This window comes from Sturnira hondurensis, unplaced genomic scaffold (genome assembly GCF_014824575.4).
Source record: "Sturnira hondurensis isolate 20B ecotype Veracruz unplaced genomic scaffold, ASM1482457v3 Scaffold0015056, whole genome shotgun sequence".
NCBI lineage: Eukaryota > Metazoa > Chordata > Mammalia > Chiroptera > Phyllostomidae > Sturnira > Sturnira hondurensis.
Window position 1 is genome coordinate 7698785 of NW_028087687.1, and position 144179 is coordinate 7842963.

A 144179-nucleotide genomic window follows, 5' to 3' on the forward strand; every position below is an offset into this window, starting at 1 on the left:
CTGTGAGGAGTTTCCTAAAATTCCTTGGCTGTCTGCCTCCTCTACCTGACTTAAGCCTGAAACAATGACAGAGGGCAGTGCAGCCCTGTGCCAGAAAGGGCAGGCTCCCCAGGTGATCAGGCCTGAGAAAGGATATACAAAATCCTGTGAAGCCTGCTTTGCTAAGAACACTCTTAGTTAAAGGATAAAGGCCCAAGCAGGAAATGGGTTCATTTCCCAAAGTTTTGTAGCCTTTTAGCTGATAGACCCTGACTCAGAATAAGCCCTAATAATTCTTTGTATGTTATCTATCCTTTGATCCTTACTGCCTGACAGTGACTAATAAATTGTACCTGTACTCCTGTGCAAATAAATAAATAAATAAATAAAATAAAAGCCTGTCTAGGCAGGGGTGCATGTTCTCCCCTTGAGAGAGTGGCCTGCTCCTTTTCCTCCACAGGACTCAATAGTCCACATGAATTTGTCTCAAATCCCATCCATAACGCTGCGTGCACTGCAGGCAGGTACACGTGTCAATGTTCAGTTTCTTAGTGTGAGGCAGATAAGAATATGTTTCAAGTTGTAGTACAAATGCAGCAGAACTGGTACATGAATAAGAAAAACGATAATAAATAGCACAGCTATACATTTTTAAATGAAGAGCAGTTCTAGCAATTTTGAAAAATATGTGCAAAACAGATACTATAAAGAGGAAAAAAGTTTGTGAAAAATAAGTGGAAACCTGCTGAAGAGAAAGAATGAATTTATAATGGACACAGTGTGGTTCAATAACATTCTTCAGGCTTTTGTCTAAAAACTAAAAATTTCTCCTCTCTTTTTACAGATGGATACATTCAAATCAAGTTAGTGAGGTGGGGGAAGCAAATGGGTGTGAGAGATACAGAGAGCAGTAGAGAAAAAAAATGAAAGTTTACAGAGTAAGAAACTTTACCACAGGCTTCCTAATTTACTCCAATGCCCCCTGCCTTTCCTATTCTCAGTTCCTCATATTACATTTGGAAGCTTTTTTGATCTGAAGAATAATGAGGACACCTGCTAAGACTTGGTATGAGAAAGGCCTTTGAGTATTCTAAGAATCTGTTATTCTACTTTATTCAAATGGTAGCTTTTTTTGAAACAGGACAAGGGCCTTGACTGTATAACTCTCCTTGTCTTGAAGTTGGTGACTTCCTATTCAGACCAATTCAGCTCATCTCTCACATTATAATCAACTATGACTGGGAAACTCATGTAAGTGAGAGTGAGGCTTATTCATTAACTAGACAGTGAACTGCTCTTTAAATGTTTGCAGCTGCTCTTTAGATAAACTCTACTGGCTTTTTAAATTTTCTTATTTTACACATAAAGAAATGTGATTCTACAGATCACCATCATCTTTTTTATTGCCTTCAAAATATCTATGTATCATTCTCCAACCTAGATTTCCCTTTTTCTTTGTACTGCATGTCGATAAGATGAATAGGACTCAAAGCTTGAGTACACATGACCTGCCTCTTCTCATCGAATAATTAAAATATGAAGCTTCAAGATTTTAGAAGACCAGATAACTAATGCTCTCTGCTCAAGAATTATGATCATTTATAGACATTATAAAGGCAAAATATATGTACTAGTGTTATGTAATACATAAAATACATATGCTTTAATGAGGAATTAATTTTTACAGGTCTAAAAAAGTAAATAACAATGCTAAGCAGTAACAAAGAAAACCCACTAGTGTCTGTAATAAATCAGTGGAAAAAAATTACGAACTGGCAAAACACTAGAAATACTGTCATGGATGGTCTTACAGAATATACTCAAACCATATGAATTAGGAAACATATGAAAATTTCTTTATTTACATCATATTTTATATTCTTTCTTTCACTCACAAGTTGGTTCTTTAGGTGAAGTCCTTGCTCCCTCATATCTGAATTATTTAAACAACCTTCTTATTCATTCTCCAGTACTTCAATCTCTTTTTATTAACTGAGTCTGGAACATCATCAACAGATTTATATCAGTGACACAATTTTTATATTATGTCTCTACTTTATTTCAACATTCCTTTCATTTGTTCAGTCACCCAACCAGCCGGCCTGCTGTTTCCAAGTCAGAACTAAGTTCTGGTAGTGGATAAGAGTAAAAGTTCACATAATTTCCTTCAAGACATTTACAAGTCAGCCGCAACTTGCTCCTCTAGGATCAAATCCAAATCGTTTCCTTATATTGAAGCAAGTCCTAGTTTGCTTGAATTTTAGCATGAACACACTCATCTACATTGTCTACTGGGTTCCAGAAATTCTGTCCCGCAGTCTGCCTCTTAATTCATCCGACCACGTCTTTTGTTTTAAATTTCCCCTTTTTCCAGTTACTGAAATACTCACCTTTAAGAATAACCTCAAGTGCCACTTTTGCTTTTGAACTTTGATCAGAACCATTTTAAAATAATAGTACCACCAATCAAAAGTCCATGATTATAAGGGATTGCTCTGTTAATGACTTCCTATGAAGTGCTTATTATAAAGAATTTCATGTGAATTCCATGGTTAATAACTGAAAAAAACATATTTACTCATTCAACAAATGTTTATTGTGCACTTATAATATGCTATAAACTGACCTGAAGCTAAGATACAGTGCAGATGGTATAATGAGTTAGACAAATAAAGACACTACACTTACGGAGCTACCCCCAGACTAAGAACAAAAACAAACAAAAAATCCCAGCAGCACAATTATAGGTTGTAAGAAAACTCCGAGGAAAACAAAAAAGAGCAAGGTGTAGAAATAATTAACAAAACTGTTATGCTGATCTTCTCCTAAACAATTAAGGTGTGTGTGTGATTTTTTTTTACATAAACAGATTTTATTTGCATTTTTAATTATTCTTATTGACTTCTTTTCAAGATTTAAATTCCCTGGGATAAGGATTAGCATGGTCTATGTTAATCATCTCTGTGTCCTTCACATGACCTAGATTAGTGTCTTGTCCTAATTAACCTAAACATAAAGTTAATTGAAAAAAATTACTTAAAATTTCTATTTACAGCTGTAATACCAAGACAGAGTACTGGAAGGTATGTGTAAATCACAAATGAGAAGAGCATCAATTACCAACACTTCATTTTTCATTCATGACTGTTATCATAGCTTCCATTATGGTTTATAATATGCTTATTTTGCTGAAAAAATTATCATAAATATTTTCTCATGATTATATACTGATAATGACTGAAATATATTTTGTAATATACCAAAAAACAAGATGCATTTATCTAATTTCATTTTATTGTCTTAGATTCTGGTTATTTTTAGGAAAAAATTAAATAGCTGTAACTCCTCAATTGCACAGTAAATTTAGCCAAATATATGTACAGAAATGTTAAAAAGTAAGTGGAGATTTCAAACAACCACATTATCTACTGATCAAGGGAAAATTGCAAGCGTTCAATGTACACGAACCAAAACCTATTTATCACTTTAAAATGCACTTAATATGTATTAAGTAGCTAAAGTTTTCTTTGGTTTGCAATTTATATTTCCTCTCCATCTTCCACAACACTAATAATAATTTAATGTTTGTACAAAAATTACATATGCTTAGACCTTTGCTTCACAATTATTTAGTTTTTCTTTGAATCAACAGTTAATAAACCAGTGTTTATTTACTAAACCAAAGAAACCTTAAATACTATTCGAAGGAATCCAAGTTTTTTTTCCTTCTCTTACTATTCTTTCCCTTTTAGTTTAGTTAATTAGTATTAACATAATCATTGATTATCTTCAAGTTTGAATGGCTATCACGTGGTCTTTTTATATCTTGTAACTATGTAGCAATAATATATGAACATTGGAAATGCCAGAGTTGTGTTCTTAAATACCAATTATATAAACTAAAAACCCAGGTTTATATACTGTAATGATTAAAGAAATATAACTGTTGGGCAGTAAGTTCAATATTTGAATATTATTTTAATGATAAGCACACAGGCATATACAGGAAATTTCTTGCAACACTGAAAAATGCCATGTTCCTGTTCTTTTAAATTGCTGTGTAAATTCTTACTTGTTCTTTATCATCATTTTGTTTCTGTGACAATTGAAATTTTCAATCTGATTTCCCTAAGTGCATTTCTGAATACAAGTACATAAGGGTTGCATAAAACATACCATATTGCTTCTTCTCCCACAATAGAGAAGATGGATATGTAATTGTTGTATCTCTTGATCTTATAGTTATTTAACATTAAAGTTGCCAGAGTAAATAAATCACCATATCTGTGGGATCTGGGAAGAACTTTGAGTTGTCTGTGGTTATAATATGAAGACACCAAAACACATTATTAGTTTTCTGTAAGGCTTCCTATATTTTTGACCTTGGAAATAGTATAAAAAGAAGATGAAATAAAGTAATTTTATTAAAAAAATGAAAAGTCAGAAACAGAAAAAATGCTTTTATATCTCAGTCTAAAGTTGAAGTAACTCAAAGATTCAATACTTTTAAGACCTTATTAGTATTCCCTTTGTATGGAAGTACACACAGAAATACAAATGTCAACTTAAATTTACAAAAAATGAGTGAATCATTTGAAAATTAAGCAAGAACACAACAATATGAACTACCATTTAGTGACCATTGCCTCTGCACCAGGTGCTATGCTAAGTATTTTAAGGTCATATGTCCATTCATCATTATAATATCTCAAAATGGCCTATGATTTTTCTCTGTATTTTACAGATGAGAAAAAAAAGCTCAAGAAAAGTTAGCTGTCTTACCTAGATTTACCTAGCTACGCCTAGGTTGGTTCACGCCTATTGCCTGGGCCTAAATTTCTAAAACTTGAACATACTCTACACACGTTTCCAGCAACTGAATTCTTTTTTCCCACTTGTACTTACCTTATACACTTCCTATATATTTAGTTATACAATAGAGATGTTTCCAAAAATACACTGTATATCCTAAGCACATAAGTGAACAAACTTATAATTTCGAATCGAATGCCATGTAAGGGAGACTGAAGCAATATCCAAGAAAGGAAGGGTGATTAATATTGTGTATTCTGTCATGTAGTAGATCTTTAACTTGGGAAATTTATTTGATCTTTCTTTGCTCAACTTTCCTCAGCTATAAAATAGAACCAGCAGTAGCTCCCAGCTTATAATATTGTTTTTAAGAAAAACAGATTATACTTGTTCATGTGAGTCCATTCTCTTTTCCCCTATGATTCTCTCCCCTCTCCCCTCTGGGCCCTGACAGTCTGTTCCATANTTTTTTTTTTTTTTTTTTTTTTTTTTTTTACCCAGTGGCAGCACTGAGCTCTGGCCTAACTGTGAAGAAGTAGTTACATTTATACAGTCCTAAAATTACATTTGGCCCTTTGAAGGCAACTGCAAGGCTGATGTGGCATCCAGTGCAACTAAGTTTGACACCTTGATCTAGGTTAAATGAAGTCAGCCAGTTAGAGAAAGATGCATGATTTCCTGTGTGTATGGAATCTAGTAAACAAAATAAACAAACAGAAACATACTCATGTATACATAGAATAGGCTGACAGCTGGCAGAGGGGGCAAGGTTTGGGGGATTGGGTGAAGGGATTAAGAAATAAAAATTGGTAGTTTCAGAATATTCACAGAGATGTAGATTACAGGATAGGGACCATAGTTAATAATATGGAGATGATTATGTGTGGAGCCAGGTGGGTACTTGAAGCAGCTGGGGGACCACTCTGTAAAGTACATGATTGTCTCACCACTTTCCTGTACATCTGAAACTAATACAGAATCATATTAAATGTAAACTCTAATTTAAAAGTAAAGAAATAAAAGAAATTTTGGAAACTATGGCTGATGCATGTAATTAGCTTTCTGATACCAGACTGTTCCAATGAAACCCAAGAGGGGTTGTTCCCAATGTAACACTCATTGCCGATACTTTTAAGTCCTCCTGAGATTTGCTTTAAGAGAAGGTCCTTACCTCCCACAGCAGGGTATAAATGGAACCACCTTTTACAACTTAGAGAGGCATCAAGAAAGTTCCCTAATCAGAAATTGAGAAAACAGTGGTAATCAGAACCAGAGTAAGTTTTGGTATTTTTATTCTCTTTCAGTGAATAAGAAATTGTATTAAAATTTCAAACTGAGGCCTACCAAATTGCCCCTATGTCCTCAAATATGTACCTGCAATCCTTTCTCTTTTCAGTAGCAGAGTTTGAACTTGAACTGATTTCCCAGACCAGGTTCATTGAAAGTTCTATTGATGTCCCTGGACAATATTTTATAGAACTGTCACTGGTTCAACTGAAGCAAGAAAGACCAACATTCTCATCTCACACAACCGTAAGGACATTTCAACGTGAGATGGAGCTTACCCTCATATAAGAGTTTTTGTAGTTTGAGCCAAGTGACCTATAAGACCCTGGCATATTGTGTCTTTTGGTAGGTTTTAATGTGTGAATTTATATGGTTCTGGATCCATAGGATCCATATTTTTAAAAGTTTCATTAGATTTTTCATAGGACTCATATTAACAAAACCAAAAGCTTAAGGGCCATTTTTACAATGAATTTTTTCTAAACATTTTCCCTTATTTCTACTTCCTCTTACTCTGAAAACACAGAACAAAACTCTTTTTTAATTCATTTGAAATTGCATGGCCTATAAAATTTGTCTAGACAGCTAGCCAGCCCATCAGCTGGGTTACCCTTGACATTGTCATCAGGGCTGATTTATGCTTTGAGATTTCTTTTTTCTTCTTCCATCTATGTTCTTGTTGTTTGTCTTCTAGTTCTTCCTATTCTTATTCTACTTGTACTTCTTGTTATTCTTCTTCTTCTTGCAAGAGTTGGGGTACTCTCCTTCCCCTTCCATATCCCCATTGTCAGCTCCATTAGCCTCTGTGATCCAGGAATGGCTGACTTTGTGGCTGACCTTGTACAACTTGTACAAGCTTTTTAATGCTCCACTGTCATTGTGTTAAAATTCTTAATAGTTTTTGATAAAAGATTAGCTGAATTTTGTTTTGTAATGGACCCTGTATACTGTGAAGCTAATCCTAGGTCCTGGATTTATAATTCATAGCTTTATTCTACCCTTGACATGCTCCTTTGCTGGTCCTCCCCCTTCAGGCAGAGACTCTCCCTGGTTGTAAACTAGGAAACCCCCCAATTCTTTGTTCAGAAGATGTTCATCTTTCTCTCTCTGGCCTGAAACAGGCAGTCAGAGCAGCTGTGATTTTATTTCTCTGTAAATACACACTACTCATAGTCTTGTTGGCTTCTCTCCACTTCTCAGTTTTTCTGCTCTACTTCAGCTGGATATTTCTGGATCCCTCATGAGTTACTGAGCTTTTGAGTCAAAACCATTTCCGATTCCATGGGCAGTCAGTAAGTCACATGCAACAAATAGTTCTTCTGCAAATGAACCCCTCAAAGTCAGTTTCCAGCTGTGTCTTTTTAAGTCTGAAATTTCTGAATCCTTCTCTTACTCCTTCCAGTTTTCTCTGTTCTTGTAACAACTGCCTATTTTCTCTCTTGGACTTCCTGGGTAGAAGAGAATATGAAAATGTATATCTTCTAAGCCACCTGCTGCTGTCAACAAATCAACACGCTGTTGCTTGAGTATTTTTTGCTAGACACTTCTTGAAGAGAAGCTGTGCCTACTCTCCAGTGAAAGTCCTTGATACTCTTAGTAGGAAAGTGATAGATAGAGGTGACTCAGACTTCAAGAAAGTGAAACATTTGTGTTTTAGGAAGTAATTCAGCTGGGATTTTTTGCTCTCTACTTCATGAACTCTGCACACACACACACACACACACACACACACACACACACACATTACTAGCAGTTCCAGAGGAAGACTACATATGGTATCTCAGCATTTGCTTTTTATCCCTCCTAGAATACCCTTCTTTTTAAATGAAATTGATTGGGGTGAGTTGGATAGTGAGATTATCTCAGTTTCAAGTGCCCAGTTCTATGATGCATCATCTGTATGTTGCATTGTGTGCCCAAAGTGAAGTCTTTCATCACCATATGTTTGATGCCCTTTTCTCTTTACTACCCCGCACCCTTCTCAAAAAAGCTGCATTGCTAGTCTCCTTATCCTGCAGTTTCTCCCTAAAAAACCTACCTTTTCATGAGTTCTTTGTTGATGTTATTTTAAAGAATTTGAATGCTTCCTGCCTAAGTGCATTTTCTTTTTTCCATAACAGTGCTGTTTAAAAAAACCATGTACTTACCTGCAACGCCATATGACTCTATTAGAATATGATGCCAGAAGGGCAGGAGTTTTGGGTAGTTTTGTTCACATTGCATCTACCATGCCTAATCACTTGCTTATGTTAAGTATCAATTAATACTTGTTCCATGGATATCCAGTTTGATTTGCACAATGACTTGTGAGATAGGCGAGATGGATATTATTATTATTACTACTTACAAATGGGGGAATAAAGTGACTCATGGATAAGAATTGTTATGCTATCAATAACTATTATTAATGTAATCAACCAACATTTATATACATTTATTATTTTGGGTAATGAAGACAGAAGTGTAAGAAGACTTTGTCACTGACTTTCTAAAAGCTACACTAAAATATGTGAGACAAGAACAGAGAAAAAATTAATATGAGAGAAAAAACAAAAAATAAAGCATCTTAAGAACAAAGAACAGGGATTCAGCACTAGTTGTGATGTGAAGGAGAGCTAATTGGTTACCAGAGGGAAGGGGGTTGGGAGAAGTAAAGGGTAAATGGGGTCAGTTATACGGTGATGGAAGATCAGGCTTTGGGTCATGGACACACAATGCAATATACAGAAGAACAGCATAGAATTGTACACTTGAAACCAGTGTAAAAATTTTAAAAATTTAATTAAAAAACCACAGGGACTGTAATGTTTTTAGATAAATACAAGTTGTGGTTAGTTACTCAGGTACTAACTATGCAAAAGTTATTTCTTCTTTATCAACACATGTCATTGATGAAAATTGTATTCAAAATACTATATGAGAATTCACTTGATTTGATGATTATTGCTCATATGTTTGGCATATGTTTATGTTACTAGTGTGATGTGTCTTTTTAAATTGTGATTGTGACAATATCTACATTAGAGTCTTTGAAATAATTGTTAAATATGAAGATAACAGTATATTGTATCAGACCTTTTGAAAAAACTTCCTTTGAATTTGCTTGAAGATCATGTTTTTCAAAAACTTGCTTCACATACTTAAATTTAAAAAGCGCTTAATTCTTCTAAGGATATGGCATCATAAAAAGGTCCATGAAGATAAATGTCTTTGGGTCAAATGTCTTTGCATCTTGATGATGAGTTTGGTGTTCTGTATGCATGTGTTTCAAGTAGCTCAGTAAAAACTCAGGTCTGGGATAAAGATAAATGACCTACACCTGTTAGTCTCTGCCCTTAGCCTTCAAACTGTGGCCCTTGGACTAGCAGCAACAGCACTACTTCGAAGGTTTTTAAAAATGTGACATCACATTCTGTACCTCAGATGTACCACGCCCAAATCTGTGCTTTAACCACATCCTACATGATTTGCAGACACCTCAAATCTGAGGGGCAGTGCTCTGAGTGGAACTTCCCTGTTGTCATGACCTGGAACACTAGTGTGCTCTTGTTGTTTACAATAGTAGACAGAAGAGACATGTTTTTAGCCCAGTTCCTTGAATTTATTTTGTTCTTATGACCATTTCTTTAAGAAACACACCTTCCACCCCAACTTACTAAGTAAAACCATAAACTATAGGTCATAATAATGGTTTCCTATTGATGTGCTTGTGAAATAGTAGTGACTAGTAGGGAGTGGACCAGAACCAGCATTCTTTCCTAAGCATGAGTGTGTGAATCTAATCTGTAGCCTCTGAGCTGTAGGATTCTACTTCCTTCCTCTGAACTGCAAAACTGGATCCATAAACTCAGGTCTCAGAAAAGAATAATTGCTTGCTTATTGGAGTTTCCTAGTTTTTAAAAAAATTAATGTTTGGATTATTAATTTCAATCTTACTTTTTTGTCATGTAGGTGTTTATACATTTTTCACCTTAACATTGCTCTAGCTAAAAGCTACTTATTTTTATACCCAGTTTACAATATTTTGTTATTTTCCCAATGACTTTTTCTTTAATGTACAGGTTATTTAGCACAGAGTACTTAATGATCATAATTGGGACTTTAAAAGATATTTCATTGTTATATATTTGTAATTTAGTTCTCTTATCAAAGAACTAGCCTTATAATTTTAATCTTGAAAATTTATTGGCTAATGTTTTTCCAGCTTTATTGAAATATCATTTATACAGAACCTTGCTTAAACTTACAAAGGTATATATTAGAAAATGATTATTAGAATAAGGTTAGTTAACACATCTATCATCTCACATAACTACAATTTTTTTGTTGTAGTAGATAATTGGATACTTGGTAATGCGAAGAAAAGGTAGATATGCTATTTTCACACTTACTGTGTTTTCATGTATGAACAAATCTTATATTGATAAATTACATGCTCACCAGGCTTTTCATAATATATTAGTTTCAAACTGCCAGACCCAACACCTGCATTACAACTTATTATGATATCTTGTTCAAGTTATTTTACTCATTGGGTTTTGAAATTCAACCACTTTATTCTATATACAAAAATATTTTCAGCAAACAGTAGCAGTTTTGTGGAAGAGACTGTACAAAACAATTCAAACTGGTAAGACATCACAGGAAGATCAAAGTCCACCGTGAATCATGTCATTATTTTAAATCTTTATTTCTTTTTACTGATCTGATTGGAGTACATGTGATCCTTAATATACAAATTTTATAAGAATAAACTTCTGATCAGCCACAGGAATCAGCTCAAAATGATTTTAAATTGAGGCAATTGCAGTTCTCATATCCCAAGACTCAGGAGTCCACATGAATTACTATTTCCCTGGAGTTTTCTCTTGTGGTAACATTGTAATTTTTTTTTCAGGGTGTGTTGAAAATTAATTCAGGGATAAAAGTTCCAATTTGCAAGTCAGGTATAAATCATTCCCAGCAACTCATTGCTTGGGCCACTAGTGTCTCTGAGAAGCCTTTCCTGGGTCAGGTAGGTATGACAATTCTGACTTTCATGCCTGCACTTTCTCCTCTTGTTTCAGCTTTGAATCTCATGAGCCAGACTCAGATGACCACAAAAGGAGCTGTGAATATCAGCATAATTTCTCAGTATTTGTTATTTAGATTGATCACTAGGAAATATAAAATTGTGTTGGATTTGGAACTACATAAGTGATGAGTCAGGATGTAACAAGTTATGGAACCTTTAGACATTATTTAGTCAAAGTCTGAGACTGAATATGTAGACTCTAAAGTTTATAGAAAAAAGAAACTATATTAAGGTAAAGAGACTGCTTTTTAATGAGTTTTTACTGGTAGATGACTGACTAGTATGAAACCGCAAAATGTAAAATGATCCATAGTTTAGGATGCATCCTGCCCTTATATTTGTGAGACACTGGACTGGAAAACCAAGAGAGGGAGAAGGTGCTGGAGTTCATGATGACAAAGTAGACAAAGCAGGTGCTCCATTCTGGGAAATTTCTATCCACATGAGATAAGTTTAAACACAAAATTATTTGCCAATACTGTATTTGATTAGGTTTCTCCTAAAAATAATGAATCTGATAACTCTTTAAAATTGAAAGGTCCTAAGATATTGGGACATGGGACAATATGAACATATAGTAAAAATTCAACTGGCCCGAGTGGCTGCTGACACTGTAGCCTGGAAACCATTCTCTAGTTCTCTTCAGTTCACTCTTGCCCAGATTGTCTGTCTACTCGCTCTTATGATCTAATATAACTCACGCAGGCATTTGAGTTTTGATTCATTACCTTCTTTGGTGTATCACTTATGAAATAACACATGTCGACATTAAGAATCCATAATGAAAATATATTTTCTAGTTGCCTGGCACAATGATTTCTCATTTTATTCTATAATTATAATCAATATTATTTGAATGTGTAATCCTTTCATTATAATTAACATAATCTGAACTCTAGTGCTAAGAATAATTCTCTATTAATTAGTCTTTGTTTTATAACTTTTGGTCATTATAGTTCTGTAATAAAGAAGGTTGAACTATTTACATATGTTGTTAGAAAGTTTAGAGTCATATTTGCATTCCACCATAGACTTTAAAGTCAAATTTGCCAAATTCTGTTATTGGTTATAAATTCTTTAAGTGCTTTTTGTTAAATTAAAAAAAATAAAAGAATGGATAAGCAAAAGAAACTATCACATAAATTTTAGATACTTCTCTTAATGTGTTTCTTGCTTTTACTCGTGTAAACTCTTCAGAATAAAAATTTCTTCATCAGTTATTCATATAGGACTTTCCAAATTTGGAGTTCTTGTCTTTGATCTATTCATACAGGATAACACAATCTTCTACATTTTTTGAACGATGCAGTCTAACACGTCCCAGAACATTTGCTTCAAACCTCTATAATTTTGAGCTCTCTAGTGCAATGGAGAGTGCCGTTCTCAGAGGCTGAATTTTTAAATATGCACACCCCATTAATGACTAAAAAACCATTTTTCAACCACATCATCATTTTGTCCAGAACTTGAGCTCAATGATAAAGCCCATGCTTTTATGGTAAACTGCAAGTAGCAGGTAGTCATTCAATACATTTTAGACAGACTTTGGCTCCAAATTCCTGCTTTCCAAAACAGGTTGGTATCACAAGAGTTCTTTCAGAATCATCTGAACATTATACATGTAGGTAACAAGGGCCATGACCTTCTCAAAATCCCAGCTCCTACAGTGTCAGACTCTGTCTAACAATAGGGATATGTAAGGGGAACTGTGAACAGAAAATAAGAGAAAGAAACATATGACAAACTTCTCAATCACTTCTTTCTTTCTTTCTTTTTTTAAATTTTATTTATTTATTTATCTTTAGAGGGGAAGGAGAGAGGGAGAGAAACATCAATGTATGGTTGCCTTTTGTGCGTCCCCTGCTGGGAGCTGGCCTGCAGGGAACCCGCCTGCAACCCAGGCATGTGCCCTGACTGGGAATCGAACCGTGATCCTCTGGTTCGCAGGCCTGCGCTCAATCCATTGAGCTCCGCCAGCCAGGTCAATCACTTCTTTAATTCATCTAAGTGAGCAATGCTGGCACCTAAGAGAATGCTCAGAGAAAATTCCACCTTGGTGACTGAATTTATTCTCTTAGGATTAACAGACCGTCCAGAGCTTCAGCCCATCCTCTTCGCACTATTCCTGGTGATCTACCTGATCACTGTTGAGGGAACCTTGGCATGTTGGTATTGATCAGGATAGATTCACGCCTCCACACCCCCATGCACTTCTTTCTTGCCAGTTTATCCTGCTTGGATTTGTGCTATTCTGCTAACATGACTCCTAAGATGTTGGTGAACATCATCTTAGGAGTCAGAAAAGAAAATCATTTCCTATGCTGCTTGTCTAGTCCAGTGTTATTTTTCATCGCCATGCTGATTACTGAATATTACATGCTAGCTGTGATGGCTTATGATAGGCCATCTGTAGCCCTTTGCTTTATAGCAGCAAGATGTCCAATGGTGTCTGCATTCGCCTGATTGCTGGTCCCTACATCTATGGGTTCCTTAGTGGCCTTATGGAAACCATGTGGACATACCGCTTGACCTTCTGTGGCTCCAATATCATTAATCACTTCTATTGTGCTGACCCACCCCTCATCCGACTCTCTTGCTCTGACACGTTCATTAAAGAGACATCCATGTTTGTGGTAGCAGGATTTAACCTCTCCAACTCCCTCCTCATAATCCTCATCTCCTATGTCTTCATTCTCGTCTCCATTCTGAGGATGCGTTCTACTGAAGGCAGACAGAAAGCTTTTTCCACCTGTGGATCCCATCTTATGGCAGTGACTGTGTTTTACGGGACCTTGTTCTGCATGTACGTTACACCTCCCATGGACAAGTCAGTGGAAGAATCCAAAATCATTGCTGTTTTCTACACTTTCGTAAGCCCAATGTTGAACCCCATCATTTATGGTCTGAGAAACAAGGATGTGAAACAAGTTTTGTGGAAATTGATCAGAAGAAATACACTTTTGAAGAAAAATCACAGTATCTCTTTTTTAGTAAAATAAAAACATATTTATAACAACTGGATCTGACTTTAACTGCATTTATAGTAAAGTGAATTTTATTTCATTTATTTATGTATTTTAAATTTTATTTATTGATTTCAGAAAGAGACAGAGATAATAAGAGACTGATATGTTGTTCCATTTATTTATGCATTCATTACCTGATTTTCGTATGTGCCCGGACTAGAGATGGAACCTACAAACTTGGTGCAGCAGATCAACAGTCTAACCAACTGAACTACCTGGCCAGGGAAGCAAAATCAACTTTAAATAGATATAAAAAGCTGTAATCTAATGATAGACTATAAAAATATAGGTATAGAAAATTTATAGTTATATATGAGACATGTGAGTACATGGTGTGTGAGTGTAAAAGGGTGGACATTATAAATGTATGTATGAAACATACTTTCTCTTCTTTCATACATTTTTACATTTATGACCTTATTTTTACCCTTGGATTGTAAAAATTACACAGTCTCAGAATAAAATATCTGATCTCTGCAAGTCTATAAAGTAAAAGAGCAAAATATTTCCTTTTCCCTCTGTCTTGATCTTTCATTCTTATTTCTTAAAACTACCACTATTAACAGTTTTCTATGTTTCCAGAAAATTTCTATGTATCCATAAAGTGTTGTGTGGTATAGTTATATCCATATATACATATACACAAATTGTTAATGCACATGTAGAGTATTGTGAGCTAATTTTTACTATTTTTATAATTCTGTAGAATTGATGATGTAGGGGCTTCAATCTTGTTAGGGGTTTAGAGAAATAGGACCACAACAGCTAATGAGACTTGTCACCTCTTGGAAAGAGGAGTTACCATAACATCCCCATGTCCATGCCTGACACCCATTCATTTCTTTCCACTTACAAGAATTACTTTCAATAAGACAGCTTTCTTTGGTCATAACAGGAAACAAGAAGCTCCTGACAATTACTTGTTTTAGATAAAACTCCTGAAGCAGGCGAAGAATGGTTCTTACAAAAATATACGGCTTACAGAGTTTTCCTGAATTCATGAAGCTTTAAAGAGAAAAATCAACATAATTTGTTAAGTGCTATAGTATAGGAAAATGGAAGTGCTGATGCAAAAGAGGAAAGAAGCAATTCATTCTGAGTTAGTTGAAGTTTCATTTTTGTGCAAGACAAGAACTTGTTCATCCTTTGTGCTCCTGCTCCAACTTACTCTTAGCTCCTAGTTCAATGTTATGTCAGACCAGTTGGGTCTGAGCAAAATAAGTGTTACAACTGTTTTGTGACCACATGTGAATGTTACTTTCAGTGACAAAGTAAAAGCCATACATAGAACAGTAATTAGTCACTTTCCCAATTGAGACATTTTTTCTGAGTTGTATTTCAAAGTTTCTTTTTCACCTTACAGCCTATTTTTGCTGAATATTTCCTGCAGGGTAAGATTTTAATATTCATTAATTGTATATTATCATATATAATTATTTCAAGCTTTCCTATGACTAGATATTATTTAAATAGCTATATATTGTAAGTCAGAGTGTTTACAAATTCTGTTAAAACACACATATAAACAATTATTTTTGTAACTTTTAACATTCAATTGATAGTCTGCTGGATTCTACTTAAACGCATACCTAGATCTATTACTATGTAAGCACACACATACTCGGTTATATAAAACAAGCCCCTTTATTAGTTCAAAATATTCTGTTCTCAGTATCCATGTCTTTATCCTTACAGCCTAGCTGGGCACCAAATAGAGGTTCAATCATAATGGCAGCATAAAATAATAAACAAATCTCCATTTTGAAAGTGAACAAATTATCTCCATTTTCAAATGGGTGAGAAAAATGTTTTCGAATGGACCAACCGATGACTCAGAGAAAAACTATGAGTTACAAGGCAACAGAAATGTTTAGAAATACAAGTAACCCATAATGTCACTGACGTGTACAACTGACACTAGCGACGGGAAGACCACAGTGATGCCCACGTGCACACATGTTAAAGATAGAGGGGGAATGATCCCATGTGCTTTCACGAATTGACTGGCTGGCTGGGATGACACCATCAGCCTCTTAAAACAGTTTGTCTTTTATTTCATGCTGCACTGTGCTGCACATAGAGTAAGTATGTGCTGGCTAAACATTTTTTGTGTTAGTGAATTATTCCAGTAGATTCAGAATTTTTACCTAAAATTGAAGGAATTCCCTTATTAATGAAAATCTCTCATGAAGGATCTTAAATTATTGCTCTTCTCTTTTTAAAGTTAATTCCACTGGAGTCTTTATTTATTTAAAAAATTGAGCAATGTAATGGTAAAAAGAATCTATGAGAAAATAGAAGATATTTGCTATACTTCTCTAAGAAATCATTGTTATGATATTTTATATTTTTCTCCTCACTCATCTAAAAGTTTATGACTCTAATTGGTGGTTTTGTGAGGAAAACTAATCCATGTGTATTTAGAAAAAGTAAATGTGCAGGAAGTGGCAGTGCCATGAGTACAACATTTTTATTAACATATATTTCCCTGGGAATGGTGGATATCTGAGGAATGTTTAAACTCTCACTCATACATACATGAAAGAGAGAGAAAGAAATAATGATAATGCTTATTACCAAGGTTCAGGTCCTGCCTGACTATAGTTGTTTCACATAATGTGACAACCAATACTGATTTTAGTGTCATAGTCTCCTTTTGAACGATGAGCAGAGACTCACAGAGTAATGATTACCCTACAACCAAAAGGCAAACCCAAATGTGTCTAGCTTCAAATGTTTTTTGTTTTCATATGGAAACATACTTTTTTCACTATATATTGTTGAAAAAACACGATGAAATGAATAAAACTATTATTTCTGTCTTCTAAAAAATCTTCCTCATACATTTGACAGCTGCATGCCACTGAATTACATAATGCAGTATCAGAAAACATCCTATTTTATGATTTATGGACTAATTCAGCTTGTTCAGCAAAGTAAGCTTTGTAGTTCAGGTCATGACTTCATCATTTGTCAGCTGAATTAATAGTTAGGTGAATGAACTCTGGAATCTGATTTATTGAACCAATTACTCAACATCTTTCTGCCTCAGTTTCTCCTATATGAGATCATCATATAGCACTTTCTCATAGGAAGGCTGTGTAGCAGAAATCTATTAACACATGTAAAGTACTGAACACAATGCCTGGTACTTACTATTCATGCAATAAAAGTTCATTCATTTTTAATATTAACTAGAAAATCATGTCACCTTACTTAGTTCCCTTCCATAGGTTTCTATATTTTTATATTATTACATTTAGCACTCTTTGGATATAATATCCTTACACATGTGTTTAATTAGTGCCTGTGTTCCCTGTCATAATATAAATGCCACAATATCAGATAAAATATTTGGAAGCAAGCATGAGGTCTGTCCAGAAGATATACAGCCATGTAATATGAAAAGTAGAGACGTTTATTGAGGAAGATACAAGATACTAAAAACATTGCACATAGAATAATGATGCCTCAGTTCCCATGAAAGCAGGCACCTTGGGACTTCACACAATTCTCCCAGTTGCCATGAGCTGCCCTGTCATATTTTCCTGAATCTCATCAATGGTCTAAAATCTCTTCCCTCTCAAAGATTATTTTAGTTTTAGAAAACTCAGAAGTCAAAGGGCACCAAATCTGAGCTGTAGGGGTGCTCAGTTGCCTGGGTGATTTGATGTTTTGCCAAAAAGACTGCATGTGACACGCATGAGTAGGCATGTTGTGGTAATGAAACTGCCATTTGCCAGTTGTCCATAGCTGGGGCTTTCTGAATCACCCAAATAGTTTCCATGGAGGAATGTTCAAGCTTATTGCAAAATTTGATGCAGATTCATTGTTCTACTCATTTAGTCACATTGAATGTGACGGCCACACAGTACACATGCTCACTCAACAGTGTCTACTGTTCCCACTGATTGGTACAGTGATGTTGTCATCACTCACGCATGTGCATTCCAGTCCACTCTGCTTGGCTGCCAGGTTAGATCAATGTCCCACAAGCAGTTCTCATTATTTTAACAATAGATGGACTTTTTCCAGACATACCTTGCATTTTTCCATTGCTTAGCCTGGTACATAGTGTATACCATGTACCAGGGGAAAAAAAGAGAAATAGATTGGTAGGTAGGTAAGCAGCTTGGTAAATACATAGAGAGAAAACTTTAACACACTGGAGATTATAAGTCTTATAAACCGATGGAACTAGAAAACATGAAACATGCTGATGGAATTATAAATATGTATGATTCATTCATGTATAGTAAATCTGTTTTGATTTTCTTAAACAGAAGAATTTATTTGAAAATGTTCAGAATAAGTCAAAATTTAGCTTCCTGAGGGTGATCAGTTGTCCATTGTTGTAACTTGTCTACTTTTGCCTTGTTCCTAGTTATCTGTATTTCTTTGTTGTGCAAACCTTGAGCCTAACTCGGCACATCACACCCTCATACTGTCTCCTCACCAATCTGCCAATTACATGCATTCTCCTTAACCTTTTATTTAATAATGTCATTTGCTTGATCAATTCATTTGACCAGTATAACATGATTACATTTCTGTTAACTCAATATTTTGTTCCTGATGTTATCTTTGACAATTACATCCACATAATCATCTGTTTTTCATGTAGTTACAACATTGGGTACACACTGTTCTACAATCCCATGGCCACCCTGGTCTATATATGTGGTTTTACATAAATTTAACATCACAGTTGTTTTCTCCAGAGCGGGCAATATGGAACATCATCATACTTCGTGGTTACTCAGACCAAATAAAATTAAGTTTTTAACTATACATATTATTGAAACTCTAGAATATTTTTAGGGTTACACAAGAATCTCAACTTTGAAATTAACAAAAAATTTTTCAATCTTTGTAAATCCAGAAAAAACCTCTTTGCTTTCAAAATCTCTCATAAGTATGGCTAGGTAATGATACTTCCTTGAAAGAATCAATATAAATATTCAAATAGTAACCCTTCTGTATATTTGTGACCCTTCTTTTGAACTGACAAATAAATAGAAAGAAAAATGTAATATTTGAAAATACGATGAAATCCAGAGTTGAATTACTACTTATTTTTTTATCTATAAGCATAAAGAATCACTATGTAAATAATTTGAAAGGCTTGCATTTTGTTTTTATTATTGAATATAATAAAACATTGTATTTTTGTTTTTCTTGAAAGAAGGTGATTATTTGTTTCAATAATTGAATAAACTCTTATAAAGTAAATTTTCAAAGAATGTCTAATGAATAGTTAAAAACAATAGGTGGGTAACTGAATTGCTTAATATCTTTGGTTCTAAAGCCTTGGTTCCTTAGTTTTTATCTGTCTCACATTGCACAAGGAGATCCTTCATAATTTAATTGTAAAATTAATTTTTCTGAGTTGTAAAGAGCACTTCTAAAGTGATATGATGTTTGAGGAACAAGCTTGGAAAATCAGAATGTATGTAAAAGTAGCCATTGATTCAAGACGTAAAAAGAAAAAAGTATATATAATCATTATTTATTATGATGGTCTTGGGTTGGAAGTTATAGAATAATAAATGGATTTTTCCTAGAAGACTTGCTCTATTTAAGGACCTAAAAGCAGCCTGAATTACTTGGGTAAGACTATTCTGATAACAAGTTTCCTTTCACCTTATACCTCAGCTGATAAAAATATCTTAATATGTTCGTGATCATGTGTTAATTTAAGTCTGCTCAACACAAAGTTATGGAGTTTATCAAAGGCAAGATACTGTAGGTTTTTAAAAAATATTTTATTTATTTATCTTTAGAGGGGAAGGGAGGGAGAGAAGGAGAGAAATATCAATGTACGGTTGCCTTTTGTGCATCCCCTGCTGCACAAAAGGGAACTTCAGGGAACTGGCCTTCAGGGAACTGGCCTGCAACCCAGGCATGTGCCCTGATTGGGAATCGAACCGCGATCGTGTGGTTCGCAGGCCCGCGCTCAATCCACTGAGCCACACCAGCCAGGGCCTGTAGGTTTTTAATATGATTAAACATATACCCACTGCCAATCAAGAATAATGTTTATTAATGGAGAAACATTCTCAATTATTTTACCTTAACACTTCTGAGAAACAGCTGAAGTAGTTTTTAAAAAACTGTTTTGTGAATACAGTTAGTATGTCTACTTTATTAATCAAATATATTAAAAACACCTAACCACTAGAAAATTCAACAATTATACAAAATACATCACAGCCTAGGAAAGTATACTAAATCATGTGCATACTTTAGCTTGCTCCAGTGGCTTTCATTTGCCCTTGGGCTTTTCTAAAAACAAAACAAAACAATATAAAACAAGCAAAAGGAAAGGGGGGCTAGATGTACCCCTTTGTTTCCCAAATGAATCAATGATCACTGCAAGGACACTATGTGGTAGAATATGTTCTCACTGCATTGATGGCCAAGTAACGTGAGTGAGTAACTTTCTTTTTCAAACGAAGCCCTTTTTGCTGGATAATGAAGGTAGCAAAAAAGAATGGTGTCCAGAAATGCATGGCTTCACTCAAGCAGTAGGCAAAGCCACTACCAAGAGAGCTGAGGAGGAAAACACACAAGAGATGCTTAAGCCATTCTTAACTTCCCTGTGAAAATTCCCTGAGCTATCTTCAGGGAGCTTTTAATCGGCAGAATTGATTGCTTAATCATGTTGTTTTTAAGATGCCATAGGGAGAAGGAAACAATCTTATAAATAAATAAGGGCTGATTTTCCTCACTTCCTATTTTTGAAGGCTCACTGATTTTTCCCATCACTTTCCCAGTACTTTATAGGTAGGACTGTCTATTTTGTGTGAAGAACTAGCAATGGGGTTATTATTTATACTTGGAATTAATTTCTTCTTTGATTAGGACAAGTGTGTGAATAGAATAAAGAACTGCACAACAATAATTAGGGTTGGTTATAAGGGAAGTACTAATGCTTACAATTTGAGAATTTTTATTTATTCTAAATATTAAACAAAGGAGAAGTAGAAACAAAAAATTTCTTGTGATGGCCTTATTTGCTTCACACATGGTCAGATGGTTACATACATTACAACTTTCAAAATCCTTAGAGAAAACCGTTGTTACAACGTTTTCTAAATGAGAACACAGAGGCTCATAAAGGTTACATTTTCTACAGTTATAGAGTTAATAGGCAGCACAGTCATTTTTCAAGTCAAATCTGCTTAGTTCCAAAACCTATGGTTGATATTGTGAGACAAATTTCGGTACTCAGAATATCAGAATAATTTTAGCACAAAATAGTTTTTTTTAATTTTGAAAAGCACAAATATACCTTGGTAGAGCATCATTAAGGAAAGTAGGATCTAAGACTAGGGTGTGAACACATATGCAGGTACGATATATTTCAGTATTCTCTGGTAGGAGGGGAGAAAAAGATAATGGGACACGCCACCACTGACATGAAAATATATGCACACACAGTGAGGAAAAGGTGAGATGCTCAGAATGATATGTAGAAAGAAAAATAGGGAGTTCTTGAAGTCATTTCGGGAAAGAAGAGTAGAGGTAAGAAAAAGGATGGGGGAGAAATAAGAAAAACCAAAGATGTTATGAAGCTGGGGATTAGGTACTATAAAGCAGTCCATGAAAAAAATCCTCCATGGCCCTGGCTGGAGTGGCTCAGTGGGTTGAGTGGCTCAGTGGCTCACTGGCCTGGGAACCTAAGGGAATCCCAGTCTAGGACACATGCCTGGGTTGCAGGTCAGGTCCCTAGTAGGGGATGCAGAAGAGGCAAACTCACATTGATGTTTTGCTCCCCTTTTCCTTCCCTTTCCCTCTCTAAAAATAAATAAATAAAATCTTTAAAAAATGTAAAAATCCTCTGTGGTTAGGATTCAGGAGGGACATTTAAAAAATACACATGCCCAACATTTTAATTATTTTATTCTTTTGCAACAAATACTATCTTCCAGCTACATTTCATAGAATTGCAATGTATGTGTGTGTGTATTTGTGATATTGGATTTCTAAATGACATGGAACAAATGAATAGGAAGTTTAAGACAATTTTAAAATGTCTCACAAGGTGAACATTGCGATTATCTAGGTGTTATTATAACAACTTTTAAGTCATAGCATAGTCCTTGGACATACCCTATGAGGGATTAATTAAATTCAAAATAACAATTATCACTTCATATAATTATATCTTATATAGCAATCAGCCTTATAGCATCCTGAGTACTGATCCTAGAGGTGTGTTATTAGTTGGATAATAACTAATTCATGCAAGAGTAAAATAAAACGATAGTTAAACAATTTAGAGTTCAATTCTCATTTATATACACCTCGGGGATATGTCATTTCAGCATTGCCACAATTAGGAGTTTCAACTTATTAACCCATTTTTCTGCCATTTCATCCATGGATCTAGGCTCAGCACTATGCCCATACCATAGCCTCAGGAAGGAGAACAGGGGAAGGGGAGGGCAAGCCTCTGGTATAAAGGGGTAGAAAACACTGTACCTGTCAGACAAAATCACACCCTTTCATCACCTTCTCTTGGCTAGACCTCACTCTTTTGTTGTAGTTAATCTAGTTTGAAAGTAACCAAAGAACAGGGTCATTTTTGGCTACTTTGCTTTGTTTACTATGGTTTTGCCTTTTTAAAAAAGTGTTGTTTTAAAGAGACTAGCTGTGGATCTAAGAAACAAGCACTTGTGTGGGTGTGGGGGAAGCTCTGGCCCAGGGCCCACCACTTTCCAGCGGCTGGTGCGAGCACTGTGCTCTTTAATGTTTTTACAAGTATAGATGAATATACTCAACTAAGTCATTTCTAAGGTCAAATTCAGGCCTGATGGACTGAACAATTAGCTTCTCCAAGGTTTATTGAATTATTGGGAAAATGTTAGAAGAATTTCTGAAAGTTTCCTTGTACTTTATATTGATTCCTATTCATGGTAAATGATTTACAATTGTTAATTTTTTAAAAAGATTTCTCTTCTTTTTGGTGTCTTCCTCCAAATAGCAGAGTCAGTCTAAAATCAATTAAATGTATCACATAGTGCCCTCTGACAGAAAACCTAAGAGATTTTGTCTGGTAAGACCTGAAAGAATTGTTATCAGGAAAAGGACTTCTGGTACAAAGTTTTTGATTTCTAATTAAGTTTTTTATTAAGTTGTCTGGTAAATTTATTTAGATTAGTGGTAATTGTTTGTTTATTGCCATTGAGTGGCAAAATCTAGGATAAAAAATAAATGTGGGGTTAAATAAAAAGCTGAATATAGACAAAGTAAGATAGGATGTAGGTAAGAATGTAGTGACAGACACCACAAAGATATATAAACAAAGAAAAGTAAGAGATCGATTAGTAAAAAATAAAAATAAAAATAAAAATTGAAGCTTACTGTTGACTGAGACCCAGAGCTACTTTGAATGGGTTTGGTAACATTTGATTAAATCCTGTTTTAATTAAACTATTTCTAGTGTCTCCAGGGGAAAAATAGTCATAGGAAAAAATGCAGAGAAAAAGAAACAAAGTAATGTCCTAAGAAAATATGAATTTCTTTTCCATAAAAAAAGTTCTCAACTAATCCAAAGTTCTCACTTCCCATTGAAGAAAAGTATGAGAAGAAACTTCACCTCAGTGACTGAGTTCATTCTCCTTGGACTGACTGATCGCCCGGAACTGCAGATTCTCCTCTTCCTGCTGTTTCTGGCCATTTACGTGGCCACAGTGGCAGGGAATCTGGGCATGATCGTACTCATCCAGGTCAATGCCCGGCTCCACACGCCCATGTACTTTTTCCTGAGCCACTTGTCCTTTGTGGATCTGTGCTTCTCCTCCAACGTGACCCCAAAGATGCTGGCGATTTTCTTGTCAGAGAAGAAAACCATTTCCTATCCTGCTTGTCTGGTGCAGTGTTACCTTTTTATAGCCTTGGTCCACGTGGAGATCTATATCCTGGCTGTGATGGCCTTTGACCGGTACATGGCCATCTGCAACCCTTTGCTTTATGGCATCAAAATGTCCAAGAGCGTGTGCACATCCCTCATCACGGTGCCTTATGTGTATGGAGCGCTCACTGGGCTGATGGAGACCATGTGGACCTACAGCCTCGTCTTCTGTGGCTCCAACGAAATCAATCACTTCTACTGTGCTGACCCCCCTCTGATTAAGCTGGCTTGCTCTGATACCACCAACAAAGAACTGTCGATGTTTGTTGTGGCTGGTTTCAACTTCACCTATTCTCTCCTTGTCATTCTCATTTCTTATATCTACATATTTCCTGCCACGTTAAAGATCTCCTCTTCAGAAGGCAGACGCAAAGCTTTCTCTACCTGTGGCTCCCACCTGACAGCTGTCACTATATTCTATACGGCTCTTTTCTTCATGTATCTCAGACGCCCCTCAGAAGAGTCCGTGGAGCAGGGGAAAATGGTGGCTGTGTTTTATACTACGGTAATCCCCATGTTGAACCCCGTGATATACAGCCTTAGAAATAAAGATGTGAAAGAGGCTTTAATCAAAGAACTGTTCAGAAGAAAGTTGCTTCCTAAATAAACCTCAATACTGATTTCAGTTGTTTTTATTTTCCACATTCTATGATTTTTGTCTTGGGGCTTAGTCCAACAATAATTTGCCCAAATCTATATCTTTTTTCTTAAAGAGATGAAAGAAATTTCCATAGAGAAAGTTTGAGTAAGAGGAGTCTGATTACCTTTGCCAATTGATGGGCATTTTGAACTCCAGTAAGTTTGCCTGTATGCACCCAAAATTACGAACTTGTACTTTGAAGAATCAGTGTCAGTGAAAGCCACAATTTATTTCTTAAGGAGTAAAATCATTACAATTAGAAGAGTATTTTCTTTTTGAGAGCAGTTCATCATATAGTTTTAGATGATTTTTAATAGAAATTATTTACTTCAACATACAGTTTATAATAAAACTTTTCAAAAATATTCTTTCTGCCAAACTTTACTAAATAATCTTGCCTCCCTTGCTGGTGAAAACCAGCATGCCACTTTCGCTCACCCAGCCTGTAACTCAGCCTCATCTCTGTGTACTTATCCACCAGCTCAGCTCTAGTCTTTGCTTATACCAACCCCTTCTTTAGAGACTTGGTCCACAGTGAAACATCCACCTTGTTGTAGTCCATTCCCAGCCTTTTTATCTGTTTTTCTTTTTGAGAAAAAATGACTAGCTTGTTTTGAAACTTAGTATTACCTAAAGGTCTGTGTGAGGAGGCACAAGGTTAATTGATAATACATTGAATATGTGCCTAAAACTACTGTATGAACTCATAAAGTGTGAATAGTTCAATTCATATTTTCATAGCATTTTGTAAATTGCACAGTCTTATATCTTATCCCTACTGCATCCCACAGAATAGTAAGAACAGATGATACTAACTTCAGTGAGAACCAAGCGGTCCAAAATTATTTTCTGTACTTTAAATATAAAGAAATGATTGCTCAAATGTTATCCCAAATAGCCAAATTAGCACAACAACTTCGAGTCTCATATGTGTGTGTTTTATGGGTGTTGAGGCCAACAGCTCTTGCTACAGTTACCTAGAGCTTTAAGAAGAATAATGTTATGGAAGATGGGAGGCTAATGATGAGGTAAGCACGAAGCAAGGAGTTAAAACAGAGATCCGGCATGGATTTAGGATTTTTGAAAGGCTATAACCTCTATAGAAGTACAAGTCAACAACAGCAACAACAAATCAAACTAGTCTATTTAGGCTTTTCTCTTGGAAAAGTTAGACATCATCTTATTTGATAATTCAAGACCATAGATTAATTTTCATGTCAGTTTGGATTTTAGACTGATGCTAGTTTCATGAGTTATCAAATATCAAGGCAAGAAATGAATTGAAAGTCCTCCTAGATAGGAAGAAGTTTCATGGGCCTTGACCAGCAAACAAAAACATATGCTAGAGGGAGGTAATATCAACCACTCAGACTGCAAGGAACTTCCTCAGATGAAGGTCTTGTTCATAACCACTTCAAGAAAAGTGAGAAAAAAGCACAGATGGGTACTCTTAACTTCTTACTAAAATATATTTAATAATAGGAGGAAAACAAACTTCCAAGTCTAAATATATGTAAATGCTGACTATATAAAGCAATAATAATATGTAATTGAAGGTTCAAAAGATATAATTAATTTACTGGAAAACAAATTATAAAGAGGAAAGAAGTTATACTAATATATTTTTTTTAATTTTTGTACTTTTAGAAGGACAGTGAAAGCACTGCATAACTTCAGTTTATTAAGCTTAGTGTGGGTATTAAAATAGCAAATGTCACTAGTGAAAAACTAAACATAGAATGTATTTTGCAATAATACATGAGAAAGAAGATTAATAGATAATACTCTCATAGTGTTGACTATTTACCAACCAATATTCAAAGCTTTACCTTTAAAAAAAACAGATATTTACAGATATTATGTCAGTAGTCATCCAAACAACTGAGACATATGATGTTAATTGTCCCAGTTTTCTACTTGGGAAAACATGAAGCAAAGGGTCATTAAATGACCTCCATCTGATTATACAGGTAGTAAGTAGTGAAGCTACAATTCTAAAGCAATCTAACTATAAATTATCATAGGACCTTAAAATATTACTCAATAAGTTAATAAAATGCATAAAAGACCACAGCAAATTATGAACATGTTCTGAACAAAAATATACTCAAAGAACCAAATAACATATTTCAATGTGTTCAACTTGAGTGGTCATTAGGGAAACACAAATTACAACTACAAGATATCCGTCCCTAAAAACACATACCAGAATAGCAAAGATTTTTTAAAAATTAAAACCTCATAAGTTTTCAGTATTGGTGAGACAGTGGAACAACTGCACCATGGATATAATTCTGGTGCTAGTGTAAATTCATATAAGCAGTTTGTAAAACTATTTGGCAGTATCCGCTTAGGCTCAACATACGCATACACTGTAAGCCAGCAATTCTGCTCAGAATTCTAATAAGCAGAAATGCATAAATGTATTCATAGAGCAATGCACAAGAATGTCTTTGTGATACCCACATCTGGAAACACCCTAAGTATATCTCAAAAGTAAGAAGGTTGTATAAATTTTGGTATAGCCATACAACAGATAATACACAGATATAGGAGTGAAAGAGTAATTGCTATACTCATTATGTTCAATAACGCTAGTGAAAATCAGTGCTGCAGACTGAATATGTCCTTCTAAAATTCATGCTAAAACCTAATTTCCAATGCAATGGTATTTGGATGCAGGGCCTTTGGGAAGTAATTAGGTCACCAGAGCTGAGGCCTCATGAATGGGATTAGAGCCCTCATGAAGGATGCTTGAGAGACTCCCTTGCCCCTTCCTCCATCTGAGGACATAGAAAAGAGGTGGACATCCATGAGCCAGGAAAAGGACCCTTGACCATGCTGGCAACCTGATCTTGGACTTCCAGCTCCCAGAAATGTGGAAATAAATTTCTGTTGTTTATAAACCACCCTGTCTATGGTAGTTTTGCTCTCACAGCCCAAACAAACAAAAACAATTACCAATGTGATGTTTGGACCTCAGCATAGTGTACATCAAATATTGGACATAAAAATATACACTGTGTGATTTCAGTTGTGTAAAATTCAAAAACAGACATAATTAATCTACAGTGCTAAGAGTGAGGATAACAGATGACAGATAGTGGGGGGTGGTTAGGGTGTGGAGGGACTGAACAAAAAAGAAAAAGAACTCATGGACATGGACAACAGTGTGGTGATTGCTGTGGGGAGGGGAGTATAAGGGGACTAAATGGTAATGAAAAACTATACAATGAAGATTAACTTTTAAAAAATCAGAAAAAGAATCCTGGTTTGGCTATAAAAAAAAGTGAGGGTAGACTTAACTTGAAGGACAATAACAGAGAAAGGGTATGAAAAGGGTATCCAGAGTCAATCTTATGCACATTTTCTATGTGTATATTAAACTTTAGTGTGAAGTTTACTCAAAAAATGCTAAAAACAATAGTACTCTTCAAGATGCAACATTTCCATCTAACATCAAAACATTCTCTATTTATCTGCAGTACACGGCATATATTAGTTCATTAGGGCTGCCAAAACAAAATACCACAAAGTAGGTGAGTTAAACAACTGAAATTTAGTTCCTCACATTTCTTTTTTTAAAATTTTTTTATTGTTGTTCAAGCATAGTTGTGTCCATTTTCCAGCCACCGCTTTCCCCTGCCTCACCTACCCCTACCTCCCATCCTCAATCCTGCCTTCCTTTGTCTTTGTCCATGAATCCTTTGTTCCATGAATACATGCTCCTTGATGACCCTTCCTCTTCTGTCCCGAGTTATCCCCCTCCCTCCTCCTCTCTGGCCAGTTTGTTCTTTATTAAAATGTATCTGGTTATATTTTGCTTGCTTGTTTGTTTTGTTGATTAGACCTATGAACCCCAATATATGAATATTGGGCATTCCAGCTCCAAGTGCTGGAAGCAACCTAAATGCTCATCAGTAAATGAGTGGATCAAAAAACTGTGGTACATTCACACAATGGAATACTACACAGCAGAAAGAAAGAAGGAACTCCTATCCTTCGCGACAGTATAGATGGAACTGGAGAGCATTATCCTCACATTTCTTGAAGCCAAAAGGTCAAAATGTCACTAGGGTTGTTTGCATCCTGAGACTTCTCTGAGACTTGTGGCTGGCTGTCTCCCCATGTCTTTATATGGTCTTCCTTTTGTATGTGTCTGTGTCCTAATGTCCTCTTCCTAAAAGGATGCCAGTCACCTTGGATTAGAATGCACTCACATAACCTCATTTCACTTTAATTTCCTATTTGAAGATTCCATTTCCAAATCCAGTCATATTCTGAAGTGCTGGAAGTCAGAACTTCCACATGAGGTTTGGAGGGACACAATTCAGTCTATAACACAAGGTGAGATGGTAATAAAATTGTGACACTAAGTTATGACAATGACATACAGAAATTGTACCAGAAAATTGAATTCAGCTGAAATTAACATGGCAAACAGAATGCAGTCCATGGCAAATGTCAATGTTACTACTGCATGGACTCCTCAATACTGAGATTGAACACAAAGGAGAAAACACTGACTAGACTGTGGATGGTTCCCATGTTAAATCTGCATTGCGCCAGTTATGTCTCCAGGGAACTCATTGAGTGAAAGCAGTGATCTAACAAAGTAATTGCTTCACCTTCATCTATCTGTGCAATTGCTTAGGGAGAGAGACTTAACATACAAGTGATATAAATTCTGCCTGCCTTATTCATCAGAAGAGCCACTTATATTATTTGTAAAGGTGGTTCTTTCTCCACCGGTAAGTAGGTTACTTTATTCTGCATATAATGATGATCATGAATCTTTAGTTATTTGTGAAATCATATGCATTACCAGGATTAGATTTATAGTTTTAAATGACTAGATGGAAAGAAGAGTGCCAATTACCAGAAAAGTATAGATATTAACTATTTAGGGTACTGTTACTTATAAAAGTAATTGAGTAATAAAGATAGATGATAGGGAATAAAAATATATTAATCAATATTCTCTAAGACCCTTCACTTAACAGGACTGATAACTAACATTTATTTTGGGATCACCATATATTAGGCATAGTGTTCTGCAAATCATCTACTTTATTTATATAATCCTCAGTAGCCATTCCAATTTATTAAAGCCATTTTGCAGTAGAAGAAACTGGGCCCCAGAAACATTCCCTAGATTACTGGGATCAAAAGTGCTGATGCTAAATTGTGAAACTTACTCCATAGCCCATGTTTTCACCAGTACACTCTACTGTCCATAACATTATCTCTTCTGTGATGAACTTGAGAAGTGTGTTAGTATTTATATTTATGAAAGACGGGACACAATAGTGTTGGTTTGAAGATTAAATAAGTTAACATTTATAAAGCACCTAAATCAAAGTTTGGAGTATAAGACTATTAAAGTGTTTGTTGAATCAATAAATTGATTATAAAACTGAAATTCAGAATTATGAATGCTTCCAAAAAGTAGGGCAGCATCTTATAAATGGCTAACAAGAGAACTCATGAATTCTCTGAAGCTCTGAGAAGTAGCTCTGAACAGGATGTTCTTAGTGGATATAGATGACCTCCATATAAAAAACAAACATGTATGTTTCAGTTAATATTAGTAATATAAGTTTTTTTCTTTGTTTGCAAGCAACATCAGTAATTCTATCTCAAGCCCCCCCCCCCTTCAAAAAAAAAACCTGTTCTAGAAGGACATGTGGTTTTTCTAAGTCAATGTGCAGCCAGAATACCAGGCATAGAGAACAGAGAACCCTGCAGAGAGGTCTGGAGGCCTGGCAGCCCGAACTTCACAGAATCACTCTGGTCTTTAAGGTCCACTGCCATCAATCTGATACAAAAATATTTCATCCACCTTGAATTTACTGACTTATGTCAGATCACAAGGACAAGCATCTTTTCCCCGCCTGCCCCTTTCTGAACTGGGAATCTCTTCCTCTGGATTTCACAGTGAAAACCAGAAGTGGGAGATCACAAGGAGAGAATTTCCATCACTTTCAACTACCAGCAACTCTGTCCAACCTAATTTTATCGGGGTACTAATAGTTGGAGAATTTAAAGGCTGGATGTTGCCAAAATGCAATTATGTATGTATCACCCCACTCCCCCCCAAAAAGAAGAAGAAAATTCCTATGCCCCACCTGAAAGTCCAAATTCTATAGAGTGTGAAAGGGGATAAAACATCAAAGTAGTCCAATTTAATTTCTAAGGATTCTCTAGCAGGGAATCGGTCAGGTGAAAGTTATTTTTAAAAAATGTCATTTGAAGAAATACTTTGTTACCAGGTCCTTTTCTCTCTTTAAAACAATTCTCTTGCCCTGGCTGATGTGGCTCAGTGAATTGAGCGCCTGCATGGGAACCAAAGAGTCGCTGGTTCCGTTCCCAGTCGAGGCGCATGCCTGGGTTGAAGGTTAGGTCCCCATTTGGGGACATGTAAGAGGCAACCGATTGATGTTTGTCTGGCATATCAATGTTTCTCTCCCTCTCTTTCTCTCTCCTTTTCCCTCTCTCTGAAAATAAATAAATCTTAAAATAACCACACTAATGCCTGCTTAAAATAATTCTCTTTTTATTATGATAATTAGGAATAAATGAATTCTTTAGTCCTGAAGATTATATTTGGGATGGGTATGAAGTACATGATGAAAATACATGAAGTATTTTTATCAAACAAAAGACAGGAGCACAGGTAGAGAAGGAGAAAGTGGAGAAAGGGAAAAGGGACAGAAGCATTAGAAGGAGGTGGAAAGAAAGAGAGGGAAGTAAATGAGATGGAGATCAATATTGCAAAGGTCAAGAGAGCTGCTCTGATACCTTTGGCTTCTGATGCCTGAATGACACTGAGTTTGACACCAGGAGAAATGGGGTGAAAAAAATTCCTGAGAAGAAGGAAAAAAAAGATCATTAATGTAAGTAGGTTTTTTTTCATTTTGTTTTAATCTTATTATAAATGTCCAGTTTCCTTCTGTCACTGAAGGACGTGATGAGAAGAAACTTCACCTCAGTGACTGAGTTCATTCTCCTTGGACTGACTGATCGCCCGGAACTGCAGATTCTCCTCTTCCTGCTGTTTCTGGCCATTTACGTGGCCACAGTGGCAGGGAATCTGGGCATGATCGTACTCATCCAGGTCAATGCCCGGCTCCACACGCCCATGTACTTTTTCCTGAGCCACTTGTCCTTTGTGGATCTGTGCTTCTCCTCCAACGTGACCCCAAAGATGCTGGCGATTTTCTTGTCAGAGAAGAAAACCATTTCCTATCCTGCTTGTCTGGTGCAGTGTTACCTTTTTATAGCCTTGGTCCACGTGGAGATCTATATCCTGGCTGTGATGGCCTTTGACCGGTACATGGCCATCTGCAACCCTTTGCTTTATGGCATCAAAATGTCCAAGAGCGTGTGCACATCCCTCATCACGGTGCCTTATGTGTATGGAGCGCTCACTGGGCTGATGGAGACCATGTGGACCTACAGCCTCGTCTTCTGTGGCTCCAACGAAATCAATCACTTCTACTGTGCTGACCCCCCTCTGATTAAGCTGGCTTGCTCTGATACCACCAACAAAGAAACATCAATGTTTGTTGTGGCTGGATGTAACCTTTCCTTTTCTCTCCTCATCATCCTGATTTCTTACCTTTATATTTTTCCTGCTATCCTGAGGATTCGTTCCACAGAAGGCAGACACAAAGCTTTCTCTACCTGTGGCTCCCACCTGACAGCTGTTACGATATTCTATACAACACTCTTCTTCATGTATCTTAGACCCCCTTCAAAAGAATCTGTGGAGCAGGGGAAAATGGTGGCTGCATTTTATACCACAGTAATTCCCATGTTGAACCCCATGATTTATAGCCTTAGAAATAAAGATGTGAAAGAAGCATTAACCAGAGAGCTGTTAAGGAAAAATATATTTCCCTAGAAGATATCACTATTCTTTTGGCCCCAGAGCATTTCCTAGACCTTTTTTTCAAATTATAGGACAAAATTTATGGTAAAATGAGAAATTTGGTATAACAGTAAGAAACATTGCAATTGTTTATTTATATGTTATTTTTATTGAACCTATTTGAGTGACATTGGTTAACAAAATTACATAGGTTTCAGGGATACAATTCTATATCATATATATACAACCTTTTGCTTCACAGGTCCACGCTCAATCCACTGAGCTACACCAGCCAGGGCCCTTTAATCTCTTCTAATCACCACACTGTTGTCAGTGTCCATGAGTTTTTTCTTAGCTTAATCCCTTCACATTTTTCACCTAGCCACCATTTCCTTTCACCTCTGATAGTTGGCAGTCTGTTTGTTGTATCAATGAGTATGTTTCTATTTTGTTTGTTAGTTTATTTTGTTCACTAGATTCCACATATGAGTGGGGCTACATCAAACTAAAAAAGTTTTTGCACAGTAGAAGAAATCATCAACAAAATAAAAAGACAGGTCACTAAAGGGGAGAAAATATTTGTCAATATATCTGACAAGGGCTTAATATTGAAAATGTATAAGAAACTTATGCAACTCAACACCAAAAAAAATAAGCAACAAAATAAAAAATTTTTAAAAAGAAAGCAATAAAATGGCAATAACTACAAAAAATAAGCAACAAAATTAAGAAATGAGCGAAGTGCCTAAATAGACATTTCTTCAATGAGCACATACAGATGAACAATAGACATATGAAAACATGCTCAATGTCACTAACTGTCAAAGAAATGCAAATTAAAACCACAGTGAGATACCCCCTCATACATGTCAGAATAGCTATTGTCAATAAGTCAACAAACAAGTGTTGGCGAGGATGTGGAGCAAAGGAAGCCCTCACACACTGTTGGTGGGAATGCAGATGGATGCAGCCACTGTGTAAAACAGGAGTTAACTCAAAAAATTGAGAATGAGACTTTTTTATGACCTAGCAATTCCACTTTCAGGAATATATCCAAAGAAGCCTGAAACACTAATTCAGAAGAATATATGCAGCCCTGTGCTCACTGCAGTGCCATTTACAGTAGCCGACATTTGAAGCATCCTTAGAGCTCATCAGTAAATGAATGGGTGAAAAAAGCTGTGGTACATTTATACGATGGAATATTACTTGGTCATAAAAATATCTTTAAGACGGCATGGATAGACCTGGAGAGTATTATGTTAAGTGAAATAAACCAGTCAGAGAAAGACAAATACCATATGACTTCACTTATATGTGGAATCTCATGAACACTGCACTTTTAAAACTTTAAAGATTTTTTAAAAATCCGAACACAAAAAGTAAAATTTCTATTACAAAAGTTTACATTTTGTATCTTTATTAATTTGTTCACTAGTTGTTTTAATTTTGTTGCCCTTCGTGCACATGATAGAATTTATAATTATCTTTTGGGTTTAGGTGGAAGTGTGTGGTTACTTGTGAACAGTGAGGTAGATTAGAATTCATATGTGTCTCTTCTCAGTTGAGCAAAATATTGTTGGTGAGAAAGATCTTCAGTGGGTAGTTTTTTCTTTCCATGGTGACAAGTGAGATTCAGGATTTAAGATTTAAGTACAGCTTCTTGAATGAGGAGACATGGAATACAACTCACTGTCAACTCACAAAAGAAATGTAGAATTTTGTGTGATTCTTTTTCATTTCCATCCATTTCAAGATTCATACCACCTGTTAAAATAGTCACTTCAACCTCTTATTGCTGAAATGAATGAACAAAGAAAAAATAACATCATGATATGATAGGCAAAGGATTGACTTTAGATTTATTTAGACCTGATTCTAAATCTCAGTTTTATTATTTACCTTTTAGCTGGGTTAGCTTAGAATAGCTACCCGATGTGGTCTGTTTATTCACTTACAAACCATGATTACTGACACACATTTTATGGGATTATTGTGAATATCAAATATTATTTGTAAGACATCTTTTCCTCAATTACATTTTATGGCAACTATGCTCTGAATTCAATTTTGGACTCAGTTTTAGGAAACTTTTGCAAACACTGGAGGCATGATAGAAACTATAAATTAAATGCAGTTCATATATTTAGCATACATTTGTTGATTATTATCTATGCTGTTGTCACTGGTAGGAGGTATCTGTCTCTCACATTCCATGCATTTTTCTTCTGGAAACTAATCATTTACACCTAGTGTTATTTATTTAAGTACTCCATCAATATGAGAACTCTTTTAGTGGAAGAATATATTTTTCATATTTGTATTCTGAAGACTAAACAACAGTGAACTTTCTGCTAAATACATATTTTGTGTGAATTAGTTAAAGGATGAACAACATAGGAAATCAGAGAACTTGAAATGATGAAGAAAATTACTTGAATTCAGTTTCATGAGAAATTTTGTCCCCAGAGGATGGCAAATTTGGCTTTCATTATTGTATAACATATTTCACCACTACTCGCAGTAGGCAAATGGTTTACATTTCAATGAAATATAAAATACAGAATTGAGAAAGTGTAGTACTACCAATTAGTGTTTCTTCTCATGAAAATGCTCCCAATTGGGATTTTATTTTTAGTTGCTCCTTGAAACAGTTGAGGATTCTCCTGAGATAAATGCTGATGTCATCAAGTTGAATATAAATCCTATAGTACGGGCAAGAATTTGACCTTTGTGGTCACTAAGAAGACACTCATACTTTTACAAGTAGGAGAGGAAATGTGTTCACATGCTAGTTTTTAAAATCTAGCAATTTATGTACTCTATTATTTAAATTGCATACTCTTTTAGATATAGATGTGTTGAAATAGGTAGTTTCCTGGGAAATTTGCACAGACAGTGCATTTTTAGTGAGAGAAAATTTATAGGTATTTACTCAGTTCTGTCTTTCTCTTTATATTACCAGTGTTTTTGAATCATTCTGGTAGAATTTGGTACTATAGATCTCCAGCAGATGTTTCACTAGTATTAGTTGCAAATAATATTCTTTTTGTGTTTTCCAATTACTTAATGTCTGGGTGTCTACTGTCATCACCTTCCACAAGAAAAAACAATTTTAAAGTGTAGGTCCATGTAGTTTGTTAATGCTTTAAAATGTTTTTGACTTCTCAGAAGTAAAGTACATGTTTAAATAGGCCTTTTCTTGTAAGCATTAAAGATATGAAGAAATTAGCTTCAGTATATGTAGCTACGAGGTTTAGATGAAAAGATCTCTAAGCCCTTTATCAATCTCTTATAAGATTCTGAATTATTTTCCAGTATCCTGTTTCTGTCTAGGATCTGTTTTTTTTTTTTCCACAGCCCATGTTTGTATTCCAAGGGAATTTTGTTTTCAGAATATCTTTTTTTAATCCAGATACTTGAAATATGAATCAGTCTGATCATGCTCAGAGAAATGAATGGGGTCGGAGAGACCTTAACACAACTAGTTAGTGAGAAGGATTGTCTGTTTTGGCAGGTTCTGCATGCAGTCACTGGACTCATCATCAGACTTGCTAACTGCATCTGAGTGTGTGCTGTGTTTCATGATGCTTAGCAGCAGTGTGACAGGTCTCCCCCGGACGGTAGTTTTATATTAATTTTCTCTGTCATAGCCCCACAGTTCTAGAATTGAAATATGGTTAACAATAATGGTTTCCACTAAAATATGATGTGTATCTATAGCCAGTGAGATCTGAGCAAAATTGCGGAACACTTAGATATGAAGTCAGTACTATAAAAAAGATCTTGAACTGGAAAAGTTGCTCATGGACAGAGAGCTTAAAAAAAAAGCTCTTGGCTTCCCTCTGGCCAATTGAATCACAATACCTACACACTATCCTAGATTCTCATTACAAACTACCTCCTGTTTTAAGTTTGGGCACTGATACCTTGGTTGCCTGTCCTTTACTCTTCCATCTGGTTCCTTTTTAAGAATGTCTGGTGTGTCCTTACCACCTATACTTCCAAAAAAAGGGGCCAATTCTAGTTTAAGATCCTATTTCATTCATATTTGTTTTCCCCAGTAGCTTACAGTGTAATCATTGGTTTAGGATAAGAAGTAATAATATTAGATAAATTGAATTTTAACATTTTAAGCAACAGTTATAATATTTTCCTAAGCAGTCCACTCCGCTGACAGGAAGTGATGAACTCTGCCAGAAAGTAGCACAATAAAGAGGAAAAACACTAAACTAGGAACTATATCTGATTCCTCTGCTGGTTGTTCCATTTCTGATCTATGAGCTAAGGTCACAGTGTTAAATTTTCTGAACTTGAGTAGTCAATCTTGTAGAACTTACTGCCTCTATCTTGTCTACCATCTTACTTCCAGTATCCTGTATTACCATGACTATAACTTGAAGTATGGCCAATAATTACTTGTTCTAAGCATTTAAACATAAATAACCAAATGGCTTACAAGATTTTATAAAGTGACTTAAAGAATTTTATAAACTATGAAATTTAATGTTAATAAGGTAGGTACAATTATTGAAAGACCTAATACTATTTAATAGCTAAAAAAATAGGATTTGAAATCAAAGATTCAAGAAACCATCTGTATTTCCACACTGTAAAATGGTATTATGTGGTATCAAATCAAATAATACATGGAAAGTGCTTTCATATGGTACATGGAATAAAAGAACCCACCAACTGTTATTATTGTTGTTGCCTGGTTATACCTTCAAACACAAATGAACCAGATCTATTCGTCCCCCTTGCAGTCTTAGGAAAGGTGAAAAATGAAGTTCTACTCATATTGACATTCTGAGTCTGTTCATTGGGTATGAAAAGTTTACCCAGCTTCTGACAAGTTCTCTGATAATGACAGTTGCTAATGTCAAAATTGTCCCAAAGAAAATTACAGTTAGATACAAACTTCAATTTATGCTTCAATTTAAACTTCAATTTTATGATATGAAACTATGTAAATTTGTACTGGTTGAGATATATAATACATTAGTAAATCATCAGTCTAGGAAATATGAGATGAAGTTCTGATATCCATCATCTTATCTGCTCACAACTCAGTTTCTTAGTGTTTCTCAAAATGAACTTTACCTGTTTTATCTTCAAAGTTCTTTATAACCTTTTATGTGTATATAAGAAAGAATGCAGACAAAATTTCTAAAGCATTTCTAAATTTACATTACAACATTTTCTTTGATAGATAAGTTATTTATATTTTTAAATTTCCCAAAGTATTGAGATACTTAAATTTGTAATTTTATCTTTAGCCTGGAACTTAACTGTACAGTGGGATTACAAATGTAACCTGAATAGAAATCGTTTGTTGAAACATTTTCCTTGGTTATGGTATATATGTTCATATCTAACATGAAAATGCTACTGAGATCACATAACTAAGGTCTTTTGGATCTTTTTACAATATGTAACCTCATATAATATTCAGTGATTAAAAAAGCCTTTTTTTATCTCTCTTTAGATAATTCGACCAATGCATCTCATATGAGGCAAAGAAATGTCTAGAAGAAACTACACTGGAGTAACAGAATTTATTCTCCTGGGTCTAACTAGTTGCCCAGAGTTGCAAGTTGCTTTCTTTGTGCTGTTCCTTGTGGTCTACGTTGTCACTGTGATAGGGAATGTGGGTGTGATTGTTTTAATCAAAACTGATTCTCGACTTCACACTCCCATGTACTTCTCTCTCTCAAGTTTGTCTGTTCTAGATCTGTGTTTCTCCACAAAAGTCACTCCGAAAATGCTAGAAAATTTCTTATTGGAGAAGAAGACCATCTCATATGCGGGTTGTTTGGTGCAATGCTGTATTGTGCAATGCTGCATTGTCATTGTGGTCCTCACAGAGCACTGCATGCTGGCTGTCATGGCCTATGACCACTACATGGCCACCTGCCATCCCCTGCTGTACAGTAGCAAAATGTCCAAGCATGTCTGTGTTTGCCTGGTCATTGTCTCTTATGTTTATAGTTTCCTCAGTGTGATGGAGACTGTGAGGACCTACAACCTCTCTTTCTGTGGGGCTAATGAAATTAATCATTTCTACTGTGCTGATCCTCCTCTTATCAAAATGGCATGTTCTGACACCTACAGCAAAGAGTTATCAGTGTACATAGTCGCTGGCTACAGCAATGACCAGTCCCTCCTGATCATTCTCACATCCTACATGATGACCTTTGTCACCATGCTTAGAAGCCGTTCTGCAGAAGGAAGAAAGAAAGCGTTTTCCACATGTAGCTCCCACCTGACAGTGGTCACAATTTTCTATGGAGCTCTATTCTACATGCATTTGAGACATCCCACCGAGGAGTCCATGGAACAGGGCAAAATGGTGGCTGTGTGTTACACCATGGTGATCCCCAGGGTGAATCCCATGATCCTTTGCCTCAGGAACAAGGATGTGAAAGAGGCATTGAGGAAAGCAATAGGGAAACAAAAACTCGAGAAATAAAAGTGCTCAACTGCCATTAAAATATTTCTAGACACAGCAAGACATAATATTATTGGGTCAAACATCTCTTTTGAAGCTAGTTTTGCACAGTTCTAACTTTGTGTCAGATAGCAGACAAGGTCAAAATTCCTGAAAGCGGTGGCTGAAAATGGGAAGAATAGGAGGTAACATTCAGGCAATTCACTCACTTTCCTGTATCGGCTAGTGTCATTTCTTACACAAAAAGTAGTGGCTTAAACAAGTCTAAATATTTACTTTGTTTTGTTTTGTGGTCAGATAAAAGAAGTCTGGAGCTTATCAGTCTCCAATTTGTGTGTCAGCTTTATTGAGTTTGGTCTCTGAATCCTTTCCAGCTTGTTTTATTCTAAGCATGGCTTACATTTTTAAGGTCACCTTAAGATGTAAAGTGGCTGCTCAGAAGCCAGCCCACACATGCAAATGATCTTCAATGTTCTAGAATAAATGTACTATACAACACATTTTCTTAGGTCTCTTCGGCCGAACTTAACCATAGCCTCAAACCTCCCTGTAAGAGAGTTTAGAAAATGTTTATTCTGGGGCACTGGATCAGGCTAAAAGATAAGGGTTCTGCCATGACCTCACCAGCGAACAGCCATCTGCACTCCATTTTAAAAAAAAATCTCATTTTTACTACTTACTCATCTAAGTAATAGTTCGTAACCCACTTCCAATGATTCCCAAGACTCAAAATAAATAATGTCTTATTTCACAAGTTTTGTGAGGATCTTAGGTACTTGACAAGGTCTCCACAAATGTTCTCAATGCCCTTGAGTGAAATCTCTGTTACCATATTTTGCCACAAAAACATTTTTATTCTAGAGTCTCAATATTACACATAAGTAGGCTTTTACTTGCAGCATCATAAAAATGCCTTCAAATGTTTTTCAAATGCATTTGGCTATTTTAGAAATCAAGATGCCAGACAAGATTGTGTTTCCTTAATGCAGGTTGTTGGCACACAAGATCTAATTTCTAAACTTCCTAATTTTTTTATGTGCTCAGGGACATTTTTAGAAATCACAAGCAAGCCTCTGTGAACAGTTATTTAACTGAAGTTATTTTTATAAATCATACTGTTCGGTTTAATTGTGTTTAGATGTCCACATGGGCAGCATGGCTGACTCACATGCAAATATGAGACTTAGTCCCCTTCCTACCTGCCACCCCTTTCTTCCCAACATCCCAGCACATGTGATTCTAATATGCCTTCAGCCAAATTACAATATACTTTAATGCTCTGAGATTGCCCAAGCATGATCAAAATTGCTAATACTTGATCAATGAAGAACAAGGGTGTGCTATACTATAATTTTCTTACTTAGCTTCTCTGTTGGTTGGCATTAATGTCTTAGCAACAAAGGAAAGGATGCGATTATTATTCGTATCAGAGGAGAGGACTTGTGGCCTTCATGGACAATTGTCATGACAGGATTTTCATACAGTGTGAAACTATCTAATGTCAATAAATTCAAACTCAAGAGTCAAAAAGAGCTAGAATCAAATGACTTGCTGGTCTGAGAAGCCCATTTTCTGGACCTCCAAATATAGAATACAGAAACATAGGTCCTTGGGCTCACAAGCTGAATGACTGTGAGGTGAGAGAAATAACAATGTCTCCTGTCACATGTATGTTTTACAAGATGAACAAATGTGGTCTGGAGCAAGATAAGAATTCAGGCTATCAGACTCCCATACATACCTCCTTTTGGGTAGTCACACCCCACCCAGGGAAGCTGGCAATCCCTTTACCCACCAATCAATATGTGTGTCACCCCCTCCCAATAACTCTGTAAGTCCTCAGGACAAAGGACCTGATACTTTTTGCCACCCCTGCTTTTAACTATGCCCTTTACCTATGCCTTTTACTCCTGCCTCAGCAGGGCCTAGTCTCCTCCATGAAAAAATATCTCTAACAAACTTTGCTTGCATACTAGACTTGCTAATCTGTAATTCTTTCCTGTGTGGACAAGAACAATAGAGTTTTTCCTGAAACAATACTTAATATCCTATGATATCCATTTAAGATCTTATTTATGCTGTACCTTAAAATGACTATCAGAAGGTGATAACAGTCTTGTTGGTGTTTTGGAATTTAGGGTGTATTTTCATAAGTTATTTTTTAGGAAATTTGGGGGAAAGTAGAGATATATTTACTCTTTCTTTTTTTTTCTTAAGTCTATAAAGGCTCTAATGTACTATACATTAACATTAATCATATATTGAAAATGAGACTCCTTTTGGGTCAGAAATGGAGATTTTTTTAGTCTGTCCTGTTAATAGTTGCTGTTTAATAGAATGAGGTAGTTAACAGTGTAATGCTAGGATCATGTTCTGCAATCAGGAATGTATTCCTTGATTTATTGAAAGTGTGACCTTTAGTAAGGCACCGGACTTCTCTAAGACTAGGATATTTGCCTGTAAAAATGAGAATAGTATAAATATCTTAGGAGATATTTGTGAGAATTAAGTTTAATTGTCTGGCATATATTAACTTTAATAAATGCATTATTGTTGCTATGATTAAGTTTCTAGTTTTCTTTGTTTATAAGCTAAGTTAAAGCAAACATATTTTTTCCTGCTTTGATAAATTAAAAATTTAACTATAAGGAATAATACTTGTTTCTTCTTTCTCTGGAAAAGCCCAGTGACACAGACTGAAGTACAGAAAAAAGATACCCTTAAGCAAACTGAGTCACACTACCACCAATTTTATTGTGATGCAAACCCTAAGCAAATTCTGTTAATTGATCCCAGGACAAATCTAAACAACTTCAATTTGACCGGGCAGGTGGGAATAAAATTGTGCACATCAGTCAATTGGGACTACTGTGATAGAACAAACAGCAGAAAAATTTTAAAAGATTAATAAATTAATTATTTTTAAAATGACTCCTAATGGTGCCCTTCTCCCCTACACTGTCCTCCCTCACTTCCAAAAGAAGAAAGTCTACAATCACCTCTTCCTCTAGAGATGTACTCCCCCCAGGGTCATTTCTAGAGGAAGCTGCTTAATTAATTCCTTGTTCCTAAGGCAAAGATTTAAGGGAAATGCCTCTTATGGTCCTCCAGTTCTCTTCTGCCTGGTGTGTACAAGCTCTTTTCCATTCCCTTTTCACTCTGCATCTTTACCCATTCTCAGGTTGGTATACAAATGCATTTGTCCAGAACTGTCAGATGAAGGTTGCATCTTGGATTTTATATTACTTTTTATTAATTAACATCAATTATCCCTTAAATGTTATCTGTGTGTAGGAGTGTTATTTAAATATGTGAAAGTGAAGTGATTGCAGGAGAGAGAAGTTTTTTATAGAGATTCCATAATTTGAACCATTTAATAATAATTGTTTCTTGTATATTTATTAGGTGTCAGTGTGTAATGTTTCTTTTCATGCTCATAAACACATAAGAAAATGATTACTATTATTGCTGTTATTTCATATTAAGGCACAGAGAATCTAAAAACAACCAAACAAAGAAATAAAACTTGCCCAAGTTCATAAAATGTCATGGACTGAGAATTTAACCAAGACAATGGAAACTGAACTCTTTAATTGGACTATTTAATATTTTTTCATTCCTAGTCTTGGGGAGAAAAATCTACCTTTATTGGTAACTTAATTTGAAATACACAGTTTTATACTGTGAGGAAGTTGAATATATGTTAATGCTTTTAGATGGTAAAGACAAGGGATTCTAAGATTCCCCAAATTCTGCAGACCACACAGCACCTAAGATCAGACCTAACCCTTCACTTCCCCTACCAGTTCACCATTGCTGTCAGTTGGGTAACTACCATTCAGTTTTTCCTGTATTTCGCTTTTATAAAATACCAAAACTGCCATCTTTAATAGACATTTTTGTGTGTCTGCCAAATTATCTGTTACTGTGGAATCACCTCTGACTTTCTAAATAAAGATTTCTCTCTCACGAAGCCCTGCAAAATGCTTAAGGTTGAGTAGCACAGGCAGCCACAGGCATAGTCTGTTGATTGAGATATGAGTAGGATCTGTTGACATGTTTGCAATTTCTTTTTGGGCTACAGAGTCTCTATTCATCTCTGTATTTTCTCCATCATCTCTGATGGTGTCTAAAACATTTTTCATGTCTGTGTCAAACGTCAAAAATCCAAGTTCTTCTTATTTAGGAAATTTTGTTTCTTTTCAAAAGTTAATCCTTTTATAAAGAACCATTGTTTGGGTAGTTTACAAATATACCTGTGATCTGTTTTTCCTGCCCCTGTTCCTTTGGATGGCACACATTCACAGGCAGTTCACAGTGATCTTTCAATCATTCTGGACAAACACTTGAAACACAATTCCTCTTCCTCTAGGAACTTTGAGAAGCACGTCCAAAACTGACAACACAGCACACTGCAGAGCATATATACAACAAGGAGGGAAAATATTTTATCAAGTTGTTTTCCTGCTGAGTATTAGTTTCTTTTTCTTTTTCTTGAATGCAGAGTAGGGTAAAAGTAGATTTACTGTAGTTTGTACGTGAAACACAGAGTTTATTCTTGCATTGCTATTTACTAATTATTGTATTATTTCCTCTGTGAACAAGTGCAAACCTACCCTTTTGCCCCACCCTGTATGTGAGAAAAGTTTTAAGAGTGAAAGACAAAGCTAAGCAACCAGTTTATGATTTTAGTGGAGTTCAATATTTGAAAATGTGTTTAAAATTACGTTTATGTTTATGTCAGAAAGAGTCCACAAAAATTGAAAAGAGAAAAGACTGTCAGGAAGAACTGAGTTTTCACAGGTAATAGACACCTGCTGAGTGGCAGTTTTCACAGTTCACCTCACACTGTGAGAGCAAAGCCCCACTGTCCACCGACTAATTCACTTAGTCACTAGTCACAATGCAACTGATGTATGTTTGTTTGCCTTGAGTTTTTATTTTTTTACCTTTATGAAAGTTATATAAGTGCAACACACAATTACTGTACATAAATCAGGAATTTTTTAACTAAAAAAAATGTTCAAATTATAACTTTCCACTCTGATCAGATGCCATCCTTTATTTCTTAAAGATTCACAGATATATTTCTTTAAGGTGGTAGATAAAGTTTAAGTTTTGTGACATGAATGATGAATTGGTAGGTAAATAATATTGGCCAATGAATACACAATCTATGAGTAGTAAGCTGAATAATAGCAAAATGCTATTGAGTTAGACTTTAAAATAATTTAAAGGAAACTCTGCTTTATGCATAGTGGATTGAGAGCCAGTATAATTCAGTGGGACCACATGTACTTTCTCAGCTTCAGTTCATCTCTGCATGTCTGTGTATGCTTAAATCCAAAAGCTCCTGTTGTTACCAAACAAGGGTCCAACGGGTGGGGGTGGGAGGGCAATACTTGGCCCATTGAAGGATGCAAAAAAAAACTGCTACAGAAAACAGGCCCCTCCAAAGGACGGTATACTAATATGTACTGGGGTCTTCTGTCCGCCGCCAATTGGAAAGACATCTCTCAATGCCAGAGATTTGTGAAAAGGAAACAAAATGTTTATTTAATGCTATTCAGATCTAATGCCCTCATTAAAATATTAAAGTCTTTAAGGGTATACACCCACACACACATACACACACACAGTGCTCCCTTCTCCCACTGTCCCAACTCCGGGTACCGTAAATCAGGAAAGGAGCACACGTCCACTTTTCCAGGCCACTGGCACTGTCAGCTGTGTCACTGTCCAGACAGGATCTCCAATTAATCCAAAGTCATGTAGCACCTTCCACTGGCAAGAGTTCTTTGTACCAAGTTCCAGTCAAAGTTTCTCCTGCTTTCCAGGCCACTTGGCCAGAGAGAGCACCCCAAAGCCGCGTGGGCCTCTTGTATCAAAGCTGCAGGGGTCCACACTCCACCAAAAGTGTCTTTCTTCTTCACCTGGCTGCAGGGATCTCCATTCTGGCAAAGCTGCTTCTGCCTTCCCTTTCACCTGGGAAACAGGGTCTGCACTCTGTCATAACCACATGGCTCTCTCTGACACCTGGCCAAGAGGGGATCCTCACCCTGTTAAAGCCACATGGCTCTCCCTTTTCACCTGGGCAAGTATGTCTCCTTGTCCTAGAGCCAAACTATTCCAAGCTCTCACACAGGCCCTGTCTCAGAGGACCAGCCCCCCAGTTATATCTTGGGTAGAAGCCACTCACTTCTCCCTGGCTGAAAACTTGGCCACAGCTATTTAACGTATCTATGAAACCAGTTAAAGGATACAGATATGTTAAATGACCATTCCAGAGGTTAGCTGCAAAACTGTTGTTATGCAAAACAACACTCAATGGTCCTATTCCATTTGTCCCTTCCCCCAGCTGACACCTGGGGTGGGGGGGGGTGAGGACATCTTAATATTTCCTCCAATATTCCTATACACTTTGAGTTCTGGACACTATTCCAAATCTTTTTTTTTGCACCCCCCTTGACTGCACCCTGTATAACTGTCACACTGAACATTGAAAATGTGTTGATACATTTAAACAGGGTGGCTGGGTGCCTATTTCTCCTTTGTTACCCGCAGGGCCATGGGACCCAGTTCAAAAATGTGAAGGCCAATAAAAACAAAGCGTTCCTCACATCTCCAATACAACAAGACAGGTTGTCTGCTGTGTCAATCAACAAACCTCTCTAGACACGCATACATCAACAGGTTGAAGAGAAAGCAGAACTCTGCAGTGAATTGCCAAATGGTAAATATGAAATAAACGATATAATTAGAGAATCTCCACCTGACTACCATCACAGTAATGACAGATTTACCTAAGAACATCACTGGCTGTGACCTAGTGGCTGAAAGTCTGAGGATAAACATGGTATTCACAGAGCACAGTCTCTTCCCCAACCCCACTTACAAAATACACAGCAACACCTAATTCTCCTTAAGTAATAAGTACAAAATACTTGTTACTTACAAGTATGGTGCTGACACCTGGCAGATATCAAAAGCAAATGAGAATGAAATAAATACATGTTATGTCTCCCTTGATGTGATAGAGAAAACGCAGCATCATTCCTGTGGCAATCATGGCCACAATAGATGAATGACATTCATTCTTAATGAAATACTAACAAATCCACACAAAAGCATTTTCAACAAAATCTCAGCTGGAAGCTCTTGGGAAGTGTTGGTGTCAGGAAATAAAAACAGACTCAGATCCAGAGACCTGGCACCTAAAGGCAGGACACCCTTGTGGACTGGGCCTTGAGAAGGTGAAGGAAGGGAAGGAAGGGAAGGAAGGGAAGGAAGGAAATTTCTCTCTTTTTTTCTCTCTCTCTCTCCCTTTTCTTTCTTCCCTCATCTGAAAGATTGTTTCTTTTATTGTATTTTGTGCCATAAATATATTTGAACAATGCACAAAATTGGAAGAAGATTTTTGGGGTTTGATTACAATATTGTCAAAAAAATTGAACATTGAAAGACTCTTCTAAGGCAAAATAAGTCCCATAAAGTTTTCATGGAGCCTTATAGCTGGGGATGGAAGATAGTATTCTTTATCACATAAAACAAAGGAGTTTAGACATGAAGTTATCAACTCTATAAATATTTTTTCTGCCTAAATATATTCCAAGTCAGATTGTGTAACTTGAAACAACTTTAAGTGTAATTATAGATAGTTTTTTTAGCCATGAGTTAATGCCTCAACTTTTCCTTAATTAGCCTGAGAGTGTGGAGTTATGCAGTTTGGTCTGATCGACTATGATTGTGAGCATTCTCCTTTCTCCAGAGAAAACTTTCCTTTTCAAATGAGGTGAGTGGGAGGTAGTGCATTATGTTTGAGGACACGTGTGTTTATTTTCACTATGGGAATGAGGTGTATCTTATTGCCTGTTCTTGTCTGTCCTGGTCACTACCCAGTGATAACCATGGATAGGTCCCATCAGAGTGTAATNTTTTTTTAAATGTAAATCTTTCTTCCTTTTAAGATTTTATTTATTTGTCTTTAGAGGCAAGGAAAGGAGAGAAGGAGAGAAATATCAATGTATGGTTGCTTCTTGTGAGTCCCCTGCTGGTAACTGGCCTGCAACCCAGGCATGTGTCTTGACTGGGAATCGAACCGCAATTGTGTGGTTCGCAGGCCCGCACTCAATCCACTGAGCTACACCATCCAGGCCCCATCCTTTATGTCTTAAAGACTCACAAATATATATTCTTTAAGGTGGTAGGTTTTAAGTTTTGTGACATGAATGATAAACTGGTAGGTAAATAATATTGGCCAATGAATACACACTCTGTGAGTAGTAAGCTAAACAATAGCAAAATGCTATTGAGTTAGACTTTAAAATAATTTAAAGGAAACTCTGTTTATGCATAGGGGATTAAGAGCCACTGTAATTCAGTGGGACCACATGTACTTTCTCAGCTTCAGTTCATATCTGCATGTCTATGTATGCTTAAATCCAAAAGGTCCTGTCACACTGAACATTGAAAATGCCTTGATACATTTAAACAGGGTGGCTGGGGGCCTATTTTTCCTTTGTTACCCGCAGGGCCCTGGGACCCAGTTCAAAAATGTGAAGGCCAATAAAAACAAAGCGTTCCTCACATCTCCAATACAAGACAGGTTGTCTGCTGTGTCAATCAACAAACCTCTCTAGACACGCATACATCAACAGGTTGAAGAGAAAGCAGAACTCTGCAGTGAATTGCCAAATGGTAAATATGAAATAAACGATATAATTAGAGAATCTCCACCTGACTACCATCACAGTAATGACAGATTTACCTAAGAACATCACTGGCTGTGACCTAGTGGCTGAAAGTCTGAGGAGCAACATGGTATTCACAGAGCACAGTCTCTTCCCCAACCCCCACCTACAAAATACACAGCAACACCTAATTCTCCTTAAGTAATAAGTACAAAATACTTGTTACTTACAAGTATGGTGCTGACACCTGGCAGATATCAAAAGCAAATGAGAATGAAATAAATACATGTTATGTCTCCCTTGATGTGATAGAGAAAACGCAGCATCATTCCTGTGGCAATCATGGCCACAATAGATGAATGACATTCATTCTTAACGAAATGCTAACAAATCCACACAAAAACATTTTCAACAAAATCTCAGCTGGGAGCTCTTGGGAAGTGTTGGTGTCAGGAAATAAAAACAGACTCAGATCCAGAGACCTAACGCGTAACAGGACACCCTTCTGTACTGGGCCTTGAGACAGTAAAGGAAGGGAAGGAAGGAAATTTCTTTTCTCTCTCTCTCTCTCCCTTTTCTTTCTTTCCTCATCTGAAAGGTTGTTTCTTTTATTGTTTTTCTGCTGTAAAGATATTTGATCAATGGGCAAATTGGAAGAAGTTTTTTGGGTTTGACTGCAATATTGTCCAAAAATATTGAACATTGAAAAACTCTTCTAAGGCAAAATGAGTCCCATAAGGTGTCATGGAGCCTTAGAGCTGGGGATGGAGGGTGGTATTCTTTATCATATAAAACAAAGGAGTTTAGATATGAAATTATCAACTCTATAAATATTTTTCTGCCTAAATATATTCCAAGTCAGATTATCTAGTTTCAAACAACTTTAACTCTAATTATTGATAGTTTGTTTAGCCATGAGTTAATGCCTCAACTTTTCCTTAATTAGCCTGAGAGTGTGGAGTTATGCAGTTTGGTCTGATCGACTATGATTGTGAGCATTCTCCTTTCTCCAGAGAAAACTTTCCTTTTCAAATGAGGTGAGTGGGAGGTAGTGCATTATGTTTGAGGACACGTGTGTTTATTTTCACTATGGGAATGAGGTGTATCTTATTGCCTGTTCTTGTCTGTCCTGGTCACTACCCAGTGATAACCATGGATAGGTCCCATCAGAGTGTAATTGAAGAAAGTGTAATTCTGAAGGTTAAGCAAGAGTTTTTGGAATAATATTGTGTCTTAGAAATGGTATTTCATCTTCAAGGGCATGACACTATTCCATCAGAAGTTCATTGTGCCATTGGAAAGCTGTCTCAAGATTCTTATGGGCTAGAAGTACAGTCTGTGTTCCATGTTCACTGAGGCTGATGGAATCTCTCTCTTGCCTCTCTTCCTGAGATAAGTCAATGCAAGCTAAAGTAAGTTGAATAGATTTTTTCCCTGAAACTTCTCAGAGTGTAATTGTACTATTAGATTGTGTGTCTCTAAATGATTGGATAGGATATAAAGATTCCTCGTTTTTATTTGATGAAGGGATACTGGTGGATTTTTCTTCATAATCCCTATTAACATAAAAGAAACTAGTGTTTTCCTAGGAAAATAACTTGCAAAATATTGTTCTGGAGAAAGGGGTATGTGATACAACCAATATTTCAAAATAAATTTGCAAAACACCCAAGAAGCTTTCTTAAAGTCCACTGGATCTCAAAAGAAGAATCAAGCACTTCTTACTTTCTTCCCCTGGTGTAACTCTGTAAGAGTGTATCATGATTTCAGAAAATTTACTTACATAAATACCACTATAAGTAGTAACAGTAATCTCCTTTTTTTCCTTATTTTTAAATCTCAAGGACAGTACAGTGGATGCTAGCTAGTAGATTGGAATTAAATGTGATACGCAAAAAGTCAGTATGCAGGGAACATGCATAAATGTATGAATACATATGAACATGTATAAGTGGTTCGTCCTTTTAACTTGGTTTTGATGATGACTGTGATTAGTTTGTGCCTCTTCAGTTTAAATGAGTACAAGTATGAGATTAGATTAAGCAATATTTTTTATCTGCAATTTAGAGCTGATAGGTTATTTGATTAATTGGCTTTCTCCTTTAATCATGAAAAATATATTTAGAATTAAAAAGAGGTGGTGTAAAATTTATCTTTGACTTTTGGTCCAAAGAGAATATAACTCTTCATAAATATCCAAAAAATGTGAAACTACCAAAACATGCCAGTCCTGGGAAGGAGAGATGTTCCAAGACTACTAAAAGGTAGTCTTGGAATATTTGGTCATTCCCAATATTTAGTACTAGCGTGTATTAATCACAATAGTTAGTGTCACTGTTATATAGTAGAGCCCATGTATTTACTCATCTTAGTGACCACCAGAGACCTGCTGGCAATAGTGGCAGAAAGCAGTCCTAGGTGTGTAACAAGGAAATCAATCAAAGTGGGCATGGCTAAAAGTGTAAATTAATAAATAATTAATGCTTGATTTTCAAATTCATTCCCTTTTTGTTATTGCAGAGATTTATAACTAACATTGGCCTAGAACTGAGAAAATGCTCAACTTCACTGATGTGACAGAGTTTATTCTTTTGGGACTAACCAGTCATCAGGAATGGCAAATTCTCTTCTTCATCATTTTCCTTGTGGTCTACATTATCACCTTAGTGGGCAATATTGGCATGATTGTGTTAATTAAAGTCAGTCCTCAGCTCAACAGCCCCATGTACTTTTTTCTCAGTCATTTGTCATTTGTGGATGTGTGGTTTTCTTCCAATGTTACCCCTAAAATGTTGGAAAACCTGTTATCGGAGACAAAAACGATTTCTTACAATGGCTGTTTGGTACAGTGTTTCTTTTTCATTGCCCTAGTCCACGTAGAATTTTTTATCCTTGCTGTGATGGCCTTCGATAGATACATGGCGATCGGGAAGCCTCTGCTCTATGGCAGCAGAATGTCAAGGGTTGTGTGTGTTCGACTGATCTCGTTCCCTTACGTATATGGTTTTCTGACTAGTCTGGTAGCAACATTACTGACCTATGGCTTATACTTCTGTGGGAAAATTGAGATCAACCACTTCTACTGTGCGGACCCACCTCTCATCAAAATGGCCTGTGCTGGGACCTTTGTCAAAGAGTACTCCATGGTCATACTTGGAGGTATTAATGCCACTTACTCTCTGACTGTAGTTCTCATTTCTTATCTGTTCATTCTCATCGCCATTGTACAGATGCATTCAGCAGAAGGGAGGCGGAAGGCCTTTTCCACCTGTGGGTCCCACTTGACAGCTGTCATCATATTTTATGGGACTCTCTTCTTCATGTATCTCAGACGCCCCACAGAGGAGTCCGTGGAGCAGGGGAAAATGGTGGCTGTGTTTTACACGACAGTGATCCCTATGCTGAACCCCATGATCTACAGTCTGAGAAACAAGGATGTGAAAGTGGCCATGAACTTAGTGATGAGCAGAATATGTGTAACAACAAAATAAAATTAAGTTAATTTTGTCTTCTGCATTATATTTGTCAGCAGATTATGGCTTAGTACATAGCTAAAGACCTTTTACAAAAGCTGAAGACTGTACATTGAAAAGAAAAACAGAAAGACTCACATTAAAAATATAGTAGATTGACCCATTTCTGTTGATGTAACTAGTGAGGATAACTAAAACTTCGTAAATTAACTAATGAAAGGTTATTTGAGTGAGAGTTCACTAGTACATTAATTGAAATTGTTCAAATTCTTAGTTAGAATGAACAGGTTGTGTTTATCTTATTTAAAATGCAGTAGATGATTTTAGGAAATATCAATGTGTGTATTTAGAGAGTAAATTGGGGCAGAAAAAACATTATATTTTATTTAATTTTTTTAGAATGAGGACATACAATAGTCCCCCTAAAAGTTATGAGATCCTGTTATATTTAGTGGCTTTTTCAATGTGAATTGCAGGTGTGTTCAGTGACAATTACTTTGAAAATAACAATCTTACTGTGTTTAATCCCTACTCAGTTTTTTTGGTTTTTAAGAGATACAACTTGATGTCTCTCTTTTACAAATTCTAATAACTTTGATACTTCATCAAGTTGCCAGACACCACACTGTGCCCATCTCATGTGCTCCTGCCAAGGGTGTTCAGTCTGAAGGAAGAGTGGGTGGGACTCATGGATGAATCGGCCATTTTGAAATCACAGCTCTCCAGATTCCATTTAACCCACTAAAATGATGTTCACGTGGAACATTATGCATGTCTGTGTCAATAGAGTACTTAAATGTTTTAAAATAATTTTTGTGTTCGAAAGAAATTATATATTTAGGGTGTTCTCTTTCTTATTACTAATAACCCGTCCTACCATGATAACGTTAATATGATCGAGATCTGTATTTTACCTCATTTCATGAAGTACCAGCATGAAGCAACAACTTGATAAGTAGGACTTCTGTAAGGGCTCTTTGTGCTCAGTAGCTACACAAATAACCTGGTGTTTTGATGAAGACAATGTATAACTACATAAATGCAATTCACAGATTTAAACTACACATTTAAGTAGCTACAAATTTATCTGCAAAGTTAAAAATCTAAAATTGTATGCTTGAAATATGAGGAAAACATTTTTCATTGTCTGTTTTTGTTCTTATTTTCCCCACGGGAAACCCAAAATGCATATGAACTCATTTCCACATACACACATATATATCATGGGCAACTCTTTAAAGCTATTCACATTTAAACAAACTGTTATTTTAGATTAAATTGCAGTATTGCTGTGTCTCTGGTTATAAATCATAAACTCCATAAAGAATTTAAGATCTAACTTATGTAGTATTACTTTTGGAATGCGTTACAACTAATTTCTTTTGAAATTCGAACCATTTATTGTACAACTCTTGATAAGCCATGTCATAATATATTTCACAATATAATTTTAAAGCATTTTAATTTTGTAATCTGTTAGGTAGACTTGGATAACCTTTGCTGCTTCTGTTTTTCAAAGGTGAAATGGTTTCCCAACTGACTTTTTTAGAGAACTACTACTTTAATATTACATGAAGAATGATGGTACCCAAGATCAACGTTCAATCATGTTCCAAATTTTAAATTAATTTGTGTGTGGTGGAGAGTGTGGGGGTGGGGACTGCATGATAGAAGGTGAAGGGATTAGCCAAAGAACATATTCTCACACACAGACACAGTGTGGTGACTGCCTGAGGGAACGAGGGTGGCAGAGGTTGCATGTAAGGGGGCAGTGGGGAGGAAAATGGGGACATATGTAGTATTGACAGTAAAAATCAAGTTTAAAAAATGAGAAGGAGAAAGCTAAAATAATGAGATCACTGAAAATTTAAAAGGCTAATTGTGAGTGACTTTGGAATAGTCAATTTTTGTTATTCATCTAGTTAATTTTTAGGTTGTAAGCTATTATCTCCGATGTCTCTTCTGGTTCATAATTTCCATGAGCTGGCAGAACTTAAAAAGAAATTTTGACATTAGCTGAAAATTCAGAATATTTCTGTAAAACACTTTTTAAAATAGATTTTATTGTTATATTAATTTTTACATTTATCAACTTCATTATATTTAAACATCTCCCCTCATTCTTTTGTGGTCTTTCTGTCTCTAACATACACACACACACACACACACACACACACACACACACTTTCTTTTTTTCAAAGCTACATACTCTTGAGATGGTACATATTATATTGTGATAACCTGGTGCCAAAAAGTTCATCAAATGCATTTTCTCCATAGTAAATTAGAAGGGACTTAGGAATTCTGGGTACTTGGGAACTGAGGAATTCAGCAGAAAATTGCTTGAGCACAATTATGTCCGTAATTTTTCAGGTTAAATTGAGATAGCATACAGTTTAGACTCCACGAACAGGTGAAGGTAGCATTCTGGATCTTTAGCTTGCTGGTTATCTAAACTTGGTAGAAACACTTAATCTCATAGTTACTTCCCATATGCATATTTTTATTCTTGAACACATGGATAATATTAGTCACAACAATAGAGATGGTGGGATCATACTTATAAAGTGTTTAGAGGTGAAATTGCATAATTTCAGTTTTTTGAGTGTGTCATATGAAAGAGGCATTGTTCTGAAAATTATTCCTATGTCATCTGAGATCATTAAGTCACACTATAAGATAGTAGTTTCCCCACTCTACAGATAGGTATGGAGGCTGGGAATTGTTACTTTTTCACAGTCATGTAGTTATAGTGGTAGAACCATGATTTGATTCCTGATACGTCGATGATTTATCAACTCCCAGAAAAGCTTAAACTCCACAAGCCAAATTGTTCTACAATCAACTACTTCACCAAGACCTTTAATTGTACTCTCTCCCTAAATGTTTCCAAGTGATCTATACTTTTGATGCTTCTGGCACCTGTAAACAAACAAAAAAGGTAAGCACGGGGAAGGGGTTGCTATGATTATGCATCCTGACACATGATGTTTATCAGAACTGTAGTACAACAGAAAAGAAAGTGACTGCCCAAAGTTTTGCATGATGCAAGCCAATAATATTTTTTTTGACATGCATAAGTACCAAGTGTGAATGAAAGAGGGCAGAGGAAATGTGAAGGTGAGAGATTGTACCACGATATCAATAATTTTTATTTCTTAATTTTATTAAAGGAATTGTTCTTCCAATTAACACCCCTTAGCTTCTGCTACCCCTGAGATGTTTCTAGAATTGTAATCATTATTCCTTTCATAATTACCTGGATCATTCCTTAGGGAGATGCTCTCGATGTTCCAGATTCCACTATAAATTATAAGAAATTATCATCTGCTGGTCTCCTCTGCTGAAGGTAGGTCTGTAATTTGTATTCTATGCAATACAGATGAATGCAAGTCTTTAATTTTTATTCCTACTTTGAAGAGAAGACAGAGACTTTACTTGTAGACTTATTTGTTATTGCAGTGTTTAATTTTGTGAAATTATGTTACCGGTAAATATTTTTATTTCTATTCAAAGTTTATTCAAAACTTCATAAGAATGATCTTGCTACAATAAGTATGTACAAATTTTTTTATTCCTCATTCTTTGCTCATTAATTATTCTCTATAAATTTCATTGATTTGAACATTATTGCTTTAAAATATATGTTAATAATGTTTGAGGATATTGTGTCAGTAAATACAATTGCACCAGTAATTTTTCTTCATGAAAAATTTCAGAAAGGTTAATAAAGGTGAATTTGGTCTTTTTATTTATAAATTGCACATTCTGTATTCTTAATTGTTTTCATAGGTGATGCACACTTGTGCAATAAACTAGCTTTATCTCAGAAGTGTCTTGCTTATTTGATCCTGGGTCTCTGGGATTACCTAACCAAGGAGAGACAGGGAGAAGCAGAGGTTCACTATCTTTGTAGTTCAGCCTGTTCTTGGGTCAAACTAGGCTCTGTCCATCAAGGGTCACATATTAAAAGGATAGATTTATTCAGTCTTGGAGGATAATCAAATTAAATTTAAAATGTGTAAAGATAGAATAATAGGTAATCAGAGAGGTAGCAATATAAAGTTATTAAAGATAACCACACTGGAGTTAAATTAATTGCTTTGTACCTCAATCCGGTCAGTTGGTAGATGTCCGACCCATGGAGACTTTCCTGGCTGTCAGTACACTAGTTTCCTCTCATGTAAAGTGACAATGCTAATAGAACCTGTTTTGTAACATTTGTATGCAAGAGGTTTCCCAAGCCTTCATTAAAGGGAATATTTTTACTAATATAAAGTTGAGATGCTTGTCACTAGAACAATCTTTTTCAGAGAGTTTAAATAATATCAGAATATTATAACACATTATGTGACAATCTAGATATTGGGACACTTTTTGAAGCAATCACATTTGTGAATACCTCTGAATATTTGTTTTATGTAACTTCCAAGCTAGGAATTTTAGAGTTCCAAGATGAACAAGGTAAACTCTACTACCACAAAGCTACTCTACTACCTCTACTAGTAATTATGTGTAGAGAAAGAGAAATACATACATCACACAAGGACTGTGACAAACTTAGAGCACTAGTATTAATTTATGTTCTCTGATACTTTGATGGTTTTTATATGTTTTATACTGACAATGAGAGAGTAGCACTAACTGAAGGGGAACTCTGTTCTTTGGGGAACAATGGGCTCCTCCAGCGAAGTCAGGAATGTTTACACAGAAAACCCCCTGACCTTAGCTCTCATCGCCTAAGCATTTCCATACTTGCAAAGAGCAAACCAGGTGAGATACAATCATGGAACTCTACAGGAAGGGGAAACTTAGATCAGAACCGAGACTGCAGTGCCTAGTGTGTAATGTGCCCAATTCATTTTATGTATGAGATATTTAATTTAGGTATTAAGCATTTCAGGGGTAAGAAAATAGTTTATCGAGATTAATTAACTTGTCAGATGGGCCCTGCTAATAATTGAAGGTGCCATGATATTATCATAGAATTCATGCGCTTTTTAATACATAAAGGAGTGCCCCTAGCAACACTCTTTGTCAACATGCCAGGCTAATATTTCCTCTTCTGAGCTTTTGCATTTGTTTTTATTTATTTATTTAGTTAATTAATTTAGTTCTTGTTCAAGTACACTTTTCTGTCTTATATTCCCAGGCTTGCTTCCCCCCAGTGCTCCCCACCTCCCTCCCATTTCCACCTCCCACCNATAGAATTCATGCGCTTTTTAATACATAAAGGAGTGCCCCTAGCAACACTCTTTGTCAACATGCCAGGCTAATATTTCCTCTTCTGAGCTTTTGCATTTGTTTTTATTTATTTATTTAGTTAATTAATTTAGTTCTTGTTCAAGTACACTTTTCTGTCTTATATTCCCAGGCTTGCTCCTCCCCAGTGCTCCCCACCTCCCTCCCATTTCCACCTCCCACCTTAGTTATTGTCCATGTGTCCTTTATACTTGTTCATGTGAGTCCATCCCCTTTTCCCCCGTGATTCTCTCCCCTCTGGTCCCTGTCAGCCTGTTCTCTATTTCAGTGTCTTTGATTATATTTTGCTCGCTTGCTTGTTTTGTTGTTTAGGTTTCTGTTAATGGTGATATCATATGGTATTTGTCTTTTACCGCCTGGCGTATTTCGCTCAGCATAATGCTTTCTAGTTCCATCCATGATGTTGCAAAGGGTAGGAGCTCCTTCTTCCTTTGTGAAGCATAGAATTCCATTGTGTAAATGTCCCGTAGTTTTTTGATCCAGTCATTTACTGATGGGCATCTAGGTTGCTTCCAACTCTTGGCCATCATAAATTGTGCTGCTATGAACATCAGGGTGCATAGGTTCTTTTGGATTGGTGTTTCAGGGTTCTTAGGATATACTCCTAATAGTGGAATTGCTGGGTCAAAAGGCATGTTCATTTTTAGTTTTCTTAGAAAATTCCATACTGTTTTCCATAGTTGTACCAGTCTGCAATCCCACCTACAGTGAACTAGGGTCCCCTTTTCCCCACAACCTCTCCAGCACTTGTTGTTCGTTCCTTTGTTTATGATAGCCATTCTGCATCCACTGCTTCCGTCATATTTCTACACAGCTGGCTACTTCTCATTGACTCACTGGTCACCTCCTCAGCAAGGTCATTTGGACCAGCTTGTCTGTACTCTGCCTCCCCTTATTCCTCAGCATTTTTAAAGAATGTTTTACATGTACTTTTATGTTTCTTTTTAGAAGCTTTAGATTGATCATCAGTCTGTAGGCTCTACATGCCTTGCTTACTTTTAGTGTGTTTCTTCTTTTGGGGGGAATTTTTATTTTTTCAATTTATTTATTTATTATTTTTTATTGTTGTTCAAGTACAGTTGTCTCCATTTTGCCACCATGATTCTCCCTTGCCCCACTCACCTCCACTTTCCACCCTCAATCCTAACCCCCTTTGGCTTTGCCCATGTGTCCTTTATGTACATTACTTGATGACCCTTCCCCTTCTCTCTCTTGTTATTCCCCTTCCCCACTCCCCTCTGGTTACTGTCCATTTGTTCTTTATTCTAATGTCTCTGGTTATATTTTGATTTCTTATTTGTTTTGTTGATTAGGTTTCATCTAAAGGTGAGATCATATGGTATTTGTCCCTTACCACCTGGTTCGTTTCCCTTAGCATAGTGGTCTCCAGTTCCATCCATGCTGTTGCAAAGGGTAGAAGTTTTTTTGTTCTTTCTGATGTGTAGTTTTCCATTGTGTAAATGTAGCACACTTTTTGATCTACTCATTTACTGATGGGCACTTAGACTTTTTCCAGCACTTGGCTATTGTAAATAATGTTGCTATGAACATTGGGGTACATAGATTCTTTTGAATTGGTGTTTTAGGATTCTTAGTGTATAATTGCATCAATGGAATTGCCAGGCCAAAAGGCAGCTCTATTTTTAGTTTTTTTGAGGGAATTTTGTAATATTTTCCACAGTGGCTGCACCAGTTTACATTCCCACCTAAAGTGCACGCACTACAGTTCCCTTTTCACTACAACCTTGCCAGCACTTCTTGTTTGTTGATTTGTTTATGTTGGCCATTCTTACTGGTGTGAAGGAGTGTCTCATTGTGATTTTAATTTGTATCTCTCTGATGGCTAGTTATGCTGAGCATCCTTTCATATGTCTCTGGGCCCTCTGTATGTTCACCTTGGAGACATGTCAGTTTAGGTCCTTTGCTCATTTTTTGATTGGATTGTTTGTCTTCCTGGTTTGGAGTCAGTGAGTTCTTTATATATTTTGGAGATCAAACATTTGCCCAAGGTATCATTGGCAAATATATTTTCCCATACAGTTGGGAAAATATAGTTACAGTTATATTCCCATATACTTTCCCATACAGTTACTTCCTGGTTAGGTTTATTCCTAGGTACTTTATTTTTTTTTTGTTGCTATAGCAAATGGGATCATTTCCTGATTTTTGTTTATGATCTTTCATTGTTGGTATGAAATGGACAAATTTCTAGAAAAATATAATATTCTGAAACTTAATGAAGACAAAGCAGAAAGCCTGAACAGACCAATAACATCTGGTGAAATTGAAGCAGGCATCAAAAAACTCCCATTACACAAAAGCCCTGGACCAGATGGTTTCACAGGAGAATTTTACAAAAAATTTATGGTAGAGCTAATCCCTATCCTTCTCAGACTATTCCAAAAAATCCAAGAAGAGGGAAAACTCCCAAACTCTTTTTATGAGGCCAGCATCATCCTAATCCCAAAACCAGCTTAAGACACAACAAAGAAATAAAACTATAAGCTAATATTGCTTATAAGCATAGATGGTAAAATCCTCAAAAAATATATTGGCAAACTTTATCCAGCAATACATAAATAGATCATACTCCATGGTCAAATGGGATGCATCCCAGGGATGCAGGGATGGTACAGTATTCATAAATCAATAAACATAGTACATAATGTAAACAAAAAGAAAGACAAAAATCACATGATGATATCAACAAGTGCAGAAAAAAGCATTTGATAAGAAATAGCACCCATTTATGATAAGAACACTCAGCAAAGTGGTAGTAGAGGGAGCATTCTTCAATGTAATAATGACCATATACAAGAAACCTGTAGCCAACGTCACACTCAATGGGCAAAAAGTAAAATCTTTCTCACTAAGATCAGGAATAAGACAAGGATGTCTGCTTTCACCACTTCTATTCAACACAGTATTGGAAGTCCAAGCCACAGTGATCAAACAAAAAAAAATAAAAGGCATTCCAATTGAAAAGAAGAAGCAAAAATGTCATTGTTTGCAGATGACATGATAGTGTACATAGAAAACCCAGTAGACTCTACCCAAAAAAAATACTCGACCTAATAAGTGAATTTGCCAAAACAGGGGGATACAAAGTCAAAATTCAGAAATGAGCATGTTTCTTTTTAAAACTTATTTATTGTTGTTCAGTTAAAGTTGTCACGCCTTTTTCCCCATTGGTCTCCTCTAACCTGTCCCACCCCGCTTCTAAAAGTCCATTTCCCCCATTGTCCATGCTCATGATTCGTCTTATCTTATTAGCAAGCTATACTTCTGTCATAGCAATTCCATCCTTAAATTATCTTACTTGTATATTAATTACTTATACACTGTCAATAAGAATAAAGTATAATGCAATGCAGAATTTTAGGTTTTGTTCACCCGCATATTTTCGTCTGCAAGTAATTTAGATTACTTGTAGATGCAACAAATATATTTGACATGTAATTAGCTTTGATATTTGTAAAATAAATTAATGTAAGTGATTTCAAACAGGCCCATTTGTAGTTCAGCAATACACCTTTTAAGTACTATTATTATGCAGAGCTTAAATTCCCAAGATTGTGCTAATCCTATATTTAGATCCTTGAGAACTCATAGCGAGTGTTTAGTTTTTGGAGAAGTGCAGTAAAATAGGAATATGTTGTTTGAAAAGCTTTGTCTTGCAGTGACACCAAATTTAGATATGGATAATAAGTCATTGAATTGACTGTTTCCTTGAAATGAGACATACTAGTTATTAAAACATGTTACTTAAACTTTACCCCGTGGTATTTATTTATTGATATAATTTTGATAGTAGGTGCTAGGTAATTAGACCACTTGTAGTTTACTTTTCTGAGATAATTGTGCAACTGAGAGAGTCTATACTGTCAAGTCCCTCTTACTTCACCCCTGCAAAGAGTGGCAATCAGACAAGCATAATGTTATCTAAATAAGGTAAAACATGACTAGAAATTTCATATTAGAAAGCCTATGATATCATATGCTGGCTTAAGTGGGACAAATATGTCAATAACTAAATTGTAACGCCAGTGTATTGAGACACTAGTTGAAGATTTTGACTATAATTTTATTTTTAAAAAATCCATGTACATATGAATATAGAACATTTTAAAAAATAAATCAGTCCATGTGGAATAGGATTTAGCCATTCTTTGACAACTTTTAGTCTGACTTTACTTATATTTGTTCCCTGTGATTTTAACATTAGTGTCATAATCTAGCAAAATATAAATATCTATTTTTTTTGTTTTTTTAAATGTCTATTTTGAATATGTATTAGCAACTAATGTAATTTCTTCTTTTACAGATAGAAAACTGAGACATATTTATGGTAACTACTTATAACACCTGTTAAAGAAAACAATTACGCCTATATATTCTTATCTTGAACACTGTGAGAAACTCATATCAACTTTTAAACTATTTGAATGAGAAAAAAGATAAATGTGACTAAAAATTTCAAGAATACAACAAATCTATTTTTTTAATTTTAATTTCTCCGTAGGCTTTAACAGATTGAGTCTATGTGAAGACAATGCCAAATTTCACGGATGTGACAGAATTTATTCTTCTGGGGTTGACCAGTCGCCAGGAACTTCAAGTTCTCTTTTTTGTGGTGTTCCTAGTAGTTTACATAATCACTCTATTAGGAAACATTGGTATGATTATTTTGATCAGCATCAGTCCCCAGCTTCAAAGCCCCATGTACTTTTTCTTGAGTCATTTGTCTTTTGTGGATGTGTGGTTCTCTTCCAATGTCACTCCCAAAATGCTGGAAAATTTACTATCAGAGACAAAAACCATTTCCTATGTGGGGTGTCTGGTGCAGTGTTACTTTTTCATTGCTCTTGTCCATGTGGAGGTCTATGTCTTGGCTGTGATGGCCTTTGACCGCTACATGGCCATCTGCAACCCTTTGCTTTACAGCAGTAAGATGTCCAGGGCTGTATGTGTTCGGCTCATTTCTGTGCCCTATGTCTACGGATTCTCTGTTAGTCTAATATGCACACTATGGACATATGGCTTGTACTTCTGTGGAAACTTTGAAATCAACCACTTCTATTGTGCAGACCCTCCTCTCATCAAGATTGCCTGCGGGGGCATCCACATCAAAGAATACACAATGATTGTGATTGCTGGAATTAACTTCACATATTCCCTCTCAGTGGTCCTCATTTCCTATACCCTCATTGTAGTAGCTGTGCTACGTATGCATTCGGCTGATGGAAGGAAGAAGGCATTCTCCACATGTGGGTCCCACTTGACAGCTGTTACCATGTTTTATGGGACTCTCATATTCATGTATCTTAGGCGGCCTACCGAAGAATCTGTGGAGCAGGGGAAAATAGTGGCAGTATTTTACACCACAGTGATCCCCATGTTGAACCCCATGATCTATAGTTTGAGAAACAAGGATGTGAAAGAGGCAGTCAGCAAAGCAATCATTAAGGCAAACTTGGGGCAGTGAAACTATGATAAATATTTTTGTGGTCTATTGCTAGCTATTATAAATGCCAAGGCATGAAAGTCTTAGCTTGAAAAAGATTTTCTAAAGACACCTTTTACCTATGATTAAAGACTTAATCTAATACAGTGCTGCTTTACCCCATGAATAGACTTGAATGGTCAGCTTACTTTATCTTATATATGCAAACATATTATTGAATCTGAATATTAATGTCATTCACAGTATATATAAGATTGTGTTAAGTATAGTCACTGGAAGAACTAACAAATAAGTTCAGATAGAAAATGTTAATTTGGAGGCACTCTAGTTGAAATCAAACATGGTTTCCTATAATATATTTTGTATATATATTTCATGAGAGAAAGAGTAAGTAAGAATTCATCTCTTTTCTATGAATTCAGGAAGTTGATGGACACTGGTTTACCAAAAAAGTATTCTGTAATGTTTAGGTACACATAGATTTTGAAAAGTGAAATTGTTTTCAGAATCTTCAACTAGTATCTCAATACAATCATGAGATTTGTCTTCAGTATGTATTGTTTTATAGTAAATAATGTTTTATCTCAATAATCTGTTTAATTACCCTTATTTTTTGTTTTGGATTGTAGTATAAATTCCCTGATGTTGAAAGGATAAAATATTTATGACTAAAGGTTTTTCTGCCCTCATCATGATAAAAATAAATAAGTTTTCCGATATTTAACATCTGATCTTTGTTTGATTAAACCTTTCATTGATATGATTTGAAACTCTCAGTCTTTTTTCGTTCTTCCTACCTGTGTTAAATGTTTTGGTTCTGTTTCTTGCAGCTTAAATCAAGCTTTTAGTGCCAAGGGTGAATCAACCAGATAAGAAACACTGTCAACTAAATGCTATTGCACAGAGCATGCGTTCCAATGTAATAAATACAGGTCAAAATGGTACCCCTTTGGGCCTCATTAAAAATCTTCAAAAGCTCACAGTTCAGTTTCTCTAGACTGGGGCATCTACGGCCTACATCATCTACACTCCATTCTTTCTACAATTAGAATACAAATCTGTCTACCTTTGCTGATGCTTGTTAACTTGCCCGTATAGGGCAAATGGAAAGGAGAAGTGATTGCTGATGGGGAAATTTATCCTTGTATAAATGCTAATCTAATTAAAAGGGGTACATGACTGCATGTGTGAGTGAGGACTCGGAGAAGCAGCATACAGTTGTAGCAATACCACCAGTAAGATGCACTAAATAAGAGACAGTATTGCAACTCAGATTAATATACCAATGAAGCATGGGCCACTTGTCCTTAGAATGGATCTGAAGAAAGGCGGGTGGTGGAGGGAAGGGAATTTTTGTTTATAACTTTAGAGTCTGAGGAGGGGAAAAGAGTACCATTGGCTGGTATTGGAAACTATACTAACAAAAGGTATTTAAAATATTTTTAAACCACTCGTGTTTTCTTCTAAAGTGTTAGTGTCAAGTACAAAACATAGGGCTGCTCAAGGAACAACTGCTTTCATAGGATTGAAATTATAACCTGAAATTCTAAGACGATATTTTCTGTGATTCTCAGGGCAGAGATATTCCTATTATTTTAAAAATGCTGGCCATCCAGCTATAAACTAAAGTTCTTATTTCCCCTTAATAGCCAGGTCTATAACTTTGTGATGAAGTTTTGGCAATGAGTTGTTAGTAGAATGTTATGACTGTAACCTAAAGGTCATCACCTCAAGGTGAAAGCCACTAGACCTGAATTTTATCCTCCATCTGCCCACTTAAGAATATTGCCACTGAAACTGTTGCTCTAGATCCAAACATACAAGCCACATATTGAAGTCTAATGGCCTTACCTTAACCCCCAACTCACACTGTTGCCTGAGAGAGAAATACAATCCTAACTTATTTAATGAGTCACTGTAGTTGAGGGGTTCACTGGTTATACCACTTAACCTGTATCCTAATCTTCCCTTAAAGTGTTTTTATAATACTTTTCAGAAACACGATCCTTGTCATCTCACCTCTATTTCTTAGAGCAAATTTTGCTTTGAGGGTGATAAAAATCTCCTCAGGTACCTGCCTATTCTCCTGGTATTGAATAAAATAACCCTGGTCCTTTGTTTTAATCAAAAGGAGGTAAAAACCCAAATTTCTGGTCTTAGATTTGGGTTATAACCCTTCTGTCTCCTTGCTTGATGAGCCCTAAGACTTGTCATGGCCTCCAATTGTCCCAACTTCTAGGTCACTTCTCTGCACTAGCATTTGAAGATGCTTGAGGCTTTCTTGGCCTCAGGATTTCCCAGCCATTTTTTCTGCACTGTTTGTAGGTATGACTAAGTGAGCTTTCATCAGACATGTAACTGACACACATCTTTATTGTTCCTTATGGGTTGATTTGTGTCCCTTCAAAATATATATTGAAGTCCTAAGTTCAAGTACCTCAGAGTGACATGATTTGAAAATAGTGTTATTGCAGATGTAATTAGTTAAGATGAGATCATACTGTACTAGGCTGGGCCAGCCCCGCCCCAGTCCTCCTTCTCACTGGTCCTTGTGATATGGTGGATGGAACACCTGGGAAGGTGATCCTAACTTTGATCCCACCATTTCCCAGTGTCTGTCTCCACTGCCCAAGTCTCCATATTCTTCTGAGTGTCCCAGTTGTGTGGTCTGTTAAGTAGGGTAGTTGTAGTGGTTTTGAAGTGTCAAAAAGGCATGCATGCAGTGTAGGATTAGGAATTATTAGAAACAGTTTATTATCAGGAACTATGAGAAGCACATTTTTTCCCATGGCTAGCTTTGCAAATACACCCCAAAGAGACAGACAGCAGCCTGGCCATAAAAGCTCCACAGAGACACATGCTTCTGAAAATCCTCGGTTCACGCCATCATTAAATACATCTCACATTTGCCAGTGCCTTGCAAGCACAACATGTGCAAGTGTCCATGAGTAATAAAAACAAAACTGATGAATGGTTTATCTGTCTGTATATGTGAAACAGAAAGAAAATAAAGGGGAAAATTATGACCTGTTGGAGAACAAGTGTTGGTTTCCATCCCACAACTAGTCTGATGAGTTAGAACGTGGAATCATTCTGTAGCTCCTTGGAACCTGGTTATTATTGTATAGGCTTCACTTCATTACTAACAGAAAATGAATTTATAACACATTACCTGCTGGGAACAGCTCTCCCTGGTTTCAGGGGTTGTAACCACCCACCCTGGATAAGGCTGAGTGAGTGACCTCTACACTGTGAGCCACTAAAGAGACAAAGCTTATTTCCCTGGCAGGAGCTCTGCTTCTGCTTCATCCATCTCTGCCCCCAACACTTGGTCGGTTAGTCAATGACAGGTAAGACCCCTCAGAGGAGGGGGCAACCTAAACCAGACATGAGTACTTGGAAGGCCCTCAAGGAAGGACTCAGGGGGCTGCAGCAAAGAGGGGGTGATGGACCCTCACTCCCCAGCTATTCTGACATAGCCTGAGTCCCCATTTCTGTCTGGAAGAAGCACTTTCTGGCTCTAATCCACTTAAGCCTGAAAACCTATGACAGGGAGGGTGGTGCAGCCCTTTGCTGACTAGAGCAGGTTCCGTGGTGATCGGACATAAGAGAGTCCCTAAAGTCCTGTGAAGCCTGCTTTGCTAAGAGTGCTTTCACTCATATGATAAGGGTCCAAGCAGGAAATGAGTATGTCTGCCAAAGTTTTTGCAACCCCTTTACCTGACAGACATCAACTCAGACTAAGCCCTCAGATTTCTTTGAAATGCTATCTATTATTTGGTCTTTGCTGCCTGACATCGATTGATGAGCTTTATCTGTATTCCTGTGTATTATGAACCTAATAAAAGCTGTTGAGGAAGGGGCTCTTAGTCCTTCTCCTTTGAGAGAATGACCACCTCTCCTCCCCAAGCAGATCATGTCTTAGTAGTTTTACTTTCATCCATGGCAGACAGGGGGACATGTGGGCAAAGTTGCCCCCACAATTACCTATATACACTACTTTTGAACCCAGGTGCTTCATAGTTACTCTTGAAGATGATTTCCATTTTAAGGAATTTTCAACCTCTGACTCAATTCCTTTCTCAAAGAGGGATAATGCTTGCTTCCCACAGCTCTTGAGTCCAGCATTTCAGAAAAGGCCTTTGAGTACCTGAATCTGCTATAACTGACAGGCCCTGGACCCTGGGTTGTGACAGGTGCTGAGAACGTCAGTCCAGCAAGTGTACTTTTAGTAGTTTTGTGACTTTGTAGCAACCTCATCTGAATCCATATGCTACCTGAAAGAAAGGCATAGATTCCTGTATGACTCACTAACCTTTAAATCCTACTTACATTGTCAGTCTCAGGTTGGGCCCTTGCTGCCTGTGGTCAGAAATATGGCTCTTGAGTCACGAGTTCTTTCCCACTCTCCACTTTACTGTGTAAACTTTGCACTACTCTCTTAACTTTTTAACATTATGCTATGGAATTACAAAGCAAGTAGTACCAAAATAACAGCAAAGATATTCTCTTTTTTTGAGTACTTTCCCTTGACAATTGATAGTGATGACTTTCAAGACTAATTTCTTTGTGATGGTGCCCACTCAGTTTAAGAGCATAAAAGTCATAATTATAATTCAGCGCTTTCTCTCTAAAATCTGTACCATTCGCACCACTTAGAACACCTTATTGCCGTTTTAATAATGGTATTGGGGCCAAGTACGGAAGACATGAAAAAAATTTTTCAAATACATAATTTAATATTTATATCTTCATATAACTCTAACATTTAAACTTGAGCATTGAACCTATACTAAGATAACTTGGAATGATTTAACTTAAACTAATTATTGCAAATTCTGATGAATTTCTATACTGTAATTTCTTTTGCCAGTATTTCCAAAAATACAATACATAAAATAATTTTATATGTTACACAGACATTTGGTTATTTTAAATGTTTGAATTGTTTATAATTTTTGTTCCTTTCTATTTATGATGATTGGCACAAATGTTTCTCACTTGCAGCGGTTATACAGAGTTTAATTTTCATATTTATTTAAGTAGAATATGAGTTAATTTAAAAGTGTATTAAGTAAAGAATTAATGTAATATTCCAATGCAAGAAAATTCATAATAAAAGCATAGCAATAACCAAAAGTCAGAAAACAACATAAATTTATGACAAGTCACCACCATCATACACATATAGCTGCCTATTACATATATGGATATGTATGTGGAATTACATATGTATATATGTTGCAACTCTGCAACATACAGACATGTATGTGGATATATATATATATATATATTTATATATATATAAACTCTGCATGTCAGGCACTACTTCTCATGGGGTTTAAATATACCTCACCGCTTTAATTTTTTCAGTTCAATAATATGTCCAATGTTTAAGACTATTAAGTTGTTCCAGTAAGACAAAAATTCATTAAATCTTATCGTGGAAGTCTCTGATGTTATAGCATTGATTAACTGTAGCCACATAATATTCAAACAGAATTGGAGGGAATTTGAGTATTCAATGTTCTTCCCACATTGTTTAGTGAACTGTCATTATGTGACGAAGTGAGCTTTGAGTTTCCCAGCTTTATAATGCAGAACTTACCCAGAACTCAATGATGTTAAAGCAACAATTTCATCTTTGCCACCAATGTCACTGAGCTAGAAGTGGTAAAACTTAGGTTTTAACCCAAGATCCTGAGATTCCAAGAACTAACTTCTTACATAGTTTGAGTGCAGCAAGATTTTGATTATTGGTCATACCTGGGTTTGAATCATGGGTGGTTGGTGAGATGAAAGCAAGAATGACAGAATAAAAAGGGGAATCAGTTCATGGTAGGAAAGGGTTCACATGCAATTTTGACACATACCATTGACATGGCTCCATTTTGCTTATTTGACAGCAAACTCCATTTTGCTCTTGTTCACTTTGTTCGTTGCTTGTTTATAACTTCATCATCAAATAAACAAAATGTATTTCCTGAGTTGCTAGATTCATTCTAACACATATCACAGTACACAGGTCATAGCAGCACATGACCTGTGCTGCTTATAATTCAACAGAGCAATGTTTTTACAATCCATGCTAATTGTGTAATATTCAGTGAGTGACTGGTAANTTGACACATACCATTGACATGGCTCCATTTTGCTTATTTGACAGCAAACTCCATTTTGCTCTTGTTCACTTTGTTCGTTGCTTGTTTATAACTTCATCATCAAATAAACAAAATGTATTTCCTGAGTTGCTAGATTCATTCTAACACATATCACAGTACAAAGGTCATAGCAGCACATGACCTGTGCTGCTTATAATTCAACAGAGCAATGTTTTTACAATCCATACTAATTGTGTAATATTCAGTGAGTGACTGGTAATGAATCCAGTTGTGGTCAGAGGCAGAGTGAGGAATAATGGCTAGCCGATGGGGGGCAGTTGAGGACCAGGCCGTTTCATGAAATGACATGAAGATGGATGAGAAACTTACTTCATGACCCTCCTTTCCCCCTTTCTGTCTTTTGCCAGAATACAAAACCAAAAACACATCTCCAAGGAACAGCTAAATCTTATTATTAGTTGACTAGAAACTCAACAGGTCTAATCTATGAGTCACATACCTAAACAGCAGTAATTTGTTAAAAAATTTAAATACTACTTCTTTATATATTTAATGCATTACAAACTATATAAAAACAGAACTCGTGTATAAAATAATATTACTTATATGAAGAATGGTAAAAATGTATTAACTTCATCAAAAGATTATAAAATCAACATATCTGCCTATGGCCTTGTTCCAAGCCAGGCATTGTTCCGAGTCACTTTTTAAAGTTTGTTAGAGGCAGGCCATAACATTTTTCAACAGCTTTTCTCAAGGCACGTTTTATTTCTTCATTCCTCAAACTGTAGATCATGGGGTTCAGCATAGGAATGACTGTTGTATAGAACACTGAGGCCATTTTGTTTGTGTCTAGGGAGTGGTTCGATTTTGGCTGCAGATACATGAAGATCAGGGTCCCATAGAATATAGTCACAGCAGTCAGACGAGAGGCACAAGTTGAGAATCCTTTGCGTCTCCCTTCTGTAGACTGGATTCTCAGAATGGCAGCCACAATGTATAAGTAAGAAATAAGGATAGTGGTCAAAGAGCTGATCGTGTTGAACCCAGCAAAGATGAAAATCAAGACCTCTTTGAGGCTGGTATCCTAGAAGGGAAGGGCTGTTAAAGGGACATCATCACAGTAGAAGGGATTGATAACATTGGGGCCACGATAGACCAGTTGGAAGGTAACAACTGTGTGGAGCAAAGCAACAGAAAAGCTGTATAAGTAGGGGCCTGTTACCAGCTTCAGACACACCTTTTGGGACATGATCACCCTGTAGAGAGGAGGATTGCAGGTGGCCACATAGCAGTTGTAAGCCACTACTGCAAGAAGAAACATCTCCGAGATCAAGAAGTTCAGGGAAAAGCCCAGCTGTATTGCACGTGTATGGGAAGATACAGGCCCGCGCTGGGTCAGGAGGGCCTCCAGGAACTTGGGGGCTATTGCAGAGCGGTAACAAACATCAACAAAGGCTAGATTACTGAGGAAAAAGTACATGGATGTGTGAAGTTGAGCATCCAGTTGGATTAATGAAATCATCCCAATGTTTCCTACCAAAGTTAGAGTATAGACCACTGGGATGAGCAGAAAGAGAATGATTTCAATCTCCCTACACACTGAAAAGCCCAAAATAATAAATTCTGTCACCCTTGCACTATTCCTTTCAGCCATTTATTCCAGGGTCTCAGCTGCTGAAAAAAGACAAGATAGAACCAGAAACAACTGAGGAATTGTTATACGGCACCAAGTCTAGCGTGCTTTAGCTTCAGAAGTTATTGTTCACTGAAGTAGAATATTAATTAGAACCGCCAAATACACTTCATTTCAAATTATCATCTCTCTCTGTATATAATTTTATGAGGCCAAAATTTGAGAGACAGTAGAAAATAAAACAATTGGAGACTTTATAGTAAAGATTAAAAAAACAAAAAAACTTTATATGTTTGTAAATATCTTAATATTTTAGATTTAGGTTATTTAAATTATATTGGATGAGGAAATAACTTTTTAAAATATTTTATTTATTTATATTTAGAGGGGAAGGGAAGGAGAGAGGGAGGGAAATATCAGTGTATGGTTGCCTCTCACGCGTCCCCTGCTGGGAACCGGCCTGCAACCCAGGCATGTGCCCTGACTGGGAATTGAACCATGAGTCTCTGGTTTGCAGTCCCACACTCAATCCACTGAGCTACACCAGCCAGGGCAGGAAATAACTTTAAAAAAATTCTGCCCCTTTATTATCTTATTGGTGGAACAAAACTATAATGTACTATTTTTATCTGTTTGAATAGATTTTTTTCTATTTTAACAATTGTATATTATTTTAAATGGAAAGTTAAGCAGGATATTCAATGCAGAGAAAACAAAAGGGGCCTATTTCTATTTATTGGTCAGACAAATTTTGAATATATATTTCTAATCATTTGTAGATACTGTTTTCTAAAAATGAAAAAAAAGCTTGTGGACAGAGCTATTAAATATATTAAATAATATATATAAACAATATAATATATAAATATATAAAAATAATACATTATATAAATATATAATAAATATATATGTATAAATGTAGTTCTCTAAGTTAAAGTGTTCTATAGTGTTCTATTTTTAACTACTTCCTACATTTATAATCAGAAATTATTTTTATAATCCTTGCTAAAGTTTCAGTGAAATGACAAAAATTTCTACTTTTAAAAGGTGGTCATCTCTTTGACAGAAGAAAGAATAATTTCAGAAAGTAGTACTCCAGTCTTTTCATGTTTGGAATGTCATCATTGATAAAGTAATCCCCTTTGTCTCTACAGTTGTGACTATATCAGTATCACCTTGTGGTCTGTGCTTAGGGGTTCAAGCTCTCAGTCAGTCAGCAACCTATACGACTTTATGAGGAGGAAGGGAAATAAGACAGAGCCAGACTGTGGGCAGTTTTCCTCAGGTTGCTCAAAGTCACTTCCCCTTATTCAGATTCTACGTTCGTAGAAAATACAGAGCAGTGTCTTCTTCCAATTGCCACCATATTCATGAAGTCTCCTCACATCCCCGACCCTCCATGTCCTCCCATCTCCACATCCACAGCAGAATTAATGCAGCTTATTTTTCTGCATGTAACTCATCTATGATTATAAGCACCTGCATGGTGTGTTTATTGGAAATTATAAGCCTTTTTTCCATCTGTATGACTGAGAAAGCTAACTTTAGTTTTGGGATTAAAATAAAATAAGATAGTGTCACCATATCAAATTTGAATGAATAAATAAATAAAGTGTGTAAATAGAAAGTATATAAATAGTGTCTCTTCCCAAACATATTGCCCCAAAGGAAACTTTTCTTAACAGTTTGGTGAAAGTGCTCAGAAATTCTCCTTTTCTTCTATTGACTCAATTTAATAGTATAATTTATACATAGTGTGTTCTCCAAAAACAAAATACATCTATATACTTATTTATGTATATATACATACATATACACACACACACATACACGCACACACATAAAATCTGACATAAAAACGAGTTTTTCTCTTATCCATTTACTTTTTCATTGGTGGAGCTAAAGCCCATTTTGTGGGAGGAGTGTTTGGATGAAATTGTTGAACTGACTTGTCTTTCTGAACTGGCATCTTAACACGGCTATCGGAACCGCAGCTCACTATCTTGGTGTAGAATAAAAGAGGAACTGAGGAAGTATTGGCCCGGCCAGAATTTTTCCACTTCCAGACATAGAAACCTGTTGACTCTAGTCCTACTTGCAGTCTTTCATGATAAACATCACTTTCGATGTTTTATAAGCAGTTAATGAAGTTTTAGCATTGAAGTTCTTTTCTTGGCACACATACTGTAATCAGTTTATTTTCCTTCCTTCTACATCCATAATAAAAGGAAAAACATGAAAACCTATACACCCTCATCAATTTCAAATTTTGAAGAGACCACCTTTCATTTTTGCATATTATTTTCACCTGTGAATGTGTTTGATACACGTTTTTTTTAAAACCACCCAATTTTCATCCGAAAGACAACTCTCACACACACAAATACTCTTCTTCCACAGGAATTGGCTTCTGATTTTTATTAACAGTTTAAAAATGTTTTTTCTTTCCAAAAAAAGATGCCTAAGTCTCAGGGGGCCAGTGAGGGAAACACTTTGGGAGAGTTAAGTTTATTTCATTCTTGTGGATAGATGTTGGCTTTACTAGTTAGAGCAGAGTGAGACAGGGTCACCTGCTTTCTTTTCAGAGGAAAAAATTGTGGGTGACTTGAGGCCAGGGGGCTGTGAAGATGACTAGCTGTACCTGTTAACCTACCTGGTTCTGGGAGAAATCTTCCCCGGTCTCCTCCCCAGTGATTCTCTGGGGTAGGGAGGTTATGTGAATGTGGGACACAGGCCTTGATATACTGAGTCCCTATTCCCTAGAGTTTTAATGCCTAAGGTTCCCCAGCTGTGACTGCCCCAAGGTTACTGCCCTTGTGATTAGAAAGTTCCAAATAGGAAAACATCAGCATACAAAAATAAAGGTAAAGTTAGTTCATATTTGAACTAGAATGATCTCGTGGTGAAATCACTAGCCCTTGGTGATGTGTGTGCAATACAATTTGTATAATGAAAACAGAGAAAAGCAAAAATAAATGTCAATCGACTTAAATATCAAAACCATTTCTAATACATTGTCACCATTTGTTTACACTTGCCCCTTTTCTTTCCCTGTGATCTGAATCAGAGGGATTCTGATGTCATCATTCGATGCATTGTTTCCACCTTCCTTTCAAGTAAATTTGCTGTATCCATCCTTGCCCTCTCCAGTTGATTTTTAAAAGACTAATTATTTTAAACAATAAATTAGACAGTAAAGTTATATTATCTCACTCCCTGGTACAGAATCTTGCAATGGTTGCACATTTTACCCCAGGTAAAATCCACAATTCTTTCTAGGGCCCACGAGATCCAGAAGCATTTGGCCATGGCTAGGCTTTCTGACCTCAGCCATCTTAATCCCCAAATCCCTATTTCCATCCTTCTGTTCACACTGACTTCTGGTACTCCCAGGCACACCAGCCTTAGGTATTTCAATTTGTTCCCTCTATCTGGAAAATTTGTTTTTGATATCTCATGCCTTCACCCCTGGGCCCTTCTTCAGAGGTGAAGGTTATCTGGGTCCAAATTCCAGCTCTGCCATTATATGCGGTTGTAGGACTTGGTCACATAACATCCTGTGTCTTGTTGCCATTATCTTTAAAGCAATGTAGTAACTGCCTCAAGTGCTGTTTTGAGGTTTAAATGAGTTAAAGAGTGTAAAGATCTGGAATCTTGTCTGATCTATCAAAAGTGTTACAAAGCGTGAATTACTATTATTACCCCTTCCCTGGTTTCCTCCCCTCACTCCTATATCATTTACACATATATTTTATTTGTGTAGTTTGTCAAGTCTGTTTTCTATTGGGTGGGCAGGGGTTTTAGTCTCTTTATAGTGGCTTTATCTATTGATGGTCCTGACAAAAACTGGGGACTCAGTCAGTCACTGATTCTCAAGTAAAATCTTTCAACAAGCTTTTGGCAAATTAACTTCCAGCAGGTCTGAATGTTCATGAAGTTTCTGCACTAACTTTAATTGTTATCTATATTTCACTTTGCCACGCTCATTCTTTTTTTTTAAAGGTAACTTTTATTTTTTTTAAATATTTTATTTATCTTAGAGGGGAAGGGAAGGAGAGAGAGAGAGAGAGAAATATTAATGTATGGTTGCCTCTCATTTGTCCCCTACTGGGAACCGGGAACTGGCCTGCAACCCAGGCATGTGCCCTGACTGGGAATCGAACCACGATCGTGTGGTTCACAGGCCCGCGCTCAATCCACTGAGCTACACCAGCCAGGGCCAAACTCATTCTTTAAAATTGGTGTTTTCTCTTTTATGTATAATTATTTAATCATTAGTAAAATGAATATTATCAGTAAACTTTATATTTTATTAGTGATTAAATATATACATAAATTTATGTATATATACATATAATAGAGACACATGTAACTTATATGTATATACATATATAATTTACATACATAAAATTTATATTTTACTATTGATTAAATAAATATATTTAAAAAGGAAACAGTTTAAAACAAGGAACCTGGCACTGTTGGGAGTCAAATTGACAAAAATTTCCTGTGAAATGCATTTATTATTTAACTATCAAGCACTGAATCTCCAGTTTGTGTCAGGAGCCACAGATAAAGTAGCTAAATAGAAGTTTCTGTTTAGTGGTTTTAACTTTTATTTTGAGTTCTTGACTTAATTTACAGAGGCTTTTCTTCTTTCTTTTTCTAAAATTTTATTTTATTTTAATTGTTGTTCAAGTACAGTTTTCTGCCTATCATCCCCATCCCAGCCCACCTCCCCAGCCCTCCCTCTTTACCAAATTTTTGATACTTAATTCCTACGTCGATGCATGAACAGTCAATCCTTTGCATATGCTTTCCTTTGTATTTCTTTAGGTTTATTTAAATACACACATATGCAATTATTTTCTTGGTACTTTTAAACAACAAATTTGATTTTTTCCAAGCAACTTTGTTGTATATGTTTTTCATGGAGTGACTTGATTTGATATCTTTTAATATAATATTTCTATTGTGATGAGATTCTTATGTCTTATTGTATTTCTGGAAAATGATCAAACTGCAGTCATAAGCATTTTATTATAGTTCACTTCAGAGCCTGTGTTCTGGAGGTTTGCAGAAGCCAATTCTTTGCCTAATTATTGCAAACAGCAAAGCATCACTTCCACCCAAACTGGGCACACACGGCACATGTTATCTTTTATTGCTAAAATGTGTGCTAGACATGTAATATTTCAATCCTACTTACATTTGAATAGGACTTGACCTAGCTGACTTTTGCATATCTTTAGTGAGGAAAGAATTAAACTTCCACTAGCATCTTTAGATATCCTAGGAGGCATTAACATTCTTGCTGGGCTTTCTGGGTCATAGCATATGTCAAACACCTTAATTGTGAACAAAGTAGCAGTTGGACACAGTAGTTGAAAAAATTGATCAGTAATTATATTCCCAAATTGTTTGGGACTGGTTTACATGCAGTTATCTCATCACAGAATTTAGAAGTTCCCCAGTGCCCACTGCCTGGCAATACTATGTAACATGGAAGCAATTAGGTCGGTGTTTCCATTTCTAGTCAGGATGCAAAAGTTTCAACTATCAGGGAAGATTGAGAAAAGTGTCATTTCCAGTAGCTACCATTCTTCATCTGTTGATGTTAATTAAATAAAATGCAGATCATTAAGTAAAGAGAAACTGAAGTCGGAGTTTGCCTAAGTGTGGATGATGAAACTGTCTCTCTGGGTCTTATTACGATACTCTTTACTGCAAACAAAATTCCCCACTGCAATTGCTGAAAGTGAGTTTACTTGCTAATCAGTTTCAAGGGGCCTTATTAAAATGATGCTTCTCAATTTTTCATGGGGGCATATTAACTGAAACCAATCTCAACAAACAAAAAGTTTTATTTTAAGATTAATGAATATGCATTTACTTTGAGTGTATGGAGTTAATTATCTGATTCCTCAGGGATGGCCATGTCCTCTACCTCGAAGCATCTTCCTTTGGGAGAGAAGACAGTGTCGTGGGAAGAGAAGGAGCTGAAGCCAGATCTACGTTTCTGCTCTGGCTCTTGTCCCATCTACCCGTGTCCTCTTGGGAAAGTCATAAACTCTGAACCTCAACTGAAAAGCGAGAATGCTACCTACAGCCCAGGACAATTTTGACAAATATCTATAATAGATATTAAATCATGTTGAAACTGCAAATTGATGATATTCTAATGACTATGAGTAGAATGATAATATAAACAATAGTAACAGCACTGACTAGAATTTATTTAGCAATTACTGTGTGCCAAGCAGGGTGCTAAAAGGGTCTGTGTACATTATATCACTATTCCTTACAAAATGTTGTGTCATACGCAAAATGTTGCTTTTTCCACAAGAGATGCTCACAGAATTTAAATAATTTGCCTTAAATCACATCTGATAAATCTCAATACAAGAAATGATACTGAGATTGGAGAGTGATAGTAGAGATTAAAAGAAAAACCAGAAAAATGACAACATCTAAAAAGCAAAATAGACACAAAATTTGGAAAGAAATAAAAAAAGTTCAAAGATGAATACTATTATTTGATCTGCATAGTAGCACTCACCAAGATAAAGCACACAGGATGAAAATCAGGTTTGAGGATGTGGTTGTTGGCATATACAACTTGAGGTGCTTCCAGACATCCAACTGAAACTTATATCTAGACATCTGGATATAAAACTAAAACTGAAAGGAGATATCTAAGATAGAAAAATAAATTTGAAATTCATTGATAATTGATGTTGTGGCATAAAAAAGATTCTGAAAGACAGGAGGAACCAGAAGAAATAATAGCAGAAAAGTAGAGTCAAATAGTGAAATCAGTGTGATAAGAGAAAAAACAATAAAAATGTCATCTCTACCAAAATCCCAATGGCATTTTATATAATCCTAAAATTCATATGGAACCACAAAAGACTCTGAATGGCTAAAGAGTCTTGAGAAACAAGAAAAAAGCTGAAGGCATCAAAGTTCTTGATATCAAAATACATTACCAAAATTCAGTTATTAAAACAGTGTGGTACTGGCATAGAAACAGACATATAGATCAATAATACAGAATAGAACACCCAGAAATAAACTTACAAATATGTAGTCAACTGACTTTTGACAAGAATGCCTAGATAAATAATGAGAAAGGGACAGTCTTTTTAACAAATGATGCTGGGGAAAGAAACTGTATATCCACATGCGAAAGAATGAAATTGGATGCTTATCTAACATCATACAGAAAGCAACTCAAAGTGAGTTAGAGACTTAAATGTAAGACTTGGAGCTGCAAAACTCCTAGAAAATAATACAGAGAAAAGTCATGGCTTTGGAGTGGCAGTGACTTCTTAGATATGACACCACTTAGCAGAAAAAACAGAAACAAGAGTAGACACACAGGACTCCATTAAACTAAAAAGCTTCTGCATGCAAAAGACACAATTACACAGAATGAAAGGTACCTACAGAATAGAAGAATATATATTTAATATACTTACATATCTGATAAGTGGTTAATGTCCAAAATATATAAGGAGCTCATACAACTCAACAACAAAAGAACCCATGTAATCCACTTAAGGACTTGAATAGATATTTCTCCAAAGAAGACTGCAAATGGCAAACAGGTATATGAAAATATGGTCAACATCACTAATCACAGGAGAAATGCCAATCAAAGCTACAATAAGAAATCACCTCACACCAGTTAGTATGGCTATTATTTAAAAATGCTAAATGTTGGTGAGGATGTGGAAAAGTTGAAATCCATGCACACCGTTGGTGGAAGTGTAACTTGGCATAGCCCCCTATGGAAAATGATATGGAGGTTCCTCAAAATAGTATAAATAGAACCACTATATCAGTTCTTTCCACTATCCACTTCTGAATAGGTATCCAAAACAATTAAAACCAGGTTCTGGAAAAGATATCTGCATTCCATATTCATTGCATCGTTGTTTGCAACAGCCATGATGTGGAAACAACTTAGATATCCATTGACAGGTGATTGATGAAGATGCGTTGGTATGTAACTACAATAAAATATCATTCAGCTTAAAAAAAAGGAGGAATTATGCCACATGTGACAACATAGACTAACTTGTAGGACATTATGCTAAGTAAAATAAACCAGTCACCATAGAATAAATACTGCACTATTCCATTTACATGAAGTATTGAAAATTGTCAAACTCCAGAGACTGGGGGAAAAGAAAGAGAGAGTTGTTCAATGGATAAAAGGGTCAGTTATATAAGATGAAGAAGTTCCAGAGACCTGTCATAAAAATGTTTTGTATAGTTAACAATATTGTGTACTTACAAATTTAAGAGGGTAAATCTCATGTTAATATTCCTGTCACCATTAAAAACAAGAAAGTGTGGCATCACAAATGACAAGAAATGGGACAATGTACATTTTCAAATTTCAGAGGAATGTAAATTTTTAAAACTGCTTATTGCATTTATCAATGACATTACAGGCAAGCTGTAAAGAACTGGGTTCAGTGGTGGAGAAAAACACTGGATGGGAAAGATCAAAGGATGGTGAAAAATTGGAAGCTGTAAACAACTTTTTAAAGAATTTTGGCAACTGCTATGAATTTTGTACAACACACATATATCTGATGTATATGATATACATTAGATTGTATTTCTTTTTCTTTTTTTATTGTTGTTCAAGTATGGTTGTCTTCATGTCTCCCCGTGACTTTCCCCAACCCCACCCTCAATGCTTCCCCCCTTTGGCTTTGTCCATGAGTCCTTTATGCATGTTCCTTCATGACCTTTCTCTTTCTACCCTCCATTATCCCTCTTCTTCCACCCCTCTGGTTACTATCAGTTGGTTCTTTATTTTAACGTCTCTGGTTATATTTTGCTTGTTTGTTTGTTCTGTTCATTAGGTTCCACTTATAGGTCAGATCATATGGTATTTGTCTTTCACTGCCTGGCTTATTTCACTTGGCATAATGCTCTCCAGATTTTAAAATGGTTTTCTGGTTTGAAATTTAATTTAATGAGAAATTGGACTTTCCCATGAATAAAAACATGATACCCTTTTTGTATAGATTCACCAAGACAGAGTATGTCTGATTGCTCTTACTTTTTAAAGCAAATATCTTTTGAACATTTACTAATTACCGTAGAATTTATAGAGCCCTTCACATATATGAATTTATTTGATATTCACAAAAACCATAAAAGATGCACATTTCCATTGATTTTACAGTTGAGGAAATTGAGGCATAAAAAAAAGAGTGTCAATATTGTCCAAGGTCTGATAAGTAAGTTACTCGGAATTGAATTGCTAATCTTATCCTTTCTCAAATCTTGAGTTCTTATTTAAATGAATAAAGGTTTGTAGCCTTTTTACATTGTTTTCAGTAGTATAGCCTAGTTTGCCTTCACAATAATAGCCTGATATACTTGAAGTATGGTTCCTTCATAAATACAGATAATTAAACGATGAAAAAACCTCATTATAATTTGTCTAGCTCATCACACTTTGAGAAAAACAGGAAAGAAAATATTATAGCTTTTAGATATCTCTAGAGGTTCAATATTAGATCCCAAGGAAACTAGGAACTAATAAATCACCCAAACAACTGCAAAATGAGCTCACAGGAAGCCAGGATCATGGCTAAGCAGGTGAGCCTATGGAGTTTGTATGCTGTTTGTCTACTGAGTGGATTTCCACACCTCCACTCTACCCTACCTTCCCGTTCGAAACCTCTCTCTTTGGTGAGCTGTGGTATTAAATGGAATCAGTGTGCTCTTAGAGATAATATCTCTATTATCGTAATTGCATTTTTGACTCTCATACTCTCTGCTTTATAGTACTTTGTAAAGTATCTCCAATTCCCTCTCTCTTACAAGCCTACACACACACACACACACACACACACACACACACGTACCTCTTAAATGTCCTCATACTTAGTCAGATAACCTCTTAGAATTACCCTCCCTCCTGCAGTGGTATCCACAAAAGAGAGTTACTACATGGCTATGAAGGAGAAATACAAGGTCCGGTAATGTTTCCTGTCTAAAATTTTCTTTCCAGGGTGAGTTACCAGGAATGGCTCTATATTTACTCTTTTTTATTATTTCATTTAAATAAAATGCCTTGGTCCAATATCAGAGGAATGCAAATATTACTTTCCAATGCCCATTGCAGTAACTGATTCAGGCAAAGAACATTAATAGCTGCTAAAACCATTAGGAGAAAGGTTGATGAGGAAAAGGATATATGAGTAGTTCTACACTTAAGTGTCAGAAACAGTGGTTTTAAATATCCGTGGCCTTTGGAAAACCCCAGGCATAAGATAAAATACTTTTCTCTTAGAAAAAGAATGGATACTCACTGTAATTTTTTAGTCTTTCTATTGATATTTCCTTTCTCTAACATTGCTTCTCAGAAAAAATGTGTGGCCCCAAACAGGGATCTGAGGTGATCAAAGTCAGATCAGTAAGTACTTCACAACCTTTTTTTTGGTATTGCTGTGTCACTTGCATTTGTTGTGGGATGCACAGAGGTTGCATCTGCAGGTTGAAAAAGTCACCATGTCTGCACACCTGCAGTACCCTGGTGGCCGACCATGAGTCTCTGCAGGCTATTGGTAAGCTCTGGTGTAAAGCCCTGCTCGGTGAATCCTAGAATGCAGGATGCTTGGCTTGGAGAAGCCATGTAGATCCCGATAAAGTACGGGGCAGGTCCTGAGTAATGCTAGACTGTGAGTAAATCAGGAAACACCTTAACTAATAAAGTAGAGGATAGGAGAGAGAAGGTTTCCCAATAACCATTTTCTTCCCTGTGACTGAGTGCTTGCATTCAGTTGCTACAGAAATAACAATAGTAGTGTAAATAAAATCTGAAATGTGGAGGAATTAGACATGATGACCTCTCAAACCTTTTCTTTGTTCAGATTTTGTGGATCCCTTCTGTGGAAAATAAAGCCAGGAGCCAAAATAAAATTCACAGAGGCTAATGTGGCCTTAATGAAACTAATCCTCTTTTTCAGGGCTGGCAGAAAAACGAATAATTACAATTACTGTGAAGCACACATCAAGAAATTCACCTACATAATGTTTCTATACAATTGTGCTCACAAGTTGATATTTCCTTAGGATGTGTTTATTAAAAAGTGAAATCTACTAGGGTAAGTGCTTTGGATATTTTAAGCCCTTGAAAAAAATTGACATATTTATGGAGAAAGATGTTTATCTACATGTGTTTTAAAATAATTAGCAACCTGATATTTTACTTGATTAATTCATTGGGCAACAAATTTCAAACTGTGGATTTTGAATTGAACAGAAATCATAAGTCTCTGAATTTCTACATAAAAAATTGTATGTTTTCACATATTTGTAACAGGCTAATTGTTTTAGCTTGTAGAGCATAAAGTGATATAACTGGGAATGAGATATAGAAAAATGGGTAAGTCATAGTAGATTATTTTGGTATATTTTAAAGCTGTGGGAAGATGCACAAAATTGAAACACAAGGAAATAATATGGTTTCATTTATGAATTGCACATTTTTGTGTGGCCATATTTACATATGCATACAGTTTCAACAAAACCACTGAAATATTAGTGATAGTTGCCTCATGAGATTTTTTTTCAGATAGTATTCAATTTTTAACCAACATTCTTCCTTATCTTCTAAAATTACAAAGCAAAATAAGTGTTAAGAAGACTATTTTGAGAGCCAAAGACTCCTCTCCCGGGGCCAGTCTCCCTTATCGTTCGAGAGCTAAGGTGCATTTCCGACCACAGGAAGACACAATTTAAGGTGAGGAGACATGAGTGATCACCTTTCCCCAAAGCTGGCAGGGGCTGTGACAAGTGTCATTTTTATTCTCCAGCTTGCGACAAAATCTGCCAGAATAAATGATGGAAGTTAATATCACTTATGTCACTGAATTTATTCTCAAGGGAATTACAGACCGGCCAGAGCTTCAGGCCCCGTGTTTTGTGGTGTTTTTGGTCATTTATCTGGTCACAGTGCTGGGTAACCTTGGATTGATAACCTTAATCCAAACTGATGCTCGACTTCACACACCTATGTATTATTTCCTCAGTCACTTGGCCTTTGTTGACTTTTGTTACTCTTCTGCTATCACGCCGAAGATGATGGTGAATTTTGTTGTGGAATACAACACCATTTCTTTCCACGCCTGTGCTGTTCAGCTGGGTTGTTTCCTTACCTTCATGATCACCGAGTGTTTCCTTCTAGCTTCTATGGCCTATGATCGCTACGTGGCCATCTGTAGTCCCCTGCACTACTCAACAGTGATGTCAAAACGAGTCTGTGTTCAGCTGGTGGCAGTTCCATACATCTACAGCTTTCTGGTTGCCCTGTTCCATACCATTATCACCTTCCGTCTAACTTACTGTGGCCCCAATGTCATCAATCACTTTTACTGTGATGACATCCCCCTCTTGGCTCTGTCCTGCTCAGACACACACATGAAGGAGATTCTGATCTTTGCCTTTGCTGGCTTTGATATGATCTGTTCCTCTTCCATTGTCCTCATCTCCTATACCTTTATCATCACCTCCATTGTAAGGATGCGCTCCACCCAAGGGCGACGCAAGGCCATTTCTACCTGTGGCTCCCATATGGTGGCTGTTACTCTTTTCTACGGCACCTTGATCTTTATGTACCTGCAGCCAAAATCCAACCACTCCCTGGACACAGACAAAATGGCATCTGTATTTTACACGGTGGTGATCCCCATGTTGAACCCCCTCATCTATAGTCTCAGAAACAAAGAGGTGAAAGGTGCCTCCAAGAAAGTCTTGAATAAAGGATGTGAAACCTTCAAAATATTAAAATTAAGAAAATGATAACAATAGATGGTTTGGTAACAATAGCAAAAAACAATAACAATAGCAAAAAAGGAATGCTATCAGGCTTTCTTTTGCTGACATTACATGTATTTCTTTCAGTATAAAACTGAAAATGTGACTGTTACTTTGACAGACCTTGAAATTTTCTACAAAGACTTAGGCCAATCCTGGAAACTCGGTATGATTCAGACACCTGTTCAGCCTTTAGAGACCACTGAGACTATGTTCAAACACAGGAACACTCATAAACACACACTTGTGGATCTCAAACAAAGGCAGCAGTAGATCTCTAACATGTTTTTGTTAGAACTCAGGACTCTGGGACCAAGACTGCCTGAGTTTGAGTTCCATCTCCTTCCTTTATTAGCTGTGCAACCTTGGACAATCAGCCTGAACTCTGTGACTCTTTCCCCAGTTTTAGAAAATAATAGTGTTACAGTGGGGAATTGTAACCCATCCCACTTACAGATAAGCAGCATGTTTGTAAGAATTCTAGGAACAAACTTCAGAAGATACAGATTCCAACTTTCAGTCATCTCAACTCTGGGAGCTTTGCTGACATTCTGCTGTAAAACCAGGATGACACAACCAGACCATTGCTTGACCAGTTTTGAGGTCCTCACTGAAATGGGATGTGCTTGTCTTCACACAGAGAACTTTTCAACCCCCTACCCTTTATCCCTTTGTTCTGTTCCTCTCTCCCTCCTTATAAAAACCTCTGCCTGCACAGAGATGTTGAGATGGGCTTTGGCACAACAGTCCCTAATCTTCTCAGGTGGCTGGCACTTGAATAAATCTTTCTTCTTCACCAGCACCTGTCTCAGAAATTCAGCTTTTATTGAGGCAGGCAGCAGAACCTGCATTCAAGAACAGGAGGACCTGACTCATTGGTTTCTTTTGAAGACTAAGCAAGTTAATATTTACAAAATGCTTAGAAAAATATTTTATGATAGTAAGTACTAAGTAAATGTTTCTTATATAAACATGTGCTATTATGCAATTAAAGTTTAATTCATTAAGCACTCAAAAGATTGTCAGTCTTTGTCTTTAAGTAAGTTCAGACTTGGCTGGATTCTATTGTCTGCCAGGCACTTAATCAAAGAGTCTTAGTAAAATTTTATTTTATTTTATTTATTTATCTTTAGAGGGGAAGGGAAGGAGAGAAGGACAGAAACAGTGTATGGTTGCCTCTCATGCATTCCCTACTGGGAACTGGCCTGCAACCCAGGCATGTGCCCTAACTGGGAATTGAACCATGATCCTTTGGTTCACAGGCCCACGCTCAATCCACTGAGCTACACCAGCCAGGCTCAAGTTTCATATCTTTACATAATTTTAATTCCTTACTATCAGCAATCACTTCTTAAGGTATACCTGATTTTTCTCAGTAATCAAGGCATTCTAGTGTACTTAATAGACATGTTATTCAGCTTCTTCCTGAGCAGATGCATATAGTTCTGTGCAGCCTATAGAACTATATGCCAGCCATTGGTCCAGGTAGCAGGGCTCATCTCTGAAATTCCAGTCCCTCAGTCACAGCATCAAAATCAACACTCTTCCAATCATCTCCAGGTATATTAGTAGAAAATGTTTGTATTTTCACCCTTCTTTATGCAGTCTCCATAATGTTTTTGTATCTGGACATAGAATCAAGAGGCTGATTAAAAAAAAAATAATCCATCATTGGTGGTGTCCAAGATTAGTGAAGAACGTGATCGATTTCAAAAAGTTTGGCCCCAAAGTTGATGCTTGCTCCTCCCAGTTGGGTGGCATAAAAAGCTGCAGTTACTTGTAAAATAAGAAAAATTCTCATCTTACAAACTGGTGTATAAACATTTAGGTGGAAATACAAGTAAGATCAAGACACGGTCATTGAGAACTAATACAGCACTGGTAATAGCAGCTTTATCATCATTATGGGCAGTGCCATGGATCATTTTGAAGACATTTTCCTATAAATAAAATGTATTTTTTTGTACCTACAACTAATTTGTGGTCTACTTTCAATTAAAATTGAAGCAGTTATTCTTGCATGGTAGTACTTAAAGCTTCAGACTTTCTAATATTTTCTTTGATTTAGTTCTTCTTCTATTCTTTTCAGCCTGTTAGGTGAAGACTTAACTGTTCTCCTAAGAAGAGCACACTTTCTGTATAACTTGTTTTTAAATGTTTTATTTAAATAAAAGACTGTCACCCAATACTAAAATTTCTGGACTAACATTAACAGAAAAAAGATATAGCTGAAGTTTATCTGGTATTTACCTCTGTTTGCCCTAATTTTACATGTGTAGCTTTATTAACTCATTTAGTCCTCTTACCAATACTAACAAATGTCACACACATCAAGTTTAATATGTTAAAATTAAGATTTACAAAGTAGATAAAGTAAGTGGTCTTTAACCCATTTTACCTTCAAAAAAGAATAATTGTAAAAAGCATATAATTAAAATTTCTTTAAAACATGATTTTAATTAGACATATGCACACAAATGTTCAAAACAGCATTATTTGCAACAGCCAAGTGCTGGAAACAGCCTAAGTACCTGTCGATAAATGAGTGGATAAAACGACTGTGGTACATTTACACAGTGGAATACTACACAGCAGAAAGAAAGAAGCTCCTACCCTTCACGACAGCATTGAATGGAACTAGAGAGCATTATGCTAAGTGAAATAAGCCAGGTTGTGAAAGACAAATACCATATGAGCTCACCTATAAGTGGAACCTAATCAATGAAACAAACAAGCAAGCAAAATATAACCAGAGACATTGAAATAAAGAACAAACTGACAGTGACCAGATGGGAGGGGGAAGGGGAATGGCAGGGGGAAAAAAGGGAAGGGGCAAGTAAAAGAATATGAACAGAGGACTCATGGGCATGGACAAAGGGGGGAGGACTGACTCTAGGAATAGAGGGGGAAGGGGAGGGGAGAGCAATGGGGGAAAAATGGGATGGCTGTAATTGAACAACAGTAAATTTTAAAAAGAAATTATTTTAGCACATTAAAAAAGCATTTGCTTTAGAAACATAAAATTTAAAAAATCTGTTTAGAATATAAGGATTCTAATACATTTAATTTATACTTTTTAATGCTTACCTATAATTCCCTCATATTCTCTCAATATTATTTCTCATTTATGTATTAGGTCAGAGATGCCCACTTCTAGAAGATTTATCTCATCCAGTAAATTAAAGTGCAGTCTATAAAGAATCATGAGTCAGTACATATTTATAAGTATGTAAATATGTACTCTTTTTTTCCTCAGACTTTCTTGGTACTTACTTTGGTCTGTATGTAATTAAATTAAACACAAAGTGTTGATATCTTGTTATGTAAATAATCACACAGGTTAATGCCCATTTGAGATGATTTATCCAAGTCTCAATTTATATGAGGAAATTATGCTCCAGAGTTGTTCAGGTCCTTTTCTTAGGTTCTAAACCAAGGCAGTTATATAAGCAAAGAGGACCCGTTGACATCGAAGTGTCAAAGTGAATTATAGTTAGGCTTTATAAGAACAGCTAACAATCTGGCTTTGAGGGGAGATGGGAGATTCTGAGAAACATTTGAAATTAACAGTACTGATGTGGAATGAGATGATAAAGGCAGAAGGCCCTTTGCCCCATATATGGTGACTTTTCCCTTTACTCTTTGTCCGAGTATGTGAGCAACATGGGGGACCTGCTTATTGTGCCATGTTCAGGCTCACATACCATTCTAATTATGTGTTTGACATCTGAAAAATTTAATTTGAGTCTAGTGTTGTGTGACAATTTGTGAGTCACTGTTCAGTTTTTTCAATGTTGCATAACTGCAGTTAGAATTTAAGATAGTCACTAAAAATGTAAGCTTTGCAAATGGAAAAAGTGAACTCTGGTTTTTCCGTTTACTAGCAACGTGTGTTAATAAATTATGAAACTGTTTTTGAGTTTGTTTTTATTCTATAAAATACCCATCTTAGAAGGGTGTTATGAAACTTAAGTGAGACAGCCCATTTAAAGCACGTCAACTGGCATATTTTTCATACAGAAAAATATTTCATAGGTTATAGCTTTATTTTTACTTTGAAAAGTTTAGAAATAAAAAATTCATAATTTACTAAGCAATTTTTACTACAGGTAACAAAAGTGGCTTCTTTTTTCAAGAAAATAAATATGCTTATTTTAATAGCAGTAATGGGGGAACTTAAAAAATTCAGTTTAAAATATGCTCATACACACAAAAAGAAATTTAAAAGAATTAAATTGTTTTAGAGATCACAATAAAATAATTCTTCACTTTTATCTTTTCATTTTCCCTTTATTTTTAAATTACTGTTTATTGTTGACACAATTACTGATGTCCCCATTTTCCCCTCCTTTGTCCACCTCTACCCACTCTCTATCCACCCCTCCTCTGCCCACCACCACACTGGTGTTTATGTCTGTGGGTTAGAACATTATGCTGCCAGTTGTTTTTTAAAAAGCTATTATCCCATTATGAGTACTCAAAAAAAAAGATCATTGGTACACCGGTGTTAATAATTAAATATAATAGTCAACATTTATGAAGTGCTTGCTATGTGCTAGGAACTATGCAATGCTTTTTATGTTCATAATCTTATCTAGTCTTATAATCAGTCTGAGAGAAAGGAAATATTACTGTCTTTTGAAGATGAGGAAACCAAGATACAAAAATGCAATTTATCAATGGCAACAGCTATTACTTGGAAAAGCTAAAATTGTTATACACACTGTGGGAATGAAGAGTCTACATGCCTAACCACAACTTACATAGAATAATCAATGAATTACAATGGTGTTGACTGGCTGAAATGACCTAAATTGATACAGACTCTGTCACTAGATGCTCAATGTCAAGGTAGTTCTGTTGGTGCTATTCTTTCAGCTGAATGCAGAGAATTATCCAGAATGTTTGAACCCAAAATTCTTACCATTAAATTTTGACACATCTTCCAGATTATCCAGCAAGCTTGAAATACAAGATACCAATGTTGATCTATTTCAGTACTGATGAAATGTCCCAAAATGACACAATATTCAGATACAGCTACTATTTTCCCATTCTCTGTTTCTTTAGTTATGAAGGTAAAGTGATAGACAGGATTCAGATTTCTCTCTCTCTCTCTCCTTTTACAATTCAACAACTCCAAATTTACAAAATTCCCTTCATATGGAAATCACTGAGAATGACAGTAGGTGAGATATATTTTCAGTGACTCTGAGCCATTCAGAGTGGCTCTACTATTGAAGGAAGAATTTGACTATACTATTTATCAGCATTGTGACTGTAGACAAGACATAACTCAAAGTCCTCTGATCCCCCCTCGTCCAAATAATTTTCAGCTATTTAATAGCTAAGCACAAGTTTTCTTTCATTCTTTTCAGTGAGTTTTTTACCTCCTGGTTTCTCAAGCTGTAGGTGGAGGGGTTTAACATGGGAATCACTACCACATAAAACACCGAAGCAAATTTATCTGTGTTCAGAGAATGGCTTGACTTGGGCAGTAGCTACATAAAAATGATTGTCCCATAAAATATTGTGATGGAAGTCAGATGGGAAGCACAGGTAGAAAAAGCTTTCTGTCTTCCTTCAGCAGGATGGATCCTTAGGATGGCAAAAGGGATGAAGACACAAGAAATGATCACCATCAGAAGAGAGCAAAGAGTATTGAATACAGCAATGATTAACAACAGCAGCTCTTTGACTTGGGTGTCAGTACAGGCCAGAGCAACCAAAGGAACGTCATCACAGTAGAAGTGGTTGACCACGCTGGAGTCACAAAAGGACAAGGGGAATGTCGCAACTGCCTGTACAAGACCCACAGTGAATCCATAAATGTATGTGCTAGCAATGATTTGATTACAGAGTTTTCTAGGCATGATGATGACACAGAGCAAAGGGTTACAGATGGCAACATACCAATCATATGCCATGATTGAAAGCAGGTACTGTTCCCAAATACAAAAAGCAGCACACCTGGATGGCCCATGCATATAATATACTTTTAACTTCACACCGAAAATTCACCAAGGTGTTCAGGGTGACGAAAGAAGTGAAAGAAAAATCAACGAAAGCCAGGTGGCTGAGTATAGGTGTGTAAAAAGCACATGGGTGTGTAAAGTTGAGGACTGACTTGGATGAGCATAATCAAACCAAGGTTACCCAGGACACTTGCTAAACAGATAATGAGGAATATCCCAAAAAGAATGATTTGAAGATCAGGATTACTTGTGAGTCCTGAGAAGATAAACTCAGACACTGCTGAATGGTTGCCTGTGCCCATGGAATAGACTTAAAAGTTTTGTTTTTATATCTTAAACCCTCTGGAGCACAAATTCTTAGTATTCTTGTCTTCATTGGCAATAATCAAGCGATGTCAGGAACTGATACTGACCCACCATAATCACACTGAAAGGAGAATATTCACATTGGTTCTGAACACAGAATGAAGTGACTTGTTCTAAGCAAAATTTTCAAAACACAAAACTCTGTGGGGATTTGTAAAGACAGAAAGAAGTTATTTTATTTAAAATTTTACATAATTTACTAATCTATTCCATAACTATTTTAGTAAAAAATGAAGATTAAGAGCTATTTAAAAAGTTAACAAAAATATCCTTTTAATTATTGGAATATTTAAACAAAATGATACTAATTTCTTTGAAAATTTTTAATTAACAGAAAACAATAAATTCAAAAACTTAATTCCAGAATAGGTAATATAAAAAGTCATTAAAACATTTGAAAAAACATTTGAATACTGATGACCTCTATACTAAATATTTGGGATAATATTTGGGATAAGTAATTTTTATTTTATTTTGCTTTTTTTACTATGATTCCTAGTTTTTCTGAAATTGTTACATAGTATTTGTACATTAAAGGGGGAAAACACCTTAGGAATGTAGATAACTAGCTATTTTTAAAAATATGCATAACAGAATTAAAAAACATTGAGTGGTTAAGAAAACATGCTTGTATTTTCAAAATCCATATGTAAAGTGGAAGGAGAAAATGTTTTAGGGTATTTGTAGAAATACAAACTAGTTGCTGGCTAATTAAAAGGGAGCAGCTATTAATAGTCTTTACTTAAGCAGAAGAGAGATAAATTTTATTTTATTTTTTGACTCAGTGAACAGTGCCATCTTCCAACTAGTTATTTGGATAAGAAACAAAAAGCACCCCCGAAAACTATTTTTTTAGTATAATTTGAAGTCAAGGAGTGTAATACTTCTGGCTTTGTTATTTTTTTCTCGGGACTGCTTTGGCTATATGAGGTCTTTTGTGGTTCCATAAAAATCTTGTGATTTTTTTGTTCTGCTTCTTTAAAAAATATCATTGGGATTTTGATGGGGATTGCATATTGCTTTGGGTAATATGGATATTTTAACTATATTGATTCTTCCAATCCATGAATACAAAATATCTTTCCATTTCATTGTGTTTTTTCAGTGTATAGGTCCTTCACATCCTTTGTGAAGTTTATTCTTAGATATTTTATTCTTTTTGTTGTAATTGCCAAGGGAATTTTTTCTTCTGAATTTTCACTGTTAATAAAGAGGAATGCAGTAGATTTTTGTACATTGATTTTATATTCTGAAACTTTACTATAGTTGTTTATTGTTTTTATTAGTTTTTTTGTGGAGTTCTAGGGATTTGTATAATCATGTCATCTGCAAAAAGTAATACTTGTACTTCTTCGTTCGCAATTTAGATGCCTTTTATTTCTTTCTCTTGCCTGATTGCTCTGGCCAGGACTTACAGCACTATGTTAAAATAAGAGTGGTGAGGATGGACATCCTTGTCTTGTTGCTGATCTTAGAGGAAAAGCTTTCAGTTTTTCACCATTGAGTATGGTATCAGCTGAGGTATAGGCAGAAAAGCAGACATACAAAATGGTGGAAGAGTTGAAAGCCGAGAAATAAACCCATACATATAAGGATGAATAATGTTTGACAAAGGAGCCAAAAACCTACAATGGAGAAAAAAACCTTCTTCAATAAATAGTGCTTAGAAAATAAGAAAGTCACATGCAAAAGAATGAAACCAGACTATAGTATATCGCCATATACAAAAATTAAATCAAAATGAATCAAAATTTAATATATAAGACTTAAAAATAAGATATGAAACAATAAATTACATAGAAGAAAACATAGGTACTAAACTTATGGACCTTGTTATTAGAGAGTATTTTATGACTATGACCCCAAAAACAAGGGAAGTAAGGCAAAAATAAATGAATGGGACTATATGAAATGAAATCACTTCTGTACAGCAAAAGAAACTGTCAACAAAACAAAAAGGCAACCAACCAAATGGGAGAAGTTTGCAAATGAAAACTCCAACAGGGTTAATATACAAAATTATACTTAAAAACTCATAAAACTCAAATGCAAACAAATAAACAGTCCAATTAAAAAATGGGCAGAAGACTTGAACAGACGCTTCTCCCAAGAAGACATGCAAATGACCAACAGGCATACAAAAAGATGCTCAACTTCACTAGCTGTTAGGGAAATACAAATCAAAACTACAATGAGATTACCACCTCACACCTGTTAGAATGACCGTTGTCAACAAGACATATAGTAACAAGTGTTGGAGAGATTGTAGAGAAAAAGGAAACTCATTCACTGCTGGTGAGAATGTAAACTGATACAGCCACTATGGAAAACAGTATGGAGTCTCCTCAAAAAATTAAGAATAGAGGATCCACGGGATCCAGCAACCCTACTCTGGTTTTCTACCTAAAAAATGAAAATATTTATTTGCAAAGACATATGCACTCTTATGTTCACTGCTCCATTATTCATCATGGCTGAGACATGAGAACAACTGAAGTGGCCTTTGATAGATGATTGGATAGAGAAGATGTGGTACATGCATACAATGGTATGGTAGTCATTAGAAAAGATGAAATACTGTCTTTTGTGACAGCATGGATAGATCTTGAGAATGTCATGCTAACTGTTAAGAACCATCTGATTTCCCTCATACATGGGATGTAAAGCTAAAAGCAACAGATGAACAAGCAAGAAAAACAAAAAATAATCATAGACACAGACAACAGTGTGGTGGGTACCAGAGACCAGGGGGCTGGGCGGGGAGGTAGTAAAGGGTAAAGGTGATAAATATCTGGTGATGAAAGATGTTGGATAGTGGGCACACGATGCAACATAGAGGTCATGTGTCTTAGAGATGTACACTGGATACCTGTACAATCTTATTAACCAGCATCACCCCCAATAAATTTAATAAAAGGAAAAAATATTTTTCATGTATCTAACTTCCACCAATAACCAAACAATTATTAAATGGTACTAATTATTTAACCTATCTTTTGAGATCTGTCTAGTTCTAACACATTCTGTACTTTCATTTGTTTAGCCTTCTTTCACATTTTCCTGGATTCTTGCTCTGTCATATTTATTTTAGCCACCAGTCTCACCACCCTTTCTGTGTGTATCACATGTTTTAAACATGTAATCTTAGTGAGTTGTTTCTCATTGACCTTAGACTAGAGGCTAAAATTCTTAACATGGTTAGCCCAACCTTTGATAAGCAAACCCATCTTTGCAAACCAGCCTTAACCTCCTTAGGCCTAACCAGCCTAATCGTGTAAAAATCTTACATGATTCTTCATGTAATCACCATACTTCAGTCATGTTGCATGCTACCAGTTCTCAGATGTTATCACAGATTTTGTACGTAGTTGGGCCAGAATATTCCTCCCTGTATCTCCCCACTGCCTTGTTGGCAACTATAATTGTATTTATCCCTCAGAAGTCCAGTGAAATTTTACTTCCTTCTAGAGGTTTTTCATTACGTCTCACCATGTTACAGCCAACTATTCATTCACCTGTTAATTTGTCTGTGACCTACTCTAAATTTCAAAATCTTGGTAAGTAGATATAGTTCTGTTTTCTTATTTTTAAAACAATATTTAGCAGGACTTAGTGATTAGATGCTCCAAATATACTAGGAGAATAATGGGACAAATAAATACAAAGTTTGTTACTCTAAACCCTTTTTTTACTACTTCAGCTACCTCAATTTTCCTCCACTGCATGCCACCACCGACTGATCCACAGCAAAACCAGTCCATACTCTGCTAATTCCAATAATACTTAACTTTACTTAAGTATTGTTTGTTTTGTAGCATTTGTTCACTCCTTTAGAACATTTTCCTTGTATTACATCATTTCAAAGAGTTTCTAACATAAAGATGCAATGAGGTCTCACAAGCATGAACAATTATGTTATAGTTAATCTTTTGGGATCCAATTTGCTTAACAGGTAAGGAGTCATCACATGAAAGCTCAGATCTCTATAGTAAACACAAGGACCATAAATAATTAGCGCCTAAAAGCAAAAATTATTTTAACTCATGGGAAAACAACTCAGAAAATATTAAATGATTTTTATTTACATTTAATGCTTTAGCATAGACTTCATCAAATTTTAAATTTTAGTAAGAGGCCGAGCTGTGCATTAGACCAAAGTGAGTTAACTTGCTGTTGTACTTTGCAGGCTTCAAGTAATAATTTAGATTGCATTAAAGATCCAATTCTATATTTGAAATGTGATACTTTTTTGAGCTGTAGGCAAATAACAAACCCAGAAAATTCTTATCAGCCTGAAGGTGCATTTATTTATTTATTTATTTATTTGTTTATTTGTTATTGTTCTGGTATAGTCGTATCCATTTCCACCCCTTCCCCCTTCTCTACCCCACCCATGCTCACCTCCCCTCAATCCTATTCCCTTTGGCTTTGTCCACGCATCCTTTATTCTTTTAGTTCAAATTCAGGAAATGGTTGTTAGAAAGTTTTGTTCAAAGAGGAAGATAATTTAAAATAAACTTTATTTTGTTTCCTAAAGTCTATTGGGAAACATGTAAAGGTGTGCAAATCACAGAAAAATTAACATTCCTTTTAAAACTCTCTAACAAAATATATTTATCCCCATCCCACACATACCGATGCATAGAATAATAAATAGATATATAGGTATAAAATGTATGTACAGTTTCTTATTTTTACAAAAAAATCAAGTGTTACTGAATGCAGATACTTTACCCTAGAAATACTATTCAGAGTTTTGTAATGCTATTCTGCCTAATAGAATTAAAAACAACAATAAAAATATCTTAAACTTAAATTGCAAAGAAGTCACCCTATTTATTTTGTATTTTCATTTATAACTAATCTATAATAATTATATGAAGTGTGGTTTCCTTTGGAGACTTGGAATAAATTCAAGAAAGTCTATACACTGCTACAGACCTCTGAGAATATGTTCATCAAATATTTTAGAAAGATATTTTAATTTTTTTCTTCTGTCAAAATCATAAAATCTGTTTTGGGGATTGCTTCTGATAAGAAAAAAAGAGAGGCAATAGCATTGAGATATTTTCCAAAAGTCAAAAAAATAAAAAAATATGTAATTTATTCTGTGATTACTGCTTTAACTATGTGTTGTATACAAACCACCCCAGACTTCAGTGGCCTGAGTAACAATAATTTGTTATATCTTATGACTCGGTGGGCTAAGTAGGGCATCCTCGTCCACGTGGTAGTGGCTGGGGTGGCAGGATGGCTGTATGGACCAACATGACCTCACTCACATGGCTGGCACTTGGTGCAGCTGTCTCCTGGAGTGCTTTGTTTTTCAATCCAATGGGACATTTCTACATGTCTACCTTGTGTTTCCAACGACATGGAGATTGGGTCCAAACATTTAACATTCTTATGGAGAAAATACATTCATATGGAGGAAAAACATATAGCCTTTGAAGTGGTACAGTGTAACATCACTTTTGAACATTCTGTTTGATAAAGCATGTCACAAGGTCAGGGTCTTTAAGGGGCATAACTACACAGGTATTTGAATGTAGATAAAAGGATTCGCAATAATTACTTCACTTGAAAATAATATATATGATAAATCCGATCAATAAAGTGTAATTGCTTTATAATCATTACCTTTAGGGGTAAGGAGAGACCTAGCATTTTCTTAAAATCAGAAGGTTTTGTTTTGTTTTGTTTTGTTCTATCTACTGAAGAATAATAACCACACCTAAGTAAAAAAAAAATCTTACAATAATTATTTTCCAAATTGGGTATCAGATGTTTTCTTCTCTATGTTAATGTCCCTAACCTTAGTCTCCCTATCCAAAAATAAATAAGTAAAAGAAGAAGAAAAATAATCTCAGATTTTCTCAGGCATATGTGAACTCTTTTCTGTCAAAGTGTTGTCCATTGGCCTGGAAGATATTATGGTAAATCAAATAAGTCAGACACATTAGGGCAATCTACATGATCTCACTTAAATGCATAATCGAATGCAGCTGAAGTCTTAGAAACAGATAGTGGAATGGTAGCTTCCAGAGGCTGCAGGGTGGGGACAAGGAAAAAGGGAGATTTTGGTCAAGGGATACAAAGTTTCATTATGTAAATGAATACAAACTGGAGATATAATGTGCTGCAATGTGACTCCAGCTTACAATAATATTTGGTATACTTGAAATTTTCTATGAAGGTAGATATAAAATGTTCTTACCACAAAGAAAGGATGAAAGGAAGGAAGGGAAGAAGGATGGAAGGGAAACACATGGGTACCAGACTTACCAGAGTGATCACTCCATAGGTTATATAAATATCTAATCACTATGCAGTACACGTGAGACTAGTATATCATTGTATGTCAACTGTAATTGAAAACTAAAAAATTATAATGAAAAAAGAAAGTGGTAATTATGTAAGGTGATAGATATATTAATTAGTCTGATTGTGGCAATTATTTCATGATGTTTTCTTAAATAAAAACATCAGGTAATATACCTTAAATATACACAGTTTTTATTTGCAATATATACCTCAGTGAAGATGAAATTTTTATAAACGTGGACTTAAGTCATCTTGATTTTTTTTTTAGCTTCATGTCTAATTTTTATTCTGGAATGTCTAAAGCTCTTCTGAATTCAAGCACAGTCGACCTGCAGTATTATATTAGTTTCATGTGTGGAACATAGTGGGATTTCACATGTATACACTTTATAAAGTGATCACCACAAAAGGGCCACTGTCCATCTGTCACCACACAATGTTACTGTAATATTATTGCTATTATTAATATTCCATAGGTTGTGCCTTACATCCCCATGACTTATTTATAAGTTTGTAGGTCTTAATCCCCTTAACCTTTTTACCCATACCTCCACTGCCCAACTCTCTGGAAATGAACAGTTTTTCTGTATGGGTCAGTTTGTATGTTCATTTTTTTAGTCTTTTAGATTCCATACCTAAGTGAAATGATACAACATTTGTTTTTGTGTTTTTTTTTTACTTAATTTCATTTAGCATAATACCCTCTAGGTCTATCCATGCTATTGTAAATGGAAGATCTATTTCTTTTTCGTGGCTATGTAATATTCCTCTGTATGTGCATGGGCACACACACATGCACTTCTTCTATACCCATTATTTTAGTGATGAATACTTAGGTTGCTTCAATAACTTGGCTACTGTGATTAATGCAGTAAACATAGAAGTGCATGTATCTTTTTGAATTGTTCCATTTCTGGGGGCTTATCTGAAGAAAAGAATCGCTGGGTCCCTCTTTGTCTCTTTTTACATAACCTTTGTTTTAAAGTCTTTTTGTCTGATATAAGTACTGCTATCCCAGTTCTCTCCTTTTTTTAATTTCCATTTTCATGAAATATCTTTTCCATCCCTTTATTTTCAGTCTGTGTGTTTTTCAGTCTGGAGTCTCATGTGGGCAGTATATGTAGGGGTCTTGTTTTTCCTATCTTTTCAGTTATCCTGTGTTTTTTCAATGGAGTACATAGCCAACTTCCATTTGAAGTAATTATTGATAGGTATGTGCTTATTGCCATTTTAATTGTTTTCATATTATGTTTATAAGTGGTTGGTCTATTATCTTTACTATATGTTTGCCTTTACTGGTGAGATAATTTTTCATCTATTTTCTTATTTTTAGTGTTGGCTTTTTTCTTTTCCACTTAAACAATTCCCTTTCACATTTCTTATAATGATGGTTTAGTGGTGATGAACTCCTTTAACTGTTGCTTGTCTGAGAAAATCTTGATCTTTCCTTCAATTCTGAATGATAAGATTGCTGGGTACAGTGTTTTTGTTTTGTAGGTTTTTCTTTCACCGTGTTGAATATACCATGCCACTCATTTCTGGCTTGCAAAGTCTCTGTTGAAAACCAGCTGATAGTCTTATGGGAATACCCTCGTATGTAACCTGCTGTTTTTTCTTGCTAATTTTAAGATTCTCATCACATTGATATTTTATAAAACATGTAGGTTCACCACACTACTAGAATGTTGCTAAGCATCCGTGATGACTTGTGAATAGCCATATCCCTTGATGCCTTGATAACATATAGGAGTCAGAAGTTAGGAGACAGAAATCCCCACGAAGATTCAGGGTCCTGTGATTTTCTCCGTACATTTGCTTTAAGTTAAATAAATAGTACTCTTTGTACAACTCCAAAGTAAAGGACACATTTTTTTTTGCCACAAATTTACCATAACCCAGAACCATGTATGGTACTTTTTTGGAATAGTTTGGGCTTACCAGGTAACATATACAATGCTTGGGCCTGTAGCTCTGAGCCTTTATTGAGTATTTCAGCAGACTACCTGATTTGATTCAGTTCTAGAGAAATAGGAAGTTCTGCAAGTGATCCAATGATATTGGAGATATCTGTATTGAAAAAGAGTAATGTCTGAGCTTTAGAATGTCCAAATCCACACTACCACACAGACCTTGGAACAAAGCCAGACTTTCTGATGAAGAAATAAAATAGCTTTCCATGTTCTACAATGCCTTAGTAGAAAAAAGAAACCAAATAAAAATTTAACATCAGTTGTCCATCATGTGTTAGATGTTATAAATCTGCCAGCTCATAATTTCAGGCTGGCACAACAGCAATCCATTGGAAATGGAAGTGATTTATTTAGAACCTGGCTGAAATGGCATTAACAAATTACATGAACAAGTAGACCAGATTCTTTTATCACTTATCTCTGCTTCTCAGATTCCTTTCTGTCAATAGGTGCTGTGGTTTCATAGGTTAGAGGTTCCAAGTGAGAAAATTCCCGGTAAGATTTGAAATTCCCAGTAAGATTTGGGCCTAGTGCAAAGAAGGACTACCACATTGTGCACAAAATAGTCAGAATAGGACTTTTGTTTCATTGTGGTCCCACTAAGAAGTGGCCCTGAAGGATAGTAGTGAAAGCAAATTGTTCCAGTGGGGAGAACATTTGACTTTCTACCTCATAAGGAGAAAATGTGGCCTGAAGGAATAGAATCTGTGAGTACTTCATACCAGTGGATCAGTAGGCAAGGAGTGAGTTAGTGTGGTGGCTAGGGTAATCAGCTTTGATTGTTGTAAGATGTTAAGGGTGCCAATGCACAATGGTTCCAGGGAAAATATATCTGGAACACAGAAATTCACAGGGCATTTTAAGAACTTGCATCAGTATAGATAAAGTGCTGGCTGAATGTGAGGAAGGTCTAGAAGGGGTAGTGCTTGAATGATCATGTTAAAATGTTCAGCCAAGACAGTTTGATACTTACAAAAATAAACATACTCTTACCATAAAATATGGCAATTGTGTTCCAAATGAGTTGAAAATATATCCACACAAAAATCTGCCCATGGGCAATCTTACGAGCTTTATACATAATTGTCAAAACTTGGAAGCAACCAAGATATTCTTCAGTAGGCGAAGAGGTAAATAACTGTTGTACATCTAGACAATGGAATATTATTTAGCACAAAAAAGGGCTATCAAGCTACAAAAAGAAACAGAGGAAGTTTAATGCACATTATTTAGTAAAAACAAAAACTACTTATTGTGTAAATCCAACTCTATGATATTCTAGAAAAGGCAAAACCATGAAGACAATAAAAAGATCAGTGGTTGCCAAGGCTGAGGGTGGTAGGGGAGAGATGAACAGAAGGAACACAGAGGATTTTTAGGGCAGTACAAAGTACTCTGAACAGTATTACAATAATGGATTTGCCACTGCACAGTTTTTTCAGACTCATACAATGTACAATGTGAGTGAACCCTTAGGTAAACTTGGGTGATTAAGATCTGTCATTATTTATCAATTGCAACAAATATACCATATTCTGGTAAATAATGTTGATAATGGGGAGACTGTGCATGTGTGTTAGTAGAGGGCATATGACAAATCTCTGCTTCCTTGTCAATTTTGTTGTAAACCAAAGTACTTCTAACAAAGTAAAATCTTTGTTCAACCATAGAAATGTCCAACCATATCAATAGGGAAGTTGCAAAGTGAAAAGTAAGGTCCCTTTCCTTGCTTTTAAAGTAAAAACTTGTCAACCCAACACCTTGTTGTTTTTTCCCCCCTGTTAAACTATGCAAGAAAATCTTACCTGGTATTTGCATTATTATTTACATAGTTCATGTCTCTCAAGACAACTTAAACTTCTCAAAATCACAGTGAAATAAGATGAAGTTATGATTTTAAGGCTTTTTATTTTTATCTACATTGTGGAAACACCTCATGGTTAAAAGAGCAGATGACTTTTATCTCTCTTACAATTCAACAATTAAACAAGCCAATAAGATGAAATATCTACTATGTGTAAGCAAGAGCAATGAAATACCCATTTTCAAGGAAAAAGAGATCAGGAGACTAAAGTCCCTGAGGGTGAAGGTTCCTTTACCTAATGGCTCTATACCACTGTATAAACCTTGATTTAAAGTTTCCTAAATTCATATCCAGCATTTCTTTAGTTACAACATAACTCATTATTAATTACTAGAATATATCTTTTCAATAATTTTTTTCAAAGCATTTTTTACCTCCTGATTCCTCAAGCTGTAGATCAATGGGTTTAGCATGGGAATCACCACCGCATAGAACACTGAGGTCAATTTGTCTTTATCTAGTGAGTGGCTTGACTTGGGCTGAAGGTACATAAAACTGAGGGTTCCATAATATATAGTAATAGAAAACAGGTGAGAAGCACAGGTAGAAAAGGCTTTCTGTCTTCCTACAGCAGAACGGATCCTTAAGATGGCAAAGAGAATGAATACATAGGATACAAGAACAATGGTAAGAGAACAGAAAATATTGAACCCAGCAATGGTTAACAACATCAGCTCTTTGACTTGGGTATCAGAACAGGCCAGAGCAATCAAGGGAACGTCATCACAGTAGAACTGGTTGACCACGTTAGAGTCACAGAAAGACATGTGGAATGTCGCCACTGCTTGTATGAGTCCCACAGTGAATCCGTAAATATAAGAGGTAGCGACCATTTGAATGCAGAGTTTCTTTGGCATGAGAACTATATAAAGTAGAGGGTTGCAGATGGCCACATACCGATCATATGCCATGACAGAGAGCATGAACAATTCCCAAACTGAAAATGTGATAAAGCAACACACTTGAGTGGCACATGCATAATATGACATACTTTTAATTTCACGTAGGGAGTTCACAAGGGTGTTTGGTGTGATGGCGGAGGTACCACAGAAATCAACAAAAGCCAGATGACAGAGGAGAAAATACATAGGTGTGTGAAGCTGGGGACTGACCTGAATTAGCACAATCAAACCCAGGTTACCCAAGGCAGTAACTAAGTAAATCAGTAAGAATACACAAAAGAGAATGACTTGAAGCTCCGGATTATCTGTTAGGCCCAAGAGGATAAACTCAGTGACTACTGAATGATTGCCTTTTGCCATTAAAAAACCAATTCTACAATAAACTCCTCTGGAGCACAAGCTTTGAATAATCTTGACTCTGTTAAGATATAATCAATTAAATGTGGGGCAGTGCCCTGTTATGTTAAATTCACTCAAAGCAGACTCCTAATAGGCACTCTGAACGGTGTGTGGATGTTACTTATGATTTCAGTCGGAAAGGATTTGGTCCAGGCCGAAAGTCCAAGATAGAAAATTTGCTGTAAAAAAAACGATTAAATTTTTTTCTTTCAATTAAAATTTTACAATCAATACAATAGAAAAGCCTGTGTTGTACTTTTCTCTAAATATAAAGGAAAAAAGAGCAGTAAGGATGTAAGTGGTTTGGACAGCACATATAAAAATGATTTCTTAAGCCTTAAGTTTATCTCATAAAATGATCATTTCATGATTCCTTAAGAATATTAAAAATTACTAAAATTAGGTGTGGGAGATATAAAAGTCATAGTAAACAGATTCAACAAAGGGTTAATATAGAAAATATATAAAAAACTCATTCAACTCAACACTAAACAAACAAATAATCCAATTAAAAAATTGCAGAGGACCTGAACAAGCACCTCTCCCACGAAGACAGAATGGATAATCGATAAGTGAAAAGATGCTCAACTTCTGTAGCTATAGAGAAATACAAATCAAAACTGCAATGAGATATCACCTCGCACTTGTTAGAATGCCTATCATCAAGAAGATAAATAACATATGCTGGAGAATCTGTGGAAAAAAAGGAACCCTCACTCACTGCTGGTGAGAATGCCAACTGGTACAATCAGAGGTGCCTCAAAAAATTAAGAATAGTGTTATCATATAACCCAGTAACCCCTCTTCCAAAATTTTTGAAAACATTTATTCATAGAGATATATACACCCTGATGTTCATTGCAACATTATTCATAGTGGCTAAGACATGGGAAAAACTGAAGTATCCTTCATTAGATGATTGCATAAAGAGGGTGTGGTGCATGTATACAATACTGCTCAGCCATAAGGAAAGATGTAACACTGAGATTTGTGACAACATGGATGGACCTTGAGAATAGTATGCTAAATGAAACCAGTTAGACAGAAAAAAAACCCCAATAATTCCACTCATATGTGTAATATAAAACTAAAAGCAACAAATGAACAAACAAGAAAAATAAAGAAAACCTCACAGACTCAGACAACAGTATGGTGGTTGTCAGGGAGAAGGAGTTTGGGGGATAGTTAATGGTAAAGGGGGTCAGATACAATATATGTTGACAGAAGATTTTACTTTGGGTGGTGGGAACACAATACCATATACAGATAAAGTATCATAAAATTGTACACTTGAAACCAACATACTCTTATTAACCAATGTCACTAATACATTTAATAAAAATATTAACACTATTTTCAGGCATTCTATTTGTTATACTCAATTTACTTTCTTCTTCCTCATCTCCATTTTTTATTATTTTAAATTCACATATGATATTGACATTGAGGAAAAATAGGATTGTGGATTTTCTAGCTATGTCATTTGGCAAAATATGCACCAGTGAATAATTTTTTAGATTGTAAAACAACTGTAAATGATGAAGAAACATTATTTTGTTACATGATAGCAAGTGGGGTCTTGCTGCCCACCACCACCCTTTGGGCAAAATTCCAGAGCCAAAGGTTTGGTAATAAAGCAAAGGAGTCTTTATTCAAAAGCTACACAGTTTTAGAATAACAACTTTTCACTTGCATTAGTCACCTAAGCCTACCAATTAAAGCTAATTTTTTTAACTCTTTAATTACAGCTTTAATCAATTAAACCTATCAGGTAAGGCTGAACTCTAACTCCTGAGTTCCCCGATCATTACCCCTAATAGTTTTTAACTTTATTATTTCTATAGGATTTGTTTACAAACTAAAACAAGGTAAGATACAGAGGACACACAAGTTTGGGAGAATGGTAAGCTTCTCCCTCAGAGCCTGTCCCCTCTAGAACATCCAAAGGAGAATAGCCCTGCCACCTTCTTCCCGCCAGGCCAGCCTGACCCCATGCTGCACCCAGAGTTCCTTCTCCCATCCGAAATACCATCCTTTGGAAAACACAGGCAGTTGCCGTACAACCATCCAGAAATCCTCGAGGAAGAGAGCCTGAGAGCCACTCTCTGCCCTCCTTATTTTAAATCTTCTGGCCCATAATTCTATGCGCTGTGGAGGCATTCAGCTTCCAGTCCCTTCCTAGATTGTTTACTGTTGCCTCCGGTAACTTCCCCTTAGGGCTCCTCTCTACTCCTGCCCTGTGATCTGATCAGATCTCTGTATCCATTTTAGTGTCCATCTTCAAGTATCTAAACGGTCTAAAGTGAATGGCAAGCATTTGGGCAACGTTTAGAATAACTAAATTTCACAGAACATTTTTATAAATCTAAGCTGGATTTGGAGTGCTTAAAAGCTAATGAAATTAGAATTATCCTCTTCTTTCCTAAACAGAGTTGAAGATAATTAACTCGATTTCCTTTTATTATTTACATTGTCTCCGATAACTTCACATGCACCCTGTAGATGGTCAAGACATGGGCAAAGGGGGAAAAGTGGGGACCACTGTAATAGCATAAACAATGATATACAATTAAAAATCATATAAGAAAGAAAATATGAAAATTATCCCCTTCCCTTAAAGTTTGATTGACATCTCCTTAGAAACTTTATCTTGGTTACTCCTTTATCTTTTCTCTTCCTTTCCCACTTTTCAACCAAACATCTCAGAACACTCATCTACCCCAAATTTGTCAATCTATTTATAATGTAACCAGGTATAATCCACTTTCCTTTCTCATTAAACAAAGAAATCTCCTCACCAAGTTTAATATCAACCTCTCTATCGCCAAATCCAATAAACTCTCTTTTTCTTTGGCAACTTGGCAGCACTGAACTCACCTGAACACACCTTTGGTTTACAGAACAAAGTAGTCCCTGAGTTTATTATCTATGCATTTAATTCTTTACCTTCGAGGTTCTGCTTTTATTTTCCATGCATTATACAGGTCCTTCAAGGTCTTTCCAAAGTCCCCACTTTCCTTCCTTACACCTTCTGGTTCAGTGATCTTATCCACTCCGATGTCCTCATTAGGCATTTCTGTAAATACATTTCTATTCCTGATTTCTTTCACTCATTCCATTTTTGTACATCTAAATGCCTCCCAGGAGTTACTGCTTAGGTATTCTACATGTCTGTTAAAAGTATCATATACAGAAAAGAATTTGGTATCTCCATTGGATCTGGTAGTTAATACCTGGATATATATTTTCTATGTCAATGAACAGTCCAATTATCCACTCAGTTTTCTGAGTCAGAGTCTAATTGTCTTGTTCCTCATGGCAACATTTAATTTGTTCCCAATTCCTCACAACTTTATGCCTTATAAGCTTTTCAAACCTGTTCACTTTGGTCAGTTCCTTAATCCAGTCACGATGACTATTTGGTTTGGTTTTCATTCTTGCCTCTAGTCTTTTCTACTGCTCTCTGTTCCTTGTATTTATAAACTTTTACAGATGCAAACTTCATTCTTACAGTCCCCTGATTAAACCTTCAGTGTCTTCTCATTGTCCTGAAGATACATTCCATGCTCTTTAATGAGGCTGACATAACTCTTGAAAATCTAGTTCCTTCTTCTCAGATCAGTCTGGTCTCTTGTGATATTCTTCATATAGAGTCTATATTGCAGACATTCCAAACTGCCATAGTTGTTCAGATTGCGGGCCAGTATTATATACACACTTTATTCTCTGCTCACTTAAAATTCTTTAAATTAAATTTATTGGTGTGCCATTGGTTAATAAGGTCATATAGGTTTCAAGTGCACATCACTGTGATACGTGATCTTTGTATCGCACTGTGTGTCTACCACCCACAGTCAAATCATCTTCCACCACCATAGATTTGCCCCCCTGTACCTTCTGCCATGTTACCCTACCCCTTCCTTTTGGTAATCACCATACTGTTGTCTGTGTTTCTGACTTTCCATTTTATATCCCATAGATGAGTGAAATCATATAGTTCTTAGTCCCTTCTGACTGACTTACTTCACTTAGCGTGAAATTCTTAAGGTCAATCCATGTTGTCAAGAATGGCAGTATTTCATCTTTTCTTACGGCTAAGTGGTCTTCTGCTACCACTTCCTTTGCCTGACTTCCTTTCTGTTTAACATTCTGTACTCTGTTAGATCACTTCCTCTTAGAGGCCTTCATGACTTTTCAGGCCAGATTAATAGCCCCTCATATGTACTTTTTTGTATTCTCCAATGTATTACTTTATTATAGCACTTGCCACACTATGTTGTGACCAATCATTAACATGTCTGTAACACATCCTAACCCTGAAAATGTTATTTTTAAGCAATAATATTTTTATTTTATACCCAATTTAATCACATACTTCTAATAGTATCTAGTACAAAGAAGATGGCCAATAACTCTGTTAAATTATTAATTGAATAAAACTTATAGTTATAGACTATGTTATATGTAATATTAGACATTTTAACTCAACTGAGAATTCCGACAATCATGACCCTGACTAAAAATGTTTGCAATACAACAAGTCAAAAAGAGCAACGTGCTAAATAGGTTATATAGTGATAAATAACTTGTCTATTCACATCACATATTATGGCTTATAGATTAGGTGTTTATAGAGAAAAAGATACACAAATCTTATATGCCAAAAAGAAGTTGGACCCAAGAAGGAACACACCAAGGCACATCATAATTACATTAGCCAAGACTAAAATGAAGGAGAGAATCCTAGAAGCAGCAAGAGATAAGGGGACAGTCACCTACAAAGGAGTACCCATCAGACTGTCAGCGGATTTCTCAAAAGAGACCTTACAGGCAAGAAGGAGCTGGAAAGAAGTATTCCAAGTCATGAAATCCAAAGACCTACAGCCAAGATTGCTTTATCCAGCAAAACTTTCATTTAGAATGGAAGGACAGATAAAGTGTTTCTCAGATAAGGGCAAGTTCAAGGAGTTCATCATCACCAAGCCCTTATTATATGAAATGCTAAAGGGACTTATATAAGAAAAAGAAGACAAAAAAATTAACAGTGAAAAGACAGCAAACTCACAGTTATTAACAACCACACCTAAAACAAAAGCAAACCAGGAGGACAGCTAGATCAGGTGTGGAACCATAGAAATGAAGAACACAAGGAGGGTTAGCAACAGGGGAGTGGGAGGAGGAGAAGGAGAAGGCACAGAAAATAGCATAGAGGGTAGGTAGAAAATAGATAGGGGGGAGGGCAAGAATAGTAGGGGAAATACAGAATCTAAAGAACTTGAGACACGTGGTTATAAACTAAGGGGGGGAGAATGGTGGGGGAGGGAGTGTGCAGGTGAGGGGAATGAAGGGGGGGAATAGAACAACTGTAATGGCATAATCAATAAAATATATTGAAAAAAACAAAACAACCACCAAAAAAGTTAACTGTAGTTACATCTATGAGGTGATATTGCGGTCCTTCCTCCTTCCTTCCTTCATCTTTTCTCCCTCTCTCTTTCCTTTTCATTCTTCCTTCTTTTCTCTTCATCCTTTACATCGTGCATTATATTCTATTTTGAGAAAATGGATTTCAATCTCATATATATATTTATTCCCATTTTATATATTTTTATGTTTGTCAATATTTCCAACTTAACTTTTAATATTAGTAGTTCTATAATTTGTGCTTATCTGAGCCCATGTAAATATGAAGTATTCCTAATTATTTACCAGTAAAAATAATCCCACATTTTTTGGGGAGAAATGTCTTATTGTCATATGTTCCACAGGTTAACTAATTCGTTAGTAAGTTTGAAATACTTTACTCATTAAAAACAATTGTCCTTAAAAAGGACAAAAACAATTTATAAAATCATAAAATGTTAAGTAAAAATCTTGACAATTTTTCTTCTATATGAATGTTACATAGCAAGTCTTCAGTTTTAACTTGAAATTCTTTTTTTTATTATCGACACTATCACAGATGTCTCCTATTCCCCCCACTCCTTTGCCCCCTTGTACCCAGCCCTCACTCCCCACTCCCTTGGCCTTGACTACACTACTGTAGATATAAAAATTATCGCTTTAAAATATCTTTCATTATTCAATATTTTATCCATTATCTGTTTTGATCCTATAACAATAAATTTAGCAGCTGATACTGTTTTTATCTTCATATTGCTACAGAAACTGAGGCATGCATAAGTGGAATAAAGTGTCTTGGACCTGATACAGCAAATGTTAGACCGGGATTGGCATTAACGTTAAGCTCCAAGGAATCCGTACTCTTTAATACAACAGCTGTGACACAATGAATGCAGCAGTCTGATGAGAGGTTATGAATTCCCTTGATTTAATTATGGTATGTGGTATATGGAATACTGACTCAAAATTTGCTATAGGAACTTAGTGATCCAATAGGAGTGACTAAAATTGTCAAATGGGAGGTAAATATATTTAAATCAAAGATGCAGAAAGAGACATTGAGACCTGTGGATCAGACTAGCCCTGTGTCTCTATGATATATCAAAATATATAGGAAAATCAAAGTGGACCCTGATTTAAGATTTTTTAAGACATATTTTTAATTGAATGTAATATCTAGGCATTAATAGTGTATTTCTAGTGTTTTTCCATAGAGCATACTTAGGACTCTTAGGTTTAAACAAATTATTAAATAGTATGAAGGAATCATAAACTCAAAGCCATTTTCTGTGTAATTAAAATTGTAAAGTTATCATTGCAGTTATTTGAAGCATATGTTCAAATATCCATAGCTCTAACTCTATCACAGCTATCACTTGTGTGTTGTAGTTCTCACTTATCAACTTCTCCCTCAAGTTCATTAATAGAATTGGGATGAGAACTCAGGTCTTTAAGTTTGTGGAAAGAAAAAAGATGATATGCCAATGCTTACAATTTACTGTTACTTTTCCCTGTTGTTCAATCATTAAAAAGACTTCAAACTCAGGAATGTTTTAGTTAATAGATAAGCTCCTGAGAGCCCACACACACTCAAAGCCATCTGTGACAAGAAGCATGTATTTTTTTCACTAGGCTGCGTTGTCTTCTGAGCTCATTGTGTTATAAGCTACAAGCTATTCAACAAGAATCAACTTACCAAAGGTTTGCTCAGTATAACTACATAAGATCCTTGGCCCTGGAAAATGGTCCAATGTTTCAATTATTTTGACTATATCTGTTTTGAATTAATGATGTCCTCCTGGGATTCTATTCTTGAATTAGATTATTATTATTTTTTTAAAGAAAATTAAAAAGAATATAATGAAGTCTCATAGGCATAAAAAAAGCAGTTGTCTCAAAGAGTCTTTTGAGACCAAACCAGACTTCTAGGTAAGTAGAAAGATATGTTAAATTAATGATATAAATAAAGTTAGGATGTAATACTATTTAATGAAGATAATTTGTTATTTGTATAAATATGAAAAAGTTTTATATTGTCTTATTTTTTCAAGAAACTAACAAATCAGAAAAAATATTCAGACCATGTATGTTTGTATAGTCTGGGATATTGTTGATGCAACCAGAGGATTTTGAACTTGGGATTTTGCAGGAGTAAAGAGTCTGAACATTGGTCCCTGTTCTGCCTGTAACTATTTAAATATTCATGTAATGGCTTTTTGTGCACTCTTTCATTTGAGAAATTAGAAAATTGGCATACATTCTTGTGAACTTAAGACTTTGTTATTCTTAATACATTTTACATTTAAAAATGATGTTATGGTCATAAATTCTTATGGTTACTGTTACTTTTAGAAATTTTATTCTGAAAGGACATATTTACAAAATATTAAGATTAGACAAGGACATGAAAGCAACAAAAGTATCCTTTGAAAGATGATTGGATAAAAGAGATATAATATGTATATGTAATGTCTGCCCAGAGGGTATCCAGCCATACATTATGAAAAATAGAGACATTTATTGAAGAAGATCCATGATACAAGAAACCTTGTACATAGGATAATGACACCTCAATCCCCTTCAAAGTAGGCACCTTGGGACCTCACACAGTTCTTCCAATCACCATTAGCTGCCTCATCATATTTTCCCAAATCTAATCAATGGCCTGAAATTTCTTCCCATTCAAAGGTGATTTTGGTTTTGGGAAAAGCCAGAAATCACAGGGCACCAAATATGGGCTGTAGAGAGGTTGCATCGCATGAGTGATTTGATGTTTAGCCAAAAAACTGTAGGAGATGTGATGCATGAGTGGATGCATTGTTGTGAGGAAGCTGCCAATCACCAGGTGCCCATAGTTGTGGCCTTCTGAATTATGCACAGTTTCCACAAAGCTTAACACAAAATTTGATGCAGATTTATTGCTCTACTGGCTCAGGCATTTTGAATGCAATGGCCACACAGTACACATGCTCACTCAACAACATGTACTGCCCCCACTGACTAGAACAGTGAAATTGTCAGTGTTCATGCATGTGCATTCCAGTTCACTCTCCTTGGCTGCCAGGTTACATCTATATTGCAAAAACCATTCTCATTTTATTAAAAATTACTGGACATTTTTAGTCCAGTAATTTATATACTGCCATTTGAAACATCATGGATGGACCTTGAGAATATCATGATAAGTTCAATAAGTCAGACAGAAAAAGTTAAGAACCATCTGATTTTACTTATATGTGGGATATAAAAATGCAGCAAATGGACAAACAAGAAAAACAAACAAAAAAAAACTCATAGACACTGAGAACAATATGGTGCTTACCAGAGAGAAGGGCAGTGAGAGAGGTACTAAGATGTAGAGGGGGTCAAATATATGGTGATGGAAGAAGATTTGACTTTGGGTGGTGGACACACAAAGACAATAAGAACATCATGTATCATAGAAACACACATTTGAAACCTATATAATCTTATTAACCAATGTAGCGCCCAATTTTTTAAAGACCAGGCATTCTGATATTTTTTTTAGAGTAAAAGCATTAGACCATAAGCAGAAAACTTTTTAATTTGCCCAGGTCACTTTCTTAATTTGATGAACAGAAAAGCCTTGTCTGTACTGATGATGACTTTCTTCAGGGCATTTTTTACATCCTTGTTCCGAAGGCTGTAGATCAAGGGGTTCAGCATAGGAATGATGACTGTGTAGAAGACAGAGGCCATCTTATCTGTGTCAAGGGTATGATTAGAGCTTGGCTGTAAGTACATAAAGAGCAGGGTCCCATAGAATATGGTGACTGCCAGCATGTGGGAGCCACATGTGGAGAAAGCCTTGCGCCTGCCCTCAGCAGAGCGGATCCTCAGGATGGCAGAAATAATATACACATAGGAGACAAAGATAAATAGAACAGCGGAAATGAATGTAATACCAGCACAGAGAAAGATCCATAGCTGTTTGGAGTGAGTGTCTGAGCAAGTTAGCCTGAGGAGGGGCATGTCATCACAGTAGAAATGATTGATGACATTAGAGTGGCAATAGGAGAGACGAAAGGTGAGGGTGGTGTGAATTATTGCCATTAGAAGGCTATAGCTATAGGGGACAGCCACAAGCTGAATGCAAATCCCTGGGGACATTAGAACCATGTAGAGGAGGGGGTTACAAATGGCCACATAGCGGTCATAGGCCATGGAAGCAAGTAGCAAACTCTCAGATACCATGAAAGTGAGGAAACAGCCTAATTGAATAGCACATTCATAGAATGAAATAATATTTTGTTTGTACAAGAAGTTCCCAAGCATTTTGGGTGTAATGACCGATGCATAACAAAAATCAACAAAAGCCAGGTTGCTAAGGAAGAAATACATTGGTGTGTTGAATCTTGCATCTGTTCTTATGACTATGAGTAAACCCAGGTTGCCTACTGCTGTGAAGAGGTAGATAGTTAAAAAAACCACAAAGAGAGGCATCTTCAACTCCTTTTGGTTTGTGAGGCCCGTGAGAATAAACTCCTTAACTTGGGTGCAGTTGATCTGCGTCATCTCTCTTCAAGGTATCTACCTACATGAGGAAGCAGAGAAAGAAGGGAAATTCAAGTTGCCATTCCCACGCGTGGTGTTTTTATATTTTGACACTTTGTAGAGATTTTGTTGCTAATAGAGGGTGGTATCATGCCGCGGTCTGGCCGCAGCAGGGTCCAGGGGTCCCTCGAGGTGAGGATAGGTGTCAGCGACGGGTAACAGGCAACTACACAGCTCAAAGGCAGGTGAAGCACTGTTCCACTTACTACAAGTACAAGCAGGTTTTTTATATTTTCATTAACATTTACAGGTGCATAGTATAATCAGTTGAACAGAAAAAAATCAATATAAAGGTAATTAGGAAAAATACGAAAATTCCCATAGTTTCATCAAAAGTTATTTTGACCATAGATATATATCCCTATTCAAGGTAAAGGAGGGGCTGTTATTCTAACAACTTTAGACATTCAGGGGCTATTTCATCAGAGGGGATTTGCCTCGGGACTTACTTAAGGGGGCTGCCTTGGGTATTCCAGGCCCCCTACTAGCTGATATCATCATATCCTACAGCTGCTTAATCAGGACAGGGAAGGAGGTGTTATTTTGGGGAAAGGCCACGGTGATATTGTTCTCAGCCTGACTTAGTTGCTGTTCAGCTCTGAGAATGGTCAGAATCTCTAGGAGATTCCAAATTATCAGAAAAGTAGAGGTTAGAACACCAAGAGGCAGCAAGATTAAGATCAACACCACACATCCATTCATGCCCCGTTCGCCTGGCCGGAACACGCTTCTTTCAAGTCATCTTCCCCATGCTTGGACTTAGACAGCATGGTTGGCGCTAGGACTGGACGTGGCAGTATCAGACTGGTATTCTGGGAACAGGGTGGAGAGCAGACAGAGATATGTGTGGGGTAGGCACACTTCTCTTCTCCCACACCCATTGTGGATGCAAAGGTGGCTGCTGTAGAACAGTCTGCATTGCCTTGACTTCGATTCAAAGGCCTTATTCAGTGAGGTATGTAAAACTATAAGCTGCCTTGTTAAAATGCGTAAGCTGTTGTTTTACTAAAAAATGTTAACATAGATAGCATAAAGGAAGGCAAATCTGCAGTGGCATCATTTTGCCAGACACCATTGTATCTGTGCAGACACAATTCCACATCGTCCTAATGCTGTCAGGAATGCTTATTCTGTATGCTCTCTCGTGCTCTACTACGTTCTGCTCTGTTGTATTTATGTCAAATAATACTCAACTAGATTCTTATAAAATGAATTCACAATCTACTAGTAGTTCCAGTTTCAAAAGCTACACTTTATCCACAGAACACCACCACTGTTCCCACTGATACAAGTAAATAAGGAATTTCCTTATAAATAGCTCCAGGAGAGATACGCCACTTGACCTGCAGGTTCGGTCCTGCACATTTGTCTTGTTTATGCCTAATTGCTTCCTCCTTAGGAGCCTTTTTCAAATGACTCATTTCCTTATTCAGTAATATGATTTAGAACTGTTAATTTCCAGACACTAGAGTCTGAAGATAGAGCCCTGAAAAAGCAGACCATAGACTAACCTGAAAAGAAAGAAAGCTTTATGCAAATTTCCTATATTTTTCTCATGTGTTTTTCTCTCATTTGTCTTTTCTACTTCCAAAAATCTCTGACATCGATACACACTAACCATTTAGATTTGTAATAAATAAAGCATGAATTGCATTTGGAGGCATGTGTGACTTTTCATGGTCTTGTCCCTGAGCAATTTTATAACCCCAACTCCATTCCACTCTTCTAACATTAGTGGACTTCCATTGGTACACTTAATGTAACTGGTCTCCATTTGTTGATAACAACATCCCCTTCTATGCTTCTCTGATTTTGTCCTCGTCATTCCTAGTCCCTTTCCCTATGAAAAAAAATAGTTGAAGGGAAAATTCTGTTTATCTTTTAAGGCCTGTTGAAATATCAATTCTTCTTTGAAGAACTACTTCCCATGTTGAGTTACCATAGCTTATATTTGTGTTCTAGAAACACTGTAGACGTACTTCCCTTATATTTCTTCTCACATTTGTAACAACCACCTGTTTCCATACCTCTTCCCTGGACAGATGTTAAACACTTTATGATCAAGGGTCATGCTGCTTTATTTCTTCATTTACTTAGTTATTTACTTACTATTGTAGTCCCTTCTAAATGTTAGGTAATATAGAATAAAAGATTAATTTAAGATTAAGATTGATATCATGATAATTATAATTAAATATTTTTTTCTCCCCTATTTTAGGTCATATTCTTTGCTTTGAAAATATCCATAGGAACAGTGTGATAGACTTTGTCTTACACAGTTGCCACTAATTTGCAATCTTGTATGCATTAAATAGAAAATGGGGACAGACTCATAGATAGAGAGCAGAATGACAGCTAGTGGGGGGGTTGGGGTTAGAAGGACTAAGCAAGAAGGAAGAGACACTTACGGACATGGACAACAATGTGATGATTACTGGACGAACAGGGTATAAGGGAACTAAATGGTAATGGAAAGAACACAACAAAGACAAAATATTTTTTAAAAATCTTGATTGACTATTTCTTATGTATTAAATATCTTTCTGGGTTTTGAGGTGACAACAAATAATGGTCAGAGTTCAGCCACCCAGAAGCTTACAGTGCAAGGAGAAAAAGATAGCAATCAAACAGGTTGAGAATAGTGAGCTCTAATAATTGGATGGAGTTAAGTGCTGGATACAGAGGGAATGTATGAGAGGAGGCCCTGTGACTTGGAGACTTTAAGGAGAGGTGCTAGAGATAATATTTCCCTGGGGAAACATTATTGAAAACAATGGGGAAATAATTAAAGCAGAGAAGTTTTCAAATAGAGAACATGCAAAAAATGGAATTCAGTACATGTGTAATTTCTATAAATCCTAAATATATGAATACAATAATGATGTTTATTCAACCTGAACTTCTAGACCAGGTTCTGATTTAATTAACTACATGAGCTTGGGAAAATCACTAGGATGTATTGAAACTCAACTTAGCTACATATGTAAAAAAGTGATTTGAGTAGATTATCTCTTCACTTTCAGTCCTTCAGTTTTAAACCTAGATGATACTTTCATCAAGACAAATATAAAATTAGAAAAAACACTTTTTATTTTTAACTTGCAAAATGTGCTTCAAACTTGTTTCTTCCCATCCATTGTATTTAATCTTTAATTTCAAAATTTTCCTCTTCAGCTACCATAGCAATGTTATTTCACATCTGTGAGTGAAAGCCACCATTTAAAAATATACTCACTCAGGCTGGTCCGAGTGCAGTGGTGCCTACAATTAAAAATATACTCACTCACCTACCTGGAGAGAGGGTGCTCCTGTTTCTCCTCATAGTGGATCTGGTTAGCAGATGAGTCCATGGTTTTGTCTATGTCTCTGTCCCAAAGGATCTTACCTCAAAGCATGATGCAAGCAAAGTCATCAGGAAAAGTACAGTCCTGGCTCCACTGGGATGCCGAGGGAGGCTGAAGGTTTATTCACCTAATTCCCTGTTTTTGAAGAACTTTGTATCTGTGGCTGTGCCTGGAGTATCACTATTGCTCTAGGATTCTCCTAACTCTGAAAATATCACGATTGTTTTTAAAATAATTTTTGTTGTAGATTATTAGTGTCAGTCTTCAGATTGTGCTTTTAAAAGCAGACAAGAATTTGGAAAATTTTGACAGGTAGCTTTCTGTGAAATGTGTATCCAATTTTTGCAGGAATGCCCCTCCATACACTGTGCACTGGACATTTGGTAAAAGTTTTGTGCATTAACTGGCAGCCTAGTCACTCCAAACTAGATGACGAATAAGAAATATATTGTCAAACTAGTGCGTTGGGAAAATGGGTGAATTGTATATACTAATTGTGAATTTAAAATTTGCCCTTACTTTTCATTTAAATAAATCTTTCATAAAACTGGTTGCAATCTGAGGAAGAGAAGGATAGAATCTTACATTCCTTTTCATGGTATATGAACAGGACACTTTGATTAAAAGAGAAAATATAGAAAATGCTTAGAAATCACAACCTAGATCAATTGTATAAGTAATGATCTACATAATAATATGTATGTTTAAACTCTATGTTCCAGATAAAAACTCGCTAATAAATCTACCATTTTCTATCCCCCCTTGCCTAGTCTGTCCACGTGGGAAATATATATGGTACAATTGGCTAAATGTCTATTCTGCTTGTGCCTTGTAATAAAATGCTATGATTTGGTATTGGATGCTTGATCATTGTATATAGTACACTATTAAAACCAGAAAACATTAAAAAGTCTTAGAAACATTAATCAAATCTCTGGACAAGCTCTTTGAGCCTACATGTAATTAAGGGAAAACTCTTATCTTACTGATATGAGAGATTTTTTTATGCTTAGGAAATGATTATGACAACAATAGAAAATGCAATCCTGGGAACCCCAAATCTGTCCATGAACTCTATTTCAGTACAGATGACATCAAATTTCATATAACACATCACTTTCAGAATTTGTTTTTTCATAGAAGCATTATTAAAGATCTGTTTACCATCTTTTTAGTTCTGCTTTTTGCATGTCATATAAATAATATAGTGTTTTTAGGCTGGTTTCTTTTGTTTAACAATGTGCACTTAAATTTTTTAAAATTAATCTTTGTTGCTTTTTTCCATTACCATTTAGTCTCCTTATAATCCCTCCCCCCAGTAACCACCAGGCTGCTGTCTGTGTCCATGAGTCCTTTTCCCTTTTCACTCAATCCCTCCACCCCTGGCCACCTTCCCCTCTAGCTGTCGTCTGCTCTTCATCTAGGAGTCTGTCTCTGTTTTGCTTGTTAGTTCAGTTTGTTCATTAGATTCCACATATGAGTGAAATCATCTTCATTATTCTAATTAAGTCTTTTCACATAAATTAATTTATAAATCAGAATGAAATATTAGTCTCAAAAGTGGTCAATGCAGGTGATGCAAAACTTTCAATTCTTAGCTTTTCTTATCTTCCTGTTTTAGAAAATGTGATGACACTTGACGCCAGTTAAGAAATTGTTTCAGCTTTGCTTTTCTGTGGGTCATAACCTTTCTTTTCTATTGAATTTATTGAGGTGACATTGGTTAATACAATTATATAGGTTTTGGGTGTACAATTCTATAAAACATAATCTGTATATTGTATTGTATGTTCATCACCCAAGGTCAAGTCTTCTTCTATCACCATGTATTTCCCCTATACTCTCTTCTACCTGCCCCCACCTCCTTTGGGGGTCATAATCTTACTTTTGTTGTGTACTTGAGGTCTCTGTAGTTTGTCTCTGCCATCATAAGTAGGTAACAATAAATGGTGTCAGTCCCTATTGAACATGAGAAGCAACTAAGTTTTTAGGGCAGTTTTATGAGTCTGATCTATTGGTTTCTGATTTTTTATTTTTGCCTCCCACTATAGTTAATATGCTCAAGTTATAATTCAGAAACACTACACAGTCTTCTTGTGCCATATTGCTCGTCATTATAATATGATACTCTAGTATTATATTTGTAATAATCTGTGGTCCTTAGGAGATGTTTAGGCTATGCATACACATAATGTATGTTATGCAGACTGAAGACATAGAGCACAGGGCATAAGGGTACCAAAATGTCTTCATGCTTTGCAGTTGTTCTCCGCCTCATTCTCGTTGACATTTGACCTTCCCATCACTGATGCCACTTTTTTGTGTCTCTCATCTTGTTGTTAGGCATAAACAGTATTACTTTTGATTGCCAGTGTAAGAAGTTTTTCTTTCTCTCATTTCCTCTAAAAATAGTAATTTTTAAACAAAATTTCCCTTTTTAATGTAAAATGTAATACTAGGGTTTATACGGTTATAGCTTAGTAAATTCATTGTTCATCATCTATTTACTCCAGACATTGTCTTTGTAAAAAAATGTGACAAGTAATTGCTAAAACCCAAGTACTCTGATCCACAGGACAGAGGAGATTTAAACAAATAAGATTGGTGAGTACTTATTTAATGGTTTTATGAAGAAACTTTTGAAGAGTAGGAAAGATATTTAGAATATGCTTACAAATAAAGTAGCACTCATAGCATTGTTAGTTTGTAGATGCTCTTTTAATGGACTTAATCCACTTTATTACGAAGCACTGAGCATGTGTCATTCTCTCTATCCTCAAGGGTCCAAATGAAATACAATATTTTCTAGGAGAGTCTTCATGCATCAGGCACATGGCTTATCTAGAGCTCTACATATTTTTGGTAAATTAATTTGAAGAAGGATTATTGTTCTTCCATATTGAAAATGCTTCACATGGTTAAGTGCAGGATATAAACAATAGTACTCTGTTAATTTATTATCACATTGGTCGACTCAATTCTGATATGGTAAGTCTGAAATATAGTCTTTTCACATTTTTATACTCCAAGTTGTATAACACATTTTAGGGTACAGTGGCTGATCAAAAGTATCAGAAAACAGAACAAAAATTTAACTGAAACAGTTAAATTTTTCCCTAATGATGTAAGGAATTTCTACAAACATGGTCCATTGCATGTATAATAATATCATAATGCAGTACATTTCATACTTAAAAAGGAAAACATTTTAGAATTTATATACGAAGTTTATCAAATAGTACACAGAATGAGGCATATTAAATGATGATATTGTGTGCCTTTCATTAAACAGTTGTATAAATGACATGAATTGGAATAAAAATCATTTCAACTGTGTATTGGTTAGCATTTAGAATATGAACTCACTGGTATTTTTTCATTCAAATTATATTAAGAAAAAGTTAGGGAGTTTTATTTTAAACAAACTATCACTTTAACTTTGCTGATTTAGCTGTAAGAAGGTTTTTAGCCCTCTGCAGTTATGATTCTGCAAGATAAAATGATTCATTGTACCCGAACATATCCAGGAATAAAAAGGAAGTAAACAATTAAGAAAGATTGGCTTACTTCTCTCATCTATATAGTATTGCTTAGTTTTAACTTATTTAATTATTATTAGCTTAGATTCTCCTGACTCCTAGAAAGACTTCTTTCAATCTAGCTAGGTGCATACTGCTTAACAAAGTTACTTAGTGCACAGTTGCTAAGTAAAGTTACTTAGTAACTTTGTATTTCTGTGTATTTCTAAGTGTGCATTTCTGTATATTTCTAAACTACAAGACATTTAGTTTATTTTTGAATTCCCAAATCCTAGCCCCTTTTAATTTCCAGGATTACTTGAAAACCTGTAAGTCACCCCCTGACCTTTGTTTTCTCTGCCACAGGGGCAGCCTATCTTACCCATCTCTCCGTTTACTTACAGGGCTCTGAAATTACACTGATTTTATAGAAAGTACATTGGTCAGAAATCTCTTCAAGGCAGCCTTCACGTCCTTATTCCTCAGGCTATAGATCATGGGATTCAGCATGGGGATCACAAGTGTATAAAACACAGAAGCCATTTTACCCGTGTCCAGTGCATGACTACTCCGAGGCTGCAAATACATGAATACTAGTGTCCCATAAAAAACTGTGACTGCCGTTATATGTGAAGCACATGTGGAAAAGGCCTTTTTCCTTCCTTCTGACGAACGTATCCTTAAAATGGAGAGAAGAATGTTGAAATAAGATACTAGAACTATAGTCATGGAACAAACCAAGTTTGTAGCTGCAGAGAGAAAAATGACCATTTCTGGAAAGGAAGTATCAGAGCAGGACAATGCTAAGAGAGGGACAGTGTCACAGTAGAAATGATTGATTACGTTGGAAGAGCAGTAAGACACAGAGAACACGGAAGATGACGTCACAACAGCAGTGGAAAAGCTGTAGAGGTAAGCGAGGGACACGAGCAGCAGGCAGACCTGGCGAGATAAAACCACCATGTAGAGCAGGGGATTGCAAATGGCCACATACCGGTCATAGGCCATGACAGCTAACATGGAAACCTCAGCTACAATGAAAACCAAAAACCCTCCCAGTTGGGTGGCACATTCATAGTATGAGATGGTTTTCTTTGTCACTAAAAAATTGATCAGCATTTTAGGGGCAATGACAGTAGAGTTGCCAAGGTTGACCACAGCCAAGTGCCGGAGGAAAAAGTACATGGGCGTCTGAAGTCGAGAGTCGACACTGGTGAGGGTGATGATGCCCAGGTTCTCTGCCATGGTCAGCCCATAGATGACCAGGAAAACAAAGAAGAGTGGGATCTGGAGCTCCAGGCGGTCTGAGACACCCGTGAGAATAAACTCGGTGACCCAGGTGAAATTTTCAGGAGCCATGAAAAAGTTTAGATGTCTCCTGTTTGGAGAAGAAAAGGAAAAGTGGTTAGAAAGTTTAAGGAACTATTTCCTGGCACCATCTTTAAATGGCAGGGGCAATTCCTTGGGAGAGATTTCCCGAATCATGTATTATTCCAACTCAGTTATTAAACTCAAGGTTCTAGGTCAAATATATAAGCTTTCCAATCATTTCAGAGAGAAAAAAAGCAAGAATGACAATTTAAACACATGATCCAGCATCATGAACTTTGACGATTTACTTCTTTACCATCGCATTAAATTATGATCCTATTATTAGCTTGCAGACAAACATTTTATCTTATGTCCCTTGCACTGAGTGTGAGAAAAGCTCGAGGAATTGTATGTCCTGAAATAATGGAATGTCTTCTTACAGTTTCTTTATCCGAGACTTCTTGCTTTCTTTTCAGGGTAGAATATTAGTCATTATTCTGTCCCGTTTTCTTTATCTTCTGTAACTTCTATTAGCACGATGAACTTGCCTATTCTCCCATCCACATTTGTTTATTGTTTTTCCTCATTTTCTGTGTAATCAACTCAAATAGAAATACATGGAGGTGTGTCTACAGATTTATTTGACAGGTTATGATTATCTTTAGAGTTTAAAAAATGTTCTCTGAAAATTCCATCACTTCTGTGCTTTACTGGACACACTTCCTGTTTCTTCCCACTCATAATCCTTTCTCTTCTTGCCGCACAAGTTTATACAGATCCTCATATGCTTTCTACTGTTCTTATTTTAACCAGTACTTTTATTTATATGATTTCATAATATTATTTTAAAATTCTATAAGCTATATCCAGCCTTAATTTTAGTTAATCTTTCTCTTAATATGTTTAACATTTTTGTTATTTTTCATTGTTGTAATAGTAGAAAATATTTATTTTAAAGACTTTCTGTGATAATTACATTACATGTATTTGCCCCCTAATCCACACACTATAATTGTAATATGACTGAATATTTTTGAGAGAATTTTGTATTAAGGATGTTAACCGGCTTCTAACGAAGCCAACTGGGGGTTTTCCCCATCACAACTGGACGAACGGGAAGCAGTGTGTCCAAAGAAGCCCTATAATAGTCTTTTATCTGAAGCTTTGAAGTTAAGTTCCAGAGAGCCAAGGCTATGTCATTATTTAGCACAAAATCTAATGTTTAGCTAAATTTTTTATATACTTATAGAAGTATATGTAATTATAAAATGACAACAAATAGTAATAATAATAATAATAAAAGACAAAACACAAGTTTTGGGTGTGATGGATGTTTATTGTAGTGATGGTTTCTCTAATGCATTCTTATCTTTAAATTCATCACATCATATACTGTACATTAAACATGTACAGCTTTTTATATTCGATAATACCTAAATAGTTTTAAAAAAGACAATATATCAAAAATGACTGAGCTGTAAAAGCTCAGAGTTGTTGACATACTCTCTGTATATAAAAAATAAAATAAAATAGAAAAATAGAAAACTGTTCTGTAATGATGCATAAAAAGAATTAGAGAAATAAAAAACATAACATGTAATATATTTTTACCTGTTTGTTTGTTCTTTTTGATATCTGTTTTCTTCTGACACCAAATATAATCCTCCCTTGATTTGTTTTATTTACTTATTTATTTACTTATTTTTCACCAAGTATTTGCTAATGTCCTATGTGTGCCAAGCAATGTTCAAGCTTTAGATAAATGACTTGTTTCTCACATCATGGACTTTCTACATCAATAATATGGAAGAGACAGAAGGTTGACAAAGAAACATACAAACAAGATCATTGCAGACTATGGTGAGTGTCATAAGTAATTAAACAAGAAGATGCATCAGAGCAACCTGGGAGAATTATTTCTCAGGGGATGTTATGGGAAAGACACCCTGAGAGGGTGACATGTGAGTGAAATATAACACATGAGATGAAACCTGCTATTTAAAAAATTACAGGAAGACTATTCCAGGATTGCAGGCAGGAATCCTGTTCTGGGAGAGAAAATAACTCAGGATTGTGTTATTGGTTTTTGAGGGGAAACCTAATGGAAGCCAGAGTGACTGGATAATAACGAGTAGGTAGAGAATCAGTCAAATCAAATAAGGCAGATTATAATACCTGGATTGTATTCTAAGTGAATTGTAAGCCACTGAGAAATTTTAAGGAAGATGAATACCAACTTTTGCTGTAACAATGACAATAAATTATAGAATTGGAAAGGGGTAGGAATTATTAGTGGACCTTTTTAAAAAGGAGCTAAGCAGTTGTATGATTTTTGGTGAAAGTTAATGCCGATTGGGACAAAGTGGAGAACCTGGATGAAGATGTAAATTTAACATTTGGGAGCAGAAACAATCCCCGCCCTAACATACAGTATAAATTGTGTAAGATAGGTATTAAGGGAATGGCAGGTTGGGGGAATTGGCCAAGAAAGAATTCTGTGATTTTTCTTTTTTGCAATTGCGTCAGTAGCCATGGTATTTTCTTTTTTGTTTTTCTTTTTTGGCATTTTAGAGCATATGGTTTGAAATGAAGTGATCAAAGTGATAATTTGAACATGGTAAGCTTCAGGTGCTGGTGAGTCATTTAAACAATCATTTGGGCAAGCTAATACTGAAGTCCAGAGCATGGTGTGTGGTTAGGCTTGTCGATACTCAGGAAACATCAACCTAGATAATGTTCCCATATTTTTCCACGTATGTCAAGATCGTTGTTCCAAAATTTGTAACAAAAAATCCAAGTACATTCCTCAAGCAATCTTTGTGGAGATAACACTGTTTTGACCGTCTAGCTTTCCTTTTATCCCCAAACTCCACACTGCAGGGTATTGTGGCTGTGTCCCCTCCCATGCTTTTTCTTCTATTTTAAATTACAGTTTACTTTCAATATTATTTTGTATTGGTTTCAGGTGTACAGCTTAGTGGTTAGACAATCATACACTTTCCACGGTGTTTCCCTCAATGTTTCCAGTACCTACTCTACCTTGCATTCTCTGTGTTTACAACTGTTAGTATTTTCTCTGTAGGTTTCATTGTCTTCATTGTCTTGCTTAGCAAACATATCAACTATCAGCCAACATGAATGCTTCTGAATTATATCAACTCCTCTATTTCTGCTAAAGTCTAGTGTTTTCCTCATTATATATTTCATTTCACTTCTTAAACATTTTTATTTACTTATTTTTAGAGAGAAGGGAATGGAGAGAGAAAGAGGGAGAGAAACGTTCCTGTAAGAGAGAAGTACTGACCGGCTGCCCCTCTTACACAACCTGACCAGGGGTCAGACTGGCAGCCCAGGCATGTGGCATGACTGGGAATTGAACTGGTGACCTTTCAATTTGTAGGGTGATGCCCCACCAACCGAGACACACAGATCAGGGCTACACTGCATTTTACATTGCAATGGTAATTTTTTAATCTTTACTGTATTTTTCCATTACCATTTAGTCCCTTTAAACCCCCTTTCTCCAGCAACCACCACACTGTTGCCCTTCCCTGAGTCCCTTTTCCTTTTTCCTCAATCCCTCCAGCAATAAACTTTAATTAGAAGCCATGTTAAATCACAAACAATGTATTCATCCCTGAATTTTCTGTTTCAAGCCCCATGTTGCATTATTTGTCCAGTTCTAGAAATACTTCCCCATCCTAAGCATTCTGCTCCTCTACGCCTTGGGTCAGGCTTTCACTCACACTGCTGTTGGCTACTGTATCCTTCTTGGTCTTCACTTCATGATTCTCTGAGATCAGCAGGTAGGCAGGCAGTCATTAAAGCTTTTTGAGTAATTCAGATAGACAATTTGAATTTTTTAAAGAATAATTAAGATAATGTTTTAGCCTCATTTTGAATGTATTTCACAATCGTATCTATATCAAACTTATAGCCACATTAACCTGCTAGGAATGCACTGAAGATAAGTTTTGGTCCTTTGTTCCTGACTCATACTGACTTTTCTGAGGTTTGTCCATTTTTTTTTTTTTTTTTTTTGGAGAGGTGGCATGTTATCTGAATGAAGCCTGCCCAGCATCTGTGGCAGTGGCTTCCTGCAATCAGGAACTGAAAGTGAACGTGGTAATAAGGCTCACAGAGTCGCACTTCACAGTATTTAAGAATGACATTCTTATCATACTCCAGGCATTTTCAATCTTCTAATGAATACTAATGAGTAATTGGGAGGGTAAAAAGTGGGCAAGTTGTCTTTATTCCCACCAGTGCTTTATGGTAAATGAGTAATGTTGTTAGTCTTTTCAAAATGTGTGTGAAATAGTTCCTAAGTACCTTGAGTATTTTTATGTAAAATGATAAGGCTAAATATATAGAAGGTAAATTTATTCTAGAAGAGCCTCTTTTCGGACACTGAATTTGTCAGTGGGGCAACCCTCTGAATGAACATTGTCTTCCTGGGTTTTATTTTCTCATTGAGGGAGGAATAAAGGTTCTGTGCAGGAACCTAGCACTCTGCAGGTTTCAATGTCTCGCTACTGCTTTCGCAGAGCCTCTAGTGAAACAGAAATTCTTCTTCATGAGGTCTTCTCCATGGCAATGTCTGCAAATTTACTTTACTATCAGATAGATGGTTTACCTAAATAGGTGTCATTGTTGCAGTAATTACATATTAGGCTTCTATTTGTATATTAGAAGCCTGTATGTTATTAAATTTCATGGAATTTTTTTTTGAGAAAATTTCTGATGGCTAATTATATTCTCAAAAAGCAGTTATCATTTGCAGTTTGGGTACCATGCACCCAATTTTCTTTCACAGGTCACACCATGAAGCATACAGTTTTCGTTTTAGGTGATACTGCTGAGATAAAACTGTGAAATAAATAATCTCAGTGAACAACTATCCATTGCTTCAGTGGTGCTATAATTTGTTTTAAGCATGTAAGATGTAATGATGTCAGTTCTGATTTAGAAAAATGTTTAGCACTTTACATTCTGGAAACAAGTTATAAATCTTGGGAAAAAACCTTACTTTAAATATTACACTTTTGATTATACATGATGTCCAGTTCTCTCCAGAATAAGAGTAGGGTAGCCCCATTTGATGGATGATTGAGATCTTTCCAAGGCCATTATACAAAAATAAGGTAAATGTTTTCGACCCACCTGTAATGGAGAGTCTGCTTCAGGTTCTTAGTGAGAATCTCTATGTGGCTGTGGCAGTAAGAGTTTATGGGCCCCTATGAACCTTTGAGAGCTTAACTCAGAAGCACAGATGATTCTGGAATCCCCATGTTGCCTGTTGTGTCCTTGGGGAAGATGCCACCTGGGATTGGAATCACTAGGCCCTCCTCTAGGAGTTCAATCAGACACCCCTTGAATCTGTTTTGTGGCAGTCCGGACCCATATTATTGAAGTTTCTTATCTATTATTGCTCTTTTGTAATTTTATCATCATACAATGAAAATGCAGCAATAAATATTACTATCTGTTCTTAAAAATAAAAAGCACTATGTGAAAAAAGTCACAAAGCACAGCCTTTTTTCTTAGTGTTTTATTTTTCTAAAATACTATGCATATATGTAAATTATTATTAGGATGTGAAAGAATCTTTGTCATTTATAATAGAAATAAAAAATCAATAGTATATCATCAGCACAAGAGTACTTATTACAGTGTGTATCTTTATATAGGGGCAAAAAGTGAAAATCTACAAACAACAAAATTTCCATCAACCAAAGGCTGGGCCAAATACAAAGTGTTTGATCTGCACTTCACAATTGTATGCTGACATTGAAAATTAAAATGGTTAATGGTTTTTGGCCAAGAAAGATGTTGATGATGAATTCTCCAGTAAGAAAGTACAGGGAACATGATGTATCACTTTCCTTTTTTTTCTAAATAACAGAATTTTATTTGCTTGGTAACTATTACCCAATTTTTCCAAGCCTGGCCACTTCATACACAGAAAGAGCATGAATGTAAGGCTTGAGTTCCAATGTTACCATGGATACTTATCTAAACTCATGCATATCTAAGTCTTGGATCAGTCAGTCATGTAATATTTGGTACAAAATAATCCTAATGTCATTCAATTTTGTGAATTTTGCCAAAAGTGAGAAATCCTGAAATATCTCATTTTCGATTAGATTTAAATGCAAATTATTTTCAAGCATATTTGTTGTTCTGCTATTTTCCTGCAACCCCTATATCTCCCAAGCATATTTGCAGTTCATTCTTTTAATTCTTTTCCAGGTGGGAATCCAGTTTCCCCAGCACCCATGCTGACAATACCATCTTTTCCTCTACTGTCTTGGCATCCTTGTTGAAATCATTTGACCATATACATTAGGGTTTATTTCTGGGTCCTGTATTCTATCTTATTGGTCTCTATGTCTTTCTTTATGCTAGTATCACACCTTTTTGATCACTATGCCTTTTGTAAGTTTTGAAATCAGGAGCTGAGACCTCTAACTTTGTTCTTCTTTTTAAATATGCTCAGGAACAAAATTTGAAAATAACATAGTAAACGAAACTGATATGATTGGAGAACACAATTTTGTATTTTTTTAGTTTGTTTAGTGTGTTTTATTTTATTTCATTTTTGTTTTTTAAAGTGAAAAAATCAATCATTATTGGTGTTATAATGGAACAATAAAAATTGCATATATTTCAAATGTACATCATAATATTTTGATATGTGTATATATTAGGAAATGATTACAATAATTAAGCTAATTACCACATCCATTACCTCACATTGTTCCTCTTTTTGTGTGTGTGTTGGGCAAGAACACTTAAGATCAACTCTTAACAAAATAAATTTCAGTATGTTAAAAAGGGGAAATAAAATGCACGGGTCAGATTTTTTAAAAAGCCCTGTTCATGTATTGGTTTAATTCTTCACATATTTTACTTGGTATATGAGGGTAGATTGAAACAAGCATGATTGGGGTAGCATATGTATTTAAATTAAAAAAATTCTGATTTGGACAATGAGGAGACTACTAAGATGTAAGGAATCATACATTTGCTGAGTGGGTACACTTGAACGAAACATTGTCTTAGCACAGAGTCCCTGGAAAATATTGTCTCTTTGCACACATGCTCATAAAAGAGACAAAATAGACAGGAATGAAAATGCAATTAACCTTGGGTTGTATGTTATCTTCAATCATTGTTTATAGATTTTTCAAAGTACTGATGTCATTTCAGCAGATGACCACTTAACTCTTGATGTTGATCAGGATCTTGATCTTGAGTTTGCCAATGCAAAGTCAGCTTGTTTATCCGGAGGCTATCATAAACCAGAGTTAACCATAGTATGAGGACCTGTCAAGAAGGGCCCAAAGTCAGATCTGATATACTGCCATTTGCTACCACATGGATGGACCTTGAGAATATCATATTAAGTTCAATAAGTCAGACAGAAAAAGTTAAGAACCATCTGATTTTACTTATATGTGGGATAAAAAAATGCAGCAAATGGAGAAACAAGAAAAACAAACAAAAACTCATAGACACAGACAAAAATACAGTGCTTACCAGAGGGAAGGGTGGTGGGAGAGGGGGTCAAATATATGGTGATGGAAGAAGATTTGACTCTGGGTGGTGGACACACAAGACAATATGAACATCATGTATCATAGGAACACACACTTGACCCCACATAATCTTATTAACCAATGTAGCACCCAACTTTTTAAAGAGTAGGCATTCTGATATTTTTGAGAGTAAAAGCATTAGACNTCAACTCTTAACAAAATAAATTTCAGTATGTTAAAAAGGGGAAATAAAATGCACGGGTCAGATTTTTTAAAAAGCCCTGTTCATGTATTGGTTTAATTCTTCACATATTTTACTTGGTATATGAGGGTAGATTGAAACAAGCATGATTGGGGTAGCATATGTATTTAAATTAAAAAAATTCTGATTTGGACAATGAGGAGACTACTAAGATGTAAGGAATCATACATTTGCTGAGTGGGTACACTTGAACGAAACATTGTCTTAGCACAGAGTCCCTGGAAAATATTGTCTCTTTGCACACATGCTCATAAAAGAGACAAAATAGACAGGAATGAAAATGCAATTAACCTTGGGTTGTATGTTATCTTCAATCATTGTTTATAGATTTTTCAAAGTACTGATGTCATTTCAGCAGATGACCACTTAACTCTTGATCTTGATCAGGATCTCGATCTTGAGTTTGCCAATGCAAAGTCAGCTTGTTTATCAGGAGGCTATCATAAACCACAGTTAACTATACTATGAGGACCTGTCAAGAAGGGCCCAAAGTCAGATCTTATATACTGCCATTTGCTACCACATGGATGGGCCTTGAGAATATCATATTAAGTTCAATAAGTCAGACAGAAAACGTTAAGAACCATCTGATTTTACTTATATGTGGGATAAAAAAATGCAGCAAATGGACAAACAAGAAAACCAAACAAGCAAAAACTCATAGATACAGACAAAAATACAGTGCTTACCAGAGGGAAGGGTGGTGAAGGAGGGGGTCAAATATATGGGGATGGAAGAAGATTTGACTCTGGGTGGTGGACATACAAGACAATATGAACATCATGTATCATAGGAACACATACTTGACCCTACATAATCTTATTAACCAATGTAGCCCCCAATTTCTTAAAGAGTTGGTATTCTGATATTTTTTTAGAGTAAAAGCATTAGACCATAAGCAGAAAACTTTTTTATTTGCCCAGGTCACTTTCTCAATTTGATGAACAGAAAAGCCTTGTCTGTACTGATGATGACTTTCTTCAGGGCGTTTTTTACTTCCCTGTTCCGAAGGCTGTAGATCAAGGGGTTCAGCATAGGAATGATGACTGTGTAGAAGACAGAGGCCATCTTATCTGTGTCAAGGGAATGGTTAGAGCTTGGCTGTAAGTACATAAAGAGCAGGGTCCCATAGAATATGGTGACTGCCAGCATGTGGGAGCCACATGTGGAGAAAGCCTTGCGCCTGCCCTCAGCAGAGCGGATCCTCAGGATGGCAGAGATAATATACACATAGGAGACAAAGACAACTAGAAGAGAAGAAATGAACATGATACCAGCACAGGCGAAGATCCATAGCTGTTTGGAGTGAGTGTCTGAGCAAGTTAGCCTGAGGAGGGGCATGTCATCACAGTAGAAATGATTGATGACATTAGAATGGCAATAGGAGAGACGAAAGGTGAGGGTGGTGTGAATTATTGCCATTAGAAGGCTACAGCTATAAGGGACAGCCACAAGCTGAATTCAGATCTCTGGGGACATTACAGTCATGTAGAGGAGGGGGTTACAAATGGCCACATATGGGTCATAGGCCATGGAAGCAAGTAGCAAGCATTCAGCTGTCATGAATGCCAGGAAACAGCCTAACTAAGCAGCATAGGCATTGAAGGAGATGACATTTTGTTTGTGCAAGAAATTCCCGAGCATTTTGGGTGTAATGGCAGACGTATAACAAAAATCGATAAAAGCCAGGTTGCTAAGGAAGAAATACATTGGTGTGTTGAGTCTTGCATCTGTTCTAATGACAAGGATCAAACCCAGGTTGCCTACTACTGTGAAGACATAGATAGCTAAGAAAACCACAAAGAGAGGCATCTTCAAGTCCTGACGATCTGTGAGGCCTGTGAGAATAAACTCCTTAACCCTAGTGCAATTAATCTGGGCCATGGATTTCATTGTGTCTGAATGGAGAGAAGAGAATCCATGTTAATTAAATTAACCTTTCAACCTTAATAATGTTTTTAAACCTTAGCATACTGAATATCAGTTGTCTTATTAATGTGAAAATACTAATTTTAAAATGATTAGTAGTATACTTGGACTCTGGGATGAGACAAAGAGCAAAAGTAGATATTTTAGAGGAAAGACTTATTTCTTTCACCCACATCAACTGCATTTATACAGTTGAGCTGTATGGTAAGATTTAGTCCAGACTAGCTCTCTTTTCCAAGCCCTTGAACATTACATTATTTAAAATTTAATATTAATTGATCAAAACTTGGAAACTATTATTGGTATTTTAAAAGTCTTAACGTTAATAACACAAAGAAAACATGAATCTTCTGCAGTGACATTGCCTTGACTAACCTGTCGCTGTGCCCGGTCTATGAAGCCCACGTTGCAGCCATACTGGCAGATGCAGAGTGCTGTCTGTCTGCTCCACACTCACTCCTTACTGTGGAGAGCTCACCGATTTTGGTTGCTATACAACCCTCTTCATTGTGCGTAGAAAGCAAATACTCAAAATGGATAACTTTATGAAAAACACAGTAACATGTTTTACAGGTGTTTGTTTATTTCCTGGCTTCCTATGTCCATTTTACAGATGAGGGAGAGCTGTCTCCGAAGGGTAAGTCCTGGAGTGCGCTCAGACAGGGAGTTGGTAGCACAGCTGGAGTTCAGCCTTGTGTATTTCTGATGCAGGAGCCCACCCACCACTGTATTCTCAACATGCCCAGTTTATTCTCTCCCCTCATGCCTAAGTTTCTCCAAATGCTTCTTGTTAGACTATTTCACAGACATGTCTATATGTAAAGAAGCAACTCACCTGACCAAAAGCAATGAAGATCATCAGCACATTTTCAAAACATTTGCTTAATTGAAATAAAAGTGGTATCTGCTTTCTAATAGATTTATATAGATATATATGACTCCTACCACTTGGTAATTTATTTAAAAACATAGTTTGGGATTAGATTTTATGTTAATTTTTATTTCTAGACTATATTAATTTAAGTGAAATCTCTTTATATGTTTTACATGTCTTTTGGACTATTGTTCATAAATTGAATATGACCATTAATGTAAGCTTTCATTTAGGGCAGGGTAATAATACATAACAAATAAAGATTCTGTTACTAAATTTATAATATCATTGTCACCTTTCCCTTTCTTTATATAAAAAAATTAAATACAATTTTTCAGAAACTAATAATAACTTGTACACAATGCTTTGTACACAATAAATATGACTTGGTATATAGGACACGTTACATAACTAATATTCCCTGTCTTTTCAATGACTAATGCCCTGTATGTGCAGCATCTTTTGCTCAGGTGATCTCAAAAAGTTGTCATGCAGCCTGTTATATGAGAGAAAAAAATTTTAAATCGTATATATGATAACGGTTTGATATCCACCAAAATATGTAAAGAACTCATACAACTCAATAGCAAAAGAAAAAAACCCCTAAAAAATTCAGTTAACATACGGGCAGAAGATCTGAATACTAGATATTTTTCCGAAAAAAACCCATGCAGATGGTTAATAGGCACATGAAAAGATGCTCAACCTCACTAGTCATCAGGGTAATGCAAATCAAAGCCACAATGAGATATCTCCTCACACCTGTTAGAAGAGCTATTATCAAAAAGACAAGAAATAACAAGGGTTGGCAAGAATGTAGAGACAAGAGAACATGTGCACTATTGATGGAATGTAAATCACTACAAAGACCAAAGACAACAGTATGGAGTTTCCTCAAACAAATGGAGAGCTTAACTACCATATGATCTGGCAGTTCCACTTCTGGGCATTTATCTGAAGACAATGAATACACTAATATTGATCATTTCTGATCAGTTGTATTGATCAACCTTTGTTATGTATTATTACCCTGCCCAATTACCATCATGCAATTGGTAGGACATTAAAGATTTTAAAATCCTAAACTGTGATACCACAAATATTTAAAATTCATTTAGAAACAGGAGACTTCTTCCAAGATGGAGGCATAGGTGGAAACACTGTGCCTCCTCGCACAACCAAGTTTAAAGTCAACAAAGTTTCAGTAACAAAAACACAGCCACAACACAGAAAGTTGAACTATATGGAAGTCCAACAACAATGAACTGTTCAGCCAGACCAATAAACCAGCGAAGGAGTGAGCAGTGAGACAGACCATGCAGGCCCCAGCAGCGGGAAGCAGCAGAGGGGACCGCCATTGCCCCTCTTGGACTCCGCCCCCACACACAACATCACAACCCAGCGACTGAGTTGCCCCACCCTGGTGAACACCTAGGGCTCTGCTCCTCAAATGTAACAGGTGCAAACAGACTGAAACATGGCTCAAGAAGAACTCAAAGCCCCAGAGCCTATAACTCTAAGTGACCAAGAAACAGCCAATCTATCAAATGCACAGTTCAAAATACTGGTGATCAGGATGCTCACAGAACTGGTTGATTTTAGTCCCAAATTAGAGGAACAAATGAAGGCTAAACTAATTGAAATGGAGGGAAATGCACAGGAAACCAATAGTGATGGAAAGGAAACTGGGACTCAAATCAAGGGAGTGGACCAGAAGAATGAAAAAAATGAACAAACAGAAAAATGCAAAAAAACAAGAATTCAAAAAAATGAGGTGAGGCTTAGGAACCTCCAGGACATCTTTAAACATTCCAACATCTGAATTATAGGGGTACCAGAAGGGGAAGAGGAAGAGCAACAAGTGGAAAACTTACTTTAACAAATAATAAAGGAGAATTTTCCCAGTCTGGCAAAGGGAATACACTTCCAGGAAGTCCAGGAAGCTCAGAGAGTCCCAAAGAAGTTGGACCCGAGCAGGAACACACCAAGTACATCATAGTTACATTACCCAAGATTAAAATGAAGGAGAGAATTCTAGAAGCAGTAAGAGATAAAGGGACAGTCACCTACAAAGGAGTGCCCATCAGACTGTCAGCTGATTTCTCAAAAGAGAACTTACAGGCAAGAAGGGGCTGGAAAGAAGTATTCCAAGTCATGAAAGGCAAGGACCTATATCCAAGATTGCTCTATCCAGCAAAGCTTTCATTTAGGATGGAAGGGCAGATAAAATGCTTCTCAGATAAGATCAAATTCAAGGAGTTCATCATCACCAAACCTTTATTATATGAAATGTTAAAGGGACTTATGTAAGAAAAAGAAGATGAAAATATGAACAGTGAAAGGACAGCAAACTCACAGTTATTAACAACCACACCTAAAACAAAAGCAAACTAGGAGGACAGCTAGATCAGGAGCGGAACCATAGAAATGAAGAACACATGGAGGGTTAGCAACAGGGGAGTGATAGGAGGAGAGAGGGGGGAAAGGTACAGAAAATCAGTGGCATAGACAGTAGGTAGAAAATAGACAGGGGGAGGGCAAGAATAGTAGGGGAAATATAAAATCTAAAGAACTTGAGACACATGGATATAAATTAAAGGGGGGAATAATGGGGGAGGGGTATGCAGGGTAGAGGGGAAGGAAGGGGGGAATTAGAACAACTGCAATGGCATAGTCAATAAAATATATTTAAAAATTCATTTAGAAACAAACAAGTAACTGCTTAACTGAGGGTTTGGTTTTCAAGTCCCAAGACAATGGGAGAGGCTTCCTTGCTCAGCATCTCTAAGTCCTTCAGTGAATCATCCCCCCTGATCTCGAGGCACATGTGTGCAAATAACTAGAAGGCACATTGCATACATCTTTTTACCATCCAACCCAGATATTTATTAAAAAATTATAAAATATTAAATATAATTTTTGTATTTAAATTATACTCATATCTCTTCTCTTCTGCCACAACCAACATTCAGTAATCTAATCAGAACAATTGTTGTACAGTCTCTAATTACTACATGCCCTTATCAGTTTCCCTACTTTCACAAATGCTTGTTTCTATTCTCATCTCTACCAGGTATATGGAGAATGAGAGTTGAAGGGAAAACTAATGATCCTTCAAGGCCCACCGAAATCCCACCTCTCCTATAAAAACCTCCTTCATTTCTAATTAGATATCACAGGCTCTGATCTGTGATATCTAACAGTTTTCCTGTTTGTGCTCAAGAAATGTTTTACACATAACTCATTTCCACAAAATTTCACACTTATAGCAGCCAACTGTTTCCACATTTCTTCTCTCTCTCTTTTTTTTAATGTATCATTCTTTTTTTTTAAAGATTTTATTTATTTATTTATCTTTAGAGGGGAAGGAGAGAGGGAGAGAAACATCAATGTATGGTTGCCTTTTGTGCGTCCCCTGCTGGTAGTTAGCCTGCAAGGAACCAGCCTGCAACCCAGGCATGTGCCCTGACTGGGAATTGAACGGCGATCGTCTGGTTCGCAGGCCCGCGCTCAATCCACTGAGCTATGCCAGCCAGGGCTCCACATTTCTTCTCTTGATAGAATGGAGACTTCATGGGTACAAGTCATGACTTTTCACACATTTCCTAATATAGCCCCTTGTAGATCCTTGGTAATGGAGAGTTAAAGATTAATTTTTATAATAATCTTTTAATATTAATTCCCCTTACTCATAATTAATGTCCTTTACTTATGTTCAGTGTATTAAGGGACATATCAATGACTTGATTTCAATATTTTCCCTTTTCATTATAGATAAAATAATTATCTTTTGCAAAAATAAGAAGAGCTTTGGTATAGATTATAGTCTAGTGAATTTATTACCTAACTTATTCAAACAGTATAATAGATTCTATCTTGGAGAACTCAAGTCTCACTTTCATTTCAAACTAATAAGAGCTATATTTTATGTAATATTATATATACAGAAATAACATTGGAAAGAACACTCTTACACCATTTCCAGAAAACATGCCTTAAAATGTTCTATTAAAATCATTCTATTCTAATCATTTTTTTTGAAAAATGCTTAAGTTGATCCCAACTTTGAAATACAGTCTCTGAATCTACCTGTGTAATTGGCATTCCTACTTCTTCTCCAAATGGGTTTCAGCAGCAACAACTACTAGGTTTTGTCAGAGACTCTATCTCCAGGGATCACACTTAAGAGTTTGATGCAAGTAAGATCATCAGAAAAATTACAGTGCACAACCCACAGGGATCCCAATGGCAGGCTGGGGACCAATGAACGTTGTCTCTGGTCCTGAGGAACAGTACAGGTACAGCTTCTCCTCTAGAAAGAAATTATTGCCCCAATAATTTTTAGGAAACAATTGTTTCGGGCAGACATTCTCAACCTTAGCACTACAACTGTTTTGGGCTGGATATGTCTTTGTGTGAGAGGTTTTCCTGTGCCCAGTAGGTTAAGCAGCAGCACCCAGGCCTCAATCCTTGAGATAGCAAAAGTTGTCCTTTTTACGCTTTGTCATGGTGAAAATCAATACTGTTTGCAGACATTGCCCAGTGTCCCCTGGGGGAAGAATCACTCCTGGTTGACGCCATTAGTTTACAGTGGTCTCTGGTGTTTAATTTGAAATATGTTATTAAAGCATTCATAAATATATTATTTAAATACTCTTAAAAGCCTAAACTTGGTGTTCTGAGAGCCTACACTTTGTCTATTCTTGGCCAGCAACTAGTTATGTAACTAACAGATGAGATCATGAAACTTTAATATGCAATTTTTTTACTTGAGCAATAAACAATGTAGATTCTTGTGATACATGATACACATTAATCATTATTTTAAGCCAAACTGGCTTACAAAGAATTTGGAGAATGAGTTCATTTTTCAGAGAACAAATCTTTATTGAGAACCAACTGAGAATAAGACACTCTGCTAGTTTGATTACTAGAAGAAAAAACAGATCATGAAGGACAAGACACTTCTGTACAGTCAAACCATTTTTTAAACTTCAGGAACACAGAAGCCTGGTTTCTTTCTACCGAGGGTGACTTTCTTCAGGGCGTTTTTTACTTCCGTGTTCCGAAGGCTGTAGATCAAGGGGTTCAGCATAGGAATGATGACTGTGTAGAAGACAGAGGCCATCTTATCTGTGTCAAGGGAATGGTTAGAGCTTGGCTGTAAGTACATAAAGATCAGGGTCCCATAGAATGTGGTGACTGCCAGCATGTGGGAGCCACATGTGGAGAAAGCCTTGCGCCTGCCCTCAGCAGAGCGGATCCTCAGGATGGCAGAGATAATATACACATAGGAGACAAAGACAATTAGAACAGAGGAAATGAATGTAATACTAGCACAGGCGAAGATCCATAGCTGTTTGGAATGAGTGTCTGAGCAAGTTAGCCTGAGGAGGGGCATGTCATCACAGTAGAAATGATTGATGACATTAGAGTGGCAATAGGAGAGACGAAAGGTGAGGATGGTATGAAATAGTGCCGTTAGGAAGCTATAGCTATAGGGGACAGCCACAAGCTGAATGCAGATCCCTGGGGACATTACAACCATGTAGAGGAGGGGGTTACAAATGGCCACATACCGGTCATAGGCCATGGAAGCAAGTAGCAAACACTCAGATACCATGAAAGTGAGGAAACAGCCTAATTGAATAGCACATTCATAGAATGAAATAATATTTTGTTTGTACAAGAAGTTCCCAAGCATTTTGGGTGTAATGACCGACGTATAACAAAAATCAACAAAAGCCAGGTTGCTAAGGAAGAAATACATTGGTGTGTTGAGTCTTGCATCTGTTCTTATGACTATGATTAAACCCAGGTTGCCTACTGCTGTGAAGAGGTAGATAGTTAAAAAAACCACAAAGAGAGGCATCTTCAACTCCTTTTGGTTTGTGAGGCCCGTGAGAATAAACTCCTTAACTTGGGTGCAGTTGATCTGCATCATATCTCTTCAAGGTATCTACCTACATGAGGAAGTAGAGAAAGAAGGGAAATTCAAGTGGCCATTCCCGTGCGTCTTGTTTTTATATTTTAACACCTTGTAGAGATTTTGTTCCTAGCAGAGAGTGGTATCAGACTGGTATTCTGGGAACAGGGTGGAGAGCAGACAGAGATATGTGTGGGTTAGGCACACTTCTCTTCTCCCACACCCATTGTGGATGCAAAGGTGGCTGCTTTAGAACAGTCTGCATTGCCTTGACTTTGATTCAAAGGCCTTATTCAGTGAGGTATGTAAAACTATAAGCTGCCTTGTTAAAATGCGTAAGCTGTTGTTTTACTGAAATATGTTAACATAGATAGCATAAAGGAAGGCAAATCTGCAGTGGCATCATTTTGCCAGACACCATTGTATCTGTGCAGACACAATTCCACATCGTCCTAATGCTGTCAGGAACGCTTATTCTGTATGCTCTCTCGTGCTCTACTACGTTCTGCTCTGTTGTATTGTATTTATGTCAAATAATACTCAACTAGATTCTTAAAAAAATGAATTCATTGTCTACTAGTAGCTCCACAGTTTCAAAAGCTACACTTTATCCACAGAACACCACCAATGTTTCCACAGATACAAGTAAATAAGGGATTTACTTATAAATAGCTGTAGGAGAGATGCCCCACTTGACCTGCAGGTTCTGTCCTTAACATTTGTCTTGTTTATGCCTAATTGCTGCCTCCTTAGGAGCCTATTTCAAATGACTCACTTCCTTATTCAGTAATATGATTTAAAACTGTTAATTTCCAGACACTAGAGTCTGAAGATAGAGTCCTGAAAAAGCAGACTATGGACTAAATGGGAAAGAAAGAAAGCTTTATGCAAATTTCCTATATTTTTTCTCATGTGTTTTTCTCTCATTTGTCTTTTCTACTTCCAAAACAAAAATCTCTGACATCGATACACACTAACCATTTAGATTTGTAATAAATAAAGCATGAATTGCATTTGGAGGCATGTGTGACTTTTCATAGTCTTGTCCCTGAGCAATTGTATAACTCCAACTCCATTCCACTCTTCTAACATTAGTGGACTTCCATTGGTAAACTTAATGTAACTGGTCTCCATTTGTTGATAACAACATCCCCTTCTATGCTTCTCTGATTTTGTCCTCGTCATTCCTAGTCCCTTTCCCTATGAAAAAAAATAGTTGAAGGGAAAATTCTGTTTATCTTTTAAGGCCTGTTGAAATATCAATTCTTCTTTAAAGAACTACTTCCCATGTTGAGTTACCATAGCTTATATTTGTGTTCTGGAATCACTGTAGATGTACTTCCCTTATATTTCTTTTCACATTTGTAACAACCACCTGTTTCCATACCGCTTCCCTGGGTAGATGTTAAAGACTTTATGATCGAGGGTCATGCTGCTTTATTTATTCATTTACTTAGTTATTTACTTACTTACTATTGTAGTCCCTTCTAAATATTAGGTAATATAGAATAAAAGATTAATTTAAGATAGATATCACGATAATTATACTATATATGTTTTTCTCTTCTTTCTTAGGTCATATTCTTTGCTTTGGAAAATATCCATAGGAACACATTGATAGCCTTTGTCTAACACAGTTGCCACTAATCCTGAGTAAAAACTCTAGCTACTATCAGTCTAGAAAGCATGGCTTGACACAGTTTATGATTTGGTCAATCATATGCCTGCTTTTTCCAAACTTCCTTATAGATTCTAAACTGGAATTTTCATTTTCTGTAATCCAAGTACACATGTATGTATTTAGCTTCATATACATTTATAGATAATATATATGAGCAACATAAGTCGATGTCGAATTTGCAATCTTGTATGCATTAAATAAAAATGGGGACAGACTCATAGAGGAGAGCAGAATGACAGCTAGTGGGGGGTGGTGGGGCTAGAAGGAGTAAGCAAGAAAGAAGAGACACTCATGGACATGGACAACAGTGTGATGATTACTGGGCTAACAGGGTATAAGGGAACTAAATGGTAATGGAAAGAACACAACAAAGACAAAATATTTTTAAAAAATTTTGATTGACTATTTCTTATGTATTAAATATCTTTCTGGGTTTTGAGGTGACAACAAATAATGATCAGAGTTCAGCCACCCAGAAGCTTACAGTGCAAGGAGGAAAAGATAGCAATCAAACAGGTTGAGAATAGTGAGCTCTAATAATCGGATGGAGTTAAGTGCTGGATACAGAGGGAATGTATGAGAGGAGGCCCTGTGACTTGGAGACTTTAAGGAGAGGTGCTAGAGATAATGTTTCCCTGGGAAAACATTATTGAAAACAATGGGGAAATAATTAAAGCAGAGAAGTTTTCAAATAGAGAACATGCAAAAAATGGAATTCAGTACATGTGTAATTTCTATAAATCCTAAATATATGAATACAATAATGTTTATTCAACCTTACTTCTAGACCAGGTTCTGACTAATTACCTGACCTTGGGAAAATCACTAGGATGTATTGAAACTCAACTTAGCTACATATGTAAAAAAGTGATTTGAGTAGATTATCTCTTCACTTTCAGTCCTTCAGTTTTAAACCTAGATGATACTTTCATCAAGACAAATATAAAATTAGAAAAAACACTTTTTATTTTTAACTTGCAAAATGTGCTTCAAACTTGCTTTTTCCCATCCATCGTATTTAATCTTTAATTTCAAAATTTTCATCTTCAGGTACCATAGCAATGTTATTTCAGATCTGTGAGTGAAAGCCACCATTTAAAAATATACTCACTCACCTACCTGGAGAGAGGGTGCTCCTGTTTCTCCTCATAATGGATCTGGTTAGCAGATGAGTCCATGGTTTTGTCTATGTCTCTGTCCCAAAGGATCTTACCTCAAAGCATGATGCAAGCAAAGTCATCAGGAAAAGTACAGTCCTGGCTCCACTGGGATGCCAAGGAGGCTGAAGGTTTATTCACCTAATTCCCTATTAGGAAGAACTTTTGTAGAACTTTGTATCTGCAGCTGTGCCTGGAGTATCACTATTGCTCTAGGATTCTCCTAACTCTTAAATCTCATGATTATTTTTTAAAATAATTTTTGTTGTAGATTATCAGTGTCAGTCTTCAGATTGTGCTTTTAAAAGCAGATAAGAATTTAGAAAATTTTGACAGGTAGCTTTCTGTGAAATGTGTATCCAATTTCTGCAGGAATGCCCCTCCATACACTGTGCACTGGACATTTGGTAAAAGTTTTGTACATTAACTGGCAGCCTAGTCACTCCAAACTAGATGACAAATAAGAAATATATTGTCAAATTAGTGCATTGGGAAAATGGGTGGATTTTATATACTGATTATGAATTTAAAATTTGTCCTTACTTTTAAAATTTAATTATTGTTCAAGTACAGTTTTCTGTCTATTATTTCCATCCCAGCCCACTGCCCACCCTAGTGTTTCTCACCTCCCTCCCATTCGCCCCTCTCTGCCTTAGTTTTTGTCCTGTGTCCTTTATACTTGTTCCTATGAATCCTTCCCCTTTTTCTCTGAAATTCCCTCCCTCTCCCCTCTGGTCCCTGTCAGCCTGTTCTGTATTTCAGTGTCTTTGGTTATATTCTGCTTGCTTGTTTGTTTTGTTGGTTATGTTCCTGTTGAAATTGAGATCATATGGTATTTGTCTTTCACCGCCTGGCTTATTTCACTCGGCATAATGCTTTCCAGTTCCATCCATGCTGTTGCAAAGGGTAGTAGCTCCTTCTTCCTTTCTGCAGCATAGAATTCCATTGTGTATACGTATCATAGTTTTTTGGTTCATTCATTTACCGATGGGCACCTAGGTTGCTTCCAACTCTTGGCCATTGTAAATTGGGCTTCTATGAACATTGGGGTACATAGGTTCTTTTGGATTGTTTTTTCGGGGTTCTCAGGATATACTCCTAACAGTGGAATTGCTGGATCAAAAGGCATATTCATTTTTAGTCTTCTTAGAAAATTCCACACTGTTTTTCATAATGGTTGTACCAGTCTGCAATCCCACCAACAGTGAACTAGGGTCTCCTTTTCCCCACAACTTGTCCAACATTTGTTGTTTGTTGCTTTGTTTATGATGGCCACTCTCACCAGTGTAAAGTGGTATCTCATTGTGGTTTTAATTTTCATTTCTCTGATAGCTAGCAATATTGAGCATCTTTCCATGTGCCTCTGGATCCTCTGTATGTCCTCCCTGGGGAAGTGTCTGGTACTAGTATAAAAACACTCAAATAGACCAATGGAACAGAACAGAGAGCCCAGAAATAAACCGAAGAGTGCAACTAATATTTGACTAAGGGGGCAGTAACATAAAATGGAGTAAAAATAGCCTCTTTAACAAATGGTGTTGGGAGAACTGGACAGCTACATGCAAAAAAATGAAACTTGAGTACCAGCTTACACCATACACCAAAATAAATTCACGATGGATAAAAGACTTAAATATAAGCTGTGACACCATTAAAGCCCTAGAGGAAAGCATTGGCAGGAAAATCTCAGATATTTCATGCAGCATCATTTTTACTGATATGTCCCCTAGAGCAAGGGACATAAAGAAAAGAATAAACAAATTGGATCTCATCAAAATAAAAAGCTTCTGCATGGCTAAAGAAAACAGTATGAAGATAAAAAGAGAACCAAGTGTATGGGAAAACATATTTTCCAATGATACATCAGACAAAGGTTTAATCGCCAAAATATACAAAGATCTCACAAAGCTCCACTCTAAGAAGACAAGCAACCCAATTAAAAATGGGCAAAGGACTTGAACAGACACTTGTCCTTACTTCTCATTTAAATGAATCTTTCATTGTAAAACTGGTTATAATCTGAAGAAGAGAGGGATAGAATCTTACATTCTTTTTCATGGTATATGAACAGAACACTTTGATTAAAAGAGAAAATGTAGAAAATGCTTAGAAATCACAACCTAGATTAATTGTATAAGTAATGGTCAAGGTAAGAATATATATGTTTAAACTCTATATTCCAGATGATAACTCTTTAATAATACACCATTTTCTATCCCCCCTCGCCTAGTCTTTCCACCTGAGAGACATATCTGGTACAATTAGCTAAATGTCTATTCTGCTTGTGCCTTGTAATAAAATGCTATGATTAGGTATTGGATGCTTGATCATGGTATATAGTACAATATTAAAAACAGAAAACAATAAAAAAGTCTTAGAAACATTAGTCACATCTCTGGACAAGCTCTTTGAACTTACATGTAATTAAGGGAAAACTCTTATCTTACTGGTAAATTAGAGATTTTTTTATGCTTAGGAAATGATTATGACAACAATAAAAAAATGCAATCCTGGGATCCCAAAATCTGTAGGTGAATACTATTTCAATACAAATGACATCAAATTTCATATAACACATCACTTTCAGAATTCATTTTTTTTCATAGAAGTATTATTAAAGATCTGTTTACCATCTTTTTAGTTCTGCCTGTTGCATGTCATATAAATAATGTAGTCTTTTTAGTCTGGTTTCTTTTGTTTAGCAATGTGCACTTAAATTTTTTAAAATTAATCTTTGTTGTTTTTTTCCATTACCATTTAGTCTCCTTATAATCCCTCCCCCCAGTAACCACCAGGCTGCTGTTGAGAATTGCTACCCCGGCTTTTTTTTCTTGTCCATTTGCTTGGAAAATTTGTTTCCATCCTTTCACTTTTAGTCTGTGATGGTCTTTTGACCTGCGGTGGGTCTCTTGTAGGCAGCATATGTGTGGGTCCTGCTTTCTTATCCATTCAGCTATTCTATGTCTTTTAATTGGTGCATTTAATCCATTTATGTTTAAGGTTATTATTGAAAGGTACTTATTCATTGCCATTTGTGTACCTGCGTTCCTCTCTATCTCTCTCTTTTCCTTCCTTTCCTAAAGCAGTCCTTTTAGTAATTCTTGTAGAGCTGGTTTGGTGGAGGCGTATTCTTTTAGACTTCTTTTGTCTTGGAAGCTCTTTGTTTGGCCTTCTGTCTTGATTGAGAGCCTTGCTGGGTACAATAGCCTTGGTTGTAGGCCTCTGTTTCTTATTACTTGGAACATTTCCTGCCATTCTCTTCTTGCTTGGAATGTTTCCATTGAGAAGTCAGTAGCCAACCTTATTGGGACCCCCTTGTATGTTACTTCCTTTTTCTCCCTTTCTGCCTTTAGGATTCTCTCTTTGTCTTGGAGGTTTGCCATTTTAATGATGATGTGTCTTGCAGTAGGCCTCTTTGGGGTCCACCTGATTGGGACTCTCTGCGATTCCTGAATCCGTGTGACTTTCTCTCTCCTCAACTTAGGAAAATTTTCCATTATTACTCTTTCAAGGAGGTTTTCTATCCCTTGTTCTTCTTCCTCTCCTTCTGGTATTCCTATTATTCGGATATTATTACGTTTCATGTTGTCTTGCATTTCTCTTAAATTCTCCTCATTTTTTCTGATTCTCTTTTCCATTATTTGGTCTGTCTGGGAGATTCTTTCTATCCTGTCTTCTATCTCACTTATGCGATCTTCCGCCATATCGATTCTATTCTTCATACCCTCTACTGTGTTCTTCAGTTCAGAAATTGTATTCTTTATTTCCTCTTGGCCTTTACTAAGGGTTTCTATTTCCTTTTTCATGTTGGTGTAGTTTGCAGAGAGCTCACTGTAGCTCCCCTGTAGTTTCTGATAGCTCGTTGTAAGCTCTTTGAATTTCCTGATAACTAGTGCTTTGAATTCAATATCTGATAGTTGGCTTGCCTCCATTTCATCTAACGTTCTTTCCGAGACTTCTTCCTTTTCTTTCATTTGGGGATTGTTTCTTTGTCTTCCCATTGTTTGTGTTGCTCTTCTTGTTGGCTTCAGCTTCTTAAAGTGATCTGTTCTGGGTTCCTGGGTTTATGGTGTGAACTTCTGTGGTAAGATGGCTGTGAGATTCAGTGGTGCAGTCTCCTGCAGGTATCTTGGTGTTCTCCACTTCCACCTACTCCTCTTGTTGGCTTCCAGCTGGTCAACCCTTTTCTTCTGGTCTCCCTAGCTGCAGCAGCCTGAGGGGCTATTAGCGTGGCCTTTCTCTCCTCTCAGTGAACTTAGCTGGTCTTGCCAGTGCCCTCCCAAGATCCAAAATGGTGCCGATCTCCCATGCCCCACTGAGAGCAGGTTTTTCCCCAGGCTTCCCAGCTCTGGCCTGGCGTGAGGGCACGCACTCACTCCCAGCCAGGCTTTCCCAGTCTCGCAGGCTTGGGCTTGGACCTTTCCCAGTGCTGTGGCTGCACACACTGGGCAACTCACAATTCTTCCAAGTTGGCAACCACAGCCTGACTCCAGGTGCTTCTCAGTCTGAGCCCAGATGGGTAGGGATGGATCTGGCGATTGGCGCTTCCCCAGGGGCCCTGTCAGTTGCGAGCAGCTCCCGGGGGTGCCGGCTGGAGTCCCCCGGTATGGGGAATGCACACCACCGGGAATGCATGGGACTCCCAGACCTCCAAGCCAGCAACTTCAGCCTGACTCCCGGTGCTTCTCAGCCTGCGCCCGGCTGGGTAGGGAGGGAGCTGGTGACTGGTGCTCTTCCAGGGGCACTGACAGTATCCCAAAGCTCCCCGAGACTGTGGGAGCGCCGGCTCAGGCTACTGGGAATGCCAGGGCCCTTCATTTCCCCAAACTGGCAAACACAGCCTGACTCCACGGGTTATCAGAGTTCTCTGGTTTGCTTCCCAATGCCCACTGCTCTCTCTGCCACTACAGGCAAACCGATCTCTCCTGGTGTTTTCCAATCTGCACCCTGCTGGTTAGAGAGGATGCCAGTGACTAGTTCTCTCATAGGGTTGTCGTTGTTGCCCTCCCTCGGCTCTCAGACATCAGAAATATCACATTGATATTTCTCTCCCTCTCTCCTTCCCTTTCCCTCTAACAATAAATAAATAAAATCTTAAAAAACAAGACAATACTATATTGTCAGCACAAGAGTACTTATTACAGTGTATATTTTTATATGGTTGCAAAAATTAAAAATATACAAATGACAAAGTTTCCATCAACCAAAGGCTGAACCAAATACAAAGTGATTGATCCGAACTTCACAATTGTTTGCTGACATTAAAAATTAAAACAGTTAATGGTTTTTGACTAAGAAGGATGTTGATGATGAATTCTCCAGTAAGAAAGTTTCAGGGAACATGATGTGTTACTTTTCTTTTTTTTTTTCTAAATAACAGAATTTTATTTGCTTGCTATTTCCCAATTTTTCAAGCCTGGCCCCTTTGTACACACAGAGAGTATGAATGCAGAACTTGAGTTCCACTGTTACCATGGATACTTATCTAAATGCATGCATATCTAAGTCTTGGATCAGTCAGTCATGTAATATTTGGTACAAAATAATCTTAATGTCATTCAATTTTGTGAATTTTGTCAAAAGTGAGAAATCCTGAAATATCTCATTTTCGACTAGATTTACATGCAAATTATTTTCAAGCATATTTATTGTTCTGCTATTTTCCTGCAACCCCTATATCTCCCAAGCATATTTGTAGTTCATTCTTTTAATTCTTTTCCAGGTGGAAATCCAGTTTCCCCAGCATCCATGCTGAAAATACCGTCTTTTCCTCTACTGTCTTGGCATCCTTGTTGAAATCATTTGACCATATACATTAAGGTTTATTTCTGGGTCCTGTATTCTATCTCACTGGTCTCTATGTCTTTCTTTATGCTAGTATCATACCTTTTTGATCACTATGCCTTTTGTAAGTTTTGAAATCAGGAGCTGAGACCTCTAACTTTGTTCTTTTTCACATTTGTTTTTGCAATTTAGGGTTTCTTGAAATTCATATGAACTTTCAAATAGATTTTTCTACTTCCAAAAAAATATCATTGAGATGGTGACAGAGATTACATCTAATCCATAGATTGCTGTGGGTACTGTGCACATTTTAAGAATAAATCTTGCAATTAATGAACATTTGTTTGTTTCTTCTTTAATTTCCTTCAGCAATATTGTATAGTTTTTAATGTATAAGTCTTCCGCCTCCTTGGTTAAGTATATTCTCAGATATTTCATTCTTTTTGATGCTATTAAAAATAAAATTGTTTTTAAACAATAAACTAATAGACTAATAACTAAAAAACTAGTTTTTTTA

The 144179-nt window shown here is 36.2% G+C and overlaps 12 protein-coding genes and 2 pseudogenes across 12 annotated transcripts; 7 read left to right on the forward strand and 7 right to left on the reverse strand.

Moving 5' to 3' along the window:
- Window positions 1-13184: 13184 nt before the first annotated feature.
- LOC118999662 (olfactory receptor 1030-like) lies at window positions 13185-14151 on the forward strand. Its single transcript, XM_037064367.1, is given in 5 exon segments — window positions 13185-13299; window positions 13302-13444; window positions 13446-13494; window positions 13497-13553; window positions 13556-14151. Coding segments are annotated over 5 exon segments (960 nt in total).
- A 9611-nt stretch (window positions 14152-23762) lies between these two features.
- LOC118999678 (olfactory receptor 5M8-like) lies at window positions 23763-24704 on the forward strand. Its single transcript, XM_037064378.1, has one exon. It carries the CDS (start codon window positions 23766-23768, stop codon window positions 24702-24704), a length of 939 nt encoding a protein of 312 aa, XP_036920273.1. The 5' UTR covers window positions 23763-23765.
- Window positions 24705-31692: 6988 nt separating this feature from the next.
- LOC118999679 (olfactory receptor 5M8) lies at window positions 31693-32643 on the forward strand. The gene has a single exon (XM_037064379.1). It carries the CDS (start codon window positions 31708-31710, stop codon window positions 32641-32643), a length of 936 nt encoding a protein of 311 aa, XP_036920274.1. The 5' UTR covers window positions 31693-31707.
- Window positions 32644-38122: 5479 nt separating this feature from the next.
- On the forward strand, window positions 38123-39082 carry LOC118999680 (olfactory receptor 1030-like). The gene has a single exon (XM_037064380.1). It carries the CDS (start codon window positions 38135-38137, stop codon window positions 39080-39082), a length of 948 nt encoding a protein of 315 aa, XP_036920275.1. The 5' UTR covers window positions 38123-38134.
- An 11224-nt stretch (window positions 39083-50306) lies between these two features.
- LOC118999663 (olfactory receptor 5M3) lies at window positions 50307-51242 on the forward strand. The gene has a single exon (XM_037064368.1). The coding sequence runs from the start codon at window positions 50307-50309 to the stop codon at window positions 51240-51242; it is 936 nt and encodes a 311-aa protein (XP_036920263.1).
- Window positions 51243-61038: 9796 nt separating this feature from the next.
- On the forward strand, window positions 61039-61971 carry LOC118999681 (olfactory receptor 5M9). Its single transcript, XM_037064382.1, has one exon. The coding sequence runs from the start codon at window positions 61039-61041 to the stop codon at window positions 61969-61971; it is 933 nt and encodes a 310-aa protein (XP_036920277.1).
- A 6801-nt stretch (window positions 61972-68772) lies between these two features.
- LOC118999682 (olfactory receptor 1038-like) lies at window positions 68773-69729 on the reverse strand. Its single transcript, XM_037064383.1, is given in 1 exon segment — window positions 68773-69729. A coding segment is annotated over 1 exon segment (957 nt).
- An 11853-nt stretch (window positions 69730-81582) lies between these two features.
- OR8U3 (olfactory receptor family 8 subfamily U member 3) lies at window positions 81583-82542 on the forward strand. The gene has a single exon (XM_037064384.1). It carries the CDS (start codon window positions 81583-81585, stop codon window positions 82540-82542), a length of 960 nt encoding a protein of 319 aa, XP_036920279.1.
- Window positions 82543-87893: 5351 nt separating this feature from the next.
- On the reverse strand, window positions 87894-88879 carry LOC118999606 (olfactory receptor 5AL1-like; annotated as a pseudogene).
- Window positions 88880-99379: 10500 nt separating this feature from the next.
- On the reverse strand, window positions 99380-100318 carry LOC118999664 (olfactory receptor 5AL1). Its single transcript, XM_037064369.1, has one exon. The coding sequence runs from the start codon at window positions 100316-100318 to the stop codon at window positions 99380-99382; it is 939 nt and encodes a 312-aa protein (XP_036920264.1).
- A 9018-nt stretch (window positions 100319-109336) lies between these two features.
- On the reverse strand, window positions 109337-110296 carry LOC118999684 (olfactory receptor 8U1-like). The gene has a single exon (XM_037064385.1). The coding sequence runs from the start codon at window positions 110294-110296 to the stop codon at window positions 109337-109339; it is 960 nt and encodes a 319-aa protein (XP_036920280.1).
- Window positions 110297-117611: 7315 nt separating this feature from the next.
- On the reverse strand, window positions 117612-118556 carry LOC118999686 (olfactory receptor 8J1-like). The gene has a single exon (XM_037064386.1). It carries the CDS (start codon window positions 118554-118556, stop codon window positions 117612-117614), a length of 945 nt encoding a protein of 314 aa, XP_036920281.1.
- An 8679-nt stretch (window positions 118557-127235) lies between these two features.
- Window positions 127236-128195, reverse strand: LOC118999685 (olfactory receptor 8U9-like; annotated as a pseudogene).
- Window positions 128196-134101: 5906 nt separating this feature from the next.
- LOC118999687 (olfactory receptor 1044) lies at window positions 134102-135058 on the reverse strand. Its single transcript, XM_037064387.1, has one exon. It carries the CDS (start codon window positions 135056-135058, stop codon window positions 134102-134104), a length of 957 nt encoding a protein of 318 aa, XP_036920282.1.
- Window positions 135059-144179: the final 9121 nt, after the last annotated feature.

Bases quoted from the DNA above. Each gene is read 5' to 3' on its own strand.
- OR8U3 (XM_037064384.1), top strand. From the start codon at position 81,583: ATGATGGAAGTTAATATCACTTATGTCACTGAATTTATTCTCAAGGGA.
- LOC118999678 (XM_037064378.1), top strand. From the start codon at position 23,766: ATGAGAAGAAACTTCACCTCAGTGACTGAGTTCATTCTCCTTGGACTG.
- LOC118999687 (XM_037064387.1), bottom strand. From the start codon at position 135,058: ATGATGCAGATCAACTGCACCCAAGTTAAGGAGTTTATTCTCACGGGC.
- LOC118999664 (XM_037064369.1), bottom strand. From the start codon at position 100,318: ATGGCAAAAGGCAATCATTCAGTAGTCACTGAGTTTATCCTCTTGGGC.
- LOC118999680 (XM_037064380.1), top strand. From the start codon at position 38,135: ATGTCTAGAAGAAACTACACTGGAGTAACAGAATTTATTCTCCTGGGT.
- LOC118999681 (XM_037064382.1), top strand. From the start codon at position 61,039: ATGCCAAATTTCACGGATGTGACAGAATTTATTCTTCTGGGGTTGACC.
- LOC118999684 (XM_037064385.1), bottom strand. From the start codon at position 110,296: ATGACGCAGATCAACTGCACCCAAGTTAAGGAGTTTATTCTCACGGGC.
- LOC118999663 (XM_037064368.1), top strand. From the start codon at position 50,307: ATGCTCAACTTCACTGATGTGACAGAGTTTATTCTTTTGGGACTAACC.
- LOC118999679 (XM_037064379.1), top strand. From the start codon at position 31,708: ATGAGAAGAAACTTCACCTCAGTGACTGAGTTCATTCTCCTTGGACTG.
- LOC118999686 (XM_037064386.1), bottom strand. From the start codon at position 118,556: ATGGCTCCTGAAAATTTCACCTGGGTCACCGAGTTTATTCTCACGGGT.